This window comes from Esox lucius, chromosome 24 (assembly GCF_011004845.1).
Source record: "Esox lucius isolate fEsoLuc1 chromosome 24, fEsoLuc1.pri, whole genome shotgun sequence".
Taxonomy (NCBI): Eukaryota; Metazoa; Chordata; class Actinopteri; order Esociformes; family Esocidae; genus Esox; species Esox lucius.
The window spans coordinates 18,663,187-18,807,365 of NC_047592.1; the positions used below are offsets into that span (position 1 = coordinate 18,663,187).

A 144,179-nucleotide genomic window follows, 5' to 3' on the forward strand; every position below is an offset into this window, starting at 1 on the left:
ACGGCCTAGTCGGGTCGTCATAGGGCTTCTTTGACAAACTAACGCTTTTTGCAATCTTGACAGTTCGTTCTATGGCGTAGTTTTATGACTCACTGTTCAGTTGTTTTCAGCAACCAGTAACCGGGAAAAACAACTTCTTCCTCGCGATTGCCAATCGAGCCCCTAAGCTCTCCAGCTGAAGTTCAGCAGAATCGTTAAAACATATCCATCGGGTCGCGGCAGCATCGTGTTAGAAATCGGCCGTTTCGTATAGTGGTTGTAATAATTAGCATACCCGTTTGTCAAGGGAGAGAGAAAGTATATTATTTATTGCAGCATTAGAAAGTCTTGTTCATGAGGTTACGGACCTGGTCTTCCTTACACAACCTCAATCTCATCTCAGTCAATCTCTTCTCACTGTAATGTTGGTTACCAGCTAGCCTATACATTAAGGGCGTTTCTAACTTTTTAGGAGTCAACCCCCATGCCATATGGCCATCGTAAACATTCCTGTCATTAGAGCACTACCTACTGAGAGAATCTAAACAGAGAGGTTTCTGTTGTTCTCATTATCTAGGCACATTCACTTCCAATGAAACGTACATTCATATTGTAATTGTTAATGCTCAGATTCTACAAAGCCAACCAGGCCCCTCATGAATTAATTTACATCGATGAGGCAGGATTCAATCTGTCCAAAAGGCGTCGACGTGGACGAAATATAATTGGAAAAAGGGCCACAGTTGATGTGCCAGGACAGAGAGGGGCAAACATTACTATGTGTGCAGCAATGGCAAATACAGGATTACTCCTTCACAGATGCCAGGTTGGACCTTATAATACTGAGCGCCTCCTTGCGTTTCTTAATGATCTCCACCAGCGCCTGGTACCAGAGCAGGGTCAGGAGGGTGAAAACATGAGGACCTTTGTAATTACCTGGGACAATGTTGCTTTCCATCATTCACAAGCAATAACAGCATGGTTTGAAGTCCACCCAGTATTGGTGAGTCTCTTCCTTCCACCCTATTCACCTTTCCTCAACCCCATAGAGGAGTTCTTTTCTGCATGGAGGTGGAAGGTTTATGACCATCAGCCACATGACCAGATGTCCCTACTTGAAGCCATGGATGCTGGATGCAGGGATATCACAGTTCAAGATTGCCAAGGGTGGATCCGACATACCAAGCGGTTTTATCGCCTTAGATGATATCAGATGTGATGTTGACGAAAACATGTGGCCTAACCCTGAAGATCGCAGGGATTAGATACATACATTTTGTGCCATTTTTAGATCCCCCCCTTTTTATTTGGGCTTTTTGCTGTTTTTTTTTGGTCAGAATGCTCTTGTGTTTCATGGATATTTTGTAAATAAACCTTGAAAATAAAATAAACCTTGTCTGTTCTACTGTACCTTCTTTGGTAAACAGTTACTGTAAGAAATAACTGATTTGCTTTTTACTGGAATGCGTTTGAATGTGAACATTACTGTACATGTGCACATACAGTTCCAAACCAATAAATTTAGTGTAAACGGTGGATTGCATGTTACCTTAAACATAAAAATCTATGCAGTTTTTATAATTTTAACAATAGCCAGAATTTTGAAACCTGGTGTACTTCGTTTGACTGCATGTACCTTGTGAAGTGAAAACAAATGTTACTCTTTGACAGAATTATTTCATTTTGAGTCAGATTTCCAGTGTTTTGGTAAAGTTAGTGTGTGTAGAGAAAAACATGTTCTGTTTTGAAATTAAGAGTTAGTATATATTTAACAAAATGTGTTTTTGAGAAGAAAATGAACAATTTGGCCAATTGTGTTTTGTAGGTGTGAGTCTGTGTTAAGAGTTTAGAAAAATTATCTAAAGTATGGGCAAGCGCTTGTTAGCGATTGAAAAAAACTGTAATATCTCCAGTAACCTTGTCTAATTTATGCCATTGCCTATTCAAGTAGCCCAATATTATGCATTTGGTTTAACAGAGAACCTACTAAAGGTCATATTTACAGGCCCCATCTGAACCCCATTCAACATTTCAGCCTAAACGTCAAAGTACAATACCCAGTAGTTGTACAGTTGTGCTCAAAAGTGTGCATACCCTGGTAGAAATTGGGACATTATTGGCAATTACATGGCAACTACATTATGTGCAGTTCCATGTTCTTGTTATTTGAAATGTCTGTGCTATCTATGTCAGTCGGTTAAACAAGCATTTGTTAGAGGACACAACATGGAGTACTGCTTTGCAAATATGTGCCATTTTCTTTCCTTGCTTGGAAACTGCACAAAGGTCAATGGTTGGACATGTGGTGTTCATTACCCCACACATCCCCCATACATTTTGTCCATACATTCCTGTATGGGTCCAAGGAACAGAGGGAGGGTGGAACATACATTGCACTTATATCATTGGAAGACAGCCAGTGTGCTATAGGTTTGTCTAGTACATACATATGCTGTTAAAGACAAAGACATTTGGAGAAGCACAGAGACATCTGGAAAGACCACGAAGAGAGAGATCGGAAGAAGGCAGAACATCTAAGAAAGACATGTACTATATTTTGTGAATAAACAACAAGGAACGCTTCTCCCCCTGACTTGGGTCCTTTATTATTCTACAAAAGAGCCATAAGCCAACAATGGAGACACAGGAATCAAGTGTTGTTCTGAGAAAAACCAAGTGAGAGATATTGAGCATAAAAGTAATTGAATTAAGATTGACACAATGTATGAGAGTACTAACTATCTCTGTATGAAGGACACTAGGTAGGAAATGTGATGTCCCATTACTGATGAGTCCTACACACCCTGTCCATACCACCTGATAGGAACTGTGTATGTGACTGTCATAGGACTCTCTGAATAGACCCTTGGGTCATAGGCTGGAATACACCATACAAGGGTATTTTGTAGGATAAATCTTTCTAATAATAGTCTGTGTAATGGTTGGCTATGAACACTGACGACCTCCTATGTGTCCTGGTATAAAAGACTGTGTATACAACAAACACACCCTTTATTTCACACATTGTGCATAGTTCTAGATTTGCATGCCTATTGTGTATATATCGGTCAGAACAATGACGACATTGATGTAATGGAACATTTACCAAAGACAACTGTGCTGCGTATTTCCAAAAAATAACTGAATGTATCTCTCCCTTGAATCAAACTGTTTCTCTATTTGTATCCACTATACGTAACTGCCAAAATACAAACCGGATTCCAAAAAAGTTGGGACACTGTACAATTGTGAATAAAAACAGAATGCAATGATGTGGAAGTTTCAAATATCTATATTTTATTCAGAATACAACATAGATGACATATCAAATGTTTAAACTGAGAAAATGTATCACTTTAAGGGAAAAATAAGTTGATTTTAAATTTCATGGCATCAACACATCTCAAGAAAGTTGAGACAAGGCCATGTTTACCACAGTGTGGCATCCCCTCTTCTTTTTATAACAGACTGCAAACGTCTGGGGACTGAGGAGACAAGTTGCTCAAGTTTATGAATAGGAATGTTGTCCCATTCTTGTCTAATACAGGCTTCTAGTCGCTCAACTGTCTTAGGTCTTCTTTGTCGCACCTTCCTCTTTATGATGCGCCAAAAGTTTTCTATCGGTGAAAGATCTGGACTGCAGACTGGCCATTTCAGTACCCGGATCCTTCTTCTATGCAGCCATGACATTGTAATTGATGCAGTATGTGGTCTGGCATTGTCATGTTGGAAAATGCAAGGTCTTCCCTGAAAGAGACGATGTCTGGTTGGGACCATATGTTGTTCTAGAACTTGGATATTACTGTCAGCATTGATGGTGCCTTTCCAGATGTGTAGGCTGCCCATGCCACACGCACTCATCAACCCCATACTATCAGCGATGCAGGCTTCTGAACTGAGCACTGATAACAACTTGGGTTGTCCTTGTCCTCTTTAGTCCAGATGACAGGGCGTCCCAGTTTTCCAAAATGAACTTCAAATTTTGATTCGTCTGACAACAGAACACTTTTCCACTTTGCCACAGTCCATTTTAAATTATCCTTGGCCCAGAGAAAATGCCTGCGCTTCTGGATCCTGTTTAGATACGGCTTCTTTTTTGACCTATAGAGTTTTAGCCGGCAACAGCGAATAGCATGGTGGATTGTGTTCACCGACAATGTTTTCTGGAAGTATTCCTGAGCCCATGTTGTGATTTCCATTACAGTATCATTCCTGTATGTGATGCAGTGCCGTCTGAGGGCCCGAAGATCACGGGCATCCAGTATGGTTTTCCGGCCTTGACCCTTACGCACATAGATTGTTCCAGATTTTCAGAATCTTTGGATGATATTATGCACTGTAGATGATGATAACTTCAAACTCTTTGCAATTTTTCTCTGAGAAAATACTTTCTGATATTGCTCCACTATTTTTCGCCGCAGCATTGGGGGAATTGGTGATCCTCTGCCCATCTTGACTTCTGAGAGACACTACCACTCAGAGAGGCTCTTTTTATACCCAATCATGTTGCCAATTTACATAATAAGTATTGCTACCTTATTGCTACCTGTCCCAACAATCATACACCATGTTCTGGTTCATGGAATGAGTATGAGGGAAGCAGGACTACGTGTTCAACCAAATATAAGCAGGTTCTCTGTGGCCTCCATTGTCAGGACATTCAGAGAAGAGAACAGGTAAGTGTACTATCATTTGTTTGTGGTCCCTCAAACTTACAGTACAGTATGTGCAGTTGTGGAACGTCTCATTAAATTACTGTAACATATCTAAATATTTGCCTTTTTCTTGCAGTGACATACTTGTATAATAGTATTTTATGTATTGTACATATTTGGTGACATTTCAATGCATTAGGCCTCTCTGTACAATTCTAACAAGAGGTTTTATCTGCTAGAATTGAAAGACTGCCACATGCCGGTGGAAGGAGAGGTATGTTCTCACAACAGCAGGAGACCATTACTGTCAATATGGTCCTTCAAAATAATCTCATTCATCTGTGTGAAATACAACAGCGAGTTGAGGAAGACAACGTGAATTTTGAAGGAATCAACAGGGTGAGTCTCTCCACAATTGACCATGTCCGGAAATGCAACCTGATAAGTCTCAAACAAGCCTACAGAGTACCATTTGAGAGAAATTCTGAAAGGGTAAAAGAGCTACGATATCAATATGTACAAGTAAGTAATCATGTCCAGAGATTATACAGCACTATTGAGTTACTGTACATCTTTACTGTGTTGAATGTAATGCAGCACATGTATACAGAGGCATGAAGCCTGGAATGCTGTGTCATTGAGTTACTTCAAAAATGTATTTTTGTTCATTTCTATAGAGAATGTTTCAACTGGATTCCATGGAGAGGACTCATGAGTGCATCTTCTTGGATGAAGCTGGCTTCAATCTCACCAAGAGGAGAAGGAGAGGCCGCAACATTATTGGTCAACGTGCCATTGTAGAGTTGCCAGGGCAGCGTGGTGGCAACGTAACTAAATGTGTTGCCATCAGCAGCTATGGGGTTGTTCACCGCCATGTGACTGTAGGGCCTTACAACACTGCCCATCTTATGACGTTTCTGTATGCTCTACAGGAAGCACTACTGAGACGTGAACAGAGAGGTGATGAGTAGGCAGAGCATCCCATGTATGTGGTAATCTGGGACAATGTGAACTTTCACCGTGGTCCTGAAATTTGTGAGTGGTTTGAAAATAACCCACGTTTTATAAATGTGTACCTCCCACCATACTCACCCTTCCTTAATCCCACTGAATACTTTTTTTCTGCATGGAGATGGAAGGTCTATGACAGAAATCCTTATGCACAGGAAAATCGCATCCAGTCAATGGATGCAGCATGTAACAACATTAGAGTGGAAGCGATTCAAGGTTGGATTCAGCATGCTAAAGGATTCTTTCCCCGTTGTTTAGTAAGGGACAGGATTGCCTGTGACTTTGATGAGGTCCTGTGGCCTGACCACGCCCAGAGGCATGATGCTGAGGCAGAATGATTCCAAGACATTGCTTGCTATCGATCTGCTGCATATTTTGTTTGTGACTACATTCATATGTGTGCAGGATTGTGCAAGTACTTCATAATAAATATATTTTTTCCCCTGCTCTGCCCTGAGTGCAGTGTTTTGCATTTATCTCTGTAGTGTGTAATATTATGCATTAGCTGGATGTGTGTGTTATCTGAAACATTGTTTGGTTTTGGGTAAAGATAACATAGTTCTGAAGCAATAGTTTGATATAGCAAGACAAGTCAAAAGTTTTGACAGTGTAGCTTAAGTTTGGTGATTTGTGTTTAAGGTTTTGAGATAGCGAGAGAAACATTCAAAAAATTAGTTTTAGCAATTCAGAAATACTGTAACAAACACTGACAATTTGACTGCATCACTCCACTCTACTGTGTCGGCTGGTTCAACACTGTTCACCACTGGGAGACTTGGGAATAGAACTGAATTCTCTTCCCTGTTTTACACATCTGAGAATGACAGTCTGTCCAGTGAATATTGGACTGTTGGGCTTGTCACTACAGGATTTAGTTTACCTACACACAAAAAACATCATAGCACAATTACCTACAGTACAAGACATATAATGAAACACAAATTATACAAACTTTGCTTAAACACATACACAACTAAATCACCAAGCACAGCGAGATTGAGGTCTGATCAAATGAATGAATATCTAGCATTACCTTGAGAGTGACCACAGTAGATGAGGGTATTCAGTACTAGAATAAAGACATAAAAAAAGACATTATAAAGCACTTGTAATAGACTAATCTATTTCTGTGTTGTTGTAATAGAGTAGAAGTATTAACCTTAGTGTACTTTGCTAATAAGACTCATACAAACACAAATAAAAAGTCAGTACTCACAGAGTAGAACACAGAGCCAGGTATGATTCATTCTATATTGATGATGAATAACAGTTCTACTTAAAAACCACACTCCTTCCTGTATGATGCCTTAGATCGAGCCTCTTCACCATCATACAAAAAAGAAAGGACATTTAGAGACCTGAAGAAAAAACATTCTGTAACATCACCCATTCTGTTGATGCAATGTTAATTTTCAGACCAACAGCTTTTGGTTGGCTAAAAGGCTTGACACTGTTCCTTCCTCATTATTAGAATAATAAAGTGTGCCAGCTATATAGATTTACGTTGGCTACTGGCAGTGAGCCCTAGACAGCTAACCATACATATTCCACAGCCCACAAAGGAAATGGATGTGTTCTGACACCCCTTCCTTCACACATTGAACATAGTTCACACAATTCACAGATTTGAAATATGCAAAAAATATTTAGAGGTTATCAACACACGTAAACATATTGCTTTAAAAAAGCACCTGCTCTGCCACACACTCTGTTCTCAACATAGACATACCGCCAGGCTGTTCTTAACATTGCCATACAACCAGGCTGTTCTTATTAACATTTCCATACAACCAGGCTGTTCTTAACATTACCATACAACCAGGCTGTTCTAAACATTGCCATACAACCAGGCTGTTCTTAACATTGCCATACAAGCAGGCTGTTCTTAACATTGCCATACAACCAGGCTGTTCTTATTACAGTTTTTTACAATCGCTATGACAGTTTTTTCAATACATTTAACAAGTTTCCTAAACTCTTAACACAGCTAGCACAACATCCACCTTTGTAGGCTATACAATTAACACATTTCTTGTTGCTTTGACACAAAATGCATACAGTTAACACAAATTTAAAATGCTTGAACTTCTTTTACACACAAGCTCAACCAAGACCAAAACAATGTAATTTTACAGTCAAATTTACAAATGCTTTCACACTGTATGTCAGAACAGATAACACCATGTTCTAAACCTAACCTTACAGGCTAAAGTCAAGGTAAACCGCTGTGTATATTGTGAATTGAAACACAAATATATTCCCTGTATCTTATTCCATTGCTAATGAGAAACAGCTTATTGAAGTTGTGCAAATATATAAATCACAGCTGATTCCCATCTAGGAAGCACACTCAGGTGTTGAGGTTCTTTCAATCGCATGATCATATGTTCTAAAAGAGTACTCTTTGGGCTGATATTGTGTGGAAAAGGAACAATATGGAGCAACACAAAGAAAGAAAGAAAGAAAGAAAGAAAGAAAGAAAGAAAGAAAAAAATGCCTGCACGACGGAGAGGAAGACGAGTACCAGGACAAGGGAGAGGAGTGGGACAAGGACAAGGGAGAGGAGTGGGACAAGGACAAGGGAGAGGAGTGGGACAAGGACAAGGGAGAGGAGTGGGACAAGGACAAGGACAAGGGAGAGGAGTGGGACAAGGACAAGGGAGAGGAGTGGGGCAAGGACAAGGGAGAGGAGTGGGGCAAGGACAAGGGAGAGGAGTGGGACAAGGACAAGGACAAGGGAGAGGAGTGGGGCAAGGTAGAGGATGAGAACATGTGGCCAAATGCAGAAGACCGGGCAGATTAGAAGATTACTTTGTTTTTGTTATTATTTTTCCAGTGCTTTTTCTGTTTGTATATCTTGCAGCAATGTCCTTTTACAAATAAAGTCTTTACTGCAGCAATTCTGTCTCTGTCTTTTTTTTTTCATAAACTGTACATTCTATAAAGCTACTCTAAGATGGTCATTCATTTTTTGTATTGAATTTCTGCAGCAAAAGAAACAAAATGCATGCATTTACTAAACCCAACAAAACAAAAATGTAGAGAGGCATCAAAAGAAACTGCATTGCAAAACACAATCTATGATCAATACAATATACTGTCTATTGTATAAGGGCAGACCTGATACATAAAATAATGCAGTTTCTGTAATTTCAGCTGATGATAGTGTTTTTTTTTGTCATTGTGTTATGATTGACTAAATGTTCCTGTTGGAAGAGAACATGTGTTAGTGTTTTGAATAATTATTTGATTTTGAAACATGTTTGAACTGTTTTGTTAGACATAGTGTATTGTGTTAGTGTATTATTGTATTTTGTAAATTAGTTTTGGAGTTTAGTTTACAATGTGTGATTTTGAGCATGAAATTAACCGTTTTGCCAATTGTGTGTTTTAGGTGTGTTGGTGCGTTAAGAGTTTAGGAAACTTGTTAAATGTATTGAAAAAACTGTCATAGCGATTGTAAAACACTGTAGTCAATCATAACACAATGACAAAAAAAACACTATCATCAGCTGAAATTACAGAAACTGCATTATTTTATGTATCAGGTCTGCCCTTATACAATAGACAGTATATTGTATTGATCATAGATTGTGTTTTGCACTGCAGTTTCTTTTGATGCCTCTCTACATTTTAGTATTGTTGGGTTTAGTAAATGCATGCATTTTGTTTCTTTTGCAGCAGAAATTCAATACAAAAAATGAATGACCATCTTAGAGTAGCTTTATAGAATGTACAGTTTATGAAAAAAAAAAGACAGAGACAGAATTGCTGCAGTAAAGACTTTATTTGTAAAAGGACATTGCTGCAATATATACAAACAGAAAAAGCACTGGAATAATAATAACAAAAACAAAGCAAACCTCTAATCTGCCCGGTCTTCTGCATTTGGCCACATGTTCTCATCCTCTACCTTGCCCCACTCCTCTCCCTTGTCCTTGCCCCACTCCTCTCCCTTGTCCTTGTCCTTGTCCCACTCCTCTCCCTTGTCCTTGTCCTTGTCCCACTCCTCTCCCTTGTCCTTGTCCTTGTCGCACTCCTCTCCATTGTCCTTGTCCTTGTCCCACTCCTCTCCCTTGTCCTTGTCCCACTCCTCTCCCTTGTCCTTGTCCCACTCCTCTCCCTTGTCCTTGTCCCACTCCTCTCCCTTGTCCTGGTACTCGTCTTCCTGTCCGTCGTGCAGGCATTTCTTTCTTTCTTTCTTTCTTTGTGTTGCTCCATATTGTTCCTTTTCCACACAATATCAGCCCAAAGAGTACTCTTTTAGAACATATGATCATGCGATCGAAAGAACCTCAACACCTGAGTGTGCTTCCTAGATGGGAATCAGCTGTGATTTATATATTTGCATAACTTCAATAAGCTGTTTCTCATTAGCAATGGAATAAGATACAGGGAATATATTTGTGTTTCAATTCACAATATACACAGCTGTTTACCTTGAGTTTAGCCTGTATGGTTAGGTTTAGAACATGGTTTTATCTGTTCTGACATACAGTGTGAAAGCATTTGTAAATTTGACTGTAAAATTACATTGTTTTGGTCTTGGTTGAGCTTGTGTGTAAAAGAAGTTCAAGCATTTTAAATTTGTGTTAACTGTATGCATTTTGTGTCAAAGCAACAAGAAATGTGTTAAATGTATAGCCTACAAAGATGGATGTTGTGCTAGCTGTGTTAAGAGTTTAGGAAACTTGTTAAATGTATTGAAAAAACTGTCATAGCGATTGTAAAAAACTGTAAATATTTTGGGTGGGTGCTCTTACAGTTTTTTACAATCGCTATGACAGTTTTTTCAATACATTTAACAAGTTTCCTAAACTCTTAACACGGCTAGCACAACATCCATCTTTGTAGGCTATACAATTAACACATTTCTTGTTGCTTTGACACAAAATGCATACAGTTAACACAAATTTAAAATGCTTGAACTTCTTTTACACACAAGCTCAACCAAGACCAAAACAATGTAATTTTACAGTCAAATTTACAAATGCTTTCACACTGTATGTCAGAACAGATAACACCATGTTCTAAACCTAACCTTACAGGCTAAAGTCAAGGTAAACAGCTGTTTATATTGTGAATTGAAACACAAATATATTCCCTGTATCTTATTCCATTGCTAATGAGAAACAGCTTATTGAAGTTATGCAAATATATAAATCACAGCTGATTCCCATCCAGGAAGCACACTCAGGTGTTGAGGTTCTTTCAATCGCATGATCATATGTTCTAAAAGAGTACTCTTTGGGCTTATATTGTGTGGAAAAGGAACAATATGGAGCAACACAAAGAAAGAAAGAAAGAAAGAAAGAAAGAAATGCCTGCACGAGGGAGAGGAAGACGAGTACCAGGACAAGGGAGAGGAGTGGGACAAGGACAAGGGAGAGGAGTGGGGCAAGGACAAGGGAGAGGAGTGGGGCAAGGACAAGGGAGAGGAATGGGGCAAGGACAAGGGAGAGGAGTGGGGCAAGGACAAGGGAGATGAGTGGGGCAAGGACAAGGGAGAGGAGTGGGGCAAGGACAAGGGAGAGGAGTGGGGCAAGGACAAGGGAGAGGAGTGGGGCAAGGTAGAGGGAGAGGAGTTAGAATGCGTGGTGGCGCTCAAAGAAGGACCAGAGCTAGGGTAACTGATCAAGTAAGAGCTACTATCATTGACCATGTCATAAACCACGGGCTATCATACAGAGAGGCTGGTGAACGAGTACAGCCAAATCTCAGCCGGGACACGTGGCATCCATTGTCCGTATTTTCAGAGAAACCAACAGGTAGGATATTGCTTTTCCTACAGCAAAGTGTAAATACAGTAATTTTACCATTTACAGTATTAGAGTGACTGTATGCCTCCGGTCTCTAAAATGTAACTGTATTTTGTCCCTCTAAGGATTCAACGTCTACCTCCCTAAACCCAACAAAACAAAAATGTAGAGAGGCATCAAAAGAAACTGCAGTGCAAAACACAATCTATGATCAATACAATATACTGTCTATTGTATAAGGGCAGACCTGATACATAAAATAATGCAGTTTCTGTAATTTTAGCTAATGATAGTGTTTTTTTTGTCATTGTGTTATGATTGACTAAATGTTCCTGTTGGAAGAGAACATGTGTTAGTGTTTTGAATAATTATTTGATTTTGAAACATGTTTGCAGTGTTTTGTTAGACATAGTGTATTGTGTTAGTGTATTATTGTATTTTGTAAATTAGTTTTGGAGTTTAGTTTACAATGTGTGATTTTGAGCATGAAATTAACCGTTTTGCCAATTGTGTGTTTTAGGTGTGTTGGTGCGTTAAGAGTTTAGGAAACTTGTTAAATGTATTGAAAAAACTGTCATAGCGATTGTAAAAAACTGTAAATACATGGGATGTATATTTAAGATTGTAAATACATGGGATGTATATTTAAGATTGTAAATACATGGGATGTATATTTAAGATTGTAAATATGTAGGATGATTTTATAGTGCACAAAAAGGCTGATTCATTTGTATGTGTCAAAATATTCCTACTGTATCATCATATAAATGTGGATATTTTAAAGTTAATGTTCTGTGTACTGGATTGTATGGGATGAAGATATATTGTTGTTCATGATGCCAAGTTAGTTAGTATGAGGAGACAAACTAAATTACCCAAATGATTGGCATCTTGACAAATTAATGAAAGCATCACAAGCAAAACTGTAAAGAAATTAGGCTTTTATTTTATGAAGATAAGAAACTAAACTCAGAAAAGCATATAGATACCATAACCGGAAAACAATAACTGAATCATATAATTTAGATGTATGAAAATCCCATTACATTATATTAAACTCAGTAAATGCTATCATATTCAAAAAGGTCAAAATCATATTACTGCTTGTTCAGCTTACAGTGATTTAACCCAGTAAGAATCACAAGGATGATTCAGTCTGTTTGATTACATCATCACATTGTAACGTTTCTTCAGGAGATTTGACTGTTGAACACAAACCTACAGGAACATAATGGAAGGAGATATGAATTAGAATTAGCCTGACTCCTGGTACCACAATAGTGGGACCAGCAACTATTTGAAGTTAGAAAGGTAGAGTCATTGCACATGTTCCCAAAATGTCTAGAACCCTATAATATTAAGGAAAATCGAAAATTAATATACTAAATGTAGGTCAGTCAGTTGTCTGCTGACATGAATAAATGTAAAAAATTAAAAGGTGATGAAATTTCTCACCTTCAGCCCTGCAATATTTCAACATCAGTATGATGGACACCAGTAGAAATGGAGACACCACCAGTAGACCACACAGCACTCTGAACAGAGAGATGGAGACCAGAGAACCTGGAGGGACTATTAAACAAGTTTTACCATCAAGACACACATATCTCCTCTCACCTGGCACAGTAACTGACATAACATGAAATAGTATAACATGATTAAACTGTGTTTTGCAAACCTCTCTTTGAGGACCTCCAGCCACGTCACATATTCACTGTATTCTAATTAGAAGCATAGTGGGTTTAACTATTGATGGTCTTGGTAATTAGGTGACTTTAATCAGCGTTCATAGTTTTGTAATACATCATATGTATGTAGACTGGCCAGGGGTACAGGAGAGTGTTGGGGGAGATATTAACCAGACACATAGGAGTTCACTGTTACTACACATTGCATCAAACAACATAAGCATGAAAGTGCACTGAAGTCAAGCAAAATGATTATGACGATGTCTAGGTACCTGTGGCTGTACTACATATTACTGTAGTAGAAGTAGATTTCTCACTGACTATGTTGGAGGCGTTGCATGTCAAATTGATGGGTCCCTCTGCTGGTGAGAGATGGAACTGCATCTGCTGGTTGCCCCTGAATGTCTCATTCCCTCTCTTCCAGGTATAGTTGAGGATGGAGCTGCCAGATGAGTTGCACATCATCTGAACTGAACAGGATTGGTTGGCCAATAGCTGGACCTTATCAATAATCACCACGTTGGAGACAGGCTCTGACAGAGATTGGAAGGGACTTCTAAATGAATGATCCTATGGCAACAGATAATCAGTCATTGACATACAGTACACTGGAATTTAATCAATATAGGATCCAAACATGGTCATAACCTACCGTGGACCTTCAGAGTGAAGGTCTTAGTGGGAATCTGACCTTTGGCCCATTCACCAGTCACAAAAAAGGTCCCTGAGTCTTGCAGTTTGAGATCTTTCACTGTTAAACAGAAGTTTTTGGAGTTCATTTCTAGTCTCCCCTCCAACGGGGATCCTGGTAAATATTTAACATCTGAATAGTATTCTGCAACATATCTTTTTCCATATTTCCACACCACTGATGTTACACCAAACTCCTGTAAGTGTGAGGGACCAGGCAGCTCCACTGAGTCCCCCACTGTCTTGTGGATCAACAGAGACTCACCCACACCTGAAACACACACAACATGACAGAAAACCATCTATAAAAGGTTCAACTTTACACTATAGTGCCTTTGGTACAGTGCAAATATTTCTATATTTCTATAATTTCAGTAAACAAAGTTATAAATGCTAGAATTATTGTTTTTGTAACACTTTTTATAATCTACTTCACACATATATCTATACAGTAATAATCCAAAGTGTCATCCAATCAATTTATGTGGGGAAAAAAAGAAGAGTAACAAGTAATTGCAATGGAAGTTAAGGTGATAACTGATCCTTTTATCCTTTTCGTTCAGTTTCATTTATTAGTTATTTTAAAGGTGCACTTCCATCACATGATCAGAAGACAAAGATGCAGCAGTCTCTTAACTTTTTCCCGGAGCTGTATAAAAATACAGCCGAGTTTTTACAGCTTCTGTAAGCTAGTTGAAAGTGAAAGAGATTGGAAGTAAAAGTTACTAGATCAAGGAGGAGGTATAATAAGATTTATAGTGGACATTTGGTAAATATTTGATTTCTCACATCCATTTTCATATATTAAGAAAAATTGAATGTCCCACCAAGTGCCCGTTAAGAATTAAATAAAAGCAGATGGCATAACCACACCAATGACACGTAACATTACATCTTAATAAATTCATCATCACTACAACATTTTATGTTCATCTGGACTGAAGTGTGTACTAATAAACAAAAGTCCTGAGATCCAGCCAATCAATGACAACAAGGCAGTCAACATTCAACACACATCATAAAAAGACCAACAAGGAAGTTAAAGAAAACACTTTTCCTAAATTTGAACATACAAGCGAAAAAATGTTATACAATATACCAGCACAAGAAAATTCATTGAAAACATACTTTGGTGGACAATATAGATTAGGAGTATTCCGTGTTTGGAGAAGCAGGAGAATGCACCAGCAAACATCTCTATATGATGTTGTAAGGCTGTTTCTTTGGTTGTTTGTCCACCTCAGGTCTCTGTCACTGGTAACTAGCAGTTGAGTTGGCAAAACACATCATCAGTGAGGGTGTGATAAAAAATAGACAGGCATAATTTTTGTTGAACAGGAAGTCAGACTTTATTTGCTTTCTGAAACTACCCCTTCAATCAGCTTATGGAATACAGCTACAGTAACTAGCAAAAGCAACTTGATAAAATATATACTTTCATACATTTCTGAGCTCTGCATTTAGGCCTTCAATTGTTCTGTGTAACTCTGGTTATTGGAGGTATCTTTTATATGGTGAAGTAGTTTATAACTTAAAAGTCACAGACTGAATGTATTCTTTAGAATTAATATTCATCGCACCTCCAGTACAAGCTGCAAAGATGTCAGTTTTTTTGGAAGCCTATTACATTTTTGTTTACTGCATTTGTATGCTTTTAATGACACGTTGAATATATGGTCATAGATTGTCCACCTGCAAAAAGAAATGGACATTATGGGACAGGTCTAGGGTCAGAAATCTGAGATTGTCCCAAAACCATTCCTGAATCACATCTGAATTGTGGAACCTAACATTTTCAATTTCAATGACAATCTCAATGAAGTCGGCAGCCACAGCACTGTAAGACCCAAGAAGGGGCTTATTCCCTTTCACCCCATCTTTGGATATGGCTTGAATATTTACTTGAAGTTTAGAGTCATAACATGGTCATAGCCATGTCATAATCATGTCATAACTTGTCATGTCAGCTGACATAACATGTCATATCCTGTAATAACATGGTCACGACACTCTAATGACATTATTAGAAATATTATGACATATATCGTGTTATTTTAGGACTGGTTATGATTGGTTATTATGCAAGTCTCTCACAACATAACAAACCATTCTGTAACATCAGTCTTTTTATGAACAGCATTTTTATTTAACATTTCATTATAAACGCTATATATCAATATAATTATGCATGAAGTGATGTCAGATATTTAACTTCCCCAATGCTTAGTTTCTCCTGACTGGGATTCCCACAGTAGTAGATTTCAGGAGCAGGACATGACATCCTCTGTGATTAAAGGCCAACATAAGGTTATGTACAGCTAGGAGATAGGCCCATCTTGTCTGGATGGCAGCATAGGTTGCTAAAAAACCCAGTATATATTGTAAAGTGTTAATGGAGCTTTCACAGATGTGCAAGTCACCCATGCCATGTGCATTACAGTTTTTCTCAAATGCTAAAACACATTTCACTAACGTTTCCTCCATGTTCCCCAATGTCTAAACAAAACACCCTTTTCTAAAACTACATAAACACAACCACACCTTCTCACTTCAAAACTTAAACTTTCACACCAAAAGAGCAGCTCGAAGCTTTCAAAAATGTAAACACTATACACATCATTACACACTACAGCAAAACAATTGAAAACACAATGCTCAATTTGTGAGAAGGTTCTTTGTTTCATAACTGCCAATGCATATTTTTTGAAACTTTACACTAATGGATCTTCTTAGATCTCTGCAGAGGATTAGGCATTTAGATTTGTGAGTTTCATATGAACAGAATAAGTCTATAGTAAATTCTGCATGTACACTACCGTAACACAACTGAATGGAAAAACAGAATCTATTGCACACAATAGTACTCTTGAAAACATGATTAGGGTGTGAAGTTTTTTTATTTACTTTATTTAATGTATTACGTCGTCAATGACAAATGAGGCATCCGTTTCTGTAGGACCACATGATTAACTCGTAGTGCACATCGGTTATAGATTTAAGGAAGCGAAACTCCGATTATTTTCTGGGTTGTTATTTTCGTTTGTTGCGAAGTTACAGGAACAATTTCAGTCCCCAGTTAAATAATTACTTTTATTCCCCATTTGAACTCCATACAAAGGTTCTACCTCTTTATTTAAATCTTCCACATTTTTAGACAGTTACTCAAAAATGAATAGGGTTATTATTTTTTCAGCAACAAATGTTAAAATGTATTTTCTTTGGAAATATTTAAAACACACTGATCTCAATGGTACCTATGACTTTAGGTTTTGATTAAATTATTACGTGATATGAGGAAACAGTCATGTTTCTGCAGTATGTCAACTATAATACTTCGGGTGCACAAAATTATTGTTACCAGCAGGTGGAACTAGTGTGCACTGCTTTGCATGAGGCCTTGAGTCAAGTGCAATACAATTTGCTGGAAAGCCTCACAAAGCCTCAACGTAGATTATGAGATCCAAAACTTGTGATTTTACATTGAGAAACAATTAATTACTTAAAACATGTTATATGTTATCTTTGTACTATTTTCTATTGACTATGGGGTTTAAATGATGTGAACACTTTTGCAACCGGTTGATGTAAAACCTGTTTCCTTTTTTGGAAACAGGTTTTACATGAAGGAATTATATCAGGAATTATCAGACATAATCTCATTCTAATACCAACCAAAACCAAGTATTTCACAATACAGTAGTATAAATTCATGTAACTGTGTTATTTTTTTCTATTTTATCCATCACATCAGCTAAATGTTATCTTTATTGTTTCAAAAGAAGGCATTTAATGAAACATTAAAAAACTATTGCTTATTGCTATTGCTTATTCTGTTAAAATGTTGACAAAGTAATCTTGTCTTGAATTTTCTTTTTGCTTTCTGTCCATCTTCTTCTGGTGTTTATGCCTCCTCAGCTGCAGCAGCTCCAATGTTCCACTCTGTTGTTAGTCTTCCTAACGGTGCTGTCCAAGCAACAAATCCTGTAGCTCAACCCAACCAGGCTGCTACTACTATTGCTCCTTATTCTGAAGGTCAGACCCTTCATAGGTCTCTCTGGCTACTAGCGTATGTTCACCAGGGGTTTCGAGGAGAAAGCCGCCCTTTTACACAAACTGATACAAAAGAATGTCCCATTCTCCTGAACGGAACTCTATGAGGAGTCTTTAGCATTTTTCCTCCACACTCTCTCTACCTCTCCCATACTCCACTATCCAGACTTGACAAAACCCTTTACTCTCCACAAGGATGCCTCTCATGATGCAGTAGGATCAGTCCCCGCCCAAGAACAAGAGGGTGTTAAAAAGGTGGCGGCTTACCCCAGTCACGTACTCCCTGCCACGGAACGGAACTGCCCCAGTTTTGATAGACAATGTTGGGGCGATTGTGTGGTCCGTCAGGCATTTCTCACATTTTCTACAAGACAAGTCAGCCATTTTTCTGACTTGTCTTGTAGTCCGCTCATTGTCACTGACCACCAGCCGTTGCTGAGTCTGAGATACCTGCTGATAGAACAGGATCCAATGGGAAGAAAGAACTACAACATAGCTGCTTATGACTGGATTATAAAGCATAGAGATGGCAAGAAGAATGGGAATCCGGACGCACTCTCACGCCGTCCAGAGAAGGCCTGACTGCCCACCAAACAGGAGATCAAATCAGACATGCCCACAGACATACTGATACCCCCACAGGAGATGTCCACTGCCACTGTACAGATAAGCTCTGTCCTTGACCTCGCACAGACATTGTCTATTGACATCCCTCAGAGGAAGTATGATTATGCCACCCTGGCTTCTCTCAGAAGGTGGCTGATCGACAGGAGATCCTCTCGAATGCAGACTTTATAGAAAGGGCCACTCCAACTGAGAATATTTGGACGAAAATGTAAAAAGATGTCCTTGTAGGAAGATATGGTCTGCCGCCATTCATTTGACAGCTCAGGAGAACCCTCACAGCAGATTGTTGCTCAGTTATCACTCATGATTTGCAGTACGTACATGGGCATCCTTCTGTGGTTCATCTAGGTTACAAGAGAATACTTGCCAGATCTAGGGAACAGTTTTACTGGCCTTTCATGGCTAGTGATATTGACAAGCACTGTCAGAAGGTTATTCCATGCCAGTGCCCAGAAATCTAGCCATGGGATGCTCTGTAGAACTCAGTTCTCCTACAACACTAGTGTTCACACCAGCACTAGGTACACTCCCTTTTCCTTAGTACATAGGTCTTCAACCCACTCAACAGTTTTTGCTCACCTGATTCAACAGGTAAGGGTTTGTTATTTAGTTAATCAGTCGATTCAGGTGTGCTAGCTCTGGGATGCATCTAATAGATGGAATGGCTGGGGGGTCCCCAGGAGATGGTTGAAGACCTATGCCTTAGTGCATGGTCGTGAGGCTCGGTTGCCTTCACACCTGTTGGACCCTAGTGGACCCTCAGCTGCATCTCCTGGCACCCCTGCACAAGATGCAACAGCATTATATCATAAACTACTGCTTGCTCATCAGCGGTGCAGTGAGCAGCGCCAGGAGGCTCATGCTTAACAGAAAGCCCAGTATTGGAAAAAAAAAACTTTCCGTACCAGGAAAGAACTCGGGTGTGGTAAATGATCCGGCTAACTCTCTGTATAAGCTGGCGATGGAATGGGCCATACATTGTTACGCAATCAGTAGGGCTGTCTGAGCCTGATGGGGACAGTGGTCTCTATGTGGTCAGGCAGAAGGACATGCCGGAGGGCTCCAGTCAAGTTGTCCATCACAACCACCTGAAACTATATGTGACACCTACCTTTCCAAAGCAAGGAAACAGTCATCAGGTTGCACTTGTTCTGCCCCAGCAAGCTGAAGAAGTAGTGGCTCATAGAGGGGTTTGTGTGAACGTCCCTGCACCCCGTCCTAGTGAGGAGTTACCACACCTTCCAATCAGCACCATGACTCAGGGAAAGCCCTGGGTCCAACCTGCTTGTGGAGGCGAGCAGCAGGGAGACTCCAACTCCAATCCTGCACAGGTAGCATCTCAGCAAAGAGTTCGTCCCCCAGGAAACTCTGTAGGCCTGTCGTTATGCCTTCATGACCACCTGGTCGTAGGCCTGTCATTATGCCTGCATGACCACCTGGTCGTAGGCCTGTCGTTATGCCTGCATGACCACCTGGTCGTAGGCCTGTCGTTGTGCCTTCATGACCACCTGGTCGTAGGCCTGTCGTTATGCCTGCATGACCACCTGGTCGTAGGCCTGTCGTTATGCCTTCATGACCACCTGGTCGTAGGCCTGTCGTTATGCCTTCATGACCACCTGGTCGTAGGCCTGTCGTTATGCCTGCATGACCACCTGGTCGTAGGCCTGTCGTTATGCCTACATGACCACCTGGTCTTAGGCCTGTCGTTATGCCTGCATGACCACCCAGTCTTACGCCAGTTGTTATGCTTGTATGACCACCCGGTTGTAGGCCTGTCGTTATACTTGTACCGAAAGAGAGTAAGCATCTCTGATAACGCTCCAACAAAAATGTTATATAATAAAATGCACAGATTGACAATGTTTCGATCCCAAACGGATCTTTGTTAGGTCATCAAAACAAACAGTACTAATATTTTTTTGTCCTGTACCTGACGAGTTGAATGTGCATGTTTCCATGTCATGTATGGACGACCACTCTTTCATAGGCCTGTCGTTATGCCTGTACAACCACCCATTCATAGGCCCATCGTCATGCCTGCATGACCACCCAGTCGTAGGCCTGTGATTATGCCTGATTCAGAGACTATGTGGTTTAGTCCCACTAGACAGGAACATAAGGTGTGGGAAGTGAAAATGACATAAAACAGAAAGGTTATATATGTTACATTAGTCCTACTGTTATTGCTAATGTCATGGACTTCATTACAATTTGTTGTGTCATGTTAAAGTAGTGCGCAGTTACTTTTTACATCAAATAGATTTGTATCTATAATGGTAGTGCGTTCCTGACGGATGTTGTATTCGTTATTCATCCCGTCATTTTTATTTTCAATATATTGTTTAAAACGTGGAAATTTCTTTTTCAATGGGGGGAGTACCTGGGGATGTTTGTTTTGAAGAGGTGGTTCTGTTATGTGGGGAAAAGTAAAGGAGAAGCGGGTAGAACAGTTTACCACAGTGTGGGATCACTTGTGTTTCTCTTTGAAGAGTTGTGGCAATAGGCTAATAAATGTTGAGCGGTTGTTTTACAGAGTTGTATTCTTATAGACTCTCTGCCCCCTACTGGCCAACGGTAGTAAGTGTCCATCAATGAACACAACCTTTGAGAAAAAATAAATCAATATTTTATCGCCATTACAAACAATACATAACCCAAAATGCGACCATATATTTTGTGTGCGTCACATCTAATTTGAAGATGCAAGTGCCCACATGCTTTACCAAATAAAATGAGAATTATGTTAAACTATCATTATTTAGCCCACCTTAATTTTGGTTACCCCAATGTAATTATATTAACAAATTGGATTACCTTATGAATAATGTATATGTCTTAGCCTATTCATGCAAACAACTGGCTACAGTACATTAAAAAAGTACAAACTGTTGTTCAAAAAACAACAAGGGGTTCATGTCCTGTGTCAACATGAACAAATGACAGTACAGACTGTTAATTCACACATTTGTAAATCATTAATAAATCACATAAATAATAATATTTACTGTTTGTTTATGACTTTGTTCATCATTATTTTGTGTTACATACCGTGGTAATGGTAGTTCATGTACACTTATCTGAAAGTGTTACCATGTCACTTCCTCTTTAAGTGACCAAACTATAAATCAGTAAAACTATAGTTTCTGATAGTTAAAAAATATATAAAAAAGCGATTTTACCCTAAACAGTGCTTTTGCCATATGAACCGAAACACTGGTGTAGCGTCGTGATGCCGGGCCTGGCTGCAAGCTGTCCTTAAAAGAGTCCCCACCCCCCCCCCCCCCCCTTAACCTCACAGCCGACATCTAAATGTGATAACCACACAGAACAACACAATATCAAATAAAAATACAGAGAAATATATTCTAGAGGCCAAGCACGGAGCCCCACCCACGGGCCCTGATGCAGCCGCACCCCTTGCACCCACGATAGCTACACTGGTGAACAGAAATGTTGTAACCTCCAGCATTTTACCAGGACAGAGGGATTTCTTATATCAGAATGCAAATAGCCTACATTTACCCTCTATAAGCTCATTTTAAGGTCCACTGTTAAAAATAAATTGGGATATTCTTGCACACTGGGGATGCTTACAAGTTTTATAATTTAATGGAAACAAATGCAACATTGGTCAAAGACCTTCCCCATGTCTTTATTTTTATTTTGTAAATGAACTCTAACACTTGTAAGCATCACCAGCGTGCAAGAATAACTCGATTGTTTATTTATTTTTTCTCGCACCTGGTCATCCCTTCATAAACAATGATTCATTTTTATTTATTTTTCTCATAAATCTACACACAACAACCCATAATTACAAAGCCAACATTGTTTCTAAGAAAAGCATGCAAATATATTAAAAACACAACAATCACTCAATAGACAAGTGAGTCATAGTCTTGTTTTATTATTTGCTTCAAATATGTTTTATATAAAGAGCAGGAAGCTATAATATCAAATAGGAGTAGGCTATATACACTCACCGGCCACTTCATAAGGTACACCTTGCTAGTACTGGATTAGACCCCTTTTTGCCATCAGTACTGGCTTAATGATTTGTGACAGATTCAACTAGGTCCTCCAAATCAGAGATTAGTCCATAGTGACATTATAGCATCATGCTCTCCCGTTCCATCACATCCCAAAGGTGCTCTTTTCTGATTGAGATCTGGTGACTTTTGAGGTCATTTGAGTACAATGAACTCATTGTCATGTTAAAGAAAACAGTTTGAGATGATGTGAGCTTTGTGACATGACACACTGTCTTACTGTAAGTAGCCATTAGAAGATGGGTACTCTGAGGTCATAAAGAGATGGACATGGTCAGCAACAATACTCAGGTAGGCTGTGGCATATAAACGAGGCTCAGTTGATACTAAGCGGCCCAAAGTGTGCCAAGAAAATATCCCCCACACCAGGGATGTCACTAGGCCTATTTTAGGAGGGGCTTTAGCCCTCCTAAGTCACTAAGACCAAATTACAAGCAATCCTAAAAGGGCTGCTGCCGGCTATCCACCTCGTAATGAGGTCAACGTTTTAGAAACATTTAATGATACTGAGCTATTAAAAAGGTATTGCCTTAATCGCGAGTGTATTATGATCATAGTAGAGCTAGTAATCGATGCAGTCACTTCACCAACAAACAGAAACAACCCAATAACACAGAAGATCACGGTTCTGACAACTCTACGCTACTTGGCCTCACAACTATGCAGCACAGACGAACTATGCAACTCTCAGTCATCTGTCAGTAGAACAAAACATCAAGTAGTAAAGGCCCTCCCCAAACACAATATCCTGCGACAAATCATTTGGTTTCCTCATGATGTTCGCCAACTACAAAAACAAACCTGACTTCAAGGCCATAGCACGACCACATGGCGTAGTTGGTGGTGGGACACATAATGGCACTAATTATTGTACCATCAAAAGATTAACGCACATTTCATTACTCCACTCAGAATCATATTGGACACTGTGTGTTCTGATACAACTGTATTCAACCACTGTGAGATGGGGAGACAGGACTGATTATATACTCAGGTTTTGTGTCAGAGGTAACTGAACCATTCTTATGAAACTCTTAGTCCCAGTCGGTTAGTCCCAGTAGTCCATGTAGTTACCTACAGATTCAGACATAAAACAAACAAATGATATAGACTTCTCATAAACACATACACATATTCAATAAAAAAGAACATTAACTGACATCCAAACCAACAACAGGTTTAACAGGGTTGCTACACAACATTCAACGCATACAATTTGAAATAGTTAGCTAAATAGTTAGCTAAATAGTTAGCTAATAGCTATTCAGTATTGAAAACAATGACTACAGTCACTCCATGAAAACAGTAACTGTTGAATTGCCAACCACTATGCTATGTGAACGATGAGGACATCAAAATGAATCTCAAATTGCATACTACATACTACAAGTACGTACTTCGAGGATGATGGTGAAGTACGTACTGTTTTGTATAGAGTAAGCTAGTATACCAGTATTGGGACCGATTGGGACATACCTAGTTCCATACCTAGGAATTTCAGGGCGGCCATGACAGCCATGGCCGTCATTGCCTTTCGCTCTGGCCGTGATGTCCCGAAAATCATTGTACGCTCTACGGCCACCGTGGCCTTTGTGCCCCTGCCACTGTGAAAAACCTGTGGTCAGCAGTTTGTTCGAAAGTTTGTTTGTAGTTCGCAATTGAGAACAACCAGAAGAACGGATTACATGCAGGTAACCCATCATTCACACATAAGTGGCAGGCCGTTCAGAAAGCGGAAGCGCTCCATTTCTAGCGATTCAAAAAAGGCTTCCCACCGCGCACCTTGAAGCGGGACGGCAGCGCTGGCTATGGCGGAACGGCAGACGGCAAAAAATAGAGCAGTGTTCTATTTATTTTTCTTCTCTGTCGTGGAAAGCCAACCAGAGCACAGTGGAAAAACAATAGGAATGCTTGTAGCAGGTACCAGAATACTGAATAGTCCATAACTTAACCAACACGTCGGACAAACAGCTAATTTTACAAGTACAGGAACTGGGGAGGAATTCTATAACGTCTCACTCAAGTTCTATCGATACAATATATGAAACAATATAGCGTAGTCAAGGATCGCTCAGGGTTTCTGACCTATAGTTACCATCGATCAGTTAATACGTAATATGTATTTAGTAGTGATAGCTATTGCTATCAACCAAAACAAGCTACCGGCTACAGTAGATATAGATTTTAACAACTGGCATGCACCCATTTTCGTTAATGAACCGTTTCTGCGGGGCTGTCACGGTTCTCTTGAATTGCTAGGCAATAGCAGAGAAATCTGCTCAAATCCCCTATGTTTTCTTTTACTGAGTTTAATTGTAATGAACAGAGTTTACTATGGCTTTGTTTATGTTGGACCCGCCTTTTTCCTTTAACGCAATAGGCTACTTTTCCCAGCTTAAAATGCATAACTGATAGGTCAAAACAGCAAAGGCGGGACAATGTCATCTGCCTCCCGATCTTTTTATCTTTTTATCTAAAAGATATAGCCAGAATCAAAAGCTTGGTGTCCCAAAAAGACCAAGAGGAGCTCATCCATGCTTTTATCTCTAGGGTTGACTACTGTAATGGCCTCATAACTGGACTCCCCAAAAAGACTGTAAAACAGCTGCAGCTCATTCAGAATGCTGCTGCTAGAATGTTTACCAAGAGAACAGAGCACATCACTCCGGTTCTTAAATCTTTGCATTGGCTTCCAGTCAGTTACAGAATAGATTTCAAACTGACTAACTTTTCTTATTAAGTTTAATTCCACCAGAAATAGCATCTATGAACTGTATATATTTTGCCGCTGGCCGTTTTAACAGCTTATTAACCAGTAATAGGCCTACTAGTATCTACTTACTACTCAAAATAGTCATAAGAATTGGGCAAACATTTTTTTATCGAGACTGAAGATGAACTTTACACTGCCAAAGCTATTTAATTTCATGGCTCAACAACATTAGTTTTTCTTTCATTCATGAATGACTTTGAAACAACGATAATATAGGTGACGATAACTGTGCTTTTAGTTTATGAATCTCTGCATGGTTTAGGACCCGAATACATTTCTGAAATGTTTGCAGAATATAAACCGAGCAGGGCTCTTAGATCCATGAACACAGGTCAGCTAGTAGAGCCCAGAGTCCAAACTAAACATTGAGTAGCTGCATTTAGCACTTATGCTGTACAAAACTGGAATAAAGTACCAGAAGATCTTAGATGTGCCCCAAACATATACATTTTTTAAATTCAGGTTAAAAACACTTCTCTTCTCACGTGCCTATGACTGAGCACTTAAACTTTACCACACTGTTTAGCCTTATAGCTTCCTATGTTTTTATCCCACTTTGAATCTTTATATGTTTTCTTATTGTATTTTTTATTATTATGATGTATTCATTTGCTTTGATGTTTTCATTTGAGTATTTGTTTTTATGCTATTGTACTTACACATATTTTTCTTTGTAAAGCACATTGAATTGCTTCGATGTATGGATTGTGCTATATAAATAAACTCGCTTGCTTGCTTACAGTACATATTAATCAATACACAGTTTCAAAGTATTATGATCAACGATTTAAAAATAATTACTAAAAGCACTTACTAAAAGTGCCATGAGTCTTTGTGGGCAACTCTACAGCTCACAGGTTCGTCACGGCTAGAGGAAAAGTGTTGCTGTTTCCTCCTACAGAAGTCTGTCGTTATGAAAGTGAAAGTAACTTCATCAGGGTGAAATGAAAGAAACAAACTTACAATATGGCTTGTTGTTTTGAAAATGCGTCAAAATACATGCCCATAAGCTTCACTTCTGTTTCTGTATAAATATGTAAAGATACCATAAGAAAGTAATGCTATGAAAACGAAGACATATTAAATACAGAAATACATGGCTCTTAAACACTGAAAAGCAATACTCAGTTTTTCACTCTTCTGGACAGTAGGAGACATTACAAGTTGTTTACTTGGGTCTTTAGTTGCAAGGTTTCTAGTTCACACCTCCTAACCCTTCCTCTTGTACTAGTGTTACTGCTTAATATAAATCATTTGCGATATGAGTGACATTGATTAGCAGAAAGAAACAGATAACATGCATGAATGATCCAGATCTTTGTGTAGCAAAGGTAGAAAATGTTCTCTCTCAAACCTATTAGGTTTGAGCGAAAACCTCAAACCTCTGCTACTTCTGCTATTGTTTTAGGTTGTTTTTAATGGAAGTAAGACAGTTACACTACGCACTCATAATTTATTTAATAAACAAAGGAAATGTGTGTGTTATGAGAGGGTCCTTTCTCAAATTGTTGTTGTGGAGATTTGATGGCTGTTCTAAAATGAATAGTAGATGAAATGAAGGAAAATAATATCCCTTGTGTAACCGCGATGCAGATTAAAGGTGCAAATAGATAAGTTCTTATTTCTACACAAACACACATGCACAGGAGTATATTTAATTAAAGAAGACTCATCAGCAATCTATTGTGCATATTTCTAGGAAAGGATGAGACAAAGATTTATAAAAAACACTATCTTATTGTAATTTTTTCAAGAGTGGTAACAGATTATGGGTGTCAGGTCATAGTCCCAAGGTCCAATTAATTTCAATACCGAACATTACATGAAAAAAACAATATTTTGACTAAACAAAGTATACTACATAATGTTAACCGCAGTTCAGATGGTCAATGATTACCCCTCATAATAAAGGAACATATAAATATTTTATACAGGTAACGAGTTCAAACAGTGTAAATTAGATGGCTGAGTGTTGTGTTATTTTGAGGGGACAGCAAATGTACACTGTTAATGCTGTACACTCACTACTTTACATTGTAGCAAAGAGTCATTTCTCAGTGTCATTTCTCACTTTTGTGAGATACTGTGTATGTAGTTTATAGCTTATAAAACACAGATCTGAATGTATTATTTAGAAATAATAGTTGAGTTGCATTCACCACATTTTCAGTACAAGCACCAAAAATGCAATTATTATGTCTGTTTTTTTGGTAGCCTATTTCCTTTTATGGATTAAACTGTAACATACTAGGCTTATTGAAAACCAGATTGTGCTTGCATAATTCATAATGTGTCAATCAATCAATCAAATGTATTTATAAAGCCCTTTTTACATCAGCAGTTGTCACAATGCTTTTACAAAACACCCAGCCTTAAACCCCAAGGAGCAAACAACAGTAGTGTTGAATTTCAGTGGCTAGGAAAAACTCCTTAAAAAGGCCAAAATCTAGGAAGAAACCTAGAGAGGACCCAGAGGGGTGACCAGTCCTCTTCTGGCTGTGCCGGGTGAACATATTAAGAGTACAAATTTTAATAATTAATAAATGCATGTGGGCTGAGTCCAGAGTCTATTTAAACTTAGTCCAGGTTGGAAGCATGACCAGATGGACAAGGACAGGGACAACACGGGGGAGGGGAGGTGTCAGCACAGTGGCAGCTGAAATTGTCAGGTATCGTCTTGATCTGATATTGTGAATTTCCAGGTTTGAATCACGGCAAGTTAGCAAGACAACTGTGCACGGCTCTATGTTACTGTAAGCTAGGTTACTGTTGATCATTATTAACCTTTTATTTAATGTAACCAGTCTAAACATACTTTTATGATCATACATGTTTTTAGATAGCCTACTGCACCAACTAGTTATTTTCTCTTGTATTGGTTTGCATGATTAAACTATAGGGTCATTTAAATGTATTTTTTTATTATTTATTTTGGTAAAACAGCTTTGGGTGCCATTGTATTTGCAGAAGGATTACAATTGTATATGCAGAAAATTTGACCATATACCACAGCTATGACAGTATCACTTTTGACTGCCTAAAAAAAGCTCATAGCCATGTTGTATTGATTATTAACCATCCCACTTGTAAATTATTGCTTAAATATATGTGCATTTGGAAAACAGTGCATTCGGAAAATGTTCAGATGCCTTCACCTTTTTCATATTGTTCTAGCCTTTTTGTTACGTTACAGCCTTATTCTAAAATATAGTGAATATTTTTTCCCTCATCAACTCACACACAATACCCCATAATGACGAAGCAAAAACATTTGTTGTTTTTATGCAAGCTATAAGAATAAAAGAGATATCTCAATTAATTTACAAATTAATTAGAAATGAATTAATGATCAAATAAATCATCCATTGTCATTACCCCATGTCATTTAAAAAAGTAACATAAAAAGAAATATCTGTTGATAGCACAGTTTGAAACAAATCCGTCATGAATGTGATAATGTGTGTGTGTGTCACATTTCTGTGATTGTGTTCATCTCCCTCAAGGGCCTGCAAAATATCAACACATAGATTATGTTAGGAGATACTTAGATGTTCTCTAATACCAGACTATTCTTTTCATGCTTTTTCAAGAGATATTATCTAGTCTTACTCTGGATTCTGGCTGTCTTTACTGGAGAATAGACTGATTCTGACTCTGGCAGGGTTGTTGATTCTGTATTAGATGGGAATTAAACAGAAGAGTAATATATTTATTATATACAGAATATTATCAAACTATATTCAATGTGGGTTAAAGAGGTATGAGGTTATGAATGGGAAAAGACAAAGAGGGATGTCCAGTTTTACTTTTCTTCTTCTGGGTTTTGATCATCTTTCTGAGATCAATCTCAGCATAGGTTACATCAACAGGTCCAGACGATGCTGATAATTAATTAGCATATTGCCTGTTCTGCATCTTAATCCAAAACTACAGAAACACAGATTTAAATGTGACTGATTGTCCACATGTAGAATTTTTCTTACCTGTAGTTTTCATTGTCTTCATCTCAGAGTGGACTCTATTTTCATTTGGATCAGCTGGCTTTTCTGAAGTGGAGTGAATCATTTGTTTTTGTTATTCAGATTTAATTCAGTGATAAATAATTGTGTTAATGTATGGTACGGTTGAGTCACCTATTTCTTTCTTGTCCAACCTCTTTGGTTGAATCTGGGCATATGTCACATCACCTGACCCATCAACAGCAGAAACACCAGCAGAATCTGATACATAAAACATGAACACTCATTAAATTAAAGGCACAGTCTGCATTTCTGGCCACTGGATGTTAATGTGGTGCTGATCAGCCAGAAATGTTCCCAAATAAGTGTATGTTACAGAATGTCATGTATATGACGATTTGAGCAATGTGTCATCAAAACCAATGGCTTTCAAATTTGAAATGTCATGGCTAAATGAGATGTGCTAGTGGTTCTACTGATATACTACTTATAGATTCTATATAAATATGTTACAATATAGGCAGTTTAAACATTACTCTCTTTATACCTGTCATATTAAATAAAGCAACTGTAAATGTTAGGAAAGGGAATATTCACATAGTTCACAGATTTTACACATCTAAAACAGATTCAAATATATATTGTGGGGAAAAGCAAACTGATAAAAATAACATTAAAGTTTACCATTATCAATGTTGCTGTCACGGCTTCGGGGGTTGAGAGGAGCAAGGAGGAACCGGAGAAGGCGTGATGGAATGAAGGTTTAATGTTTCTCAGCGAGAGAAATCAGTACAGGTATAACAAAGCGTTGAACAGCTCTTCCATTTAGTAGAGACATTTACACACAAAGACAGGGGGAGCAGAGGGAACATATATACCGGGGGAAACAGCGATGATGAGGAACAGGTGCACAAACGAGACACAGGTGAAATGTATGATGAAGACGGTGGCGTCAGAAAGCAGGTGACGTCGACCGCTGGGGCCCGCCCGCTGCAGGGGGAGGTGAACCAGCAGAGGTCGCAGTTGTCACAGTACCCCCCCCCTGACGCGCGGCCCCAGCCGCGCGACGACACCGGCCTCGGGGCCGACCCGGGGGGCGCGGAGCAGGGCGGTCCGGCCGACGCTGATGGAAGTCGCGGACAAGGACGGGAGCCAGGACGTCCTTCACCGGAACCCAGCTCCGCTCCTCCGGGCCGTACCCCTCCCACTCCACGAGGTACTGGAGGCCCCCCGCCCGGCGCCTCGAGTCGATGATGGAGCGGACAGAGTACGCCGGGGCCCCCTCGATGTCCAGAGGGGGAGGGGGCACCTCCCGCACCTCACACCCCTGGAGGGGACCATCCACCACCGGCCTGAGGAGAGACACATGAAACGAGGGGTTAATACGGTAGTCGGGGGGAAGGCGTAACCGATATGTTACCTCGTTGACTCTCCTCAGGACTTTAAAAGGCCCCACAAACCGCGGGGCCAGCTTCCGGCAGGGCAGGCGGAGGGGCAGGTCCCTGGACGAGAGCCAGACCCGGTCGCCCGGCCGATACACCGGGGCCTCCCCGCGGTGGCGGTCTGCATAGGTCTTTTGACGGCGGACAGCGAGCCGGAGGCGGGATTGTACTGCCTCCCATGTGCCCGCTGCCCGCCGGAACCAGTCGTCCACCGCAGGGGTACCGGTCTGGCTCGGCGTCCACGGCGCCAGGACCGGCTGGTAGCCCAGGACGCACTGGAACGGCGTCACGCCCGTGGAGGAGTGGTGCAGAGAATTCAGTGCGTATTCTGCCCACGGCAGAAACTCTGCCCACTCCCCCGGCCGGTCCTGGCAGTAGGACCGGAGGAACCTACCCACTTCTTGATTGACCCGTTCCACCTGCCCGTTGGACTGGGGATGGTAGCCCGAGGTCAGGCTGACCGAGATCCCCAGGTGCTGCATAAATGCCTTCCACACCCTAGACGTGAATTGGGGACCCCGGTCAGACACGATGTCCTCGGGCACCCCATAGTGCCGGAAGACGTGTGTGAACAGGGCCTCCGCGGTCTGTAGGGCAGTAGGAAGGCCGGGCAGAGGCAAGAGGCGGCAGGACTTCGAGAACCGATCCACAACGACCAGGATGGTGGTATGGCCCTGGGAAGGGGGGAGATCCGTCAAGAAATCAACAGAAATGTGGGACCATGGCCGTTGTGGAATGGGCAAGGGGTGCAACTTGCCCACAGGTAGGTGCCGGGGTGCCTTACTCTGGGCACACACCGAGCAGGAAGAGACGTATACCCTCACGTCCTTGGCTAAAGTGGGCCACCAGTACTTACCGGCCAGGGCGCGCACTGTTGGCCCGATGCCAGGATGACCGGAGGAGGGAGATGTATGCGCCCAGTAGATGAGGCGGTCGCGGACAGACGCCGGCACATACGTACGGCCCTCAGGGCATGTGGGCGGAGAGGGCTCGTCGCGCTGCGCTCCGGCGATGTCCGCGTCCAGTTCCCATACCACCGGTGCCACGATGCATGACTCCGGGAGCACGGGAGCATCATCCACTGGCCTCTCCCCCGTGTCATGCTGGCGGGACAGCGCGTCAGCCCCGACGTTCTTACTCCCCGGCCTGTAGGTGAGAGTAAACACAAACCGGGTGAAGAACATAGCCCACCTTGCCTGGCGAGGGGTCAGCCTCCTCGCTGCCCGCATGTACTCCAGGTTCCGGTGGTCAGTCCAGACGAGGAAAGGGTGTTTAGCCCCCTCTAACCAGTGCCTCCACGCCGACAGAGCTCGAACCACGGCCAGCAGCTCACGATCACCAATGTCGTAGTTCCGCTCCGCCGCACTGAGCTTCTGGGAGAAGAAGGCACAGGGACGGAGCGTGTTACGACACCCCGTCCGTTGGGAGAGGATGGCACCGAGCCCACAATCGGACGCGTCCACCTCCACGATGAACTGGAGCGACGGGTCGGGATGGGCCAGGACCGGAGCGGTGGTGAAACGGTGTTTCAGTTCCACAAACGCCCGCTCCGCGTCCACGGTCCACCGCAACCGGGTCGCCCCCCCCTTCAGAAGGGAGGTGATCGGAGCCGCGACCTGGCTAAAGCCCCGGATAAACCTCCTATAGTAATTAGAGAAGCCTAAGAAACGTTGCACGTCCTTAACCGTGGTTGGGGTCGGCCAATTACGCACGGCGTCAATGTGAGGCTCCTCCATAGCCACACCTGTGCTGGAAAAGCGATATCCCAGGAAGGACACAGACGACTGGAAAAACAGACACTTCTCGGCTTTCACGTACAGGTCATGCTCCAGCAGTCGAGCCAGCACTCTGCGCACTAACGAGACATGTTTGGCGCGGGTGGCAGTGAATATCAAGATGTCATCAATATACACTACCACTCCTTCGCACAACAAGTCCCGGAATACGTCGTTGACGAATGACTGGAAGACTGAAGGAGCATTCATCAACCCGTACGGCATCACTAAATACTCGTAATGGCCAGACGTGGTACTAAAAGCGGTTTTCCACTCGTCTCCTTCCCGGATACGCACCAGGTTATAGGCACTCCTGAGGTCTAATTTAGTGAAAAAGCGGGCCCCGTGCATCCTCTCCACCTCCGCAGAGATCAAAGGGAGAGGGTAGCGGAACGGAATGGTGATCTTGTTCAGCGCCCGGTAATCGATGCACGGGCGCAAACCACCGTCCTTCTTTTTCACAAAAAAGAAACTCGAGGAGACCTGTGACTTGGAGGGCCTGATGTAGCCCTGTTCCAACGCTTCCGTAACGTAGGCGTTCATAGTCTCCGTTTCGGTGCGGGACAGTGGATACACGTGACCCTTCGGGAGTGCGGCTCCATCAACGAGGTCTATCGCACAATCCCCCAGCCGGTGTGGTGGCAACACAGCAGCCTTGGCTTTGGAGAAAACCGTAGCCAAGTCCCTGTATTCGGGGGGAATGGGCACGGCGGGCGCACTGTCTGGACTTTCCACCGAGGTCGAGCCAACGGAAACACCCAAACACCTACCCTGGCACTTCCGCGACCACCCCGACAGACGTCGACTAGACCAGGAGATGAAGGGGTCGTGTAGGGACAACCAGGGGAAACCTAAAACGACTGGGAACGTGGGTGAGTCGATGATGTGAAATGAAATGGTTTCGCTGTGTCGGCTGTCGGTAATCAGGAGGAGGGGAACAGTGCAACTCGTGACCAGACCTGACCCTAGTGGCCGGCTGTCTAAAGCTCTCACGGGCAGGGGGGTGGCGAGGACCTGGAGGGGTATGCGTGACCGCAGGGCAAAAGACCTATCCATGAAATTCCCAGCTGCGCCTGAGTCTACCAGCGCCTTACACCGGGAAATCAGCGGAAAGCCGGGGAACCTAACAGGAACAGTGCACATAGAGAGGGAAGAGGTTAGTGGCGAATGTGCATGTGCTACCTGGGGTGACGCGGAAGTGCCATGCCTGTCGCCTCTCGACTCAGGGAGGGAGGTGCGGTGTGGTGCAGTAGTACGGCCTCGTCGCCCCTTGGAGGCACTCCGCACCTGCCCTCCCCGACGTCTGCCCGGCAGTGCAGCCGTCCCCAATTCCATGGGGACGGCGGTGTCAGGTTGGCAGGGTGGAACGGACGGGCCTCTTCCGGGACGTCCTCGGGCAGCCAGCAGGTTGTCGAGACGGATGGACATGTCAACCAGCTGATCGAAGGAGAGGGACACGTCTCGACAAGCCAGCTCCCTCCGGACGTCCTCGCGAAGGCTGCAACGGTAATGGTCGATTTGAGCCCGTTCGTTCCACCCTGATCCCGCTGCCAGGGTCCGGAACTCCAGTGCGAACTCCTGCGCCGACCTCGTCCCCTGCCGTAGGTGGAACAGCCGTTCACCCGCCTCTCTTCCTTCGTGTGGATGGTCGAACACGGCTCGGAAGCGGCGGGTGAACTCGGCGTAGCTGCCCTGGGTGGGCTGCTCGGTGTTCCAGACGGCGGTGGCCCACTCCAGGGCTTTTCCGGACAGGCAGGAGACGAGCGAGGTGATCTTCTGTGCCTCGGTCGGCGCAGGGTGCATCGCCTGGAGCGCGATGTCCAGCTGTAGAAGGAATCCCTGGCAGCGGTCCGCCGCCCCGTCGAAATCCCTGGGTAAGGGGAGATGCAGTGCCCCCATGCTCGGCGGCACGGCAGGGGCAGGCGGAGAAACGGCCGGTGCTGCGGGGGTCTGCTGGCTCAGCTCTAGGCGCTGCACCGCTTTTAAGACATTGTCCATTGCAGCGCCTAGGCTGGCCAGCATCGTTGAATGTACCTGGACCGCCTCCGCAACACCGACCTCGCCTGTGGCTCCCGTGGGCTCCATATCCTTGCTGTTGTATATTTGGTGTGTAATTCTGTCACGGCTTCGGGGGTTGAGAGGAGCAAGGAGGAACCGGAGAAGGCGTGATGGAATGAAGGTTTAATGTTTCTCAGCGAGAGAAATCAGTACAGGTATAACAAAGCGTTGAACAGCTCTTCCATTTAGTAGAGACATTTACACACAAAGACAGGGGGAGCAGAGGGAACATATATACCGGGGGAAACAGCGATGATGAGGAACAGGTGCACAAACGAGACACAGGTGAAATGTATGATGAAGACGGTGGCGTCAGAAAGCAGGTGACGTCGACCGCTGGGGCCCGCCCGCTGCAGGGGGAGGTGAACCAGCAGAGGTCGCAGTTGTCACAGTTGCCTGATAGATTCATCATGTTGTAGATGTTATCGTTACCTGTTGGTCAAATGAGAGACAAAGTTAATTATCTTCTCAGTATTCCTAAAGACAAAGAATACAGTAACATGTACTACAGAGTGGGTGGTTAAGAGACAGTTAGAGACTGACCATACTACTGACCTGTATACCCAGCATCAGGAGACTGACCATACTACTGACCTGTATACCCAGCATCAGGAGACTGACCATACTACTGACCTGTATACCCAGCATCAGGAGACTGACCGTACTACTGACCTGTATACCCAGCATCAGGAGACTGACCATACTGGCCTTTATATCCAGCATCAGGAGACTGACCATACTGCTGACCTGTAAACCCAGCATCAGGAGACTGAACCTGGGTAGATCCTTGGTCCTGTTGGGGGTCTTGGTTGGTGCCTTGGGGATGGACGGGCCTACAGGGAGAGAAATACTAATGAAGAATACAGACAAAAATGTACTAATTAACATATACAGTGAGAGAAAAAAATTATTTGATCCCCTGCTGATTTTGTACGTTTGCCCACTGACAAAGAAATTATCAGTCTATCATTTTAATGGTAGGTTTATTTGAACAGTGATAGACAGAAGAACAACCAAAAAAAATGCATTTAAATGAGTGAAATAAGTATTCGACCTCTCTGCAAAACATGACTTAGTACTTGGTGGCAAATCCCTTGTTGGCAATCGCAGAGGTCAGACTTTTCTTGTAGATGGCCACCAGGTTTGCATACATTTGGCAGATGTCTGGCAGCTCAAACCTTCAGCTCCCTCCACAGATTTTCTATGGGATTATGGTCTGGAGACTGGCTAGGCCACTCCAGGACCTTAATGTGCTTCTTCTGGAGCCATTCCTTTGTTGCCTTCGCCGTGTGTTTTGGGTCATCGTCATGCTGGAATACAATCCAGCATGACTGATGGTGACTATGGTCCCAGCTGCCTTGAGATCATTGACAAGATCCTCCAGTGTAGTCCTGGGCTGATTCTTTGCCATTCTCATAATCGTTGCAACTCCACAAAGTGAGATCTTGCATGGAGCCCCAGACCGGGGGAGATTGGCAGTTCTTTTGTGTTTCTTCCATTTGCGAATAATCACGCCAACTGTTGTCATCTTCTCACCAAGCTGCTTAGCGATGGTCTTGTAATCCATTACAGGTCTACAATCTTGTCCCTGACATCCTTGGACTGCTCTTTGGTCTTGGCCATGGTGGAGAGTTTGGAATCTGATTGATTGATTGCTTCTGTGGGCAGGTGTCTTTTATACAGGTAACAAGCTGAGATTAGGAGCACTCCCTTTAAGAGTGTGCTCCTAATCTCAGTTCGTTACCTGTTTAAAAGACATCTGGGAGTCAGAAATCTTGATGATTGCCGAGGGGCCGAATACTTATTTCACTCATTAAAATGCTAATCAATTCATTAAATTTTTCACATGCGTTTTTCTGGATTCTTTTGTTGTTATTCTGTCTCTCACTGTTCAAATAAGCCTACCATTAAAATTATACTTATACCATTAAAATTATAGAATTATTGTCAGTGGGCAAATTTGGACAAAATCAGCAGGGGATTCTTTCCCTCACTGTATTAGAGACAGGTGTACTCACCAGAAACGTCTATTAGAACAGGAATCTGTAAATACAAATACACACTATTATATCAGGTAATTTATGATTTGAACTGGTGTGTCTTAAAAACATGACCATAAAAGTTAGGACAAGTAAAACTATCACCTTTCTTTTTTTTATATTGACACAACAGGAACAAGATGGTCAGCAGAACAGCAGCAACAACCAGACCCCCAACCACTCTTACTAGGACTGATGTAGAGCAACCAGAAGGTAGAACTGGAGAGAGAACAGCACAATGCAGAATATAGTCACAGTAAATAAAATAAAGTGGGGGACATGTTTCATTATGCTTTGGATACAGCATATATATTTCTGTTTAGTCCACCTGCAGGACAGCAGAATCTATACATGTTCAAATAACACTACATTACAAATCACTGACATCCATTGACAAAAAGACACTGTAATCATAATTTAATGTTAATTCTACATTACAAATCACTGACTACCACTGACTTAAAGACACTTTAATCATGATATCATGTTACCAGTACATTACTATCACTGATTATAACATCTGCTCCTCATGATGTTGTGTAACACCTGCTCCTCATGATGTTGTGTAACACCTGCTCCTCATGATGTTGTGTAACACCTGCTCCTCATGATGTTGTGTAACACCTGTTCCTTATGATGTTGTGTAACACCAGCTCCTCTCCAGTGCTCCACCTCATCGGTGTACTAACCACCAGCAGGAGACTGATGTCAGAGACACACCCCACGGACACACCTGCTCCCAATCACCTATTTACTTCTGTATATAAAGGTTGTTTGTGATGTCTTATGTATGGATTGTTGTTTCTTTGTTGGAGAACCGCATGTTGACGTTTTTCTATAGATGGGACTCAGCCTAAAGCTGCGTATTTGCTCTGATGTTGTTTTCCTTTTTGCCTGTTCCTCACTCAACCCTCACACATCCCACTGATGGAAATGTAATCTGATCATGAACCATTTCTCACCTCTCACTGTCACCCAGCTTTCAGGAGATTCTATTTGATCAGATTTACATTTATAGAAACCTTCATCTGACTTAGATACTGTAGGGATGGTCATCTCTCCTGTGGTCTGATTACTAATAGGTACTCCATCTTTGTAGAAATCAGCCTTGGGGTTAGTGTGTGGTTGATTTCGATGTATACAGAGAAGAGTCACAGAGTCTCCTTCAGTCAGAGAATGGACAGGGCTCTCTAGGATCACATCATTACATGTGTAACATAATGTAAAAATAACACTGTCAAACTGGAATCAGCACTTATTCACTGGCATAAGAGCTTCCATCATTCAGTTACAGAATAATACATAATAACTCATATTGGAATAATAAAATGACTGCCCCATGGACCTACCAGACACTGTGATGTTGACAGCATTACTGTACTGTCCTGATCCAGACTCACACCAGTACACTCCACTGTCCCCTGTGTCTGTGGAGGTGATGGTACATGTGGACCCTGTTATTGATCTCCAGTTAGGGGAACACCCTGACTCCACTCCTGTCTCTGTGTATCTCATCAGTCTCCATCCAGTAGAGTTCCCCTTCAGATCACAGGTCAGTGAGAGAGACTTTGATGTAAAGTGTTGAGTTCTGTTGGGATTTATTCTGACAGACACTGAAGACTGCAGATCTGAACAAAGACAGACAGAGTCAAACCTCTAATCCTTCATTTTGTGCACATGGGGGTAACCTAAATATAATTGAATGTACTTACCTCCTGACCAGAGAAACTGAGGTTCACTGTAGTCTGTGTAATAGACTGGGTCTCCTCTCCCAGCTCTACACACATATCCTCCTGTGTCAGTAGGACCAGCAGGACTCAGAGTGTAAGACTCTTCAGTAGTCCCATATCCAGATAGGGTCTCTACAGAGTAGGACTTGTCCAATAGAGAGGGTAACCCAGCTCTGTAGGGAACAGTCTTGTACCAGGAGAACCTCCAGCCTGTAGACGACTCTTTAACTTTACAGTTCAGAGTCACTGAGTCTCCAGGGTTCATCCACTGAGGAGAGATACTCAGGACAGCCTTGGATTGATCTGTGAGGAGACGGGACCAGTACCAAACTGTCAATCTCACAAAGTATTCTAGTTTGCCATTAAGATGTTAACATTATTGGATATCCTTACATGACACGGTCAGTTGTGCAACATCACTGGTTTTGGATTCCTTGTTTCCCTTTACACCCATACAGGTATATGACCCAGTATGAGATGTGTAGACAGGACTGATTCTGTACTCAGGCTTTGTGTCAGAGTAAACTGACTGACCATTCTTATAGAAGTTATACTCCCAGTCAGTGTCTCCTCCCCCCTGTATGTCACATCTGAGAGTGACAGTCTCTCTTCTGAATATCTGGGTCCAGTTAGGTTGGAGGGTCAGAACAGCAACAGATCTCTCTGGACAGAAAAAACACAGACAACTAACTCAACTGAATTTACAGAGACATGATTTTGAATGTATCAATGTACGTACACATTACTATACGAGAGCTAGAATTAAAGTGATAGAGTAAGCTGGCTAAATATTATGACATAAATGACTTTCCGTTCATGTTAGACAGCTAATTTCAATACAACATGCTTGGACTCACCAGTAACCTGTATGTGGACTGGTTCACTGTACTGGGTGTAGTAGACAGGGTCTCCTCTCCCAGCTCTACACCTGTACTGTCCTCCATCAGAGACACTGACCTGGCTGAGTGTGTAGGAGGATCCAGAGGTTGTAGCTAATGGTTCAGAGTCTTGTCTGTGTCTGTACCAGTAAAACCTCCATCCAGAAGACTCTACAGTACAGGTCAGTGTGACATTTGGCTTATTAGCTGTTGGTATTAAACTATGTTTAAGGGGATAACTCAATCACCACTATGAATAAAACAACAAAATATAAATAGAGATGATCTTACAAAACACTTTCAGTTTTACTCCATCACTCCACTCAGAATCATATTGGACACTTCTGTGTTTTCTGATACAATGATATTCACCACTGTGAGATGTGTAGACAGGACTGATTCTGTATTCAGGCTTTGTGTCAGAGTAAACTGACTGACCATTCTTATAAAAGTCACACACCCAGTCAGAGTCTCCTCCTTCTATGACACATCTGATAGTGACAGTCTCTCCTCTGAATATTTGACTGTTGGGCTTTAGTGTCACTACAGGCTTTAGTTTATCTACACAAACAAAACCATCATAGTACAATTACCTTCAGTATCAGCCATAATTAGATAATGTATAGACTTCTCTTAAATAAATACACTACTAAATTACCTATTTAGTACAAATGGACTTGAGAAAATTAAGGCAGTGAAAGAGACAAAATAGGATTATGCACAAAGAGATGGAGGTATGAATGAATTACCTTGAGAGTGACCACAGTAAATGAGGGCATTCAGTACTACAACAAAAATAGAGACATTCATTACAGTACAGTAAAAATAAAGTAATGTACACTGTGCTGTAGTAATAGAGTAGTAATATTTATCTTAGTGTACTCTGAACTCATGACAATCAAAAAAATAGAACATCAGTACTCACAGAGTTGAATACAGAGACAGATGTGATCCATTCTGTCTTGGTGACGAGAAACTCACTCTGAACAACAGTTGTACTTACAAACCACTCTACTTCCTATATGACAAGAGTTTAGTTAGATCAACCCTCCTCATCAAAACATGGACAAAAAGAGAAATGAAAGCTAGGGACCTGAACATCATCTGCTAAAGAAACCATATATTAGCAGATGATGCAATGTTTATTTTCAGATTAACATCTTATGTTTGGATAAAAGGCTTGACCCTGGTTAGTTGCTCAATATTACTAGAATAAAGAATAGAAACCTGAGATGTAATCAAAGCATCACATTGTACATAATTCACACAATTCAAACATAATAAAAAAAAAAAGTAAAACATCTGCCAACATTTAAATGTTACCAACACAAATGAACTCAATGCTACAATAAAGTACCTGCTTTGCCACACACTCAGACTGTTCTTAACATTGACATACAACCAGGCTGTTCTTAACATTGACATACAACCAGGCTGTTCTTAACGGATGAAACTAAATATAATCTAGCCAACATTAAATTGATAAGTCGGACAAAGACCCCCAACCTGCACCCATCTTCACATGAGGTATATACTGGTATTTAAGGAGTTTTTCTTCAAAAACCTGTCCCATATATTAGTGGAATGAGCAGCCCCATCCATCTTCTTCCGCTTATCCGGGGCCGGGTCGCGGGGGCAGCAGTCTAAGCAGGGATGCCCAGACTTCCCTCTCCCCAGACACTCCCTCTAGCTCTTCCGGGGGGACACCGAGGCGTTCCCAGGCCAGCCGGGAGACATAGTCCCTCCAGCGTGTCCTAGGTCTTCCCCGGGGTCTCTTCCCGGTGGGACGGGACCGGAACACCTTCCCAGGAAGGCGTTCCGGAGGCATCTGAAAAAGATGCCCAAGCCACCTCAGCTGACCCCTCTCGATGTGGAGGAGCAGCGGCTCTACTCTGAGCTCCTCCCGGGTGACCGAGCTTCTCACCCTATCTCTAAGGGATTGACCAGCCACCCTGCAGAGAAAGCTCATTTCGGCCGCCTGTATCCGGGATCTTGTCCTTTCGGTCATGACCCAAAGCTCATGACCATAGGTGAGTGTAGGAACGTAGATTGACTGGTAAATCGAGAGCTTCGCCTTGCGGCTCAGCTCTTTCTTCACCACGACAGACCGATACATCGACTGCATTACTGCAGAAGCTGCACCGATCCATCTGTCAATCTCCCGTTCCATCCTTCCCTCACTCGTGAACAAGATACTTAAACTCCTCCACTTGAGGCAGGCACTCTCCACCAACCTGAAGTGGGCAAGCCACCCTTTTCCAACTGAGGACCATGGCCTCGGATTTGGAGGTACTGATTTTCATCCCCACCGCTTCACACTCGGCTGCAAACCGTCCCAGTGCATGCTGAAGGTCCTGGTTAATAGGAGCCAACACGACAACATCATCTGCAAAGAGCAGAGACGAAATTGTGTGGTCCCCAAACCTGACACCCTCCGGCCCCTGGCTGCGCCTAGAAATTCTGTCCATAAAAATTACGAACAGAACCGGTGACAAAGGGCAGCCCTGCCGGAGTCCAACATGCACTGGGAACAAGTCTGACTTACTGCCGGCAATGCGGACCAAGCTCCTGCTTCGGTTGTACAGGGACCTGACAGCCCTTAGCAAAGGACCCAGGACCCCATATTCCCCAAGCACCCTCCACAAGATGCCGCGAGGGACACAGTCGAATGCTTTCTCCAAATCCACAAAACACATGTGGATTGGTTGGGCAAACTCCCATGAACCCTCCAACACCCCGTAGAGGGTATAGAGCTGGTCCAGTGTTCCACGGCCCGGACGAAAACCACACTGTTCCTCCTGAATCCGAGGTTCTACTATCGGCCGTATTCTCCTCTCCAGAACCCTGGCATAGACTTTCCCAGGGAGGCTGAGAAGTGTGATCCCCCTATAGTTGGAACACACCCTCCGGTCCCCCTTCTTAAAAAGAGGGACCACCACCCCGGTCTGCCATCCCAGAGGCACTGTCCCCGACCGCTAATAATGAATAAGGAATGAGCAGCCATCGTTCAAAATCAGTACCTCCCCTTGGACTCAACTTCAAACTAGCTTCTTGTGACAACAGAAGGTTCATTAACTTTTTGACAGTCACTACTGTCCGACCTCAGTAGGGACTTTGTCAACCAGGTGGTTATGTACAGTAGCAACATTAAAGTCCTTCGATTTACATCAATAATTACCAGCAGGTACATCAGAATCTATTAAATTCAGTTTGAGTGTAAAATATACAACTGATCATGTTTTTAGGGTACCAGAGTGCTAGACAGTTAAGTGTTGGTTGAAGCTGTGTGAATTTCCTTCCTGAACCTCAAACCCTCCAGCCTGATTAACATAAATGATGTGTGTCAGGTCCTGGCTGGGCTGCCTCTATGCATGTCTACACTTGAGTTTTTGTTAAGTTCAATTGTTTCTCCACATTTCTTGGATCAGTGTTTGTGCTAGGTGCTTCAGTTTGCAGTTGTAACTTTCCTTTTGTTATTTTTTGTTTGTGGAAGAAATATATTAAAATCGTGCCCTGCCTTCCCAATACTGTGACAGAAGGATCGACCACCAAACCAGGACCAAGCGGAGGTGGACCATGAGGGAGCTCCTCAATGGTAAGGAGCTCTTCACCGACGAGGAACACCTCTGTGGTCTGGCCCAGGACAGCGGTGACGCCAGCATTGTTGGCCTGTGGGTCCTGTGCATCGTTGGCCTGTGGGTCCTGTGCATCGTTGGCCTGTGGGTCCTGTGCATCGTTGGCCTGTGGGTCCATTCTGTCTTGGTGATAAGTAACTCTCTCTGAACTACAGTTCTTACAAACCCCTCTACATCCTATATGATGAGAGTCTGGTTAGATTGCACCTCTGTACTCTCAAAAAGACAAAAATATATATTTATTTTAGACCAACGTCTCCTCCTAGTTGACCACATGACAGGCTGGTTCCTTCCTCATTATTAGAATAGAGTGTAGTGAGTGGTGAGAGACAGTGGTTCAACAGGTTTACCACTAGGGTAGGGTAATGAGTGCAAGGGAACATAATCTTAGTGATAAATACAAATATGTAATCTGTCTCCATATTGTTAGTATTATTGTTTTCGTAAACCACAATATGTTGGAAGCCTTTATTATAAGTCTAGCTACAACTTTATCACATGCCTAACATTAAAACGGCATGTGTTTCTGGGTCCACCCAAACTGTGCAGACACCCAGAACTCAGGGATGCCCACAATGGCATGTGTGTGTGGGACAAACCTAGACCCAGAACTCAGGGATGCCCAAAATGGCATGTGTCCCTGGGACCACCCAGACCGTTTAGAGACCCAGAACTCAGGGATGTCAAGTCTGGTCACTTCAACTTACGTATGTGTGTGTGTGCCTATATCCATTATCATAAGCGCCCATAAGGTATAGGTCATTTAACACAAATGTTACAGTAAAATGGCATGTGTTCCTGGGGCTACACAGAAACTTTGGAAACCCAGGACTCAGTGATGACAAATCAATGGCATGTGTTCCTGGGCCTTCCCAGATGCTTCGAAATATAGGACTCAGAGATGTCAAGTCTGGTCACTTACACTTATATGTGAGTGTAATTATCAGCAGCCCTACAAACTCCAGTATGCAGATGAACGTTGTGTTGTAGCTTACTATTTGTAGCTACATGGTGCCAGGACAACAACCTCTCTCTCAACGTCTAAGGATTAAGGAGATGATCGTGGACTCCAGGAAGCGGCAGAGGGGGGGTCATGACCCCATACACATCGATGGAGCTGAAGTGGAGAGTGTCTCCGACTTCAAGTTCTTGCACAAAATTGACTAGTACTGTGTCTCCATGTTTATATAAGAAAAATAATATTGGAGTAGGGGATCTGGTGTTTTATGGTCATCATTGAATGGTGTCAGTAGATCATTGGGATCTCCATCAATCTGTTTAAACCATCAGTGTATCTGTTCTTTGTCCAAATGCTGTGTGTTCCTTTTGAGTTGAAAAGGTTACCCACAAGGTCATTGGTTTAATGTGGGGTGGGAACTGCCTGCCCCTAGGTTAAAGCCTAGGTATTGATAGGACAAAGGGGACGTGTGTGCAGCATCTTACCACACCCCTTTTTCCTTGTATAGAGTACTGATGATTGTCCTGTATTTATTTAGCTACCAAACATCCTTATACAGTAGTTAATAGTGTTGATACCAATATTATTGTTTGAATGCTCCCCTTGGTGCTTCATCACATGTACTGACAGACTAGCAAGAAACACTAATGTTACTTCATACCCAACCTTTCAGAATTCTCTTTCATCATTGAGATTATGTGTACAGCCTGAAACATTTGTGTCAAATGTGTTTGTCATGAACAATTTAAGGAATCAAATAGACGGAGGCCAACTGATAAAGGGCAAGACAGCTTAGCAAATACATGATCTGGATAAAACCATGCATAACACCATTTTAAAAATTGCTTGATTCCTTACAACCAAAGGCATGTGTACATCATTTTTCCAAACACCCAAAAGAGATAATAACAATCAGGCAGGTGAAGCAAAGGAGAAATGTCCTTCAAGAGACAATTTGCAACCAGACAATGTCCCATTGGTGGTCATCCAGGAGAGGCAGCTGTAGTCTTAGGCCTACAAGTAAAGCCCTTCAATGTGATTTGAATAAATCTATACCTTAACCAGACCTTACCTGAAGATATTTTGCATTATTAGCATAATGAGTCCATTGTTTGTGTTACCTCAATCCAACAGAATTTAGGTTAGTGTTCTAAAAATATTTTAAAAACACAACTTATCGTCATGAGCACACATGGGGCTCTATTTTAATTCTAATGTACAATGCAGTGAAAAGGTACCCTTACTGATTTCTTCAAACAAAATGTAATATAAGTAAAAGAAAACCCATGTGAACACAACATTGTGTATAAATTATCATTTTATTTTCTAAGGGAAAAAAAGTATTCAACACCCACTGTATAAAAGTTATTACTAGAATTTTCAAAAGGATTTAGATTTAGACCTTGTTTTAATGTTTAAGTAAAACCTAAAAAGGTATAATAGAAATTGTTTCGTTTGTGAGAACTTCTCAGGTAAATAGTAAAAAACAGCAGGTATGTTTTTATGTGCTGTTATTAATCATGTGTTGTAGAAGTAGTTAGAATCCTGTAAGCGACATCAAAGTAGTCAGAGCTATGGTAATCATGTATTGTATATGGGAAGGTTGCTGATCTGGTCTAGCTTAATATTTACTACTCTTATGTGTATGGGACTGTGGTCTGAGTGGAAGGTCCTGATGGATAAGACAAGAGGGCCTAGATGTGAACTTCCTGTTCTCTGGGACAAAGCACTGGGGTTGCATTAAACGTTATCCTAACCTTTATGATGCACATTATTGGAGAGCACTGTGAGCACATGTGGACACAAACCTGGGACTTCCGTGGGTCAACCCAATTTCTGAACTATTACCAAAAATATATCTTTTGGGTTGAGAGGCAGTGCTACAAAGTCACTACGTCATTGAGTAATGTCTGCCAAATAAAAAAAAAATACATATTTTCAGAAATTGATTACCTTAACTCTGAAATCAGACAATGCAATTGAACTTTGATAATTGCACTGAAATCTCATCTTAACCCTTTGACGCGTACGATCACACCGGTGTGATCAGTCTAGAGTGGTCCCTGAAGCGTACGATCACACCGGTGTGATTAGAACGTATTGTTTAGAACGCATCATTAGAACGCCTAGGTACGAGTGACGTAACAATGGCTGGTCAGACCGCGCTGTTATTTACTCACATTTAGCTCAAACAGCGTTTATAACTTTATTTCCTGATTGTAATTGTTTCAAGACCACACTATGTTATTAACCAGGTAGCAAGCATAAAAAAGTGTTACTTACGTACCAACAGGTAGGCAACACTAGAAGTTAGATTTTCTACAATAAACATAATACGCAAAAACGAATTATATTAGCGACTACTACAGAGCATCTAACCATTTCCTGAAAGAGCTGACAACCTGTCAAAATCATTGTGTAAAAACTTTCAAGTTACGTTACCTGTTGAGGGTGCTGCTATGCTTTTTATCAATCAAAGATAAAGAAAGGTGAGTAACTCTAAGACCTGATGGTCATTTACATTTGCCAGTCTTTCGGACAGATTTGCCATCCTGGGAAAACTATGATCTTCATTTTAGCTGCGCTGCATTACAGGTCAAACTTTGTTAGCTAGCGGTTAGCTGACGTTTGCTAGCGGTTAGCTGACGTTTGCTAGCGGTTAGCTGACGTTTGCTAGCTAGCTACAGTTACACATAAACCAGCTCTTTGCAGCTCTTTGAATTTGAGTCAAAAAGAGAAGCTTGCAATGCAATGTATTTAGTGTTCCTTACCTGGCAAAGTGACTTCATGTCAACCGTCTGAACGCCACTCAATGCATGTAGCTAACGTGGGGTTAATCCAGTCAGTTTGTTTTGGTAGGGTTCACGCACAATAGTTCAATTGGCAGATCTAGTAGCCAACCGATGGCGCAAACTAAAACAGTATTACAGCACTACTTTTGTTGAGAAAAAAGCTCATAATCTTCAAAAATCTACCTTTTCACTGATCGCATTTGTCCATTACTAAATGCAAGAATCGGAATCTATAATTTTTTGAGAGCTTCTGAATAATTACGTAAAACTATTTACACACCACCTATTGCCTGATAGATTGCGTATGTTTTATTGATACAACAAGTGAAGCGTTTCAGTATCTTTCTCGCCGCGATCTTTAGAAATAGGACAGCATTTTTAAGATTGGTTCATAATTATTCAATATACATTTTTAACAGTTACTACCTGTAGAAGTTTGTTAATATGATTTAAATAAAAAATTAGATGCATAACTAGTAAGCAGCGTGGTGTTTTTGGGAAGCTGCAGATTAAATGTTTTGTGACGTCACAATCAAATTCTGGAACTCTGAGTGAGTGCTGAACTCACGCGCAAAAAAACTCACTCTGGGGGGCCGTTAAGGCATATTTGAAACTCACGCGTGAAAAGGTTAAATAAACCGTTGCCTCCAGTGCACATGCTGTGTTGCAGTCTGACCTACTACTCTTCCGGGAAAAACTGTCATATATTTCCCTATAACATTTCTGAAAAAGGCTAACATCCAAAACAATCATCAATACTTGCGGCGAGAGAGGCGCTGCTATAACAATAACACCTTGTCAGATGGCTACGCTGACTGTGGGTCTTCAAAGTGAAACAACATGCTGCACATGCTGAACTGCTGCCATGTATACAGTATGTCACCGCCAAAAGACTGACGGTCCCACTGGGTCAACATGCTGCACATGCTGAACTGCTGCCTTGTATACAGTATGTCACCGCCAAAAGACTGACGGTCCCACTGGGTCAACATGCTGCACATGCTGAACTGCTGCCATGTATACAGTATGTCACCGCCAAAAGACTGACGGTCCCACTGGGTCAACATGCTGCACATGCTGAACTGCTGCCATGTATACAGTATGTCACCGCCAAAAGACTGCCGGTCCCACTGGGTCAACATGCTGCACATGCTGAACTGCTGCCATGTATACAGTATGTCACCGCCAAAAGACTGACGGTCCCACTGGGTCAACAGCTGCTATTGGTCCTGCAAACTCCTCAGCTGTCAACAGGCACTCAGTGATTGGCACCACAACACCAGTGGTTGTGTCAGTAGGGAGACCACTGCTCTCCCAGTCAATATGCGGGATGTTTTAGTCCTGCAATGTGTAGACAGATTTCTGTCTATTCTGATGGCCTTGTTCTTCATTATATTGCCTTTGGCAAAACATCCTTGTTCATCCTATTCATCTGTTGTAACATTTTATATAGAGTGCAGATTAACAACATAATTAATACTGTAGTTAATTAATTCCTCATCATTCTCTGGAAGTATATTGAGTAGCGGTCCCTTCTGGTTTCCATCTGTTCGCATCGAATGGTTATTCCACCTATAACATTTATGGAATCAGTCTGTGTGATGAAGAACTTAAAAGACATTTTCACAACAGACGTGTCAAAATATAAATGTAACATTAAAGTAGGACATGGAACATCTAATACATAGAATTTGAATTGTTAATCTTCAACTCTTTGTAGTGTCTGACGCCAATGGGATCAGAATGATCTGTCTTTGCCCACTTGCCCCTTATTTATGTAGATTAATACTTACAGATAGACGGTGACTTGATTGAAATGTTACATAATGTTCCATAAATACAAACATTTCAAATATTACTACACCAGTTCCATGGATAGACTTTACTTGACACAATAATTATCCAAACAACCATTAATTAAACATTTACTCTGGCATCAATATAAAAAATCTGCCAATCTATGGACTTGAAGTGGTTTTGATTGGTAATAAATACATACAAGTGATGTCAATAAAGCCAAACATTCACCAGGGAATGAGGGATGGACTATACTTTCTGTCAGCAACAGGTTGAGATTAAGATTACATCTTGCCTATAACGTCAGAGTATTTAGTTATTTACTTGTTGAGTCAGGGCTCTCCAACTACATTCCTAGAGAGCTACCATTCTGCAGCGTTAACCATAATTCAGCATACCAGATTCTACTAAGTAGATGTTTGATAACTTGAACCTAATTAACTAGAACTGGAGTTGGAGGAAAACCTACAGGAGGGTATCTCCTCAAGAATGGGTTTTGACCGGGCTACAAGCAATCACAATACATCACATTAACTGAGATACTGCAAACCTCTGACGATTTAGGAGTACCAACTATAACAAACAAGAAATGGCGGGACGCTCGATCTGTGGCACATCTGCGCGTGCAGTTTACAATTTCTGTATGCATTCCGTCTGTGTTGTGGGAGATTGTATAGAACTATTTGAATTGGTCTGAATATATGTGATTGGGTACTTCTTGTGACTCTCAGGTGAACTTTGAAATATTTGGAATTTCCGATGTGGTGGCAGTAATGACATTATAAGGAAAGTATGTTGTAGCAACGAAAATAGGAGTTAATATTTCCCGGTTGTAGTTACGTAAGATCGTTACCAAACTGGTACGAAAGTTGTTACATTGTCAGTACGTCCTGTAATTACGTTTCTTCTACACCCTGAGCAGGTAAGGAAGATTAACAATTATGTGATCGTTAATGTCCTTCAGATAACGTTGCAGTTAAGTAGGATCGTTACCAAACCGGTAAGCAATTAGTTACATTGTCAGTACATCGTGTAATTACGCTCCTGCGACGTGCTGAGGAGGTAAGGAAGGTTACCAATTATGTGGTCATGCAATTACCTTCGGAAAACGTTGCCACAACGTTTTGAGATGGTAATGTCATGACATTAACAATTCATATCGTCACGGTTGGTCATGGTTACTTAATGTGTTAGCTGGGAAACTAGCCAGGATAGCACGTCTTAGAGCCACCACGTGGTAATCGTAGTTAGGCACTGTCAACGTAATTATTACAGCACATTTTCTATCCAAGCCTGTGGTAATAGCTCCATATAGTGACTTAATCAACGAGGGTTGGTGTACAGTAATAATCTTAGGACGGTTTTCATTCAATCCACACTGTTATTTATATTAGGGTTGGTATAATATAATCTAAAACAATCCATGTGGATTGCTTTTTTGGTAGGGTTGGTACTGTACAATATGTAAGAAGCCAAAATGTTCGATCCACTGCATGTGATAATTGTAGTTAAATTGTTAGCTAGTGTTGGTATCAGTTTAGTTTCACCTCCGATGTTACGTTTTATGCACAGGTTACAGTCTTGTCTAGTAATTTTTGAAAACTTCCTGGCTTTGACTGTGAAGAAACTAGCTTCATTAGCATCTGGAAAGAAAACAGTCTTGTTCTTGGGTCTTGATCGTTTCAAAATAAAGGTCCACGCAATTTTGAGCGTTAGAAATCAATAAAATTCAAATAATAACTTTTTCACACCGGGCCAGTCGGTGTTGGATACATTTTTCCCTCAGAAAATAAAATACTCTAAACTACTTGGATATTCTTTGACTTACACTCACCTAAAGGATTATTAGGAACACCATACTAATACTGTGTTTGACCCCCTTTCGCCTTCAGAACTGCCTTAATTCTATGTGGCATTGATTCAACAAGGTGCTGAAAGCATTCTTCAGAAATGTTGGCCCATATTGATAGGATAGCATCTTGCAGTTGATGGAGATTTGTGGGATGCACATCCAGGGCACGAAGCTCCCGTTCCACCACATCCCAAAGATGCTCTATTGGGTTGAGATCTGGTGACTGTGGGGGCCATTTCAGTACAGTGAACTCATTGTCATGTTCAAGAAACCAATTTGAAATGATTCAAGCTTTGTGACATGGTGCATTATCCTGCTGGAAGTAGCCATCGGAGGATGGGTACATGGTGGTCATAAAGGGATGGACATGGTCAGAAACAATGCTCAGGTAGGCTGTGGCATTTAAACGATGCCCAATTGGCACTAAGGGGCCTAAAGTGTGCTAAGAAAACATCCCCCACACCATTACACCACCACCACCAGCCTGCACAGTGGTAACAAGGCATGATGGATCCATGTTCTCATTCTGTTTACCCCAAATTCTGACTCTACCCTCTGAATGTCTCAACAGAAATCGAGACTCATCAGACCAGGCAACATTTTTCCAGTCTTCAACTGTCCAATTTTGGTGAGCTTGTGCAAATTGTAGCCTCTTTTTTTTACCCTGTGGGGTCTTCTGCTGTTGTAGCCCATCCGCCTCAAGGTTGTGCGTGTTGTGGCTTCACAAATGCTTTGCTGCATACCTCGGTTGTAACAAGTGGTTATTTCAGTCAAAGTTGCTCTTCTATTAGCTTGAATCAGTCGGCCCATTCTCCTCTGACCTCTAGCATCAACAAGGCATTTTCGCCCACAGGACTGCCGCATACTGGATGTTTTTCCCTTTTCACACCATTCTTTGTAAACCCTAGAAATGGTTGTGCATGAAAATCCCAGTAACTGAGAAGATTGTGAAATACTCAGACCGGCCCGTCTGGCATCAACAACCACGCTCATAATTGCTTAAATCACCTTTCTTTCCCATTCTGAGATTCAGTTTGGAGTTCAGGAGATTGTCTTGACTAGGACCACACCCCTAAATGCATTGAAGTAACTGCCATGTGATTGGTTGATTAGATAATTGCATTAATGAGAAATTGAACAGGTGTTCCTAATATTCCTTTAGGTGAGTGTATATTACGTTTTGTTTGAATATGTGAAACAAATCTGTGTGACAAAAATGCAATAAGAGGAAATCAGTAAGGGGACAAATACCTTTTCACTGCACTGTACATTAGAATTAAAACACAGCCCCATGTGTGCCCATGAAGATAAGTTGTGTATTTAAAATATTTTTACCCCAGAGAACACTAACCTAAATTCTGAAAGGCATTAAACTGATCACTAGGCTGAGATTCAGGACCTGTGGTATAACACAACCTTATATACCCAGAATATGACAATGCTAAGAATGCAAAATATCTTCAGGTAAGGTCTGGTTAAGGTATAGATTTATTCAAATCACATTGAAAGGCTCTTACCTGTAGGCCTAAGAGTGCAGATGCCTCTCCTGGTTAGCTCATCTCAGCCTTGTTAGATTTACATGTATTTAACTGTTAGGCTAATAGTTGTTAATGTAGATTGGTATAGATTGCATTGTCTATTAGGTGACTTGGCAGAGTACACAGAGGGGCAATACACAATTTGGTTTTCTGGGTGATTGAAAGTTTAAACTCTCATTTGACCATGTTCACTTCGTCAAAGTCAATTTTCGTCTTCGTCTTAAAAACATACAGCCTAAAATGCTGCTGAATTGTAAACTGTGTAAACATAAATCTTATTTATTATCCAACACTTTATTTATACAAGTAATTATGAGTTTTGTTATTTTGAAAGTACATTTTAAACATATATGGTTTCTGGAGACAAAGCATTACCAGAACTAAGGAGGTCCTAATCTGGATTCCGTGACCAACATATTTGTGAACCGTAAAATGCGATTCACAAATATGTGGAGCAACTCACAAATATGTAAGGCCACTCACAAATGTAATGCAAGGCACAAATCTGTAAAATGCAGGTGACAAATCCTATGACATTCACAAAAACATGTTACATTTATTTGCTAATAAAAGGTAAAGCCTGGTGGTTGATGTAATTCAACATTTTCAGTATGGTTGCACTCCAACGTAACATGTAAAAACGTAGTCATAATGTATTACTGTTTCGTATCCACATTGTGGAGTACTGTAAAAAAGTTAAGGTTATCCAAGATAGACGATGTTGCATGCTAGCTTGTCTCTCCTCTTTGCCCATGCAAATAGTTATATTATTGACTAATAATATAACTAACCAGCTAAATATGAGAAGGCCTTCTAACGTGTAGGCAAAATGTCTACGTGTATGTCTAATAATGTGTATGTATTTGTATAAAACTTACAATGATGTAACTAGAAGTCTATATATAGTGTCAATATAGTGTGGTTTCATTATTGTCTAGTTGGCTACTTGAATCAATTTAAAGTTGTTTTAAAGACTTAGTAGCGTTTAGTGTCAATGGCTGTTATTCTCTGTATTTCTAGAGCCTGCTTAGATACCGTAGAACATAAACCAATAGAAAATATTTTATCTTGGTGAGGTTATGGCAGTTAGCTAAGATTTGTTTTAGGGAAATAGCAACACCATGTTTTTCTTTGCTACACACAGTATTTTTTTTTGGTTATTTTGTTATGGTTAACCCTAACTAGATGCCCAGGTTTAAATGATGTTGTCTTACAGGTACATTGGGTTTGCCTACTAGTATACACATTGTTCTAGCCTTTTTGTTACGTTACAGCCTTATTCTACAATTGAGTAAAAAGAAAATTAATATCCCTCATCAATCCACACACAATACCCCATAATGACAAAGCAAAAATATTTGTTGCTTTATAGGTTTATAAAAATAAGAGATTTCTCAATTCATTTATAAATGAATTGATTCAATAGTTTGGATGACATTAGAAATAAATTAATGATCAAAGAAATCATCCATTGTCATTACCCCATGTCATTTAAAAAAAGTAACATTAACATCTGTTGATATCATAGTATGATACAAATCCATCGTGTGTGTGGTAATGTGTGTGTGTCACATTTCTGTGATTGTGTTCATCTCCCTCAAGGGCCTGCAAAATATTAACACAGAGTATGTTAGGAGATACTCAGATATACTATAATATCACACCATTATTTCCATTCCCTTTAATAGATGTGATCTAGTCTTACTGTGGAATGTGTCTTGTTATGGAAATTCATGAACTAATGTACAACTAATGTATAATGTATTACCTGGTATGTAGCTCTGGTCTTTGTTTGTGACACACGTCTGCATAATATCAGAGCATCATTAGGTTATCTGACTTATCTGTTTATCTGTTTATCTGCTTAAACCAATAAGAGTATCTGTCCTTAGTTCCTCAGGAATGTAGCCCTTGGGATTAGGAAGGGCAATTGGCCCCTTCGGGTAAACACAACAGTTAACATCTAGGGCAGGAAGGATACGGTGGGGGACAGCTCGCCCTTGTGGTAAAACCTGTGTGACATAAGACAGCTGAGCAGCATCTTACAACACCCCTTTTAAATGTAATAAATACTGACTGTTCATGTATTTACCTCAGAGATTCCTCAGAGGATTATTCTGTAAGCTTTTGACGCGTCTCTCTATTCGCAAATAAACTGTTAATTGTGCCAACATAATTTTGTCTCTGTACTTACACTTTTCAGAGTTCCTATCAATGGAAGTGCCATCACAGTCTTTACTGGAGAATATACTGATTCTGACTCTGGTTGTTTGTGTAGTAGATGGGAATTAAACAGAAGAAGAATATATTTGTTATTATACAGAATATTATCCAACTATATTCAATGTGGGTTAAAGAGGTATGAGGTTATGAATGGGAAAAGATGAAGAGGGATGTCCAGTCTTACTCTTCTTCTGGGTTTTGACCATCTTTCTGAGGTAAATCTCAGCATAGGTTACATCAACTGGCCATTATGGCCACTGGTTGCGAAGGTGGTGCTGATCAGCCAGAAAGATTCACAAATAAGTGTATGTTACAGAATGTCATGTATATGTAGATTTGAGCCCTGCGTCATCTAAACCAAAGGCTTTCACATTTGGAATTTCATGGCTAACTGAGAAATGCTAGTGATTCTACTGATATACTACTTATAGATTCTATATAAATATGTTACAATATGTCCAGGTCAAAATGGGCAGTTTAAACATAGAAGTCCCACATTACTCTCTTTATATCTGTCATATTAAATTAAAAAACAACTGTAAGTGTTAGGAAAGGGAATATTCATATAGTTCACAGACTTTCCACATCTAAAAGAGATTCAACCATATATCGTGGAGAAAAGCAAACTGAAAAACATATCACAGTTTACCATTTTCAATGTTGCCTGATTGATCATACTACTGACCTTTATACCCAGCATCAGGAAACTGACCATACTACTGACCTGTATACCCAACATTAGGAGACTGACCATACTACTGACCTGTATACCCAGCATCAGGAGACTGACCATACTACTGAACTGTATACCCAGCATCAGGAGACTGACCATACTACTGACCTGTATACCCAGCATCAGGAGACTGACCATACTACTGACCTGTACACCCAGCATCAGGAGACTGACCATACTACTGACCTGTATACCCAGCATCAGGAGACTGACCATGGGCAATTCCACCGTTATGGACATGACATTTGCAGTCAAAACATAAAATATAAATTCTCAGAAAATGCGTATTACCAATATATTTAAATGTCTGTTTATATGTCCATACTCCCTTAATAAAGGAGTACAGACATTAGAAAAATATCAATCTACACATGCGTTTTATATTTAATATGAGGGAAATACACATGCGTTAAGGACGTGACAAAAAAAGACGCGAGTTTGTGGGAGACAATATACTTTGTTGAAATTCTGTGAATTAAAATGCACAAGCCAAAATAAATAATACTAGTTGAATGGATGAGTGTTGGCTCTCTATAGAACATGCATTATTTATTTTATTTTAGTTTAGAAAAATCCATTTATGAGGAAAAACGGACGTTACGGATGTGACTTCTTTCCGTTATGGACGTGACCGTTCCGAAATCATCACTTGGCTGACGCTGGAAAACTTGAACAGAGACCTTTTTGTGTGTCTCTTTTTATTTGAAACAACAAACATCTGAGACATCAGTAAGGTAAGTCTGCACAATTAATCAAATTTAAACTGAAATCACCGTGTTATAGATTAGTTCACGCATATCTCTCATGCTGCTAAACTGTAACCGGCATGTGAGCATGTTCAAAACTCAATTCGGGCATGATATTGCTTGCTTGATAATGTGTTTTTATCACCAATGTGTTTACTTTAGACCCCGAAAGATACGGAATTGATAATGCTAAGATACATATATATGTAGTTTATCATATCGATATTCTCCGGAGTTAAGACCGGTTTCCCCTCAGTCCCGTCAGTGAATTGAAACGCTGTCTGATTGTAACAGTGTGTTGGCCTGTGTCTATATAGAACAAACAGTCTGGAGAGCGGTTTTTTTTTTTTTGCATGCAAAAAAGCAATCATGTCACAATGATCGCAATTTTATGTTTTGTGTCAAACTAATCGCAATGTTTTAAAAAAAATAACGTTTTGCGTTGTTGAATGTGCATCGTGCTTTAAAATAGCCACATTATTGCAAAATTAGCCAATGCATTGAAATAATAATTGAAATGTTATTGTCTTAAGTCAAAATCACAATGATTACTTCATTTCATTAGGCCCGATGGGTTTTTGCCACGTTTATATTGGTTTGGATGTCAGGAGGATCAAGACGATCTGTGTGAAAGAGACGCCCAAAATACTTACCAATTACTGCAAATAAAGTAGAGATTTTGTCCAGAAATCGCAGATCTACAATCACCACAGAAATAACTGCCATTGACCACAGAGGGCGTGCGCGGGAAAGAAAGTGAGTCATCACAGAAGGCGGGTCTCATATTTCTCTCTCTCTCTCTCACACACGCGCACGCACACTCCATGGTACTAGTATTAATTGATTTCTAAAAAGTTCTGATGTACAGTAATAGAGATCAATTTAATATATGTGTGGGGTTTTTTTAACAGTAAAATGATGAAAGACCAAGGTGAGTTTAAATAAGTTTGACTTCTTTCCACTCCATTTCAAGCAATAGATCGATTTATATTGTAAAGTTGATGAATTTATCTTTTCGTATTGATTTAATCAGAATGCTTCTTGATTGCCTTTGTTATGTGTCATTATATTGCTTGAAATAAATAAATAAATGAATTAATTAAACAAATATGCGCTGGTCAAATCATGCATGATTTAATGTGAAGCGTCCATAACGGTCACGTCCGTAACGCATAATTAGGTTGTTTAGAGCAATTAAGTGAGATGATTTGTCAATCATAACTAGAATGGACATATTTTGGCTTTGTACATAAAGTTTCAAATTAATTGTAATAATAATGATTATACAATCTAAACTTATTCTTTAAATCGTTACGGACGTGACACAGCACTTAAGCGTCGTGACTTCCTAAATATAGCCTTTATAAATGTAAAGGGAAATGCAGTTATAACAAAGTGAGTGTATTTATATCTCAGTCATGCCCCCATCTTTCTGCAAAATCCTTACTATCAACATAAAGTATAATTAAAGGAGTCTTTGATCCCTCTTTTTAAAGCATGAAAGAGGTTTGTATAAAAAAAGCAATTTTAGTATCTGTGCACACCTTATCTGAGGTGAATAAACAGAAATGTCCTTAAAATTTACATGACAGCACATCAATACAATAAAATACAGATCCAAATGGACAACTTAGAAAGGGTTTTGATTTTTTTATGATAACTTTATTTTTTTAATGCAAGGTTGACATTTGCGTGGAATTGCCCCCATACTACTGACCTGTATACCCAGCATCAGGAGACTGACCATACTACTGACCTGTATACCCAGCATCAGGAGACTGACCATACTACTGACCTGTATACCCAGCATCAGGAGACTGACCATACTACTGACCTGTATACCCAGCATCAGGAGACTGACCATACTACTGACCTGTATACCCAGCATCAGGAGACTGACCATACTACTGACCTGTATACCCAGCATCAGGAGACCGACCATACTACTGACCTGTATACCCAGCATCAGGAGACTGACCATACTACTGACCTGTATACCCAGCATCAGGAGACTGACCATACTACTGACCTGTATACCCAGCATCAGGAGACAGACCACACTACTGACCTGTATACCCAGCATCAGGAGACTGAACCTGGGTAGATCCTTGGTCATGTTGTGGGTCCTGGTTGGTGCTCTGTGGATGGATGGTGCTACAAGGAGAGATACATGAATGAAGAATACAGAAAATATGTTACTTTATAATAAACATCGTATAGAGAGATCTACTTGCCAGAATATTCTGTTTGAACAAGAAACTGTGAAGACAAATACTAATTATTATATCAGGTCAATTATGATTTGAATATTTGTCTTATAAACATGACCTTAAAAGTTAAGAAATAGTAAAAGTATCACCTTTGTTGTTTTTATATCAACAAAGCAGGATCAAGAAGATGGTCAGTAGAACAGCAGCAACAACCAGACCCACAACCACTCCTACTAGGACTGATGTCGTGTCACAGGTGTCGTTGTGGTGTGTAGTGAATAAAGGGAGCCAAACGCAGGGAGGTTGTTAACATAAATGTTTCTTTTCTCTTTTTAAAAGGCACACAAAAAACAAGAGCGCACAAGCACAAAACAAACGTGCAGACAGCTTCTCAAATACAACACCAAACATAGAACAATACCTCACAAAGACGCCCAGGAACTAATATAGGTCACCTAACGAGGGAATGGACACCAGGTGTGTGTAATAACAAGACATGACAGTGCCGTGGGAGCTTGGGGGTGGAACCCGGAGGTGAGGCTGACCGAGACCCCCAACTGGCCCATAAAGGCCTTCCAAACCCGAGACGTGAACTGAGGGCCCCGGTCAGAGACAATATCCTCTGGCACCCTGTAGTGCTGGAAGACATGGGTGAACAACGCCTCCGTTGTCTGCAGAGCCGTCGAGAGACCGGGGAGAGGAAGGAAGCGGCAGGCCTTTGAAAACCGGTCCGCAAAAACCAGGATCGTGGTATTGCCTAGTTAGGGGATGGATCGGTCAGAAAATCAATGGACAGGTGAGACCATGGTCGTTGTGGAACGGGCAAAGGGAGTAACTTACCTGCCGGTAGGTGTGTAGGTGCCTTACACTGAGCGCACACTGAACAGGAGGACACGTACGCCCTCACATCCTTGGCCAGACCAGGCCACCAGTACTTATTAGTAAGGCAGCGTACAGTACCGTCTAAGGCCTGCACGCTCCTTGTCCCCTGCCTGAGGTGCACAAGACGCTCGCCGACCTCCCTGCCATCGGGCTTCTCCCGAATCCCTGAGGAAGGCTTAGCTGGATGGTCTTCCTCTGCGACAGAGGAGACGATGGTAGGGGCTGTTATGGTAATTTTTAACTAAGGTACATTTGAGAAATGTCTGTCTTTCCATTTGGCTGATATGTAGATCTTTACTTTGATTGTGACACGTCTGTATAATATCAGAGGATTAACAGGTATTTGGGCCATGTCCTCCTGCCTAGAAGAAGGGTGTCAGTCTTTTGTTCCTCAGGAATGTGGTCCTTGGGGGGAGTAAGGTCAGTTGGCCCCTTTGGGTAAACACTACAGTAAACATTATGGCAGGAAGGATAAGGTGAGGGAAGATAGCATTTGACTTGTGTGATAGAACAAAGGGAATGTGTTTGATTGACATAAGACAGATGGCAGCATCTTACCACACCCCTTTTTCTATGTAATAAATACTGTCGGAATGATGTTTTATTTAGAGACTATTCACTGTTACTTGTAACCTGCGTATTCTCTCCTTGCAAGTTATTACAGCCGTTTATTGTGCAATTGATTTCCCCTGTCTTACCTACCATTTTCATAGAACTGTTTTGCACTTAAGAAATTGCCATCACAGGGCACCTCGGCTGGGCAGACCACTGCTGGCTCCGGCTCGGCCAGCATCCTCGCCTCCAACCGCCGCACCCACCACCCCGGGGGGAAGGGCGTGCGTCTCCCACGTGAGTCCTCGTTACAAGTTGAGGATCCAGGAACTATGACAGGAGAGAGAACAGCAAGACACCATGAGTTGTAGAATAAAGACAGTAAACAAAATAAAGTAGGGGACATGTTTCTTTATGCTTTGGATACAGAATATATATTTGTGTTTAGAAAACATGCAGGACTGCAGAGTTTATCCTTGTTAACAAATTATCGAGAACCACTGATTTAAAGACTGTAATCTTAATATAATGTTAGCGCTACATTACTGCACCCAATCACCTATTTAGTTCTGTATATAAATGTAGTTTGCGATGATTTATGTATGGATTGTTGTTTCTTTGTTGGAGAACGGTGTGGGTTTCTATAAATGAGACTAATCCTAAAGCTGCATTATCGTTGTGTCGTTGTTTTCCTTTTTGCCTCTTCTGTTTCATGCTCAACCCTCACACTTCACAATGATGTAAATGTAATTTGATCATGAACAATTTCTCACCTCTCGCTGTCACCCAGCTTTCAGGAGATTCTATTTTATTTGATTTACATTTATAGAAACCTTCATCTGACTTAGATACTGTAGGGATGGTCATCTCGCCTGTGGTCTCATTACTGAGGAGTACTCTATTTTTGTAAACATCGGCATTGGGGTTTGTGTGTGGTTGATATCTACAGCTCCGGAAAAAAATTAAGAGACCATTGCACCTTCTTTCCTTTCCAAAAAAGTTGAAAAGGAAAGTTTTGAGTGAGGAACAGAACAACTCAATTTGCAGTGATCTCTTAATTTGAACCCTTCTGTTCCTCACTCAAAACCTGCCTTTTGACTTTTTTGGAAAGGAAAGAAAAAGTGCAGTGGTCTCTTGTTTTTTTCCAGAGCTGTATACGTACAGATAAGATTCACAGAGTCTCCTTCAGTCACAGGATGGACAGGGCTCTCCAGGATCACATCACCACCTGTGTAACATAATATAAATATAATACAGTAAATCTGGAAATGTCATAAATCATATATCAATGTCTTATGAATTTCTATTACATTAGAAACTGTAATTCAGTGACAAAATTCTACATACTATTTCATATTTGAATAATAAAATGACTGCCTCATGGACCTACCAGACACTGTGATGTTGACAGCATTACTGTACTGTCCTGATCCAGACTCACACCAGTACACTCCACTGTCCCCTGTGTCTGTGGAGGTGATGGTACATGTGGACCCTGTTATTGATCCCCAGTTAGGGGAACACCCTGACTCCACTCCAGTCTCTGTGTATCTCATCAGTCTCCATCCAGTAGAGTTCCCCTTCATATTAAAGGTCAGTGAGAGAGATTTTGATGTAAAGTGTTGAGTTCTGTTGGAACTTATTCTGAGAGACACTGAAGACTGCAGATCTGAACAAAGACAGACAGAGTCAAACCTTTCATCGCTCATTTTGTACACATGGGGGTAACCTAAATATAATTCAATGTACCTACCTCTTGACCAGAGAAACTGAGGTTCACTGTAGTCTGTGTAATAGACTGGGTCTCCTCTCCCAGCTCTACACACATATCCTCCTGTGTCAGTAGGACCAGCAGGACTCAGAGTGTAATCAATCAATCAATCAAAATGTATTTATAAGACTCTTCAGTAGTCCCATATCCAGATAGGGGCTCTACAGAGTAGGACGTGTCCAGTACAGAGGGACAACCCAACTCTGTAGGGAACAGTTATGTATCAGGAGAAACTCCAGCCCCCCTAAAATAGGCCTAGTTACCTCCCTGAATAACGACATAAGGCATTAAAAAACCGAGAGGAGTTTAGGGAAAAATACTCTAGTGGGGCTAACGAGTTGATTTAAACGCCATGTCATTTACAGTGTCTATAAGTGACATGAATAAGGTACAGCATAAGGAAAAATACAACTTTAGTTTCGCCTAGTGAATATGGCTTTTTTCACTAAAAACAAAGCTTGAACCGGTAGGCCAGCTATTTTCAGAATAATATACATCAGAAGGGAAGGTTCAAACATTGCACAACCTTTGGTTTCCCAATTAAGCACCTACACAATTTTAAGTAAATTTTTAAAACTTAAAAATTTCAATAGCATTCTCAGCATGTGACTGAGACAAACAGTGGGGAGAGTATTTGATACACTGCCGATTTTACAGGTTTTCCTACTTATAAAGCATGTAGAGGTCTGTAATTTTTTATCATAGGTACACTTCAATTGTGAGAGACGGAATCTAAAACAAAAATCAAGAAAAACACATTGTATGATTTTAAAATAATGAATTTGCATTTTATTCCATGACATAAGTATTTGATCACCTACCAACCAGTAAGAATTCCGGCTCTCACGGACTTGTTCGTTTTTTTTTAAGAAGCCCTCCTGTTCTCTACTCATTAGCTGTATTAACTGCACCTGTTTGAACTTGTTACCTGTATAAAAGACACCTGTCCACACACTCAATCAAACAGACTCCAACCTCTCCACAATGGCCAAGACCAGAGAGCTGTGTAAGGACATCAGGGATAAAATTGTAGACCTGCACAAGGCTGGGATGGGCTACAGGACAATAGGCAAGCAACTTCGTGAGAAGGCAACAATTGTTGGCGCAATTATTAGAAAATGGAAGAAGTTCAAGAAGACGGTCAATCTCCCTCGGTCTGGGGCTCCGTGCAAGATCTCACCTCGTGGAGCATCAGTGAGGGATCAGCCCAGAACTACACGGAAGGACCTGGTCAATGACCTGAAGAGAGCTGGGACCACAGTCTCAAAGAAAACCATTAGTAACACACTACACCGTCATGGATTAAAATCCTGCACTGCACTGTATCCCCACTGTATCATTTTGATGCTAGATTATTCCCTATGTAGAACAGCATGTTGCACACCCCTTAGTTTTCCCATAGGATCAATCCAGACTTTTCCAAAAGTATATTTTTTCTACTTAGTTTTGCATAGGAACGCATTGTGAGGGCAGAACAAACACAGACACTGGACAGAGCAAGAACTCAGGCATCTACTACATTATAGAACATTTATTTTACAATATAAAAATATTTTCGGCAATCACTACAGACCCCCAACAACACAACGCTGCTCATCACATCTCAGAGTTAAAAACAGTTAAGAAAGGCACAAAAAAACAGATAGGCTTAAGATATGCACAGTCTAGAGCAGATTTATATTAGCTTTGCAAATAAAGTTGTTTAAAAAAAAAAATTATATGTAAGCTAGGCAATGAATGATTTGTGTATGTAGTTGGTGAATGATGTTTATGTAGGCTGGGTGTGATGGCAATTTCTAAAGTCCAAACAATTTACGAAAATGGTAGGTAAGACAGAGGAAAACTCAAATGCACAATAAACAGTTTATTCTTGCAATGAGAGAATACACAGGTTACAAAGTAACAATGAATAATCTCTAAAGTAAAACAGGACAAGCATCATAATTTAAAGGAGGGAAAAAGGGGTGTGGTAATATGTGTGTCAATAAAACACATTCACATGGTAAACCTTTTCAACCTTTTAGGAGCCACAATGTCTGGACACCCAAGGATTGACCCTAAAAGTGTTATACATATTAACTAATTTACGAGTAACTAATCCACTAGTGTCGGTCAAGGATGCTGTTCAAGGATGTCTCCCTGAGACAAACACCAGACCCCACTCTACCTACATTCCTTTACTTATCTAAACATGGGGACTCAGTCCTTTAATCAGTAAGAACACATCAGTGTAAGAAATTTCCCTGACATGGGTAATAAATTGAGTTTTAAAAACTAGACTTTAAACTGTTCAAACTCAGTCCCAGGCTGGGTTTGGTTTTGAATATTCTGACAGGACATTAGTCCTAACACATATAAAGTGTTTATATTGCTATATTTAATTGACAGTGGGTTTATTATTACTGCCTTTCGTGAAAGACAAATTTGATGTGTTTTTGAACTTAATTCCCATTTTTTTGATTATTCCAAGCTTCTCAAATGAGATGCCTTTCAATTTCACTGAAGAGCATCTTTTCTGTGCTCCTACAAAGCGTTTACGTGTCGTTATATCTAAGTTCAGAATGTCAATCGGCCCATCCTCCTGCTTCAGAACAGCTTGGAAGTATTTACCCCCGCTGTTTCCCGTTATTATCTCCGAAACACTAACGATGGTCCCAGATGCTTGCCTTGGCCTTCGAACAGTTTTCTTCTTTTCCTCCTCCTTTCCACATTGTTTCTTTTTTACTGGAGCAGTTTGAATCTTTGGAGCAGGGGTATTGACAGTTGAGGGTGCAGATGTCTGGGGGTACTGGATTGCTGACCAGAGTTGTGTCACTTAGCTTTTCTTCTAGTTTGGGGTAGGCTAATTGGATTGCAGGCTTTGTGAGCAGGGTCAGGAATTCATTGCATCTCTTTTCTCCCTTACCAATGAGCATATCCAGCAGTTCGACAATGGAATCATATGGAGATGATTTACTGGTAGCGTACAGTTTCCTGTATTCGTGATGCGTCACTAGTTCGTTCTCGCTTATATTCTGTAGGATCTCCCCGGGGCTTCCTGACAGGGTATCTAGCAGAAAAGTCTTCTGCTTTAATAACAATTTAGACATGCTGGAACCAAGAAAGAAGAGAGAGAGAGAGAAAAAGACAAGAGGTTTCAAATAGATTTATTCTTTTAAAAATTCTGAACTAGACCAAGCAAAGCCATGCTTGGCACATAAATAGTCTCAAATAAGCCTACTACAAATCTAAAAATCCTATTTGCAATAAAATAAAAAGCAAATGACTGTACATTATTTCATCATTAAAAACATACATGTATCAATGAACCATTAATTTGAGCTTTATTAGAATAAATTACCTAATAAACAGCAGATGTTACACTGCCTGTACATCCACAATGAGGATAGTAGCCTATCAACATTTAACACTACAGTAAAATAATTCCTATTTTATGATATTCTTAACTTTTCAACTCTGAAAGGTAAATATAGTCTTAATATGATAAGCTATGTCATTACAATTTTGGGCTGGAGACATTCATGTTTATTTCTTCATACATAAATTAGTGTCCATTTGATTAAACTGGACATTACAGCTGACCCCATACAATCGACATCTAGTTGACTAGTCTGTTACTCGACTAATGGTGCGTTCCATTTGTACTTAGAGGTCTGAATTTCCGAGTTCCATGTCAGAGCTTTCAACTGGAATGCCCACTCAAGGAATGTTGTACACTACCTTATACCACCCATTCTACTAGGGGGACTTCAGGTTGAGTGAGACATTTAAGCTCATGGGTAGTAGACTCTGCCAATTTTGCAAGCCAATCAAAACAATTAACTCTGTATTGTTATCATCATAGTGGGCATGTTGTCATTTTTCAAATACAACATGCCACTACAGGGCTCCAAACAAAAAAATCAATTAAGGAGCCATTGGCTCCTATAGGGGGAAAAAAAACAGGCGCCAAATTTTTTTTTTTTAAGAACCACATAACAATGTGTTCATTAGTTCATTACTTTTAGTCACTCTGTTGTGTGCAATTTGTGCATGTCTCTCCTCTTCTTACAGTTTCAGCATTTTCATCTTGTGAATGTTCTGGAAACTGAAGCTTATTTGGGAACTGAATGTCACTTACGACTTAAGAACTATATACAGTCAAATAAAAAAGATATATCATTATGGTATTTAGAATTTCAGTGACGTCGCATAACTGCCAGATTCAAACTGTGCTTTAGCGCGTTGGTTGGCGCTGAGGCAGTAGGACGTGTTCAGCGCTGTCATATTAAGCTATCACAACTATGCAATGTTTTCAACCTCATACTGTTTATTTTAGGTTTCAGACATTTTAATACACATAAGCATGAGTAAAACAATACATTTGGAGGTTGTAAAATACACATTGATGTCTGTGGAAGCAGCCATAACAATCTATTCAAATATAATTTTGCCAACGTGTGTTATTCATATCAGACAAACATAGTGGAAGTAACTATTAAGTTTACTCTATTCTTCTGACAGTTCACCGGCATCTTTCTTGCATGTATTTCAGGAGAAACTGATGAATTACGTGCTGTTAATCTGACTGATAGGACAACATTGCGGCGATCAAGATTATTTGTAAAGATTTTTATACGACCAAACACACTCACTTACACGTATTTGAGAATCGGAATATCATATAGTTGATGACATGGTAAGCACGTTTGTGAATATTTTGAATAAAAAAATAAAAATAAAATAAAGGAGCGGTGTGTCACGTGACAGATATGACGCGTCGACATGGAAACATTAAGGGGGAAAATACTCTGGGGAGTCAAAATATTAAAATTAAGCGTGAAAGGATTAATATGCATAATAAATGACGCTGGCATATATTTTTATTAAGCGAGTTATCAGTGTGTATTGATTGATGGTATAAAGTTAAGCCCCCTTAAGAATCGTTCATTTCATCCTGCAGCCGGGCCTGTCTTGAAGAAGTAAGATATATTTCGCTTTGACATTTCTTTCTGGCGCGGAAAGGTGACATTCGCTTGCGATTGGTTATCGCAGATCCAGAGTGACGCTGGGCAAATCCAATAGTTTTAAACTTCAACAGAGTAACGTTACCCGCCTTCAAGGAAGTTAACGTTAGTCAGTAGAAGGGGACAGACCGATTGTACAAATGAATGACGTTAACAAAACAAATGAAGGGATAGGCTACTGGTTATAAAACATGCACGTAGGATGCACATTTTACAATAAAAGGGAGTACATTTGTATTGTCGCCAATGGCGACCTTGACAGAAATTTCACTCACAAAGAAATATATTTGGTCGCAAATGCGACCATTTTAGTCGCAGTTTGGAGCCCTGCACTATGACAACAATCAAATAAGAGGCTTATCTATTATTCTGTAAAAATGTGCAACTACTAATTAAAAAATATAAAACATAATAGAATTTAACAGAATTTTAAATGCTTATTCCATCAGGCATCGTAATAGGGTTTTAATGAGAAAATAGTTCCCCCACTCAAGCTGAAAGATACTTAAAAAGGTGTTTAAATGGATGTAGCATTTACCAAATGTGTCCCACTTTTCCACAGACTACCCTATATAGTTCATTACTTTACATATTATTTAGTACACTACTTTCGAAACATCCTATTCCTGTATGGAGCAACTTTAGTAGTATTTACAGTTGAGCAGGAAACGTCTTGCCCTAGATAGTTTTCATGCATGTTATGTTGTATGGTTTCACTTTGTTTTGGAGAGGCACGTTAAACCACAGGACATTGCAGTCAATTGCTAGATTGTTACGGAACAAACTTACCTTTCAGATGTTTTACCCGTCTTTAGAATGTAGTTAGTTATGGATTACAAATCGTTGATAGCCGAATGATGAATGTATTTAGGCAATAAAAACTACTTGGAGGCAGAATACTTCCGGGCACAGACCAATCAGGGTTGCCAGATTTTGAGATAATACTGTACAATGACCGACATCACAGTCGAAATTATGCGACTAGATAGTTTTAATGCATGTTGTTAGGTTGAATGCTATCACTTTGTTTTGGAGATTCAGGTTAAACCACAGGCAATCGCCGGTAATTGCTAGATTGTAGCGGATGGTCCGGGTATCGTTTGTTTGTTTACATTGAACAACAACTTCGGTTACCTCGTCGAAGTCAGAAAAAACACATCATATTCCGAATTTCCCCTGTGGGTGGGGCTAAATCTGGAATGCCTGTCATTGGCCAAATACACAGGACACGCATTCATTGTTTTTTCATATTAAGAGTTTACCCGAAGACACGGTTATTTTATCTACTTTAGATTTGTTAGCCAATTACACAAGCTGTCGCCCAATTATTTGGCTTAACTGGCTGAATACATTTATTGAAATAGCTCAAATGTACATTTGTTACGCACTGACAGTCATCAGGTTGGTCATAGACAATGGGGGGTGACTTGCAGGCTCAACTAGCTGTTGAGGAAGGCAATTGGACTGCAAGAAGACCCTTCTCATCTTCTCTAAGATGAGCTGTGGAAACAGAGGAACACGTTCCGCCACTGGTTCATCCTGCCAACTGCTAATCCTATATAGATCAATGCAGCCTGTTTGATATTTGCTGCTCCAATATTGCGCAGTGTTACTGTGGTTGGTGTTTTGGTTATTGTTTAAGTCTAAATAATAAATATTTTAGACAATGAGTAATACATATTGACAGGATAGTGAAATATTGCAGTTAAACTTATTTGTAGCCTTTACATGCATATCTTACATAATGACTGTATTACATTAGGTAAACTTACACTTACCATTGATCATATGCAAATACAGACCATAGGCTGTTGTCAATTCTAGGCACAGAAAATATATACATTGGTCATCTGAAATGTGTCTCTTCTTTAACTAAACTTGTACTTTTTAAATCATAAAATGTACAATACTTTTGTAAACACTTCCAGAACTTAATTTCAATATGTCACATTTGGTTTATTTTGAGTAAGTAAATCATCAGATAAATCAGTCCTTTATTCTGGGATCAATCAATCAAAACATGAACACTTCGTTTTCAAGCAAATATTTTTGTTGTATTTATTAGGCACATCAAGGCATTTTTGAAAGGTGTGCTGTTATTGTTCATTGCCTCATCAAATAGAATATGAATGTCGGGCCACTTTTCTGTGAAGTACCGTTCCACACTGGCTCAGTCCTCTACTGATGTGATGGAGACACTGCCAAATATTGACATCCTGGTCAAAGGTGAGCCCACTTAGTGATCTGCTGCAATAGAGGCATTGAGCAGCAGCTCTTCCTCAATATTGGCTCTGAATCCATTCTCAGCCAGGATATTGGATATTCCTCTGCCTGAATTAACATGTTTTCGAAGCACTTGTGAGGAGTCACTGGTTTATTTGACAGTACTAGCGCCAGTGGCCTTGTTAGAACATATTTAGTGTGTTGCTTTAGCATGTTTTGTATTGCTAATGGAGAACTTTAAATAATACTGTTTAGTGTTCTTGTTGTTGACCAAATTGAGCACTTTTGCATGGCCGTGTGCATGGTTTCGGTAGGCTATGTAATAGGAAATGGGCCTTTCTACATCTGTGCTTCAAACTTCTTTCATTCAGATCGATATTGCCAGTATGTATTTGACCGACTCTACCAACGTGGTAATTTTCCCTTTGGAAGATGGTCACTTCAGCTGTCTTGATTTGAATGAGCGGGCAGATTATGAAGTTCACTGTGCTGGTGATCTAAGCCATCTTGGTCGAACGCCAACAGGTGGAGACCAAATAATGGACGTTTATCAATTTTTGTCCGTACGGTTCCAATCCAAAGAACATAAGTTACCAAGAACACCTAAAATGCCCGGATGTGTACTTGATCCGCCTCTTTTATCAAGGATGTATGGGTTGGTGACTTGTTCAGCGAGAACAAATCTGATATCCCAGAAGTCATTTCAACATGTCAGGAGAGCAGGAAAAACTCCACAACTGTACGTTTTTACTTTTCTTATTTAAGGTGAACCGTACCTGTAAATCAGCATCTGAAAAGCAATGTGACGAGAAATGGGCATTGTAGTCACTGAATATTAGCAAGAAACGGCTCAGACTTTTCAATCAGCTAGCTAACGTTATTCAGTGCAGTGGAGAGGCTAGTTAACGTTAGCTAAGTTAAGTAATTACAGTAACAGTAGAGAGGGACAGCTTTTTTAGAATTTTTTTAGAGATTACAGCGTAGTGCCAGAAGACGCCGGTAAACAAGGCCTCCGCGGTCTGCAGGGCCGTCGGGATGCCAGGGAGAGGGAGGAGACGGCAGAATTTGGAGAAACGGTCCACAACGACCATGACAGTGGTGAAACCCTGAGAAGGAGGGAGGTCTGTTTGATAATTAGTAGATAGATGAGACCATGGTCGTTGTGGTATGGGTAAGGGGTGCAACTTACCTGCTGGGAGATGCCGCGGGGTCTTACTGTGTGCACACACTAAGCAGGAAGAGACATACCTACTCACATCCAGGGCGAGCCACCATTACCGATCGGTGATGTTTAGGATGGCGCGCCCTAGCATGGCTGGAGGAAAGTGTGGCATGGGCCCAGGAGATGAGCCAGACCCGGCTCTCCAAAGGGAACGTACTGCCGATTGGGGGGACAGTGCGCCGGAGAGGGCTCATTGCGCAACGCCTGCACAATCTCCACCCAACGCCCATAGAAGAGGATACATGATTCAGGCAGGAGGGGCTGATCCCAACCATGCACACGAGACAGGGCGCCTTTGTGTTTTTGCTCCCTGGGATGTAAGAAGTTAAACCTGGCAAGAAAAAGGGCCCACCTGGCCTGAGGGGAGTCGAGTCTTTGAGTTGAGGCTGCCCAGACGTACTCCAGATGACGGTGGTCGGTCTGTACGAGAAAAGGGTGCTTAGCCCCCTCGAGCCAGTTCTGCCACTCCATGAGGGCAGTGACAATGGCCAGCAGCTAACGATTACCGACACTGTAATTGTGTACTGTGGGAGTTTGCTTTTTGGAATAGAAGGCACATGGGCAGTGCTTGGGTGGTAACCCTGTGCGGTGCGACAAGACCGCCCCTACCCCTGCGCGGTGCGACAAGACCGCCCCTACCCCTGCCGCCGAAGCATCAACCTCTACCTTGCCAAAAACTCGAATGAACCTCCGGAAATAGAACCGCTGTACTGCCTTTACCGTGGTCGGGGTCGGCCATTTATGCACTGCGTCAATGCGCTCCTGTTCCATCTCCACCCCTGAGATGGAAATACAGTATCCAAGGTAGGAGACGGCATGTAGGAAGAACAAACACTTTTCCAGCTTGACAATTGTGTTTTTCTTCAGATGCTTGAACAATATAAACCAAATATAGTTGAAATCGAAATGGTAATGATGAAAGCACTCCCACTTGTGCTTACATACATGAGAGGAAGGCCCAGGGTAAAAACAGGCCTCTCCCCTCATGAGGTCATCACTGGAAGACCAATGAACACAGGCCTAGGCGCCCCTACTCACACAGACCTCACCACAGAACATGTGAATGATACAATGTTAAAATACTGCACTAATCTGTCAAAGGTTCTGAACAACATCCACAGGAGTGTGAGAGCTGCTTTACCAACTCCCATTGAAGGCCCGCTGAACGACATCAAGCCTGGAGACTGGGTAGTCATCAAAGACTGCAAGAGAAAGCACTGGAGCAAGCCACGCTGGTTGGGTCCATACCAAGTTCAACTGGTCACTCAGTCTGCGGTCAAAGTTGCTGAACGAGGCACCTGGGTCCACTCCACACACTGTAAGAAGGCTCCAGCATTAGAAGATACGGCGAAATAATAGGTACATTTAAGTTACCTAAGGGCGGCGTGGGTTGTGGTGCTAGTAACCAACAACTCCAACACATCCTGCAACCATGGAGCCAGAGAGACAAGGACCATGGAACCCCTTCAGGAGGTCTGGAGGAATGAGATGCACCATCGGGTGCCTGCTGATTTTGAGTATTATCATCATCATACCGATAGTGTGGATTTCCAAACCGCACTGTGATGATTCTGGACAGATTGTAAATATGACACCTGATGAAGCAAGGAAAGAGACATTTGTACACCGTGTGAAGAGGCCCGAACCACAGATACAGACAGGGTCTGATTTCGAACAGACTAGGTTAATCTCTTGTGACATGATGAGCTGCCCCCCAGATGGGGATTGCTATGTACTGACAAGCCCAATGTTGAAGAATGATAAGTGGTATTGGACTCACCTGAATACAGGAGGGAACACTATGTTCCCCTCATACCATTTTCCCAACCATGTGAATAGGTGGAGATGTTATGATGATGTTTATTGTACTGTTAACATTTCCAAACCTCTAGGAGTAATCCAGGATTACTGGTGTTTCAGTACCAATGAGGGTACCACCCCTTGCAGATCACCCGACTTCCCTATACGTAGACCCGCTATGATATGTCCCTTAACAGTTGCACATACTACTGTAGTTCCTACTCCTGCACCACGTAGTCCTGAACCAGGTAGAGTAAGGAGAGCACTGTTAGAGCCAGATGTCACGGTCGTGGGAGGAGAAGGACACAGGCGCAGAGTAGAGGTACTGGAGATAATCCATCTTTTAATGAAAACAAAACTCAAACAAAACAAAAGGCAGCAACCAGTGACGTGGGTTAACATCAACAGGACAAAACCAAAATGAACCACACCAACATGGCCAACAAACTGAACTTCAATAGGGTGCCCAATTGGAGGCAATAACCAACACCTGCCTCCAATTGGGGAAACCAAAAAAAAGGATAAGAGGTGGCTAGAGGCCGGGGGGAGCCGCAGGGACAGGCCGGGGAGGTGGAGGGCCGGGAGACGGGAGAGACATACCTCAAACACTCCCCCCAAATTCTTGAGAATTATTTTACCTTGGCAAACACAATGAACACAAAGGACAGGAACTGTCCCACTTAATCAATACACCTCTCCAGGTGAGCTCAGGAGGGTGTGGCTGATGGCCCACACCTGGTGTTCCAGATCTTTATAGAAGCAAATGTTATGTAGGACCCCTGATTAACATCACCAGGGGTCTGTTGGAGAACTGGTGGGGCCAGACGCTCCTCTTCGTCAGATATTTCTCATTAAACTACAAGAGGAGGAAAGATTGAGTATTGAAACCTGTGTTCAGATGTTGTGGATTTGCACCCTAAAGATACAGATGTACAGTAGATTTTAGGAGGTTTCTCATGCAAGGGCGTAGGAGAAGTGGGGTACAGGGCAGATATGCCCCCCCATCCCCCAGAGCTAGAAGAAGGTAATTCCCAGACTCTCAGTGGTATATAAGGCACCTTCTCCTCCACACAGCCAATCCTTTCACAACTGCTGAAACAGAGCAGTGTCTATTCAACCACCTGTTCTACTCATAGTCCCATTCAAGGAAAGGTCTAGAAATATTCCACCTTCAATTTGGTTGCTTTACAAAATAAAAACCACAGAAATTACATTAAATAACATATACAGTATTTCAATACAATTATATTTCAGTGATACAATAATGAGGGGAATCCAAACTTTTTGAAAAAGGAAAGTGACCGATCTAAAAAAAATAGTTTGAAATTTAAACAATAAAACACATTTGAAGTAAATATATATTTTTTCTTCCTTTTAACTGTTAAAGGTCAGCTCAGTGAGTTTTAACCAACCATTATTTCTAAACTATGTAGAAATTGTAGAACAAATGTTTCTTCTGACTGTATATTCTCCTGATGTTATGTAAAATAAAAACCATAAAAAAGTTTGTTTAATAAAAAACTAAAGATGAAGGATATAGTTAAAGCTGGAAAATATAAAAAGATAAACATCATAATACAGGTTCTTGAGCCCACAGTGACATCATACTGTGATGATCACAATGATGATTCAGTCTGTTTGATGACATCACTATTTTCAGTTTCCGTTGATTTGGCTGCTGAAAATGAAACAAATTATTTTTTCATGAAGTGCCGTAAACATCTTCAAACTGTATCAGAAGCTAATAGATGAACAGATTAGTTTAATATTTGTGATGAGCAGTTTCTACAAAATAAATGAAATCTAAATGACTGACTCCAGGCACGTCTATTTACATTTTAAATTAACCATATGTTACAGCATTGTTATGACTGTTTTATGAGCAAGATGTAAATAAGGAAAATATCAATCTGGATCAGCTGCTTCTAGATCCCCTGTAAGAAAGTCCTCACCTCCAGCCCTGCAGTATTTCACCATCAGTATGATGGACACCAGTAGAAATGGAGACACCACCAGTAGACCACACAGCAGTCTGGACAGAGAGATGGAGACCAGAGAACCTGGAGGGACTATAATATACAGCCTTTACATTCAGGTCACACACACACACAAACAAATGCAGGGAGACAGGGATTAGGTAACTATGGTATTCATAGGAAGGCAGGGGAGGAGATGGGGTGCAGGCCAGGGGAGGAGATGGGGTGCAGGGGAGAAGATGGGGTGCAGGCCAGGGGAGGAGATGGGGTGCAGGCCAGGGGAGGAGATGGGGTGCAGGCTAGGGGAGGAGATGGGGTGCAGGCTAGGGGAGGAGATGGGGTGCAGGCCAGGGGAAGCTCAGGCGGAATGCAGGGAGCAAGGAACTGAGTTTGAGGCGGGGCAAGGGGAGTACAAGTAGCACTGATAGGTTGATGAAGACTAATATTTGATGATTTGGGCCGGCCTGTCTTCTTCCCCTGACACTGGTACTGGTACTGACCAGTCTGGTCTGGGAGAGAGATGATGATGGTTTTACTGGTCTGACTGGGAAGGAGTTGGTTGTCTCTGTACCAGACATAAGTCCAGTCTGTTCTTGCATATGTCTTTCTTTCTCAACCCTACATCCAATGAGACAAACATCCAATGATAATAGACATCATACTGTTTTCAATGGGGCTCCACATATTAATAATGTTTGAATCAGCTAAACAGACTCCTGAAAGACCAGAAAGAAGCTATTATTGAGAAACTGAGATTAAAAATATAGAGGATCTTACCAAACACTGTCAGTTTGACAGGATCACTCCACTCAGAATCATTTTGGATACTTCTGTGTTTTTTGATACAACGGTATTCACCACTGTCAGATGTGTAGACAGGACTGATTCTGTATTCAGGCTTTGTATCAGAGTAAACTGACTGACCATTCTTATAAATGTCATACTCCCAGTCAGTGTCTCCTCCCTCTAGGTCACATCTGAGAGTGACAGTCTCTCCTGTGAATATCTGGGTCCAGTTGGGTTGGAGGGTCAGAACAGCAATAGGTCTCTCTGGACAGAAACAACACAGACAACTAACTCAGTTGAATATACAGTTGCATTATTTTGAATGTAATAATGTAGAAATCTGTCTACACATTACTATAGCTTTACGTGAGCTACAATTATGGAGATAGAGTAAGCTGACTAAATATTAATTAATATATATTTTTTGTCCAAATGACACCGCAACCAATAACAATACAACATGCTTGGACTCACCAGTAACCTGTATGTGGACTGGTTCACTGTACTGGGTGTAGTAGACAGGGTCTCCTCTCCCAGCTCTACACCTGTACTGTCCTCCATCAGAGACACTGACCTGGCTGAGTGTGTAGGAGGGTTCAGAGGTTGTAGCTACTGGTTCAGAGTCTTGTCTGTGTCTGTACCAGTAAAACCTCCACCCAGAAGACTCTACAGTACAGGTCAGTGTCACACTGTCTCCTGTCAAGATGTCCTTTTGGTCTGAACTCAGGGTGGCCTTTGATTGATTAGCTGTTGAAATAGGTTTGAATGGGTAACACAATCACCACCATGATTACAACTAAACAACAACAAAATGAAAAACCTGGTAATATTAATAGTGAACTCACCAGTGACACTGATGTGGAGGGAAACACTGCGTTGTGACGACTGGGGACGATCTGTTCTTCTCCCATGACACTGGTACTGACTCACCTGGTCAGACAGAGTGCTGATGGTTTTAGAAGGTGAACCAGGACTCGGTAGTTGATCCTTTCTGTACCACCAGTATGTCCAGTCTGTGTAGTTTGATATGTCACACTGCAGAGTAACAGTCTCTCCAGCGTAGAGGAGACCTTGAGGAGAGACACTCACTGAGGCTGTTGGTGGAGCTGTAGAAACATTGACATAAATGAAAGGAAATACAGTCACATCAACAATCTTTCCTAATTATGATCTTACCTTTGTAAAACAATGTAACTGATGCCTTTCAAAGATACTGACAGAATAAATAGACACATTGAGAGTCATAGGATTATGTGGATATTGAATATAAGTTGGTTTTTAAGGGATCTTACCAGTAACACTGATAGGGTGATTAGGACTAATATATGATGACTGGGGCTGATCTGTCCTCTTCCCCTGACACTGGTACTGACCAGCATTGTTAGGGAGAATGATGGTGGTGGTTTTACTGGTCTCAATGGGAAACAGTTGGCTGTTTCTCTTCCAGACATAAGTCCAGTCTGTGTTTTCTGGTATGTAACACTGTAGAGTGATTCTCTCTCCTGAGTACAGTGGCTCCTGAGGAGAGACTATCTTCACTGAGGCCCTGGGCAGATCTGTGGAAACAATAATACATGAATGTAACTACATCAGTTCCTTTAAATATCTTTCTCAACACTTCAGAGACAAACATCCAGTAATAATAGACATCATTCTGTTTTCAATAGGGCTCCACATATTAATAATAACAAGAATTATGTTACAATAAATGTTTTCTTAGAAATGACTGAACAAAATCCTTAAAGACATGTCCAACTAAAAGTCATTATGGATCAACCGAGAGTAAAAAGCAAGCAAGTTAATTTTATTGCACAATTCATACATCGAAGCAATTCAAAGTGCTCTACAAAGAAAAATATATGAAAGGACAATAACATAAAAACAAATACTCAACCTCTCCTTGAACTGCCACCTTAACGTGGTGGAGGGGTTTGAGTACCCGAGTGACCCTAGGAGCTATGTTGTCTGGGGCTATATGCCCCTGGTAGGGTCTCCCAAGGCAAACAGGTCTTAGGCGACGGGTCAGACTAAGAGCGGTTCAAACCCCCCTTAATGATGAAAAAAATATTGAGTACCACGACGTCGCCCGGTATGGCGCAGCCGGGGCCCCACCCTGGAGCCAGGCCCGGGGTTGGGGCTCGTATTCGAGCGCCTGGTGGCCGGGCCTTCCCCCATGGGGCCCGGCCGGGCTCAGCCCGAACGGGCGACGTGGGGCCGCCCTCCCGTGGGCTCACCACCCACAGGAGGGACCATAAGGGGCCGGTGCGAAGAGGATCGGGCGGCAGTCGAAGGCAGGGGCCTAGACAACCCGATCTCTGGACACGGAAACTAGCTCTAGGGACGTGGAATGTCACCTCGCTGGCGGGGAAGGAGCCTGAGCTAGTGCGTGAGGTTGAGAGGTTCCGATTAGAGGTAGTCGGGATCACCTCTACGCACGGCTTGGGCTCTGGAACCACACTCCTTGAGAGAGGATGGACTCTTCACCACTCTGGAGTTGCCCATGGTGAGAGGCGGCGGGCTGGTGTGGGTTTGCTTATAGCTCCCCAGCTCTGCCGCCATGTGTTGGAGTTTACCCCGGTGAACGAGAGGGTAGTTTCCCTGCGCCTACGGGTCGGGGATAGGTATCTCACTGTTGTTTGTGCCTACGGGCCGAACGGCAGTGCAGAGTACCCGACCTTCTTGGAGTCTCTGGGAGGGGTGCTGGAAAGTGCTCCGACTGGGGACTCTATTGTTCTACTGGGGGACTTCAACGCCCACGTGGGCAACGACAGTGACACCTGGAGGGGCGTGATTGGGAGGAACGGCCCCCCTGATCTGAACCCGAGTGGTGTTCAGTTATTGGACTTCTGTGCTAGTCACAGTTTGTCCATAACGAACACCATGTTCAAGCATAAGGGTGTCCATCAGTGCACGTGGCACCAGGACACCCTAGGCCGCAGGTCGATGATCGACTTTGTTGTCGTCTCATCTGACCTGCGGCCGTATGTCTTGGACACTCGGGTGAAGAGAGGGGCGGAGCTGTCAACTGATCACCACCTGGTGGTGAGTTGGATCCGATGGCGGGGGAGAAAGCTGGACAGACTCGGCAGGCCCAAGCGTACTGTAAGGGTCTGCTGGGAACGTCTGGCTGAGTCTCCTGTCAGAGAGATCTTTAACTCCCACCTCCGGCAGAGCACCTCCGAGTGGACCATGTTCTCCACCGCCATTGTCGAAGCGGCCGCTCGGAGCTGTGGCCGTAAGGTCTCCGGTGCCTGTCGAGGCGGCAATCCCCGAACCCGGTGGTGGACACCGGAAGTAAGGGATGCTGTCAAGCTGAAGAAGGAGTCCTATCAGGCCTGGTTGGCTTGTGGGACTCCTGACGCAGCTGAGGGGTACCGACATGCCAAGCGGGCTGCAGCCCGGGTGGTTGTGGAGGCAAAAACTCGGGCCTGGGAGGAGTTTGGTGAGGCCATGGAGAAGGACTATCGGCTGGCCTCGAAGAGATTCTGGCAAACCATCCGGCGCCTCAGGAGAGGGAAACAGTGCCCTACCAACGCTGTTTACAGTAGAGGTGGGCAGCTGTTGACCTCAACTGAGGATGTCGTCGGGCGGTGGAAGGAATACTTCGAGGATCTCCTCAATCCCGCCGTCACGTCTTCCATTGAGGAAGCAGAGGATGAGGGCTCAGAGGTGGACTCGTCCATCACCCGGGCTGAAGTCACCGAGGTGGTTAAGAAACTCCTCGGTGGCAAGGCACCGGGGGTGGATGAGATCCGCCCTGAGTACCTCAAGTCTCTGGATGTTGTGGGGCTGTCTTGGCTGACACGCCTGTGCAACATCGCGTGGCAGTCGGGGACAGTGCCTCTGGGATGGCAGACCGGGGTGGTGGTCCCTCTTTATAAGAAGGGGGACCGGAGGGTGTGTTCCAACTATAGGGGGATCACACTTCTCAGCCTCCCCAGGAAAGTCTATGCCAGGGTTCTGGAGAGGAGAATACGGCCGATAGTAGAACCTCGGATTCAGGAGGAACAGTGTGGTTTTCGTCCAGGCCGCGGAACACTGGACCAGCTCTATACCCTCTACAGGGTGATGGAGGGTTCATGGGAGTTTGCCAAACCAGTCCACATGTGTTTTGTGGATTTGGAGAAGGCATTCGACTGTGTCCCTCGTGGCATCCTGTGGAGAGTGCTTCGGGAATATGGGGTCCTGGGTCCTTTGCTAAGGGCTGTCAGGTCCCTGTACGACCGAAGCAGGAGCTTGGTCCGCATTGCCGGCAGTAAGTCAGACTTGTTCCCTGTGCATGTTGGACTCCGGCAGGGCTGCCCTTTGTCACCGGTTCTGTTCGTAATTTTTATGGACAGAATTTCTAGGCGCAGCCAGGGGCCGGAGGGTGTCAGGTTTGGGGACCACACGATTTTGTCTCTGCTCTTTGCGGATGATGTTGTCGTGTTGGCCCCTTCAAGCCAGGACCTTCAGCATGCACTTGGACGGTTTGCAGCCAAGTGTGAAGCGGTGGGGATGAAAATCAGTAACTCCAAATCCGAGGCCATGGTCATCAGTCGGAAAAGGGTGGCTTGCCCACTTCAGGTTGGTGGAGAGTGCCTGCCTCAAGTGGAGGAGTTTAAGTATCTAGGGGTCCTGTTCACGAGTGAGGGAAGGATGGAACGGGAGATTGACAGACGGATCGGTGCAGCATCTGCAGTAATGCAGTCGATGTATCGGTCTGTCGTGGTGAAGAAAGAGCTGAGCCGTAAGGCGAAGCTCTCGATTTACCGGTCAATCTACGTTCCTACTCTCACCTATGGTCATGAGCTTTGGGTCATGACCGAAAGGACAAGATCCCGGATACAGGCGGCCGAAATGAGCTTTCTCCGCAGGGTGGCTGGGCGATCCCTTAGAGATAGGGTGAGAAGCTCGGTCACCCGGGAGGAGCTCAGAGTAGAGCCGCTGCTCCTCCACATCGAGAGGGGTCAGCTGAGGTGGCTTGGGCATCTGTTTCGGATGCCTCCGGAACGCCTTCCTGGGAAGGTGTTCCGGTCCCGTCCCACCGGGAAGAGACCCCGGGGAAGACCTAGGACACGCTGGAGGGACTATGTCTCCCGGCTGGCCTGGGAACGCCTCGGTGTCCCCCCGGAAGAGCTGGAGGAAGTGTCTGGGGAGAGGGAAGTCTGGGCATCCCTGCTTAGACTGCTGCCCCCGCGACCCGGCCCCGGATTAAGTGGAAGCTGATGCGATGCGATGCGACAAATACTCAAATGAAAACATCAAAACAAATGAATACAACAGCCATGGGCTGATCTGTGGAAACAATCAAACATGAATATAACTACATCAGATATTGTGTGTCTTTCTCAACCCTTCAGAGACAAACATCCATTAATAATAGACATAATTCTGTTTTCAATGGGGCTCCACATATTAATAATAACAATGATAATGTTACAACAAATGGTTTTGTAGAAACGGCTGAACAGTCTCCTGAAAGACACATCCAATAAAACTCAATATGGAGGAACTGAGATTAAAAATTTAGATTATCTTACAAAATACTTTCAGTTTGACTGCAATCATGCACTCAGAATCATGCCAATCCTTCTATGACACATCTGATAGTGACAGTCTCTCCTCGGATTATTGGATACCTTCATTATCAGAAATATAAAAAAAAACAAATTATATAGAGTTCTATGTGACACATTATTTAGAGAGTCCCAATTTCCATCCGTACCTGTTCTAAAGATAGTATTTGTCAAGATTTCAGAGAAACAGCTCCCAAGCACAGAAAAACAGGCAGGCAGGCAAAAACATTGACTTGTAGCAGGGACGGACATAAACCAAGCACAAAAACACAATGACTGACAAAGGGCTAACAGAAGAGGGCAAATTAAATAGGGAGCTAATGAGGACCAACAAGACACAGGTACAAACAACAAGGACAGACACAGGTTGTGGGTAAGGACACAAACAAAAACCAAACATTCCAGGGTTACATTCAAAACCAATACTTCTTCTATTGTCCTTGTTCATCCATCTTCAGCATCCAACCTTTCTTGATGTTCAGTAAATCAGGGGTGCGTTCAGGAGAAGGGGAGCGTGGTTGTGGGTCCAAGCCGGAGGAGGGCGTCACAGTAATACTATCATGTAATACTACCCACTTTAAACAAACTATCGGTTGATGAGCAACTGCTTGCTAAGGTTTGGTTTAGAATAAGGTTTAGGGTTAGAATATAGATAAGGGTTATGGTAAGTAGATAGTTAAAATGTTACAGATAGTCAGTAGATAATCTGTAGAGCATCTACAGGCACTCTGTAGGGACTCTCAAAATAAAGTGCTACTGACTTCTCTTAATTACATACACAACTAAAACACCTATTTAGTAAAAATGAACTTGAAAAAGGAAAGGATGAAGCACAGTGAAATTGATCAAGTGCATGAATATGTTCCATTACCTTGAGAGTGACCACAGTAGATGAGGGTATTCAGTACTATGACAAATACATAGAAAGTCATTATAATACAGTAGTAACACAGTAATGTAAACTGTATTGTAGTGATAGAGTAGTTATATTAAGTCAGTACTCACAGAGTAGAACACAGAACCAGGAATGAACCATTCTGTCTTGGTGACGAGTAACTCTCTCTGAACAACAGTTTTACCTATTTACTTCCTAGATGATGAGAGTCTTGAAAGATCACGCCTCTTCACCATCACTCAGATTAACTGACATGAAATAAAGACATGTAAAAGACTATGAGCAACCATTTTGTTGCAGTTGATCCAATGTTTATTTTCAGACCAACATCTTATGTTTGGCTATATGGTCTGATCCTGGTTCCTTGCTCATTATAAGTAGAATAAAATGTAGAGACCTGAGATGAGATCAGAGTTTATGGTATTGTGCCCCTACATACAGATTTACATTAAGTTTGAATAGGCCTCCCCCTCAGTCTTTTACTAAGTTGGCTACTGGTGGTGAACCAAGCCTGTTAACCTCACTGCCCGGAAAGGAAATAGACAGGTTCAGAGAGCCTCCCTTTTCACACACTGTAAATAGTGAGCACAAACCACATATTTTAATACAATAATTTTTTCACACAGTGCCAGATGATGTCAGTTAACTTTTTTACTGAATTTTAAGCATCCTCACATTCTTTTTGTCTTACTTTATATTTTGGATGAAGATCTGAAACCATTCAGTTAGAAAGTGACAAAATCCAAAAAGGGAAAACATAATGAAAAATGCTTACTTACTAAAATAAGTAATACGCTTTCGTTTAATTAACAACAAAATAGTTCAAACTGTAATGATCACAAATATGATTCAGTCTGACCAATGACGTCATCAAATCGTAACATGTCTTCACGAGAAACTGTATCAGAATTTATGAACAGGTTAGTTTGATATTTTCAGAGAAACACCACGAATATAACAGAAATAGTTGACTCTGGGCAAATGTCTATTAACATTTTAAATGAGCCATTTAATTTAACCATTAACAGTGATATGAGCATGAAATAAAGGAGAAAATGAATCTGGATCAGTGGCTAATAGATTTACTCTAAGAAACTTCTCACCTCCAGCTCTGCAGTATTTCACCATCAGTATGATGGACACTAGTAGAAATGGAGACACCACCAGTAGACCACACAGCAGTCTGGACAGAGAGATAGAGACCAGAGAACCTGGAGGGATTATTTATTTTAATGTTGTACTACAAGCTTGGGCCCAACTGGTCAAGCAGTATGTTAAGTGAAGGAGTATCATAGATTGAATATAGTTTTGCTACCTCAATAGTCAAACAATATCATACAAAGCGGAGATTATCTAGGTTGAATTTGGTTATTTGAGTTACCTTTTTTACCTGCTTTTAAAAGAGTAGTTGGAATAAAGTATGATGCCAAGGTACTTCAAACTGGGAACCACTGGGAGCTTCTCCCCTGACACATAAACATCTCGCTCTGTACTATCAGCTGCCTCACTTTGTTACCTGGACCATCACAGTAGTGAGTTCTGTGCAGCTTGTTGTTAGATCTTTACATGAACGTACAGCTCCGGAAAAAATTAAGAGACCACTGCACCTTTTACTTTCCTTTCCAAAAAAAGCCGAATATGTAGGTTTTGAGTGAAGAACAGAAGGATTAAAATTAAGAGACCACTGCAAATTGAATACTTTGCCATTAAGATGTTACCTTTATTAGATCTCCTTACATGACACAGTCAGTTGTACAGCATCACTGGTTCTGGATTCCTTGTTTCCCTTTACACCCATACAGGTATATGACCCAGTATGAGATGTGTAGACAGGACTGATTCTGTACTCAGGCTTTGTGTCAGAGTAAACTGACTAATCATTCTTAATAAAGTCATACTCCCAGTCAGTCTCCTCCTATGACACATCTGATAGTGACAGTCTCTCCTCTGAAAATTGGACTGTTGTGCTTCAGTGTCACTACAGGCTTTAGTTTACCTACACAAACAAAACCATCATAATACAATTACCTTCAGTATCAGACAAAAAAATATATATATTATATTAACTTCTCATGAACAAAAACAACTTAATAACCTATTTAGTAAAAATGAACATGAACAAGGAAAGGCAGTGACAAACACAGAGGATGAAGAACAGAGAGATTGAGGTCTGATCAAATGAATGAATATCTATCATTACCTTGAGAGTGACCACAGTAGATGAGGGTATTCAGTACTACAACAAAGACAAAGAATGTAATTACAGTACAGTAGTAATAGAGGTATATACACTGTTTTGTAGTAATAGAGTAGTAATTAACCTTAGTTCACCTGGTACTCATAACAAACATATAGAATAGAATTCACAGAGTAGAACACAGAACCAGGAATGAACCATTCTGTCTTGGTGATGAGTAACTCTCTCTGAACAATAGTCAAAAATTAAAATGTATTTATAAAGCACATTTAAAAACAACTTATGTCGACCAAAGTGCTGTACAGTCAAAACATATAGCCAACTAAACCTATTTATAGGACATGACAAACAGAAACAGAACTTACTACCCATTTGCTTAGAAAAAAAGATAGGTCTTAAGATGAGATTTAAATATGTTGCTAATAGTAGAGGCCTTAATATATAAAGGTAGGCTGTTCCACAACTTTGGAGCAGCAACAGAAAAGGCCCGATCTCCTTTAAACTTCAGATGTGACGTGGAACACAAAAGCAGTTTGTTGGACGACCTAAGGGTCCTTGAGGAAGAGTGCTGCTAAGGAGGTCTGAAATATAGAATGCTGCTGATCCATGTAGGGCATTAAAAACATCTAAAATAACCTTTATTTATTTTAATGCCCTTTCACTACTAACCACTCTACTACCTATATGATAAGGGTCTTGTTATCATTATTGTTCCCACCTGTACCTTATTTACTCCCTCATTGTGTCGCCATTTAAGTTCCTCCTGCCACAGTGTTTCGTGTTGGTCATTTTCATTAGTGAGTTGGTTCTGTAACCTGTTCCTGCCATTTGTTATACATCATTAAACCTATGTGGTTGTGTCCTGCCTTCCTAACCAATGTGTGACACAACCATTCTGTTGCAGTTGATGCAATGTTTATTTTCAGACTAAGATCTTATGGTTGGTTAAAACATTTGACCCTGGTTGCTTCTTTGTTATTAGAAGAATAAAGAATAGAAACATGAGATGAGATCAGTTTCTGGTATTGTTCCCTACATACAGATGTACATTAGGTTTGAATTAGCCTCCCTTCCTTAGTTGGCTGTTGGTGGTGAGACTAGTTAGTTCACCTCACTTATTCCACTGCCCACAAAGGAAATAGACAGGTTCAGAGAGCTTCCCTTTTGACAACTGCTGTTGTAAAAAGCGCTTTATAGATACATTTTGATTGATTGATTGATTCCCTTTTCACACATTGTAAATAGTGAGCACAAACCACAAATTATGAATATATAATTTTCTCAAACAGGGCCAGTTTCTAGTTGACAGGTCTTTATAACTTAAGATGATAATTTAAACACTACATATTGTATTTACCCAGGTTCTCTTCATCTGATTTTATGTAATGAAGACCAGAGACTATGCATTTAGACAAATAAAGTTCTGGAAAAAATTAAGAGATTTTTCTTTCCTTTCCAAAAAAATTGAAAAGAAAAGTTTAGAGTGAAGAAGAGAAGCGTTCAAATTGCAGTGGTCTCTTAATTTTAACCCTTCTGTTCCTCCCTCAAAACTTTCCTTTTCAACATTTTTGGAAAGGAAAAAAAAATTGCAGTGGTCTCTTTATTTTTCCCTGAGCTTGATGTTATAATAGAGGAAATCAATAAAAGTGCTAAATATATCCACAAAGAAAATCCACAACTACTTACTAAAACATAAGCATACAAACGTTTAAAGCAGAAAATATAAAACAATACAAAATCCTTAAAAACATGTCTAACTCAATTAGTTTGTATTGCAATGATCACAAGGATGATTCAGTCTGATCAATCATATAATAAGATTGTATCTTCAGGCGAGTCTACTGAACACAAACCTTTAGTTCCGTACTTCACACATTTTAAACTGTATCAAAAGTTGTAAACAGGTAAGTTTGATATTTTCTGAGAAACAGCAACAGCAAAATACATTCAATAGAAATAGTTGACCCTGGGCAAATGTTTATTAATATTCTAAAAGAACAATTTAATCCAACCATTAACAGTGATATGATCATGAAATAAAGAAGGAGACCATTTCACCATCAGTAAGATGGACCCCAGTAGAAATGGAGACACCACCAGTAGGCCACACAGCAGTCTGGACAGAGAGATGGAGGCCAGAGAACCTGGAGGGAGTATTAATATACATATTTTACCATCAAGACACACAAACATACACACTGACAGACACACTACAATTTAATACATTTCCTTGTTTTTGAAAGGAGAGCACATTTTTTAGCCATTAAAATAACATCAAATTGATTAGAAATACAGTGTAGACATTGTCAATGTTGTAAATCACTATTGTAGGTTGAAACGGTAGATTTTTTAAGGATTATTTACATTGGCTCATAATCAGCAACCATCACTCCTGCGTTCCAATGGCATGTTGTGTTTGCTAATCCAAGTTTCTAATCTAAAAGGCAAATTAATCATTAGAAAACCCTTTTGCGATTATGTAGCCAGTGGGGTCGTTTGGCCTGGGTGTCCAGGGCTATATCCCTGGATCTCAAAAACTGACCAAAGAAATAATAATTAAAAACAGCCCCTGATCTATTCATCTATAATATCGATTGTGCTTTATGACAATGTAGACGTGTAGGCCGGTAGCATGCGGGGGGGGGGGGGGGGGGGGGGGGCTAATCCCGGAATGTATTGTGATCCCAACGACACCTCTTATGTTGCTAGAAACTGACACCTCAGAGTCCTGAACTGGCAGCTTAATTTATTAGTACTCACAAAACACCAGTCCCAGTGTCAACAGTGAAGAAACGAATGTTCTTCTGCCTCATTTAATCTCTTCTTTTTACTGGTCTGAGACATGGCTTTGTCTTTGAAACTCTGCATCAACTACAACATAATGGTTGCTCACTGTCTTTTACATGTCTAGATTTCATGTCTGTTTTGGCAGTGTGATGGTGAAGAGGCGTGATGAACACTCATCATACTCTCATTATATAGGAAGTAGAGGGATTAATAGAGAAAACTGTTGTTCAGAGAGAGTTACTCGTCACCAAGACAGAACGGTTCAATATTTAATATATGTTTAATATTAATACTCCATTACTGCAGCACAGTATATATTACTGTATTACTGCAGCACAGTATACATTACTGTATTACTGCAGCACAGTTTACATTACTGTATTACTGATGTACATTAAAGACTTTGTCTTTGTTGTAGTACTGAGTGCTCAACACTAAAGGTAGTGGTAGATATTCATATTGTCATACCTCTATCTCAATATGTTTAATCTTATTTGTCCCTCTCATTGCTTTTCCATCCTCTTGATCTTTTTTCTGAATACATGACTCAGTTGTGTATTTATTATCTTTGTGATAATTTTAGTGGTGTTTGTGTCATCCAACCTTTTAAGGTTTTAAATACCAACAAATATTAAGCCAAAATTGTTGGAGTACTGAGTACTGAGTATAGTCAGTATTTTAACAAAGACAAAGAAAATCATAATAGTACAGTAGTAATACACAAATGTAAACTGTGCTGCAGTAAAAGAGTTGTAACAAACGTTATGCTCATAAACAACATACAAAGTCATTACTCACAGAGTAGAACACAGAGCCAGGAGTGATCCATTCTGTTTCGATGAAAAGTAACTCTCTCTGAACAACAGTTCTCTACAAAAATCTCCACTTCCTATATGATGATATTCTGGTAGATTGCACCTCTTTTCTCTCACAACGGCAAAAAGAGAGAGAGAGTAACATTCTAGATGTACTTACAGAAACCATATTGTAATCAGCCATGTTCATTTTAGACCATTTCTCCTCATGGTTGACTACATGAGCTACATGACTACAGGCTGGTTCCTTCTTCATTATTAGAAGAGAGGAGGAGAAAATGACCATTGACACCTAAGATGAGTTCACAGACAGGTGGTCATAATCTTATGGCAGATCGATGTATATGTACAGTATATGTGCCATTGGTTTGATTGTATTCCCAGGGCACTTGTGAATGAGACCCAGGTCTCAATGTGTTGCTAAATAAAATAAATAATACTGCATGAAAAACAAGAAAACGTCATGAATAATAAATAGTGGGGGACATGCATTATGTTCCACACACTCTTTTCTGGTAAACAGCAGGCAATAAAACAAGTAAGGGTTTACCTATTTCAACATATAGGTCCGGAAAATTTTGGACCACTGCACCTTTCCTTTCTAAAAAAGTTTAAAAGAAAGTGGTCTTTTCGTTTTTTCTGGAGCTGTATATTTCACGGTCTTAATGTCATTCTATCTAACTTGTTTGTTTTTGCATTGAGAGAACTATTATTTTTTGGGGTGTATTTTTAAGCATTTTGAATGAAGTGACATTCTTTTAGGTGAACTGGGCCACATGAAATGGCTCACAAAAGACTTGGAATGCCCATCCTTAATCATCACTAATCGTGACACACTTTTCAAAATAAAGGTACATCAATTAGTCTGGTGACATAATTTTAAAGATTTTCATCGCCTTTATAATTTGTATTCATTTTGATAAAGGTATTGAAGGATCACGTTTCCAAAGTCCCTCATTTATTATCCAATAAGTATTTAGTAGGCAGTCGGAGGGGGCAGGGGGAGGGTCTTGTCTGGCTTGGAGGAGGAGCCAATAGGGGGCTTTCTGGTGCCATGTGTTTACATGAATGTGTGTAAAAAGAAGACAAAATAAGGAAAGGAATCCTTTAGATGAGAAAAATTATAATAATTACCCCATACTACAAACTATTTGTAATGTGATTTTGGTGATTTTAGTCATAAAGAGCATATTTTGCTGTGTGATTCTTTGGCAAATTTCAGAAGTATATATATATATATATATATATATATATATATTTTTTTTTTTTTCATATATGACGACGGATCTGGCGCACCAGAAGTCCAACAGCCCACTTGTCAAAGCCTTGAACATCCAGCCAAGGGTCACAGGCTGTCGTCCTGCCCAGGGGTCTATGTGAGGTGAGAGGGGAAGACCAGGCCCCTCTCCTGGGCGTGGTGTCTCCAGCGCTCATCGTCTCCCTCGTGGGTCAGATACCAGCAGCCCATCTTATTCTCAAACTCTCTCAAGTCACACCACAACTGGAAGTCCTGGGGAGGTGAGGATATACAGTGGCTCTTCACATATTTGTACTTTATTTTGCTACAACCTGAAATCAAAAATATTGTTTTGAATTTTTGCCACTGACCCACACAAAAGAAATCCAAAATGTCAAAGAGAAAAATAAAATATATAAATTGTTCTAAATTCAAATCATCAGTTGGTAGAAAACGTTTGAGAACCACTGGATTTTGTTAGTTTGCTTTCAGCATGAAAGCAGAGGTTGTGGATAGAGATACCCTGTCAGTGACTGTTCATTAGTACTTGGTTACAAACTAGATACGTTTTCCCAATACCGACTATTGAGAGAATACACCCCTTTTGGATCCTGGGACCAGTATAGTAAAACAGCTTCTTGTTTCCATAGAGGATTGGAGGTGTCTCACCTGTAGCCAGGGATGTCCCAGGGCCTTTCCCCACACTGAACCTACTTCTCACTGCAACCTGGAGCAGATCAATGTGTTTTAGGACAGGACAGAGGAAAACACACAACAGGCAGTAGGAAGGGATAAGGAATTGCCATCACAATTCACAGATTGTCACTTTGTTTTCACTTTCTACCTGCACATGCCATCTGGTGGTGGAAAACAAATATTATTTGAAAAACAAATGACAGGCAATTAAAATCTAAACATTTGGGATACTGTATAATCAGCGCTTGACATGAACTTTTTTGCTCACCAACCAGTGTGGCTAGTGGTTTTCCAAAGTTACTAGCCACTCAACATTTTCACTAGCCACCATTTTGTTGTTGGGTAATTACGTTTTATTTGATAAAATTTGACTATGGTGTGCTACATCTTAGCCTGTCATGTTCACTGGTTCAGTCACTATTAGACAAAGGTGGTACCCCACTCTACCGGACACCCCTCTATGAAATACTTTATATAATGTGGCTACACACTTGAAAAAGACAACTATTATGGTGTTAAATCTGCCCTGTTGTCCATGTCCACTTGTGCAGCTAATGCACACTACAATGTCCTCCCTAATATCAACCAAATCATTCAAGCAATGTATATACACTCACCTAAAAGATTATTAGGAACACACAATACTGTGTTTGACCCCCTTTCACCTTCAGAACTGCCTTAATTCTATGTGGCATTGATTCAAAAAGGTACTGAAAGCATTCTTTAGAATTGTTGGCCCATATTGATAGGATAGCATCTTGCAGTTGATGGAGATTTGTGCGATGCACATCCAGGGCACGAAGCTCCCGTTCCACCACATCCCAAAGATGATATATTGGGTTGAGATCTGGTGACTGTGGGGGCCATTTCAGTACAGTGAACTCATTGTCATGTTCAAGAAACCAATTTGAAATGATTCGAACTTTGTGACATGGTGCATTATCCTGCTAGAAGTAGCCATCAGAGAATGGGTACTTGGTGGTCATAAAGGGATGGACATGGTCAGAAACAATGCTCAGGTAGGCCGTGGCATTTAAACGATGCCCAATTGGCACTAAGGGGCCTAAAGTGTGCCAAGAAAACATCCCCCACACCATTACACCACCACCACCAGCCTGCACAGTGGTAACAAGGCATGATGGATCCATGTTCTCATTCTGTTTACGCCAAATTCTGACTCTACCATCTGAATGTCTCAACAGAAATCGAGGCTCATCAGACCAGGCAACATTCTTCCAGTCTACAACTGTCCAAATTTGGTGAGCTCGTGCAATTTGTAGCCTCTTTTTCCTAATTTTAGTGGAGATGAGTGGTACCCAGTGGGGTCTTCTGCAGTTGTAGCCCATCCGCCTCAAGGTTGTGCGTGTTGTGGCTTCACAAATGCTTTGCTGCATACCTCGGTTGTAACGAGTGGTTATTTCAGTCAAAGTTGCTCTTCTATCAGCTTGAATCAGTCGGCCCATTCTCCTCTGACCTCTAGCATCAACAAGGCATTTTCGCCCACAGGACTCACCTTTCTTTCCATTTCTGACATTCAGTTTGGAGTTCAGGAGATTGTCTTGACCAGGACCACACCCCTAAATGCATTGAATCAACTGCCATGTGATTGGTTGATTAGATAATTGCATTAATGAGAAATTGAACAGGTGTTCCTAATAATCCTTTAGGTGAGTGTATATATATTCTTAACATAACCTAGAACTATTAACATGTCATTTAAAAAGAAATATGAAATCACCCATCAGCTTTATAATTAATCACTGTCAATATTATTGTTGTCTATTTTTGTTATGCTATGTTCTTTTTAATATAGACTTATAAAACGAAACAGCTTTGTCAGGTTATTTTTCTCCCTCAACTTCCTTCAGCTGTACTAGGCTCTGCTGCTGTCGCTGATCCAGCGTCTTCACGTTCATACATTTATATTGTTAATAACGTAAATATGTTGTGATTTTTTTACTCTGTATATTGCATATATAACCTAAGGTTTTTGGTGATAGTACATACCCTAATCTGATGGTCTTTCCACCTGTCATCTTCGTTTGTCTCGCGATCTCTCTTTGCTACTATAGTAGGATTTATATATAAATCACCTGAAAATAAAAATAAAATAAAAATGCGTTTTAGATGTTGTTTGAGGCTATTACATTTAAATGGAATATTTTGACATGCTTGGGTTCGAAAGAAAACTAGTACCCACTCGTTTTTCCGACATTACTCATCCCTGCGTAATCTGGACCCGTGTGGTCCTGTATGGAAGGTTGCCAGATTTCATTGACCATAAACTGTATTCTGCCGCTGTCTCCAGAAAACAAATTGACTCGCCCAAGCCCATTATAAAAGCCCAATTAATTAGGAAACACACTCCACCTGGCAACGATGTTGCTAATGTTTGTCAGTAATTTCTTACCCATGGGGTAAACGGTATGTAGAAATCATGTGTGTAGAAGACATTTAATGAATACCTGGAATACTAGAATAGATTTTCTTCAAAGATATAGCAAAGAAACACTAAATTGTGCATAAAATAACAGGGAATGAAAATGGGTAATTTTTTACTCATGTTGTGCATTAGAAGGGTATTGACACAAACATTTTTTTAATTGAGGAATACCTGGAATGCTGAATGAAGAAATTAATTTATTGCAAAGATATAGAAAATAAAAACTCATTTTGACCCATGTTGTGCATCAAAGGGTTATTAAAGAAACAGATGAAAAACATGCATTGTATGATAGAAATCCTTCATGTATAAGGCATTATTGTGTGTGTGGTGCATATGTGACTGGGTGTTTGATGTCTGTGTCACATTTCTATGGTTACAGGGAAAGTGTGGGTACAAAACCCACATCCATGTTCCCTGGTTGTTCCTGTTCCTCAACTGATTGTGTTCATCTCCCTCAAGGACCTGCAACATGTCAACACATAGAGTTTGTTAGGACATACTTAGATATACTGTAATATCAGACCATTAGTTCCATACCCTTTAATAGATGTGATCTAGTCTTACTGTGTCTTTATTGGAGAATATACTGATTCTGACTCTAGCAGGGATGTTGATTCTGTTGTAGATGGGAATTAATCAGAAGAAGAATGTATTAGTTTTATACAGGATATTATCCAACTATTCAATATGGGATGAAGAGGTATGAGGTTATGAATGGGGAAAGATGAAGATGGATGTCCAGTCTTACCTTTCATCTTCTGGGCAATGACCATCGTTTTTAGGTCAGTCTCCGCATAGGTTACATCAACTGGCCCAGAAGATGCTGACAATGGAAATGTACAGTATAATAATCAAGTGAATTAGCATATTGCCTCTTCTTTGTCCAGATCTACCGAAACACAAATTCACTAAATGTGACTGATGGTCAACTTGTAGAATATGTCTTACCAGTAATTTTCACTGTCTTCATCTCACAGTAGTCGCTATCTTCATTTGGATCAGTTAGCTTTTCTAAAGTGGATTGAATAATGTTTTTGTTATTCAGATTTAAGTGAGTGATGAAAAGCTCTATTCAATTATGGTACTTTTGAGTCTCTTTTCTTGTCCAACTTCTTTAGTTGAATCTTGACATACTTCACATCACCTGACCCATCAGCAGCAGAAACACCAGCAGAATCTGATACATGAAACAGGAACACTCACTGAATTAAGGATGTTATCTGCAATTCTGGCCACCGGTTTTTAATGTGGTGCTGATGAGGTTCCTAAATTACTGTGTTACAGTATGTCATGTATATGATGATTTGAGCCCCATGTCATAAAAACCAATGGCTTTTAAATGTGGAATTTCATGGATAACTGAGATTCTACTTATTTACTACGTATAGATTCTATATAAATATATTCAAGGTCCAGGTCAAAATTGGCAGTGAAAACAATGATTTTGTTAATCGTTAATTTCCCACATTAAATTTATATTTGTCTTATTAAATGTAAATCTAGAGCAACTATAAGTGTTAGGAAAGGGAATATCCACATAGTTTACTGATTTCACACATTTTTAACAGACAAATACACACATAACAGACCATACTACTGACCTGTATACCCAGCATCAGGAGACTGACCATATTACTGACCTGTATACTGTGATGGCAATTTCTAAAATTCCAAAGTTCTATGAAAATGGTAGGTAAGACAGGAGAAATCAATTGCGCAATAAACGGTTTTAATCTTGCTTGCAAGGAGAAAGTATACAGGTTACAAAGTAACGGTGGATAGTTTCTAAATAAAAACATCATTTCGACAGTATTTATTACATAGGAAAAAGGGGTGTGGTAAGATGCTGCCATCTGTTTCATGTCAATCAAACACCTTTCCCTTTGTTCTATCACACACGTCAAATGCTATCTTCCCCCACCTTATCCTTCCTGCAATAATGTTTACCCAAAGGGGCCAACTGACCTTACTGCCCCCTTGCTGTATCTTCTCCTATCCTGTCCTAAAACCCATTGATCTGCATCTGGACAGACAATAGATGTCCCCTATGCAAATACCAGGTCCCACACATTCCTGTACCTATCTTAACAGTGGGACTCAGTCCTTTATACAATCAGAATACATTGTATAAGAAATTTCCACAACAATACCCAGCATCAGGAGACTGACCATACTACTGACCTGTATACCCAGCATCACGAGAATGACCATACTACTGACCTGTATACCCAGCTTTAGGAGACTGACCATACTACTGACCTGTATACCCAGCATCAGGAGACTGACCATACTACTGACCTGTATACTCAGCATCAGGAGACTGACCATACTACTGACCTGTAGACCTAGCATCAGGAGACTGACCATACTACTGACTTGTATACCCAGCATCAGGAGACTGACCATACTACTGACCTGTAGACCCAGCATCAGGAGACTGACCATACTACTGACCTATATATCCAGCATCAGGAGACTGACCATACTACTGACCTGTATACCCAGCATCAGGACACCGACCATACTACTGACCTGTATATCCAGCATCAGGAGACTGAACCTGGGTAGATCCTTGGTCCTGTTGGGGGTCCTGGTTGGTGCTCTGGGGATGGATGGGCCTACAGGGAGAGAAACACTAATGAAGAACACAGACAATATGGTACTGAATGTAACATTGGTCAGATACAGGTGTACTCACCAGAATATTCTGTTAACACAGGAACCTAAATATAAAAATACAAATTATTAAAGCAGGTTGTTTTTGTTTTGTACCGCTATAACTAAGAGTTGCAAATCTCAACTTCACCTGAAAACTTAGTGAATGGTAAAAGTCTCAAAAAGTCTTTATTTACCTCGACACAACAGGACCAAGAAGATGGTCAGTAGAACAACAGCAACAACCGGACCCACAACCACTCCTACTAGAACTGATGTAGAGGAACCAGGAACTATGACAGGAGAGAGAACAGCACAAACCATGAGATGCAGAATAAAGTCACTGTAAATAAAATAAATAAAGGATGGGACATATTTCATTATGCTTTGGAAACAGAATATACATTTGTGTTTAGAAAACCTGCAGGACTGCAGAGACTATCTCTATTTAATAAATTATTGGCAACCACTGACTTAAAGATAGTTAAATTTTCTCATGGGAAATGGCTATCCAGGAAATGTGTTGATATTTCACATATGTCACACAATGTTGTGTCTGGTCATTTTGTCCCAATTGTTATGCCCCAATTGAGTCAGGAAATAGCAACAGCAATAACAACATATTTTGTGAAGAAGAGCCCAGACCGCCGTTTTGTTCTAAAAGGGAAGGGAGGGACTTAGTTGGAGGAGACTCAACAAATGGTATGGTATGAATGCTGGAGTGATGAGGAAGTTGGAGCTGGCACACCTGGAGGTGAAAAACTCCATCAACACCCCCATGGAGGTGGCCTTGCCACACGCAAAGTTTTGAGGGTTCGTTAAAATGGTGACTGAGGCTTCTGTTAAGTACTTTTTACAAGATAAGAGGGATGCGGGGATCAGGGCTCAGGAGAAGAGGGATGGAGGGATCAGGGCTCAGGAGAAGAGGGATGGAGGGATCAGCGTTCAGGAGACCAGCAGGAGGCCAAGAATGAATCAAAGAAGGACTTGTGTAACCTGGCAAAGTTCAGGAAGTCAGGAGATTGTTCCTTGTAATTGTTTCCAGTGATATTCATGCAGTTCACTAGTTCATAAATATGTACATTTAATTTGGCTCTGTAAGTATGAATGATATCCATTATATCTGTTAATATCTTAAGTGGTTCGAAAGGGTTAAATTCGCAATTTAGAAATACAAAAATTATGTAGATTAGAACAATCCTACCAGTAAAATAAACCGATATTTGAATTTCCCAGGAAACAATACATTATTTAGACACCCCTCATGTTAGGATTTCCTTCAGATTCATGTTAGCACCTGAGTATGACTCGTCCTACTACAGCACTATGAGCTACAATTAAGTTGATTAAGTTGACTAAATATTATGACCTAGATTATGTCCTGTTCAGGTTAGACAGCAACCAATAACAATACAACATGCTTGAACTCACCAGTAACCTGTATGTGGACTGGTTCACTGTACTGGGTGTAGTAGACAGGGTCTCCTCTCCCAGCTCTACACCTGTACTGTCCTTCATCAGAGACACTGACCTGGCTGAGTGTGTAGGAGGATCCAGAGGTTGTTGCTACTGGTTCAGAGTCTTTTCTGTGTCTGTACCAGTAAAACCTCCATCCAGAAGACTCTACAGTACAGGTGAGTTTCACAACCTAGAAATAATAATAGTGAACTCACCAGTGACACTGATGTTGAGGTAATCACTGCGTTGTGACGACTTGGGACGATCTGTTCTTCTCCCTTGACACTGGTACTGACTGACCTGGTCAGACAGACTGGTGATGGTTTTAGAAGCTGAACAAGGACTCTGTAGTTCATTTCTGTACCACCAGTATGTCCAGTCTGTGTAGTCTGATATGTCACACTGCAGAGTAACAGTCTCTCCAGAGTAAAGGAGACCTTGAGGAGAGACACTCACTGAGGCTGTTGGTAGAGCTGTAGAAACATTGACATAAATGAAAGGTAATATAGTCACATCAACAATCTTTCCTAAGTATGATCTTACCTTTGTATAATAATGTAACTGATGCAAAACAAAAATACTGACAATATAAATAGACACATTGAGAGTCATAGGATTATGTGGATATTGACTATAAGTTGGTTTTTAAGGGATCTTACCAGTAACACTGATGGGATGATTAGGACTAATACATGATGACTGGGGTCGACCTGTCCTCTTCCCCTGACACTGGTACTGACCAGCATTGTTAGGGAGATTGATGGTGGTGGTTTTACTGGTCTCAATGGGAAGGAGTTCTTTATCTTTGTACCAGACATAAGTCCAGTCTGTGTATTCTGGTATGTAACACTGTAGAGTGACTCTGTCTCCTGTGTACAGTGGCTCCTGGGGAGAGACTATCTTCACTGAGGCCCTGGGCAGATCTGTGGAAACAATAATACATGAATGTCACTACATCAGTTCCTTTAAATATCTTTCTCAACACTTCAGAGACAAACATCCAGTAATAATAGACATCATTCTCTTTTCAATAGGGCTCCACATATTAATAATAACAAGAATTATGTTACAATAAATGTTTTCTTAGAAATGACTGAACAAAATCCTTAAAGACATGTCCAACTAAAAGTCATTATGGATCAACCGAGAGTAAAAAGCAAGCAAGTTAATTTATAAAGCACAATTCATACATCGAAGCAATTCAAAGTGCTCTACAAAGACAAATATATGAAAGGACAATAACACAAAAACAAATACTCAAATGAAAACATCAAAACAAATGAATACAACATAATAATAAAAAATACAATAAGAAAATGTATAGAGATTAAAAATGGGATAAAATCATAAGAAGCTATTAGGCTAAACAGTGTGGTTAGGTTTAAATGCTCAGTCATAGGCATGTGAGAAGAGAAGTGTTTTTAAAAGTAGAGGTGATCTTTCAAAACACTGTCAGTTTGACTGCATCACTCCACTCAGAATCATAATGGACACTTCTGTGTTTTCTCCTACAACTGTATTCACCACTGTCAGATGTGTAGACAGGACTGATTCTGTACTCAGGCTTTGTGTCAGAGTAAACTGACTGACCATTCTAATAAAAGTCATACTCCCAGTCAGTCTCCTCCTTCTATGACACATCTGATAGTGACAGTCTCTCCTCTGAATATTGTACTGTTGTGCTTCAGTGTCACTACAGGCTTTAGTTTACCTACACAAACAAAATCATCATAACACAATAACCAGGAATATACCAGTATCAGGAATATAATAAAACAGTAACTATAAAGACTTCTCTGTGACACATTATTTTGAGAGTGCCAATTTTCATCTGTAGATGTTCTAAAGACATTCATTGTCACGATTTCAGAGAAGCAGGACACAAGCGTAGACTTAAAGGACAAATAAAATATTTAATTTGGGGAAAAGAGATGGGAAAACCGAAGTAAAACCACAGACTCAAAACAAGAAAACAGGCAGGCAAAACCACAGAATTTTAGAAGGAAAGGACATAAACCAAGCACAAAAACACAATGACTGACAAAGGACTAACAGAAGAGGGCAAACTAAATAAGGAGCTAATGAGGACCAACAAGACACAGGTACAAACAACAAGGACAGACACAGGATGTGGGTAAGGACACAAACAAAACCAAACATTACAGGGCTATATTCAAAACCAAAGCCAAACCAAAACAGAACGTCACAGCACCCTTGGGCAGGGCACCAAGGTGGAGGCTCCGCCACGGGATGGGGACAAGAACAGGTGGAGGCCCCATGGAGAGGACCAGGAGCAGGGTCGCCAAGCTCCAACTACGCCTAAGAAGAAGGGGAGTCCTGGGTCACTACCGGTTGAACCAACCCCTCCAGCGGGGACAAGAACAGGTGGAGGCCCCCCCGTGGTGCGCCGACCCGGAACCGGCTGAGGATCAGGAGCAGGAGCATGGAGAGAACCAGGAGCAGGGTGGGGCCAGTGTGGCAGGGAGGCCGGGCGGGGCCAGTGAGGCAGGGAGGCCGGGCTCCAACTACTCTACCAACTACGCCTCGGAGGAAGGGGAGTCCTGGGTCACGTCCGTTTGAACCAACCCCTCCAGTGGGGAGAAAGAGCCACGGCCGCTCGCCACATCCGTTGCAGTGGCGTCTCATGTTCTTCATGACTGGATCCAGTTCCTCGGTATGCCTGCGGTCATGGCTGACAACGTGTGGACTCCCTCCTGGGTGTGTATCTGGAAGCTGTAGTTCCGTTGATCCTGGTATTCGGTGATGTTGTAGCACGTAGACAGGTCAATCTCACCGTCCAGATCTGAAGACTCTTCTGCAACCGAGTCCTTGCAGTTACATGAGGCTGTCGTCTGTCAGTACAAACCAATACTTCTTCCATTGTCCTTGTTCATCCATCTTCACCATCCAACCTTTCATGAAGTTCAGTAAATCAGGGGTGCGTTCAGGAGCAGTGGAGCGTGGTTGTGGGTCCAAGGAGGGCGTCACAGTAATACTATTATGTAATACTAAAATGTTGCAGATGGTCTGTAGTCACTCTTTTGGGAATCTCAAAATAAAGTGTTACTAACTTCTCTTAATCACATACACATCTAAAACACCTATTTAGTAAAAATGAACCTGAAAAAGGAAAGTTAGTGGCAGAGACAAAAAGGATGAAGCACAGTGAAATTGATCAAGTGCATGAATATTTTCCATTACCTTGAGAGGGACCACAGTAGATGAGGGTATTCAGTACTATGACAAAGACATAGAAAGTCATTATAAAACAGTAGTAACACAGTAATGTAACCTGTATTGTAGTGATAGAGTAGTTATATTAAGTCAGTACTCACAGAGTAGAACACAGAACCAGGAATGAACCATTCTGTCTTGGTGATGAGTAACTCTCTCTGAACAACAGTTTTACCTATTTACTTCCTATATGACGAGAGTCTTGTTAGTTCACGCCTCTTCACCATCACACAGACAAAACTGACCTGAAATCAAGACCTGTAAAAGACTATGAGCAACCATTTTGTTGAAGTAAATCCAATGTTTATTTTCAGAACAACATCTTGTGTTTGGCTAAATGGTCTGATCCTTGTTCCTTGCTCATTATAAGTAGAATAAAGAATAGAGACCTGAGATGAGATCAGAGTTTTTGGTATTGTTCCCTACATACAGATTTACACTAGGTTTAAATTAGCCTCCCCACAGTCTTTTATTAAGTTGACTACTGGTGGTGAACCAAGCCTGTTATCGTCACTGCCCGGAAAGGAAATAGACAGGTTCAGAGAGCCTCCCTTTTCACACATTGTAAATAGTGAGCACAAACCACATATTTTAAATACATTATTTTTTCACACAGTGCCAGATGATGTCAGTTAACTTTTTTACTGAATCTTGTGTTACCTCACATTCTCTTTGTCTTACTTTATACCATTCAGTTAGACAAATGCTGTAAGAGACAATATACAGAAAGGGAAAAAATCATAGCACCATTAGATGTAAAAAGCTTACTTATTAAAATAAGAAATACACTTTTGTTTAATTAACAACTAAATAGTTCATACAGTATTGATCACAAAGATAATTCAGTCTGACCAAAGATGTCATCAGATCGTAACATGTCTTCAGGAGAAACTGTATTAGAATTTATGAACAAATTTGTTTGATATTTTCGGAGAAACAGCCCTAAAAATGAATTCAACAGAAATAGTTGACCCTGGGCAAATGTATATTAACATTATAAATGAATTATACATTTAATTCAACCATTAACAGTGATATGAGCATGAATTAAAGGAGAAAATAAATCTGGATCTGTGGCTAAAAGATTCACTGTAAGAAAGGTCTCACCTCCAGCTCTGCAGTATTCTACCATCAGTATGATGGACACCAGTAGAAATGGAGACACCACCAGTAGACCACACAGCAGTCTGGACAGTGAGATGGAGACCAGAGAACCTGGAGGGACTATTTATTTTAATGTTGTATGCAAGCTTTGGCCCAACTAGTCAAGCAGTTTGTTAAGTGAAGGAGTATCATAGATTGAATATACTATTTTGCTACCTCTATAGTTAAGCAATTTCATACAAATCTGAAATTATTTAGGTTGAATTTCATTATTTTAGTTACCTTTTTCACCTGCTTTTAAAAACGAGGTTGGAATCAAGTATGATACCAAGGTACTTAATACCGGGAACCCCCGAGAGCTTCTCCCCTGACACATAAACATCTGGCTCAGTAGCATCAGATGCCCTCTTCACTCAAAACTTTCCTTTTCAACTTTTTTGGGAAGGAAACAAAAAGGTGCAGTGGACATTTTTTCCGGAGCTGTATATCACTGTATCATCTACATACATTTGAATGTCAGACCCAGTACAGCGAGAAGGCCAATCATTAATGTACAAACTGGACAGGAGGGGCCCCAGTATTGAACCTTGGGGCACGCCCACATCATAGATAAGAGTGGGTGACTTCTCATTGCTCACTCTGACACAATGAGTTCTACCTTCAAGGTGGGATTTCATCCATCTCAAGGCATTTGGGGGAAAAGTTTAACTTGGACAGGTTTGTAATGAGAATCTCATGGTCAACAGTATCAAAAGCTTTCCTTAGGTCTAGAAATATTGCCCCAACAGCACATTTTCCAGAAGAAAGCAGTTGTCCGTTTCTGTAGAGTGTTTTGCTCTGAAGCCAAACTGCATGGAGTGTAATGTGGAGGGGCTGTTGTTGAGGTGGGCAATCAGTTGCTCCGCTACACATTTACCTTTGACACCACAGGTAATATGCTAATGGGCCTGTAGTTCCTCACGTTAGCAGGGTCACATGATTTAAAGATGTCCGTTATTATGGTGAACTTCCAGCCCTTTGGAAACACCCACTGACCAATAGATGTGTTGATGACCTTAGTAATGGGGCCAATAATTGACACTTAGTAGTATTTTAAGAAAGGTTGAGTCCAGCCTAAACACATCTTTGTCTTTAGAGTTCACATCCGACTCAGAAACCTCTTATGATGAAGAGAGGTTCAGTGTCATTCACTGGCACTGAGGACAAAGACCAGTGGAGGGGTTCTGTGTCACTGGTTTGACAGATACAACAAAGTAGGAAATGAAGGCTGTTGCTATTTCAACTGCATCCAATGTTAAACTGACATTCACAATGATTTCTACTCTTTTTGCAATGCAGACCTCAGGGATGTGAAATGTTGACATTGACTGGTTGGCATTGGGTTCTTTTGGAAATGTGATCTGTGATAGGTAAGGACACCCTTCAATGTATATAACCTCTAGTAACAATCTGTACAGTGAGATTGATTGAACATGTATCATCAGACAACTCTGCTGCGGTGCTTTTAATAAAGCTTTTCTTTCTCCCTTGATTTTCAACAGAGTACATTCTTACTAAAATAACCACTATACAACGATATATTCCAACAGTAGTAATATTAACCTTAGTGAACTTTGTGCTCTTAAAGATACCAAGTCAGTTCTCACAGAATAAAACATGAGCCAAGTGTGACCTATTCTCTCTTGGTGATAAGTATCTCTCTCTGAACTACAGTTCTTACAAACCCCTCTACCTTGTATATGATGAGAGTCTGGTTAGATAGCACCTCTGTACCCTCACACAGATAAAAAGAGTGAGATAATTTAGACCAATGTCTCCTCATGGTTGACTACATGACCTCAGACTGGTTCCTTCCTCATTCTTTGAAGAGAGGAGAGAATGAACATTGACACTAAAGATGAGATCAGATGTTGTGGTTTTACACCATAAAGGTACAGATATACAATATATTTTAGGAAGCTTCTCTTGCAAGGGCGTAGGAGAAGGGGGGGACAGGGCAGACATGCCCCCCCACCCCCAGTGCTAGAAGATGGAACCCCCCCCCCTTCCCCCCAATCATACCACTTTGATTAAAATATAATCTGTCCCGTGTTGTGTTTGTATTGATTGTCCTACTGGACTTGTTGTTTTATCAGACACTGTACCATCAGTAAAGGGAAAAGAATAATGTGAATGAAGGAACCAATTAAAGACACTGTACCATGAGTAAAGGGAAAAGAAAAATGTGAATGAATGAACCAACTAAAGTTACGTTACCAGACCTCTGTCTACCACTGCACATCCACAGACAACCCCTCTCTTCTCACAAACCTTACATTGTACACACACATTTGAAATATTTTAATCTGAAAACCACATTCATAGGTGTCACACCCTGATGTGTTTCACCTGTTGTTTTGTCCCCGCCCCTCACCAGGTGTTCCCGGTTCCCTATTAGCCCCGTGTATTTAAACCCTGTTCTCTGTTTGGCAGTTGCCAGATCGTCTTGTCCTGTACAGTCGTTTCCAGCGTTCTATGTGTTCATCAGCCAGTCTACCCGTCCTTCTATTCCCCGGTTACGACCCTTGCCTGTTTTCCGGATTACGAGCCTGCCTGCCCACTCCTGTACCTTCGACCATCCGAACGCCCGAGAACGAACACTGCCTGTCCCCCACCACGAGCCTGCCTGCCCTATCCTGTACCTTCGACCATCTGACCGCCCGACAACAAACCCTGCCTGTCCCCTACCACGAGCCTGCCTGCCCACTCCTGTACCTTCGACCATCTGAACGCCCGATAACGAACCCTGCCTGTCCACCACTACGAGCCTGCCCACTGCCTGGTTGTTCAATAAATACTTTGGACCGCCCTCCTCTGCCTCTGTGTCCGCATTTGGGTCCCCACCCGTTCATCGGTGTGATAGAACGATCTGGCCATGTCGGACCCAGCGGAGTTGGAACATCTACACAACGCAGTGGCCTGCCAAGGGGTCGTCGTGGGTCGACACGAGGAGGCACTCCACGGCATCGCTGAGGAACTCCGTGAGCAGAGAGTGCGCCAACAGGAGGCCAACGAATGCCTGCTGCGAAGGCTAGAGAGAATAACCCTGGCCCTGCCCGCACAGGTAGCTCCCCACCTGCCTCCTGCCCCGTCTACTCCCGATTTCCCAACGCCCTCCCCGATACCCCAAAGGGAGCCACACTTACCTGCCCCCGAACGGTTCTTTGGTGACTCCAGTTATTGTGTGCCTTTTCTTTCCCAGTGCTCGCGCATCTTCGAGCTTCAGCCGTCCTCGTTCCCTACGGAGAAGTCACGGGTTGCTTACATTATTACCTTGATGTCCGGGCGGGCCTTGGCCTGGGCCACGCCGATCTGGGACCAACAATTGCCCGTCTGTTACAGCCTAGCAGCCTTCACGGCGGAGGTAAAGAAGGTTTTCGATGCCCCTCTGTCCGGCAGGGAAGCGGCACGCCGGCTCCTACGACTCCGGCAGGGCAACAGTAGCGTGCCGGATTACGCCATCAGATTCCGTACCCTGGCAGCGGAGTGTTCGTGGGGTTCTGAGGCGCTACTCGACACATTCTACAGCGGCTTGTGTGACCCCATCAAGGACGAGCTTGCTGCCCGAGATGTGCCCACGTGTTTGGATGGTCTCGTGTCCATGGCCACTCGAATAGGTAGCCGACTGCGGGAACGGGACCGGGAGAGAGGACACCGTCAACCAGCCCAGGCACTTCCGCATCCCGGCGGGCTGGACGGTGGAGCGTCACTGGGTCTGACGACACCACCCGAGTCCTTCCGAGACTCACCGAGGTTAACCGAAGCCCCTACACCTGAGCCCATGCAGTTGGGCAGGGCGCGTCTGACTCCGGAGGAGCGTCAACGCCGAATGCTCAGTCACAGCTGTCTCTACTGCGGAGGGCAAGGACATTATGCCGCCAGCTGTCCGTTAAAAGGGACGGGCTCACCCGTAACAGCAGGGATACGGGTGAGTCAGACCAAGACACGGTGGGCACCCACTGCGCGCTTTCCTTTTCCTGCCACTGTTATCTGGGGTTCCCAAACCCTGAGTGTCAATGTTCTTATTGATTCAGGGGCTGATGACTGTTTTATTGACACCTCCCTTCTTGCGCAGTTGGGCATCCCCTCAAGCCCCTTACACCCACACATAGAGGCCACAGCCCTGGACGGCCGCTCTATTGGGCGGGTGTCTGAGATATCAGTTCCTGTTACCCTGACCCTATCTGGTAACCACAGTGAGGAGATCCAGTTCCTGCCCTTACGTTCCCCTAATGTTCCCATAGTGTTAGGCCACTCATGGCTCGTGAAACACAACCCCCACATTGACTGGACTACTGGCTCTGTTACAGGTTGGAGCCCCTTTTGTCTGGCACACTGTCTGAAGGCCGCTCCACAGGCTCTGACCAGGGCCGCCCCCCTGTCCACGGACATCGATCTGTCATCTGTCCCTGCTGACTACTGGGACTTAAAGGAGGTTTTTGACAAAGCCCGGGCCACCTCCCTACCACCACACCGGCCATATGACTGCGCCATAAACCTCCACCCAGGCACGTCGCCCCCCCGTGGACGCCTGTACTCCCTGTCCGGACCTGAAACAAAGGCCATGGAGGAGTATGTGGGGACTTCTCTCAGGGCCGGGATCATCCGACCATCTTCCTCTTCTGCTGGTGCGGGGTTTTTCTTTGTGGCCAAGAAGGATAAGACCCTGCGTCCCTGCATAGATTATCGGGGCCTGAATGACATCACGGTGAAGAACCGTTATCCACTCCCTCTGCTTGCCTCCGCGTTCGAGATGCTCCAGGGCGCCACCATCTTCTCGACGCTTGACCTCCGCAATGCCTACCACCTGGTACGGATCAGAGAGGGAGATGAGTGGAAGACGGCGTTCAACACCACTAGTGGCCACTATGAATACCTGGTAATGCCGTTTGGGCTGACCAACGCTCCGGCTGTCTTTCAGGCCCTGGTGAACGACGTGCTCCGGGACATGATTAACCGCTTTGTTTTCGTGTATCTGGATGACATTTTGATTTACTCCCGCTCTGCCCAGGAACACACCTCCCACGTCCGACAGGTCCTTCAGCGGTTATTGGAAAACCGCCTCTTTGTAAAAAGCTGAGAAGTGCAAGTTCCACCGCTCCGTCATTCCTTTCCTGGGCTACATAGTGGCTACGGGTAGCATCCGGATGGACCCCGGCAAGGTCCAAGCCGTCACCGATTGGCCACAGCCCTCTTCACGCCTGGACCTACAGCGCTTCCTTGGCTTTGCCAATTTCTATCGGAGGTTCATCCGGGGTTACAGTGAGTTGGCTGCCCCGCTCACCGCCTTGACCTCCACTAAAGTGGCCTTCCAATGGTCTCCCGCGGCATCCCGTGCCTTCGCGGCCCTCAAGCAGCGCTTCACCTCGGCCCCCATCCTGATTCACCCGGACCCGGCCCGGCAGTTTGTAGTGGAGGTGGACGCCTCCAGCGTCGGTGTAGGGGCCGTCCTGTCACAGAGATCGGACCAGGACCAGAAACTGCACCCCTGTGCTTACCTCTCCCGCCGCCTGACACCTGCTGAGGCCAACTACGACGTGGGCAACAGGGAATTGCTTGCGGTCAAGGCTGCATTGGAGGAGTGGAGACATTGGCTGGAGGGGGCGGAACAGCCCTTTCTCGTTTGGACTGACCACAAGAACCTTGAGTATCTGCGCTCGGCCCGGAGGCTCAATTCCCGCCAAGCCAGATGGGCCCTGTTCTTTGCTCGCTTCCAATTCACCCTCTCCTATCGGCCTGGCTCAAAGAACACCAAACCGGACGCGATCTCCCGCGTGTTCGGACCTGCTGCGGACCACCAAGAGCCTGAGCGTATCCTTCCTGCCTCCTGTCTGGCTACGTCGTTGGTTTGGGGGGTGGAAGAGGCAGTACGGAACGCGCAACGGCTAAATCCGGATCCTGGGGGGGGGGGCCGCCGGGCCGCTTGTTTGTGCCTGACCATGTCCGGTCCAAAGTCCTGGAATGGGGCCACTCCTCGACACTTACCTGCCACCCCGGCGCCCGACGGACCTTGGCCTTCCTCCGTCAACGGTTCTGGTGGCCCACCATGGGGGTGGACGTCCCCGCTTTCATATCCGCCTGCACGGTGTGTGCCCAAAACAAGACGTCACGCCAAGCCCCAGCCGGTCTCTTGCAACCGCTTCCGGTCCCTCGTCGCCCATGGTCACACATCTCCCTGGACTTCGTCACGGGCCTGCCTCTTTCCGACGGCAACACCGCTATCCTCACGGTGGTGGACCGGTTCACCAAAACGGCACACTTCATCCCCCTGCCCAAGCTGCCATCGGCCAAGGAGACGGCCCAACTGATGGTGCAACACGTCTTCCGAATCCACGGTCTGCCGGTTGACGTCGTCTCCGATCGGGGTCCTCAGTTCACTTCCCAGTTCTGGAGGGCTTTCTGCACCCTCATTGGTTCTTCCCTCAGTCTGTCCTCCGGTTTTCACCCCGAGTCAAACGGCCAATCGGAAAGGGCCAATCAGGACCTGGAGACGGTGCTGCGGTGTCTGGTTTCACACAACCCCGCCACATGGAGCCGGCAACTGGTATGGGTTGAGTATGCCCACAACACCCTACCCTCCTCCGCTACTGGGCTCTCCCCCTTCGAGTGCTCTCTGGGCTACCAGCCTCCGTTGTTCCCAGAGCAGGAGGAGGAGGTCGGGGTTCCATCCGCCCAGTTCTTCGTTCGGCGCTGTCGCCGGACATGGAAGCGGGCCCGTGCGGCCCTTCTGCGCACCAACGCCAGGTACCGTCGACAGGCCGACCGCCGCAGGACCCCAGCACCCCGCTACCGTGTTGGCCAGAGGGTGTGGTTGTCCGCCCGGGACCTGCCCCTTCGTGTGGAGAGCCGCAAGCTGTCTCCCCGCTTCATCGGGCCCTTTCAGATCTCTCGGGTCATCAGCCGTTCGGCTGTTCGCTTAGTGTTGCCCCGCTCCCTCCGTGTCCACCCGACCTTTCACGTGTCTCGTATCAAACCCGTCACTAACTGTCCTTTGTCTCCTCTCCCTAGGCCTGCTCGTCTCCCCCGTCTCGTGGACGGCCACCCAACCTTTTCTGTTCGGCGTCTCCTGGGGGTTCGGGCCCGGGGCCGGGGCTTCCAATACCTGGTTGACTGGGACGGCTACGGGCCGGAGGAGCGCTCCTGGGTGCCGGCTAGGGACATCCTCGACCCGGGCCTCATCGCTGACTTCCATCGTCGGTGTCCCGGTCAGCCGGGTGTGCGCCCGGGTCGGCCGCCAGGTGGCGTCCGTAGGGGGGGGGGTTCTGTCACACCCTGATGTGTTTCACCTGTTGTTTTGTCCCCGCCCCTCACCAGGTGTTCCCGGTTCCCTATTAGCCCCGTGTATTTAAACCCTGTTCTCTGTTTGGCAGTTGCCAGATCGTCTTGTCTTGTACAGTCGTTTCCAGCGTTCTATGTGTTCATCAGCCAGTCTACCCGTCCTTCTATTCCCCGGTTACGACCCTTGCCTGTTTTCCGGATTACGAGCCTGCCTGCCCACTCCTGTACCTTCGACCATCCGAACGCCCGAGAACGAACACTGCCTGTCCCCCACCACGAGCCTGCCTGCCCTATCCTGTACCTTCGACCATCTGACCGCCCGACAACAAACCCTGCCTGTCCCCTACCACGAGCCTGCCTGCCCACTCCTGTACCTTCGACCATCTGAACGCCCGATAACGAACCCTGCCTGTCCACCACTACGAGCCTGCCCACTGCCTGGTTGTTCAATAAATACTTTGGACCGCCCTCCTCTGCCTCTGTGTCCGCATTTGGGTCCCCACCCGTTCATCGGTGTGATAATAGGTTATTAATTCACTGTTTCTCAGTGGTACAGAAGGCACTTCCTCCACCCCACAGCCAAGCTGTTCATTACTGCTGAAACAGAGCAATATCTAGAGAACCACCTTGGGAAATCGTAACACTTTGCCTGTACAAAATATAGTACAACACACCTTCATTCAATCTCCATAGTGGAACACTGTTTTATATAACAACTGCTGTACAAATTTAATGTTACAAAGGTGTATAGAAGCCATTTTGATCAAAACATTTGTTAAAAAGGATAGTGACCAATCTAATAGATATGTTGAAAGTGAAACAATAATACACATTTAAAGGAAATACTAAACATTATATACAAAGGTATAATAAAAGGTCTGCTCAGTGAGTTTTAACCAACTATTATTTCTAAAATGTGTAGAAAAATTTTACAACAAACCCTGTTTCTTCTGATTGTATATTCTGATGTTATTTAAAATAACAACCATAAAACTAAAGGGGAAGAATACAGTTAAATCTGGAAAATCTAAAAACGGTAAACATCATAATATGGGTTCTTGAGCTCACAGTGATGTCATACTATGATGATAACAAGGATGATTCAGTCTGTTCGATGACATCATCACACTTTTCATGACTTGCCTGCTGAAAACAAAACGTATTTTTTTTTCTTACAATCTAATTTAAACATCTCATTCAGTGCCGTAAACATCTTTAACTGTATCAGAAACTACTGAAACTCAAGTCACGTTTTCCACTTCCCTTTTATAATCAGATTTAACAATCACAACAAAACCCCCAACACCCATTCAAAACCTGAATAGGCCTGAATGTATCAGGCAGACTATGTGTAGACATAAGCAATCTGACATGCCTTATCCAGAGCCTGATGAGATACTGAAATCACTTTTTCCTTTCTATTCTCTGTGAGTTTGGCTACTGGTAGGTTGTGTTTGTTTCACCATTTATGCAGGGAACACAAGCATGCAGGGCTGCCAAGTGTGGTGTGCAAATGAAAGATTGTTAACATCTATTGTCTGAATGCTACTGCTGGTCAGTGGTCAATGTTGTCTCAATATCTTTCTCTAAGTGTGTAGCCTCCTACAAACTACACATTTGAATGGACTTAATAACGCAAATGTTTTCTTACAAATCCCAAAACGAGCCCAATATAGAACATTAATTTGTTTAGAAAAAGAGCATTATGTGCTTTGTGATTTTGGAAAACTGCTTTGCACTTTATACTGAGAATTTAATATGAATCAAATGTATCATGGCATAATATCGATTAGGATGTAATGTAATTTTTTTTCATATATATAAGTTTATGGTGCCTACATATTGTACATAAAATGTCTACAAGACTCGTATCTGTAAACCAGCCAATACTTGCCATATTCTTCTGGGTTACAGGTTGTTAAAGGAGTGTAGTGTCAAGTTTCCAGTAACAGTGTTTTCAGTGTGCACGGACATAATGGAATGGGAACACCTCAATCATACTGAATGTCCCACTCATGTATTTCATTTGTATTGCGCAGACAAGCAAACAATAATTAAACAATTACATTATTAAAAATATAAATAAATATATTAACATTACATTTGCATTGGGTACACTCATGCATCATCCAAATGTAATAGACATTTGATTTGGATGGTGTGAAGTTTTACATGGTCCAAATGCAAAGGGGCAGGACCTAACCCATTTGATAGAGCTGTCCTCATTGGACTGCAGTGTTTTATGCTTGGAACACTGTGATTGGACACTTGAGTACAATTTATCCGAAGAGGGCTGCTAAGCAAGTAGCACCCAAACAAGTTCCATTGTTTCCCTATCTGTTATGGATACACAATTGGGTTGCTTTGAGAACTCTTTAACCAGAGAATTTATTTCATTTGCATGTGGCTTGTTTTCAGTTATTTTCATTGTGGCAACCACATGATCAGTTGGAAGACTGGAGAAGTGTGTGTGTCGGTGCTGCTAGCACCGTTTTATAGCTCAATAGTAGGCGTAAGCCTTGACAAGTTATGTCTTAGAGTCGTTTGTAAACGTCCATTAAGTGTTGAAGTCAACACTTCCCCGAGTTGGTTTGTTGGAAAGGAGAATAAAACATCAGGTGTCAGGTCAATTATCGTATCGTATATCCATTTATTACAGAAGCTTCCGGAGACAAGTGACGCCGCACAATGTCTAAGGATCAACAGTCAAAACATCATTTTATACTTCAACTACGCCCAAGAGATAGAGGCGTTAAATTAACAAAGCAAGTGTGCTATTGGTCCAGTTCCAGTTCTAACACTTATAAGGATAATGCAAACATCTTCTTGCCCCCTTCTGGTTTCTGTCATGTCTGTCAGACTATGTGTGTGTGTCTCTAACCTGTGTCCTGTTTCTCAAAAGACAGACATACTAAATATTTCCCCGGCAACCGCTTGAACAGGGTTTCTTATTCTCCTACTTGCACCTTCAGTTTTAGCACAAGTTACAAACACTTAATATTTTGTTTCATTTCTTACAACAGCTTACAACAGTTCACTAACTTATACAATCAATACATCTACAAAAGATAAAGATTTCAACATAGCAATGGTTTTTTAGTTGCCGATAAAATACAGACGCAAGGTGTTAAACAGCGGGAGTTGGTTTAGAACTCATTACAAATTTAGTGAATGTGTCGAGCGATACGGTATCAAAAAATTCAAGTGTCCCCATTGACACCTGTTCAGCGAGGTTCAGGACATTTTTAGGACAATTGAGATTTTGAGGACGATAACTATTTAGGAGGAATCAGTTATTTGTTTTCTAATGGTGATGATCTTTTCATTAAAGTAGTTCATGCATTCATTACAACTAAAGTGAAGACCCACTTCACTTGCTAAGCTTTGCTTTTTTGTTAACTTTGCAACTGTATCAAAGAGAAATTGTGGATGGTTTTTGTTCACCTCAATCAGGTTGGAGAAATAAGCTGATCAAGCAGATGTGAGTGATTTTCGGTATTGTATTGTACTGTCTATCCAGGCTAGTCTGAAAGCTTCCAACTTGGTGGAGCTCCACTTTCGCTCCAATTTTCTAGAGGTTTGCTTAAGTGCTCTAGTATTGCCCCTCCATGAACTGCCACCTTAATGTGGTGGAGGGGTTTGAGTACCCGAGTGACCCTAGGAGCTATGTTGTCTGGGGCTATATGCCCCTGGTAGGGTCTCCCAAGGCAAACAGGTCCTAGGCGATGGGTCAGAATAAGAGCGGTTCAAAACCCCCTTAATGATGAAAAATAATTATGAGTTCCGTGACGTCGCCCGGTATGGCGCAGCCGGGGCCCCACCCTGGAGCCAGGCCCGGGGTTGGGGCTCGTACACGAGCGCCTGGTGGCCAGGCCTTTCCCCATGGGGCCCGGCCGGGCTCAGCCCGAAGGAGCAACGTGGGGCCGCCTTCTCGTGGGCTCACCACTCACTGTTGTTTGTGCCTACGGGCCGACCAGAGTACCCGACCTTCTTGGAGTCTCTGGGAGGGGTGCTGGAAAGTGCTCCGACTGGGGACTCTATCGTTCTACTAGGGGACTTCAACGCCCACGTGGGCAACGACAGTGACACCTGGAGGGGTGTGATTGGGAGGAACGGCCCCCCTGATCTGAACCCGAGCGGTGTTCAGTTATTGGACTTCTGTGCTAGTCACAGTTTGTCCATAACGAACACCATGTTCAAGCATAAGGGTGTCCATCAGTGCACGTGGCACCAGGACACCCTAGGCCGCAGGTCAATGATCAACTTTGTTGTCGTTTCATCTGACCTGCGGCTATATGTCTTGGACACTCGGGTGAAATGAGGAGCGGAGCTGTCAACTGATCACCACCTGGTTGTGACTTGGATCCGATGGCGGGGGAGGAAGCTGGACAGACTCGGCAGGCCCAAGCGTACTGTAAGGGTCTGCTGGGAACGTCTGGCCGAGTCTCCTGTCAGAGAGATCTTTAACTCCCACCTCCGGCAGAGCTTCGACTGGATCCCGAGGGAGGCTGGAGATATTGAGTCCGAGTGGACCATGTTCTCAACCGCCGATGTTGAAGCGGCCGCTCGGAGCTATGGCGGTAAGGTCTACGGTCCTTGTCAAGGCGGCAATCCCCGAACCCGGTGGTGAACACCGGAAGTAAGGGATGCCGTCAAGCTGAAGAAGGAGTCCTATCAGGCCTGGTTGGCTTGTGGGACTCCTGAAGCAGCTGACGGGTACCGATAGGCCAAGTGGACTGCAGCCCGGGTGGTTGTGGAGGCAAAAACTTGGGCCTGGGAGGAGGCCAGGGAGGAGGCCATGGAAAAGGACAATCGGCTGGCCTCGAAGAAATTCTGGCAAACCGTCGGCGCCTCAGGAGAGGGAAACAGTGCCCTACCAACGCTGTTTACAGTAGAGGTGGGCAGCTGTTGACCTCAACTGGGGATGTCGTCGGGCGGTGGAAGGAGTACTTCAAGGATCTCCTCCATCCCGCCTTCACGTCTTCCATTGAGGAAGCAGAGGATGAGGGCTCAGAGGTGGACTTGTCCATCACCTGGGCTGAAGTCACAGAGGTGGTCAAGAAACTCTTCGGTGGCAAGGCACCGGGGGTGGATGAGATCCGCCCTGAGTACCTCAAGTCTCTGGATGTTGTGGGGCTGTCTTGGTTGACACGCCTGTGCAACATCGCGTGGCGGTCGTGGACAGTGCCTCTGGGATGGCAGACTGGAGTGGTGGTCCCTCTTTTTAAGAAGGGGGACCGGAGGGTGTGTTCCAACTATAGGGGGATTACACTTCTCAGCCTCCCCGGGAAAGTCTATGCCAGGGTTCTGGAGAGGAGAATACGGCCGATAGTAGAACCACAGATTCAGGAGGAACAGTGTGGTTTTCATCCGGGCCGTGGAACACTGGACCAGCTCTATACCCTCTACAGGGTGTTGGAGGGTTCATGGGAGTTTGCCCAACCAATCCACATGTGTTTTTTGGATTTGGAGAAGGCATTCGACTGTGTCCCTTGCGGCAACCTGTGGAGAGTGCTTTGGGAATATGGGGTCCTGGGTCCTTTGCTAAGGGCTGTCAGGTCCCTGTACGACCGAAGCAGGAGCTTGGTCCGCATTGCCGGCAGTAAGTCAGACTTGTTCCCAGCGCATGTTGGACTCTGGCAGGGCTGCCCTTTGTCGCCAGTTTCTGTTCGTAATTTTTATGGACAGAATTTCTAGGCGCAGCCAGGGGCCGGAGGGTGTCAGGTTTGGGGACCACACGATTTCGTCTCTGCTCTTTGCGGATGATGTTGTCGTGTTGGCCCCTTCAAGCCAGAACCTTCAGCATGCACTGGGACGGTTTGCAGCCGAGTGTGAAGCGGTGGGGATGAGAATCAGTACCTCCAAATCCGAGGCCATTGTCCTCAGTCGGAAATGGGTGGCTTGCCCACTTCAGGTTGGTGGGGAGTGCCTGCCTCAAGTGGAGGAGTTTAAGTATTTAGGGGTCTTGTTCACGAGTGAGGGAAGGATGGAACGGGAGATTGACAGACGGATCGGTGCAGCTTCTGCAATAATGCGGTCGATGTATCGGTCTGTCGTGGTGAAGAAAGAGCTGAGCCGCAAGGCGAAGCTCTCGATTTACCGGTCAATCTACGTTCCTACTCTTACCTATGGTCATGAGCTGTGGGTCATGACCGAAAGGACAAGATCCAGGATACAGGCGGCCGAAATGAGCTTTCTCCGCAGGGTGGCTGGGCGATCCCTTAGAGATAGGGTGAGAAGCTCGGTCACCCGGGAGAAGCTCAGAGTAGAGCCGCTGCTCCTCCACATCGAGAGGGGTCAGCTGAGGTGGCTTGGGCATCTGTTTCGGATGCCTCCAGAAAGCCTTCCTGGGAAGGCGTTCCAGTCCCGTCCCACCGGGAGGAGACCCGGGGAAGACCTAGGACACGCTGGAGGGACTATGTCTCCGGGCTGGCCTGGGAACGCCTCAGTGTCCCCCGGAAGAGCTGGAGGAAGTGTCTGGGGAGAGGGAAGTCTGGGCATCTCTGCTTAGACTGCTGCCCCCGCGATCCGGCCCCGGATAAGCGGAAGATGATGGATGGATGGCTCTAGTATTGTCTGTGTACCAGGGAGTAAGTTTCTTATTTGGTATTTCTTTTGTTTTTAGTGGTGCAACTGTGTCCAATGTATTTCACAGTGTTGAGTTTAGATCCTCAATTTGATCGTTTCCAGATTTATTTACTCTGTCGTTAATGAGAGAACTTGAAAGAATATCAAGGAATTTATTTGTAGTCCGAGAATTTATAGTACAGCTTTTGAAATTCATTGTTTGCGGAGCAAGTGGATTTCTTGTTTTAACGGTAAATGTAATAAGACAGTGATCCAATATTCCTGGATTGTGGGGGAAAATTATTAGATCTACAATATCTAATTCTCGTGACAGGACTAAATCCAAGGTGTGATTGTGGCAATGTGTTGGACCTGAGACATGTTCGATAAAGCCCATTGAGTCAATTTTGGCTTTAAAGGCTTTTTGAAGAGGATCATTAGAATACTATCTGCCATGACTACAAGGTTAGACAAGAATTTTGGAAACTCATTTCAATATTCATATGGAAAAGTCCAATGATCCTCTTCAAAAAGCCTTTGAAGTCATAATTGACTCAGTGGGTTTTATCCAACATGTCTCAGGTCAATCCTGGAATATTGGATCACTGTCTTATTACATTTACCGTTAAAACAAGAAGTCCACTTGCTCCGCAAACAATGAGTTACAAAAGCCATACTGTAAGTTCTCGGACTACAAATAGATTTCTTGATATTCTTCCAGGTTTGCTCATCGACAACAGAGTGAATTAATCCACAAACAATCTAATCGAGGATCTAAACTCAATACTGTGAAATACTTTAGTCACGACTGCCTCCCCTGGGGCTCCCCCTGCTGGTGCTCCTGGGTTCCAGCAGTTGGTGTGACCGGCCTTCTGAAGACACCCCCCCTTTCCCCTCTGCATCTGCTCATTGGTGTGTGTGATTAGTGTCGGTACATGGATGTCTGTTGGTTAGGGGGATTGTGGGTTATTGTTTGTTACATCGTTCTGTTGGATATACATTTTATAAGTTACTAAGTACCCTGTTATTGCCCAGCATTTGACGTGCCTGCCTGTTTGGGTAACCCCCCTCTGCTTTCTCACCTTGAATAAACGGTCGCAAGCTACCTCCCTGCGTGCGACTCCTGCTTCCTGCCTACAGAACGCTGACAACTTTACATACGGTTGCACAATTAAAAAGAAAATAAATACACGAGAAACTAGTACACAGTCAATACTAGAGCGCTTAAGCAAGCCTCTAAAAAATTGGAGCGAAAGTGGCGCTCCACCAAGATGGAAGTATTCAGACTAGCCTGGGTAAACAGTACACTACAATACCGAAAAGCCCTCACATCTGCTCGATCAGCGAATTTCTCCAACCTGATTGAGGTGAACAAAAACAATCCAAAATGTCTCTTTGATACAGTTGCAAGGTTAAAAAAGCAACACTCAAGTGAAGTGGGTCTTCCTTTTAGATCTAAGGAATTAATTTTATAAATGTTCCTTGTCTCCTGCCCTGTTTTAAACTTAGGAGGACATGAGGTCTTGGCCCACACCTCCAGAGTACCAGGCTTGAAAGACTCGTTGCTGTCCCTGTCCAAAGTCCTCCTGGTTGTGTTGCAGATCAAGACGATACCTGACGATGTCAGCTGCCACTCTGCTGATGTCATCTGGTCATGCGTCTGACCTGCACTAGGTTTAAATAGACTCTGGACTCAGAACACATACATTGATTAATTATTACAACTTGTACTCTTAAAATGTTCACCCGGCACAGCCAGAAGAGGACTGGTCACCCCTCTGAACCTGGTTCTTCTCTAGGTTTCTTCCTAAAGTTCGACCTTCTTAGGGAGTTTTTCCTAGCCTCTATGCTTCAACATTGTGGTTGTTTGCTCTTTGGGGTTCATGTCTGGGTGTTTTGTAAAAGCACTTTGTGACAACTGCTGAAGTAAAAAGGGCTTTATAAATACATTTAATTGATTGATTGAAGGAATTGTGCGTAGAGCTTCGATACCAGATTGTGTCCAGGCATAGATGTGAGGAAAGGTACCAAACCATTACTGTTGGATGGCATTTCTGTTGCATTGAAGTACTTAGTGTGTTTAGACAAGAAGAGGAATGCCAGAGGTGTTGATGTTGATGTAAACCATTTGTAAGAGTGGGAGTCAGGACAGATCAATGTGTTTTAGGACAGGATAGAGGAAAACACAACAGGGAGTAGGAAGGGATAAGGAACACATGTTGTTTTCACAAGAGGACAAACTCTTACCCCCACCCATTCTTGTATAAGTATTGAATGTATTTCCAACTTCTTCAGAGATGTCTCATGGTTTACCTTTTTAACTATGATTCCTTTCTCCTTGCAAGCTTACTAAAACCGTACATTGTGCAAAGATAATTTTTCCTCTGTACCTACTTCCTAAAGGGATCTATTTAATGGAATTGCCATCACAATTCAAAGATTGTCACTTTGTTTTCACTGTCTACCAGAAGACGGACCATACTACTGACCTGTATACCCAGCATCAGGAGACTGACCATACTACTGACCTGTATATCCAGCATCAGGAGACTGAACCTGAGTAGATCCTTGGTCCTGTTGGGGGTCCTGGTTGGTGCTCTGGGGATGGATGGGCCTACAGGGAGAGAGACATTAATGAAGAACACAGACAATATGGTACTGTATGTAACATTGGTCAAGATACAGGTGTACTCACCATAATATTCTGTTACCACAGCAACCTGTACAGAGAAAGACACACAATTAAAGCAGGTTGTTTTTGTTTTGAACCGCTATTACTAAGAGTTGCAAATCTTATCTTCAGCTGAAAACTTAGTGAATGGTAAAAGTCTCACAAAGTCTTTATTTACCTCGACACAGCAGGACCAAGATGATGGTCAGTAGAACAACAGCAACAACCAGACCCACAACCACTCCTACTAGGACTGATGTAGAGGATACAGGAACTATGACAGGAGAGAGAACAGCACAAAACCACGAGATGCAGAATAAAGTCACTGTAAATAAAATAAATAAAGGGTGGGACATATTTCATTATGCTTTGGATACAGAATATACATTTGGTTTAGAAAACCTGCAGGACTGCAGAGACTATCCCTATTTAATAAATCACTGACAACCACTGACTTAAAGACACTGTAATCATAATGTATTGTTACCAGTACATTACTACCACTGATTTAAAAACACTGTAATCATAAAATAATGTTAACACTACATTAAAAATCACTGACTAACACTGATTTAAAGACTCTCTAATCATAATCTAATGTAATCAGTACATTACTACTACCACTGACTGTAACAGTTGTTCATCATGAAGTTGTGTAACACCTGCTCCTCATGACGTTGTGTAACAACTGCTCCTCATTATGTTGTGTAACACCTGCTCCTCATGATGTTGTGTAACACCTGCTCCTCATGATGTTGTGTAACACCTGCTCCTCATGATGTTGTGTAACACCTGCTCCTCATGATGTTGTGTAACACCTGCTCCTCTCCAGTGCTCCACCTCATCGGTGTACTAACCACCAGCAGGAGACTGATGTCAGAGACACACCCCACGGACACACCTGCTCCCAATCACCTATTTAGTTCTGTATATAAATGTGATGTTTTATGTATGGATTGTTGTTTCTTTGTTGGAGAACCATGTGGTTTTCTATAAATGAGACTTATCCTAAAGCTGCATTATCGTTGTGTTGTTGTTTTCCTTTTTGCCTTATCAGTTTCACACTCAACCCTCACACTTCACAATGTAGTAAATGTAATGTGATCATGAACAATTTCTCACCTCTCACTGTCACCCAGCTTTCAGGAGATTCTATTTGATCTGATTTACATTTATAGAAACCTTCATCTGACTTAGATACTGTAGGGATGGTCATCTCTCCTGTGGTCTCATTACTGATAAGTACTCCATCTTTGTAGAAATCAGCCTTTGGGTTAGTGTGTGGTTGATATCTATATATACAGAGAAGAGTCACTGAGTCTCCTTCAGTCACAGGATGGACAGGACTCTCTAGGATCACATTACCACCTGTGTAACATAAAATAAAAATAATACAGTCAATCTGGAATCAACACTTATTCACTGGCATAAGAGCTTCAATCATTCAGTTACAGAATAATACCTAATATCTCATATTAGAATAATAAAATGACTGCCTCATGGACCTACCAGACACTGTGATGTTGACAGCATTACTGTACTGTCCTGATCCAGACTCACACCAGTACACTCCACTGTCCCATGTGACTGTGGAGGTGATGGTACATGTGGACCCTGTTATTGATACCCAGTTAGGGGAACACCCTGACTCCACTCCTGTCTCTGTGTATCTCATCAGTCTCCATCCAGTAAAGTTTCCGTTCAGATCACAGGTCAGTGAGAGAGACTTTGATGTAAAGTGTTGAGTTCTGTTGGGACTTATTCTGAGAGACACTGAAGACTGCAGATCTGAAAAAAGAGAGACAAGTCAAATATATTGAAACATTTGAGGATGGTTTAAATGTCATGCATTTAGAATGTAGTTACCTCCTGACCAGAGAAACTGAGGTTCACTGTAGTCTGTGTAATAGACTGGGTCTCCTCTCCCAGCTCTACACACATATCCTCCTGTGTCAGTAGGACCAGCAGGACTCAGAGTGTAAGACTCTTCAGTAGTCCCATATCCAGATAGGGCCTCTACAGAGTAGGACTTGTCCAATAGAGAGGGTAACCCAGCTCTGTAGGGAACAGTCTTGTACCAGGAGAACCTCCAGCCTGTAGATGACTCTTTAACTTCACAGTTCAGAGTCACTGAGTCTCCAGGGTTCATCCACTGAGGAGAGATACTCAGGACAGCCTTGGATTGATCTGTGATGAGACAGGGAACAAGATTCAAACTGTCAATCTCACAAAGTATTCTAGTTTGCTATTCAGATGTTTACATTATTGGATATCCATACATGACACAGTCAGTTGTCTAACATCACTGGTTGTGGATTCCTTGTTTCCCTTTACACCCATATAGGTATATGACCCAGTATGAGATGTGTAGACAGGACTGATTCTGTACTCAGGCTTTGTGTCATAGTAAACTGACTGATCATTCTTATAGAAGTTATACTCCCAGTCAGTGTCTCCTCCCCCCTGTATGTCACATCTGAGAGTGACAGTCTCTCCTCTGAATATTTGACTGTTTGGCTTCAGTTTCACTACCGGCTTTATTTTATCTAGACAAACAAAACCATCATAACAGACATAAAATAAAACAAATTATATAGACTTCTCTTAAACACATACACAACCAAATCACCTATTTAATAAAAATGGACATGAGGAAGGAAAGGCAGTGACGGACAAAGACGATGAAGCACAGAGAGATTGTGGTCTGATCAAATGAATGAATATCTACCATTACCTTGAGAGTGACTACTGTGAAGGAGGGTATTCAGTACTACAACAAAGACAAAAGAATGTAACTATAGTACAGTAGTAATACAGTAATGTAGACTGTGCTGTAGTTATAGAGTAGTAATATTAACCTTAGAGAACTTGGTGCTCATAAGAAACATACAGACACAATATCAGTACTCACGGAGTAGAACGTAGAGCCAGTCGTGATCCATTTTGTCTTGGTGACGAGTAACTCTGAACAACAGTTCTACTTAAAAACCACTCTATTTCCTATGACGAAAGTCTGGTTAGCTCAACCGTCCTCACCATCATACAGACAAAAAGAGAAATTAAAGTAACCATTCTGTAGCAGATAATGGAAGTATTTTTTTTTTCCAGTTTACCTACACAAATAAAACCATCATAGCACAATTAACTTCAGTATCAGGAATATAATAAAACACTAAATATATAGACTTCTCAGTGACTCTGTGACTTCTCGGAGTCCCAATTTCCATCTGTAGATGTTCTAAAGATAGTAATTTTCACGATTTCGGAGTAGCAGGACCCAAGCCCACACTTGAAGGACAGCTAAAGGATTTCATTGGCAGAAACAGGCGGGAAAAAGAAAAACAGTCAGTCAGGAAAAACACAGACTTGTAGCAGGGACGGATATAAACCAAGCACAAAAACACAATGACTGACAAAGGACTAACAGAAGAGGACAAACTAAATAGGGAGCTAATGAGGACCAACAAGACACAGGTTCAAACAACAAGGACAGACACAGGTTGTGGGTAAGGACACAAACAAAATCCAAACATTACAGGGCTATATTCAAAACCATAACCAAACCAAAACAGAGCGTTACAGCAACCCCCCCCCCAAGACTCGGACACACGAACGCCAACCAAACAAAGGGGTGGGCGGGCAGGGCACCACCACGGCTCTGCTTTGAGATGGGGCCTGGGGACAGGACCGGGTGGAGGCCAACTACCCTACTGACGATGCCTCAGAGGAAGGGGAGTCCTGGGTCATGTCCGGTTGAACCAACCCCTCCAACAGGGAGAAAGCGCAACGGCCGCTAGCCACATCCGGTGCAGTGGCCGGTCTCAGGTTCTTCATGACTGGATCCAGTTCCTCGGTATGCCTGCAGTCATGGCTGACAACGTGTGGACTCCCTCCTGGGTGTATATCTGGAAGCTGTAGTTCCGTTGATCCTGGTATTCTGTGATGTTGTAGCACGTAGACAGGTCCATCTCACCGTCCAGATCTGAAGACTCTTCTGCAACCGAGTCCTTGTAGTTACATGAGGCTGTGGTCTGTCAGTACAAACCAATACATCCATTTTCCTTGTTCATCCATCTTCACCATCCAACCTTTCTTGAAGTTCAGTAAATCAGGGGTGCGTTCAGGAGCAGTGGAGCGTGGTTGTGGGTCCAAGCCGGAGGAGGGCGTCACAGTAATACTATCCAGTAATACATCCATCCATCTTCTTCCACTTATCCGGGGCCGGGTCACGGGGGCAGCAGACTTCCCTCTCCCTAGACACTTCCTCTAGCTCTTCCGTGGGGACACCGAGGCGTCCCCAGGCCAGCCAGACTCTCCAGCGTGTCCTAGGCCTTCCCCGGGGTCTCCTCCCGGTGGGACGGGCCCGGAACACCTTCCCGGGAAGGCGTCCAGGAGGCATCTGGAACAGATGCCCAAGCCACCTCAGCTGACCCCCCTCAATGTGGAGGAGCTGCGGCTCCTGAATCCGAGGTTCTACTATAGGCCGTATACCCCTCTACAGTACCCTGGCATAGACTTTCCCGGGGAGGCTGAGAAGTGGGATCCCCCTGTAGTTGGAACACACCCTCCGGTCCCCCTTCTTAAAAAGAGGGACCACCACCCCGGTCTGCCATCCCAGAGGCACTGTCCCCGACAACCACCCGGGCTGCAGTCCGCTTGACCTGCCGATACCCGTCAGCTGCCTCAGGAGTCCCACAAGCCAACCAGGCCTGATAGGACTCCTTCTTCAGCTTGACGGAATCCCTTACTTCCTGTGTCCACCACCGAAATTCGGGGATTGCCGCCTCGACAGGCACCGGAGACCTTATGGCCACAGCTCTGAGCGGCCGCTTTGACAATGGCGGTGGAGAACATGGTCCACTCGGACTCACTATCTCCAGCCTCCCTCTAGATCCAGTCGAAGCTCTGCCGGAGGAGGGAGTTAAAGATCTCTCTGACAGGAGACTCGGCCAGACGTTCCCAGCGGACCCTTACAGTACGCTTGGGACTGCCGAGTCTGTCCAGCTTCCTCCCCCGCCATCGGATCCAACTCACCACCGGGTGGTGATCAGTTGACAGCTCCGCCCCTCTCTTCACCCGAGTGTCCAAGACATACGGCCGCAGGTCAGATGAAACGACAACAAAGTCGATCATCGACCTGCGGCCTAGGGTATCCTGGTGCCAAGTAATACTACCCACTATGAAAACAAACTATCGGTTGATGAACAACTGCTTGCTAAGGTTAGGTTTAGAATAAGGTTTTGGGTTAGAATATAGGTAAGGGTTATGGTAAGTAGATAGATAAAATGTTACAGATAGTCAGTAGATAATCTGTAGAGCATCTACAGGCACTCTTTTGGGACTCACAAAATAGTGTTACTGACTTCTCTTAATTACATACATAACTAAAACACCTATTTAGTAAAAATGAACTTGAAAAAGGAATGGTAGTGGCAGAGACAAATAGGATGAAGCACAGTGAAATTTATCAAGTTCTTGAATATCTTCCATTACCTTGAGGGTGACCACAGTAGATGAGGGTATTCAGTACTATGACAAAGGCATAAAAAGTCATTATAATACAGTAGTAACACAGTAATGTAAACTGTATTGTAGTGATAGAGTAGTTATATTAAGTCAGTACTCACAGAGTAGAACACAGAACCAGGAATGAACCATTCTGTCTTGGTGACAAGTAACTCTCTCTGAACAACAGTTTTACCTACTTACTTCCTATATGATGAGAGTCTTGTTCATCACTCCTCTTCACCACCACACAGACAAAACTGAAATGCAATCAAGACATGTAAAAGACTATGAGCAAGCATTCTGTTGCAGTTGATCCAATGTTTATTTTCAGACCAACATCTTATGTTTGGCTAAAATGGTCTGATCCTGGTTCCTTGCTCATTATTAAGAATAGAGACCTGAGATGAGATCAGAGTTTCTGGTTTTGTTCCCTACATAGAGATTTACATCAGGTTTGAATTAGCCTCCCCTCAGTCTTTTACTAAGTTGGTTACTGGTGGTGAACCAAGCCTCACTGCCCGGAAAGGAAATAAACACGTTCAGAAAGCTTCACTTCTCACACACTGTAAATAGTAAGCTCAAACCACACATTTTAAATACATAATTTTTTCACACAGTGCCAGATGATGTCAGTTAACTTTTTACTGAATTTTGTGTTACCTCATGTTCTCTTTGTCTTACTTTATATTTTGGATGAAGATCTGAAACCATTCAGGTAGACAAATGCAATAAGAGACAATATCCAAAGGGAAAAAATCATAGCACTATTAAATGTAAAATGTTTACTGATTAAAATAAGAAATACACTTTTGTTTAATTAACAACTAAATAGTTAATGATCACAAAGATTTTTCAGTCTGACCAATGATGTCATCAGATCGTAACACGTAACACAAACCTTTAGTACAGAACTGTACACATATGAACTGTATCAGAAGTTATGAACATGTTAGTTTGTTATTTTTAGAGAAACAGCACCAATAAAATAAATTCAACAGAAACTGTTGACTCTGGGAATGTCTACTAACATATTAAATCGACCATTTAATTCAACCATTAACAGTGATATGATCATGAAATAATGGAGAAAATACATCTGGATCAGTGGCTAATAGATTCACTGTAAGAAAGGTCTCACCTCCAGCCCTGCAGTATTCTACCATCAATATGATGAACACCAGTAGAAAGGGAGACACCACCAGTAGACCACACAGCAGTAAAAGATTAGGAGACCACTGCCCCTTTTTCTTTCCTTTCCAAAAAAGTTGAAAAGGAAGGTTTTGAGTGAGGAACAGAAGGGTTAAAATTAGGAGACTATGAGGGCAGTGGTTAGAGGGCAATGCCATCCACTGCTTTCCACTAAGGTGAGTATCCCTGGCTCAGTGGTGTTAGGCCCAGGGTTGAGTTGCTCATCCCCAGAGATCAGGAGGGTAGTGAACTGGAGGTTGAGTAGTTTCCGATAGAATTTGGACTTGTATTTGTTACTCCTGAGTGATTCAGTCAAATGGGAAGTGAGACTTGACAAACACCACTACAATTATCACACAGATAATACATACACAGCTGAGTCATGTATTTAGTCAAAAGAACAAGAGGAAGGAAAAGCAGATAAGAATAAACAAAGAGACGGAGATATGACCATATGAATATCTGCCATCACCTTTAGTGACAGTAGATGAGGGTATTCAGTACTACAACAAAGTCTTTACTGTACACTAGAAATACAGTAATATACAGAACACTTTGCTGTAGTTATAGAGTAGTGTGAAATCATATGAATGAATGTGTCATTGAAAGTCAAATGTGCCAAGATAATGAGAACAACAGACACATCTGTGATTAGATTCCTTCTCTGTAGGTCACACACTACAGACCTCAGGAATGTAGAATTTGACATTGACCATTTGGCTTGGGGTTTTTTGTGGAAATGTTATCTTTGCTTGGGAGAGACACCCTTCAATGTACATAACCGCCAGCAACAATGTTTACATGTGAGATTGAATGAATATGTATTATCAGACAAATCTGCTGCAGTGCTTTTAATAAAGCTTTTCTTTCTCCCGTGATTTTCGACTGAGTATGTTTTTACTAAAGTAACCACTATACAACGATATATTCCATCAGTAGTAATATTAACCTTAGTGAACTTTATGCTCTTAAACATACAAAGTTAGTTCTTATAGAGTAGAAGACAGAGCCAGGTGTGATCCAATCTGTCTTGGTGATTAGTAACACTCTCTAAGAGTTCTTACAAACCCCTCTACCTCGTATATGATGGGAGTCTGGTTAGATAGCACATCTGTACCCTCAAACAGAAAGAAATAGATGTTTATTATAGAACAACTTCTCCTCTTGGTTGACTACATGAACTCAGACTGGTTCCTTCCTCATTCTTAGAAAAAGGAGGAGAGAATGAGCATTGACACCTAAGATGAGTTCAAATGTTGTGGTTTTACACCATAAAGGTACAGATATACAAGACATTTTAGGAAGTTTCAATTTCAAGGGCGTATTTTACCACTTTGAAAAATATATAATCTGTCCCCTGTTGTGTTTGTATTGATTGTCCTACTGGACTTGCTGTTTTATCAGGCACTGTACCATGAGTAAAGGGAAAAGAATAATGTAAACATATGAACTAACTGAAGCGCAATCAAATACATATGTTGAAAGTGAAACAATGATACACATTTGAGGGAAATACTAAACTTTATATACAAAGTTATGCTCAGTGAGTTTTAACCAACCATTATTTCTAAACATTGCAGAAAATGTAGAACAAACAATGTTTCTTCTGACAGTATACTCTCCTGAATTGAAAATAAAACCATAAAAAGTTTAATTAACTCTTTAACTCTCGATTTACCGGTCAATCTACTTTCTTACTCTCACCTATGGTCATGAGCTTTGGGTCATGACCGAAAGGACAAGATCCTGGATACAGGCGACCGAAATGAGCTTTCTCCGGAGGGTGGCTGGGCGATCCCTTAGAGATAGGGTGAGAAGCTCGGTCACCCGGGAGGAGCTCAGAGTAGAGCCGCTGCTCCTCCACATCGAGAGGGGTCAGCTGAGGTGGCTTGGACATCTGTTTTCGGAGGAGACCCCGGGGAAGACCTAGGACACGCTGGAGGGACTATGTCTCCCGGCTGGCCTGGGAACGCCTCGGTGTCCCCCCGGAAGAGCTGGAAGAAGTGTCTGGGGAGAGGGAAGTCTGGGCATCTCTGCTTAGACTGCTGCCCCAGCGACCCGGCCCCGGATGAAGCGGAAGAAGATGTGTGTGTATTTAAAAAAAAAGTCTATGTGTCCAGTGAGGTTAGTTTCTTGTTAAATGTTACACAAATCATATATTATTGTACACATAGATATATGTTTTTAGCAGATCTATTTTCTAATTTCCCTTGGTAAGACTTTACTTTTGCAGCAGGTCAGGTTTTTTGCCATGTGACTTCCTGTCAATTAATAATCAATGAACTTGTCATGTCCAATCCCATCGACAGCTTAAATTGTTCGTTAGGTCACACCTGCTCCCTTTTACAAGGTGTTAGTATTTCGGAAGATTATAAGTTTTCCAGGAGTACACAACCCTGTGTATAAAAATCGCAAGTAGGCCTGTTGGATTTGTGGGTAAGTTTCAAATGAAGCTAGGTTTTGTAATTGGTATATTAGCCTATTTGGTAAATTGCTATTGTATATTTTGGAAATGTTTATAGATATAATAGGCCTAATGGTTGCAAACTTTCCTGTCAAAAGTGATCTAGCCTGTTCACTGGAAATGGAAAGCCCCATTTTTGAAAATGGTATCTTACGAAGGCGGACATTTCATTAGGGACTTGTCCCCTCCACATTTTGAAATTGCATTATGGTCCGCCTCTTCCAAATTAGGACGACGTGCTTCAACAACTGGCAGTAATTTCAGAGTGGCAGGCAGGCCAAGGCATCCAAAAAATACTCTGAGCCAGTGGGTATCAAACTCTGACATCTCGCCTCTTCGTTTCATAATCGTTTCTGGTACTGGTGCAGCTCGACTTCTTTCCAACAGATGCTGCTTGTGCGTACGTTTTCCTGAAGCGAAGCATTATATGGCATAATAAGGTGAGTTTGAGTTAGCAACCTAATTTCTCACAATGTTGTGCATAAGCGGGTAAAGCATACTTTGCCCGCTCTCTCATTGATATAGCGAGCTACTTCCTGTTTCAAACAAGGCTGATGGCAGATGACGACCATATATCTTACAACTGTTTTGTATGCGTTATTGTAGCTAGCTAATTTACTAATTGAGCTACATGAAGTTCGCTAGCTAGTTGATTAGTGCTGTGCTGCAGAGCTATAGGCAGCTAACAAAGCTGTTTTAAGACCGGCTATAGAGCACTCATCTAGCATCAGTAAAGATTTAATAATCTAAGAGATTGACGACCGATATTAGGACGTTTAAGGAGAGTTATCAGAGGGTCTGTCCGTTATCTACCAAATTATTTAATATTAAAACATTGTGTCACGCAGTAATGACGTTTTACATGTTTCACTTTCATGGTAATGTAGCCTACATGACTTGGTGCACCTTGTCTCAGCAGGATTTTCAATGGTGTACAATTTGAGAATCCAGGGGCTTTATAAAAATGTTTCACCCTCACTTAAAAAAACAAAAGTTCCAGTCCTGTATATTACTAACTTAAATGTCAAAGTTGCTTGGCTAGTTTTAAAATAATTTTTAACATTATCTTTGCAATAGTGTTTTTCTATTTCAGTGTGTACATTTGCTAGGTGAATTCTGAAAGACATTAAGGCATGTTTTTACAACAATCCTTAAATAATTCTAAAATGCTTATTTGGTATTAGAAAATAATTTTTCATTTTATTAAACCCAGCTGAAACCTATTTGGACATTCTGATGTGCTTATTCTTTTGTTTAGTTCTACATTTTCTCCTTACACATCTTTCATTCCTCAAAACATTGGTTGACTGACTGGTATCTACAGTGAGCTGTTTCTTTTTGGCACCTTTTGACCTAATATTGACCTCAACACATTCCAGTCTACTGCAGACTGTGGCAACTCAAAAACAGAGACCATGTAAAGCTTAAGTTATCAAAGAAAATAGCTTTTAGCTGATTGATATAATTAAGTGATGTTCTAGTAGCACATTAGCAATTTGGCATGGTCACTCAAGGATAAGGTGTGGGGAGTAATGGTTGTTGGAAATGAGGCCTGTGTAGATTTAATCAAAAAGACTTAAATAGTCATGTTTTTTACATCATTAATGTCCTAGCTAAACTATGATCCGCTGAATACCACATTGGTGAATAAAAGTAAAAATGTCCTTTCAAAACAGCAACATTTGTAATTTTTTTCAAAAGTTTGGCCCGCAGTGTAACTTTTTTTGTCCTGTTAGATTTCAGATAAATTCCATGGCTAAAATAAAGGTTTCCCTAAAATGTATTTCAAATTGACTAACAATATTACTTGTTTTATAGATGCCTTACAAACCTGGATTTATGCTGAGTGTTTTGTGTGTCTTTGAGGTGGGAAGCCTGTCCTTGTGTGTGTGTTTAAGTTGCTCTATAATTAGTGACATTTTTAATAAAGTTCCGTTTGATTCCCAATTGAGCCAAATGTTATGTCCTAGGGCAAGGCATTCCCCCTAATTTATTCCAGGAAAATGTACCTGTACTAATTGTAAGTTGCTCTGGACAAGAGCGTCTACTAAATGACTAATGTATACTTGTACATGTTTTATATTAATGCATAAACACTGTTTTTATTTAGTCTTTAGTCAAAGTGGAGTAAAACAAAAATGGAAATTGATTCCTTTATTAGAAACTTGCTAAATTAGCAATAATGATTTGACATAACTACTCAATTCTAGTAATGGTGTGATTGTTATTAATGTACAGAAGTAACATCTCATTTATTACATACATTAAAACTAGCCGAGGTAGATAATATAATTTTTAACTCAACCTTTCAAATGGTAATTTTCACTTTCAATGTGTGGGTTAGAAAAATTAAGCCTTTCACTATATAAGATGTCTGTGTGTGACATTCATCTATCTTTTATTACACGGATGCTGAGAATGTTTTGTTGTAATAATCTAAGCTGTTCCTCAAACAGTCGATTAACAATGTGTGATTAGGGTTTCAAAAGTATGCCAAATCATATTGTTTGTTCCAGTTCACTATTATTCTTCTGGCAAAAAACTGCCCTTTATGCTAATTAATGTGAGTTAAAATGGTATAAAGGTACCCAAATTAATATAGTAAAGCATCAAGAAACATGACTTCTGGTGCAAATGGGACATGCCAATCAGCCTCATGGTGGCACAAGCCTGTGAAGTTGGACTTTTTGAAAGTTCACCACACCCTTTCCTTGTGACCTGGTCTTAGAAATCAGTCCATAGGTGTATCTCCTCACTATGAAAAATGTTGCCAGTCTGGGTCAGGGTTAGGGTTAACCCTAACCCTAAAAAAGATTTTCAGCTATCTTAGTTATTTTGAAAAACACTTAAAACACTACTCATATGGCAGCAAATGACCAATCTTGATGTAATTTGACATTTGGTATCTATGTATGAAGATCTTCAAATGTTGTATAAACCAGACCAGCATGTAAAAAACGACATGGGGTCACCATTGGACAGGAAAAAACATCCAACATTGGGTTAATGTTTGTACATGTGTGCAGTTTCTTTTACCCTACATACCATATTGCATAATTTTCATGCTAACTAAATGCTGAAACCCACTAAATGCTGCTTGCAGCTTTAATCGAAGTTGCAAATGTAAAGACAGTTGCTTAGTTACAGTAACATCCAAGGGTCATCAAAGTTTCCTTTTGTCATTACTTGGTCCCCTTAATCGCTGCTTGCAGCTATATTTATTATTGTGATTTGTATGGTGACCTTGAATGATTAGAAAGGCTCCTAAAAATAATTGTTATTATTATTATATCCTAGATTAATTTATATCCATGTAAAATAGTATGAGCACTTCTTTATACTCACCAGTAACCTGTATGTGGACTGGTTCACTGTACTGGGTGTAGTAGACAGGGTCTCCTCTCCCAGCTCTACACCTGTACTGTCCTCCATCAGAGACACTGACCTGTCTGAGTGTGTAGGAGGATCCAGAGGTTGTAGCTACTGGTTCAGAGTCTTGTCTGTGTCTGTACCAGTAAAACCTCCATCCAGAAGACTCTACAGTACAGCTCAGTGTCACACTGTCTCCTGTCAATACGTCCTGTTGGTCTGAACTCAGTGTGGCCTTTGGCGAATTAGCTATTGGTACACTATAACCACCATGACTACAACAAACAAAATGAAAAACAACGCTGTAATATTAAGTGAACTCAGCAGTGACACTGGAGGTAATCACTGCGTTGTGACGACTTGGGACGATCTGTTCTTCTCCCCTGACACTGGTACTGACTCACCTGGTCAGACAGTTGATGGTTTTGAAAGGTGAACCAGGACTCAGTAGTTGTTAATTTCTGTACCATCAGTATGTCCCCTCTACTTCCTATATGATAAGGGTCTTGTTAAATCACGCCACTTCACCCTCTCACTGCCAAAACAGACATGAAATCAAGACATCTAAAAGACTATGAGCAACCTGTGAGGTTCTGTTCCGTTGTGGTTTTTGTTTTTGAATGTAGCTCTGTTATTTTGGGGTTTTGTGTGTGTTTCTACATGCAGCCTGTCCTTGTCCTTATTGTTCCCACCTGTACCTTATTTACTCCCTCATTGTGTCCTTATTTAAGTTCCTCCTGCTACAGTGTTTTGTGTTGGTCATTGTTGTTAGCGAGTTGGTTCTGTATTCTGATCCTGCCATTTGTGCCTTTTGTATTTTTCTTCTGTTATACATCATTAAAACTCTGTGATTGTGTCCTGCCTTCCTAACCAATGTGTGACACAACCATTCTGATGCAGTTGATGCAATGTTTATTTTCAAATTAAGATCTTATGGTTGGTTAAAACGTTTGACCCTGGTTGCTTCTTTGTTATTAGAAGAATAATAAATAGAGACCTGAGATGAGATCAGTTTCTGGTATTGTTCCCTACATACAGATGTACATTAGGTTTGAATTAGCCTCCCTTCCTTAGTTGGCTGTTGGTGATGAGACTAGCTAGTTGACCTCACTTATTCCACTGCCCACAAAGGAAATAGACCGGTTCAGAGAGCCTCCCTTTTCACACATAGTAAATAGTGCGCCCAAACCACAAATTATAAATATATAATTTCTTTCACACAGAGCCTTTTTTTTTTTTTTTACTTAAGATGATCATTTAAACACTACATATTGTGTTTACCCAGGGTTCTCAAAAAATAAATATACAACTGTATGTTTTTCTTTCCTTTCCAAAACAGTTGAAAAGGGAAGTTTTGAGTGAGGAACAGAAGTGTTCAATTTGCAGTGGTCTCTTAATTGTAACCCTTCTGTTCCTGATTTAAAACCTTCCATTTCTGTAATTATCACAAGGATGATTCAGTCTGATCAATCATATAATCAGATTGTAACTTGTCTTTAGACAATCTACTGAACACAAATGTTTAGTACTGAACTTCACACATCTTAAACTGTATTTGATGTTGTGAAAAGGTTAGTTAGATATTTTCTGAGAAACAGCACCAGCAAAAGACATTTAATAGAAATAGTTGACCTTGGGCAAATGTCTATTAATAGAACAATTTAATTCAACCATTAACAGTGATATGATCATGAAATAAAAAAGGAGAAAGTCCTCACCTCCAGCCCTGCAGTATTTCACCATCATTATGATGGACACCAGTAGAAATGGAGACACCACCAGTAGACCACACAGGAGTCTGGACATAGAGATGGAGACACCACCAGTAGACCACACAGCAGTCTGGACAGAGAGATGGAGACATCACCAGTAGACCACACAGCAGTCTGGACAGAGAGATGGAGACACCACCAGTAGACCACACAGCAGTCTGGGCAGAGATGGAGACCAGAGAACCTGGAGGGATTATATTATACATATTTTACCATCAATACACACAAACACAAACTGACACAGACACACACACTACTATATAAATGTTTCGAGTCACTTAATACATTTCCTTGTTTTTGAAAGAAGAATTTTTGAGCCATTAAAATTCATCACTTGAAAATGGATTAGAAATATAGTACAGACATTGTCAATGTGGTAAATAACTATTGTAGCTTGAAATGGTAGATTTTTTATGGAATATTTACATTGGCCCATAATCAGCAACCATCACTCCTGTGTTCCAATGGCTTGTTGTGTTTGCTAATTGAAGTTTATAATCTAAAAGGCTAATTGATCATTAGAAAACCCTTTGCGGGTTATGTTAGCCAGTGCCTGGGCGTCCAGGGCTATATCCCTGGATCTCAAATTGACCAAAGAAATAATAATAAAAAAGTAGCCCCTGATCTGTTTTCGATTGTGCATTATGAGAATGTAAGCCCCTAGCATGTACATCAGAATATTCCTCATGTATATTCAAATAAATCTGGTACTTTCTGCTGGGGGGGGGCTAAGCCCCGATTGTATTGTGATATTAGTGACACCTCTGATGTCCCTAGAAACAGACACCTCAGAGTCCTGAACTGGCAGCTTAATTTATTAGTACTCACAAAACACCAGTCCCAGTGTCAACAGTGAAGAAACGAATGTTCTTCTGCCCCTCTTAATCTCTCCTTTTCTTTGGTCTGAGACGTGGCTTTGTCTTTGAAACTCTGCATCAACTACAACAGAATGGTTGTTTATTGTCTTTTACATGTCTAGATTTCATGTCTGTTTTGGCAGTGTGATGGTGAAGAGGTATGAAGAACACTCATCATACTCTCATCATATAGGAAGTAGAGGGATTAGTAGGGAAAACTACTGTTCAGAGAGAGTTACTCATCACCAAGACAGAATGGTTCAATATATAAGTTTCATATTATTACTCTGTTACTGCAGCACAGTATATATCACTGTATTACTGCTGTACAGTTTACATCACTGTATTACTGCTGTACAGTTTACATCACTGTATTACTGCTGTACAGTTTACATCACTGTATTACTGCTGTACAGTTTACATCACTGTATTACTGCAGCACAGTTTCAATCACTGTATTATTGCTGTACAGTAAAGACTTTATTTGTCTTTATTGTAGAACTGAGTGCCCTCAACACTGAAGGTAGTGGTAGATGTTCATATAGTCATGCCTACATCTCATTATGTTTAATCGTTTTGGTCCCTCTCATTGCTTTTCCTTCCTCTTGATATTGTATCTGAATACATGACTCAGTTGTGTATTTATTATCTTTGTGATAATTTTAGTGGTGTTGTACTGAGTACTTTAACAAAGACAAAGAAAATCATTATAGTACAGTTGTAATACACAAATGAAAACTGTGCTGCAGTAAAAGAGTTGTAACAAACTTTATGCTCATAAACAACATACAAAGTAATTATTCACAGAGTAGAACACAGAGCCAGGAGTGACCCATTCTGTTTCAGGAGTAACTCTCTCTGAACAACAGTTCTCTACAAACATCCCCACTTCCTATATGATGATATTCTTGTTAGATTGCACCTCTTTACTCTCACAACGGCAAAAAGAGAGTAATATTCTAGAGGTACTTACAGAAACCATATTGTAATCAGCCATGTTTATTTTAGACTATTTCTCCTCATGGTTGACTACATGACTACAGGCTGGTTCCTTCTTCATTATTAGAAGAGAGGAGGATAAAATGAGCATTGACTCCTGAGATGAGATCAGTTCAGATGTTGTGGTTTTACACCATAAAGGGACAGACAGACAATAGATTTTAGGATGTTTCTCTTGGAAGGGCGTAGGAGAAGGGGGGGACAGGGCAGACATGCCCCCCCCATGTTAGAAGACATTAACTTTGTACCAACAAATTAAACCACTTTGAAAACAATTGTCACGTCCTGGCTATGCCCCTAGCCATCTCTGCGCTGGGCTGGGGGCATTGTCAGGACAGTACAGGAGGTTGGACCTCATGCCACCTCCAATCCTTTTAGTCTCCCCAATTGGAGGCAGGTGTTGGTTGTTGCTTCCAATTGGGGACCCTATTTAAGTTCCCTTCTTTTTCCACACCAGCGTGGTTCATTTTGGCTTTTTGTTCTCACTGGATGCCCCTGTCACTGGAGTCTTTTGTTTGAGTCTTTTGTTTAATTAAAACATGGATTATTCCTGTCATCTCGACTCTGCGCCCGTGTCCTACACCCACCACAACCTAACTCATGACAACAATACAATCTGTCCCCTGTTGTGTTTGTATTGATTGTCCTACTGGACTTGTTTTATCAGGCACTGTACCATGAGTAAAGGGAAATGAACCAAAGTTAACCAAATGAACCAAAATAAAGTTACGTTACCTGAGCTCTGTCTGATCATTTATTGCTATATGAAAGTTGTAAAAGATGGATATAACATCCCATCAATATCAATCTCACTCCTACTAGACTAATCCCCTAAAACATTCACTAAGTTGGTTACTAATAGTGAACATAACCAGCTAACCTCAATGGTTCCACTGCCCATCCTGAGACAACCCCTCTCTTCTCACATATATTACATAACCCAGCTCTGTAGGGAACAGTCTTGTACCAGGAGAACCTCCAGCCTGTAGATTACTCTTTAACGTCACAGTTCAGAGCCTCTGTAGAGAGATACTCAAAGGGGAGTACAGATTAACTCTACAAATAAAGAAAGGGACGTCACACACTTAAAGATGCAAAGAAGACTTGTCAAAACTCTGAATCAACTAGAATTGCACTGTCCGGTGATCCTTTACACTTCTGGAATCTCTGATTCATGGGTGTCCCCTCAGTGCCAGTTTAGAAGCTTGCTGTGTTAGCTTTGTCTAGCATGGCTATTTCCAGTAAGCGTTTCAGAGTCCTGCTTGAGTTTCATCACTTCATCAGATGCTGCTTAAAGCACTTTTACCTTGATCACTTAAACCTCTCCTCTAGCAGAACAGAATATAATGTCGGGGGAAATCGGTATTCCTGTTTCATAGCACCCTCTGAAACTAACCAGGGTCAGTCACTGTTGGCCACTGGACAGGAGACCAGATGCTGCTGAATGTGGTTTTGGGGTGACCACCAGGGGGCACTCTTCCCTCTTGTTTTGATGTAAAAAGTCTCAGTGCCCCATAGCAGTGTATTCCAATGGAGGGCTTACATTTGTGAGGGATGTTAAAATCAGTGTCCATGACAACAGAGTAGGGGTGTTGACCCTGGCAGGCCTCCCCATCCCTGACAGAGACCTGTCACACCGGAGACGACCACTGACCTGATTATTATTCATTATCATCATTGGTCATTAAAACTTGCCCTTTACCGCCATCTGTTGAATACTTAATAAAGAACCCAGACATAATCCATTACTGAATCCATTGATTATAATCAATGAACCATGGTTGTTTTACAATCCTTTACACTATAATTCCTTTGCACGAGCGAACGTGTGGCATATTTATTATTTTGATTTGGTTTATGGATGTTGAGTTTTTGTCATTTTCGATTTAGTCTTCAGTTTGCCACTTTTTTACTGAATGTTTTACTGAATATTAGACTTTTTACTGAATGTTAGATTCATCCCAACTATCGATTTTCTTTTCATGTCCGTCCTGTAATGGTTCTGCTTTCACGCTTGAAGTCATTATCTGTTGACTCTGTCGTGAAAGCTGTGGGGGACTGTATGAAATTATTATCTATGATGAAAAAGAGTTGAACTTAGAGTTCAAAGTGAATTAAATTGGTATTTGAAGAGTTACATAAGGAAACAAGTTTTCCTGTTTCCATAGTTATAACAGAAAATTGTCATCTGTTAATATCAGCATCCCTTAGTGTCCGTTCACAGTGTTTGTCTAATTTGGGTTTTTGGAAACAAAATCTAACATGATTATGGTTGAGTAGAATACATCTTACCATTTTAAATGGTTTAGCTAAGAAATAACTAATTTGATGGGAGGAATAAGTGACTATGGGATTGTTACTGCTCAGTTTGTTTGATATTTGATTAGAAGTAATCATATTAATCTCATGCATTCTTCTGGAGCAGTGGTGGCACATTCCTTACTATCTTTCTGATCTTTCTGACCTGATATTGAATAGTGTTTGTTAAAGTAGCCTAATTCTGAGATCCATTGACCCTTTCATACTGTAGTGGCCTTTGTTTTATTACACCTGACAGTTTTAATACTTAACAATGCATCCTTTACCAGAAATGTGTCTGGACCTCATTAAAGACCTGTATACTACTGCACTACTCTGTTAGTTTATAAAGCCTTTCTCCATAGACTTCCAACTTGTCATCCCTGTTGAAGCTTAGAGTCTGGGATTATAACACCAGATCACAGGGTTGGTTAACATTACTGACTCCACTGATAAACGCTGAGCTTGGTAGATCTGCTTTTTCACGGTTGGTGCCTAATGTCTGGAAAGGCATCCAATCAGTACTTTCTTTTGATGAATGTGTTTGTTTTAACTAACTGTGAATGTCTATGTATTTTTGCATGTTTTATATGTATTTATATGTTTATGTGCCATTTGTTTGGTTGTGTTCCCAGGGTACACTTGTGAATGAGACCCAGGTGTCAATGTGTTGCTAAATAAAATAAATATTATTTAAAAAATCTGCATGAATAATAAATAGTAGGGGGCATGCGCTGTGTTCCATGGAGGCGCCACCTCACAACTCACAGGACTTACAGGATCTGCTGCTAATGTCTTGGTACCAGATATCACAGCACACCTTCAGAGGTCTAGTGGAGTCCATGCCTCGACGGGTCAGGACTGTTTTGGCAGCAAAATGGGGTCCTAAACAATATTAGACAGCTGGTCATAATCTTATGGCAGATTGGTGTATATGTACAGTATATGTCCCATTTGTTTGATTGTATTCCCAGGGCACTTGTGAATGAGACCCTGATCTCGATGTGTTGCTAAATAAAATAAATAATATAAAAAAACTGCATGAAAATAAACAGTAGGGGGAATGCACTGTGTTCCACACACTCATTTCTGGTAATAGCAGAAAAAAACAGCAGGCAATAAAAACAAAATGAGGACAAGTGAGGGGTTACCTATTTCAACACACAGCTCCAGAAAAAAATTAGACCACTGCACCTTTTTCTTTCCTTTCTAAAAAAGTTTAAAAGAAAGTGGTCTTTTCGTTTTTTCCAGAGCTGTATATTTCACGTTCTTAATGTCATTCTATCCAACTTTTTTGGCTTTGCATTGAGAGAACTTATTTTTTGGGGGGTATTTTTATATTTTGAATGAAGTGACGTTCTTTTAGGTGAACTGGGCCACATGAGATGGCTCACAAAAGACTTGGAATGTCCATCCATAATCATCAAAAGACAAGGAATGCCCATCCATAATCATCAAAAGACTTGGAATGTCCATCCGTAATCATCAAAAGACTTGGAATGCCCATCCGTAATCATCAAAAGACTTGGAATGTCCATCCGTAATCATCAAAAGACTTGGAATGTCCATCCGTAATCATCAAAAGACTTGGAATGTCCATCCGTAATCATCAAAAGACTTGGAATGTCCATCCGTAATCATCAAAAGACTTGGAATGCCCATCCGTAATCATCAAAAGACTTGGAATGTCCATCCGTAATCATCAAAAGACTTGGAATGTCCATCCGTAATCATCAAGACTTGGAATGTCCATCCGTAATCATCAAAAGACTTGGAATGTCCATCCGTAATCATCACTGGTCGTGACACACTTTTCAAAATAAAGGTACAGCAATTATTCTGGTGACATAATTTTTATCACCTTTATAATTTGTATTCGTTTTGATAAAGGCATTGAAGGATCACGTTTCCAAAGTCCCTCAATTATTATTATTATTAAGTATTTAGTAGGCAGTCGGAGGGGGCAGGGGGAGGGTCTTGTCTGGCTGGGAGGAGGAGCCAGAAGGGGGCTTTCTGGTGCTGTTCTCTTGACATGTGTTTACATGAATGTGTGTAAAAAGAAGATACAAAAAGAAAAATAATCCTTTAGATGAGAATAATTACAATAATTACCCCATACTACAAACCATTTGTAATGTGAATTTTGTGATTTTGGCAGTTTTTCAGAAGTTTAAAAAAAAAAAAAATTATATATGACGATGGGTCTGGCACACCAGATGTCCAACAGCCAACTTGTCAAAGCCTTGAACATCCAGCCAAGGGTCACAGGCTGTCGTCCTGCCAAGGGGTCCATGTGAGGTGAGAGGGGAAGACCAGGCCCCTCTCCTGGGCATGGTGTCTCCAGCGCTCATCGTCTCCTTCGTGGGTCAGATACCAGCAGCCCATCTTTTTCTCAAACTCTCTCAAGTCACACCACAACTGGAAGTCCTGGGGAGGTGAAGATATACAGTGGCTCTAAAAGGTATTCACATATTTGTACTTCTTCACATTGTATTTTGTTACAACATGAAATCTAAATATTGTTTTGAATTTTTGCCACTGACCCACACAAAATAAATCCAGAATGTCAAAGAAAAAAAATAAAATATATAAATTGATATAAATTCATCAGGAGTGGGTAGAATACTTTTGAGAACCATTGCCGTTTGTTAATTTGCTTTCAGCTTGAAAGCAGAGGTTGTGGATAGGAGAGCCTGTCAGTGACTGTTCATTAGTACTTGGTTACAAACTAGATACGTTTTCCCCATACCGACTATTGAGAGAATACACCCCTTTTGGATCCTGGGACCAGTATAGCAAAACAGCTTCTTGTTTCCGTAGAGGAGTGGAGGAGTCTCACCTGTAGCCAGGGATGTCCCAGGGCCTTTCCCACACTGAACCTACGTCTCACTGCAACCTGGAGCAGATCAATGTGTTTTAGGACAGGACAGAGGAAAACACACAACAGGCAGTAGGAAGGGATAAGGAATTGCCATCACAACTCACAGATTGTCACTTTGTTTTCACTGTCTACCTGCACATGCCATCTGGTGGTGGAAAACAAATATTATTTGAAAAACAAATGACAGGCAATTAAAATCTAAACATTTGGAATACTGTATAATCAGCACTTGACATTAACTTTTTTGCTCATCAGCCAGTGTGGCTAGTGGTTTTCCAAAGTTAAAATTTTCACTAGCCACCATTTTGATGTTGGGGAATTGTGTTTTATTTGATAAATTTAGACTATGGTGTGCTACATCTTAGCCTGTCATGTTCACTAGTTCAGTCACTATTAGACAAAGGTGGTCACTCTACCGGACACACCTCTATGAAATACTTTATATAATGTGGCTAAACACTTGATAAAGAAAACTATGATGGTGTTAAATCTGCCCTGTTGTCCATGTCCACTTGTGCAGCTAATGCAGGCTACAATGTCCTCCCTAATATCAACAACAATATGGAAGCAATATATTTATTCTTAACATAACCTAGAACTATTAACATGTCATTTAAAAATAAATATGAAATCACCCATCAGCTTCATAATTAATCACTGTCAATATTATTGTTGTCTATTTTTGTTATGGTATGTTCTTGTTAATATAGACTTAAAAAACGAAACAGCGTTGTCAGGTTATTTTTCTCCCTCGACTTCCTTCAGCTGTACTAGGCTCTGCTGCTGTCGCTGATCCAGCGTCTTCACGTTCATACATTTATATTGTTAATAACGTAAATATGTTGTGATTTTTTTACTCTGTATATTGCATATATAACCTAAGGTTTTTGGTGATAGTACATACCCTAATCTGATGGTCTTTCCACCTGTCATCTTCGTTTGTCTCGCGATCTCTCTTTACTACTATAGTAGGATTTATATATAAATCACCTGAAAATAAAAAAGCGTTTTAGATGTTGTTTGAGGTTAATACGTTTAAATGGAATATTTTGACATGCTTGGGTTCGAAAGAAAACTAGTACCCACTCGTTTTTCCGACATTACTCATCCCTGCGTAATCTGGACCCGTGCGGTCCTGTATGGAAGGTTGCCAGATTTCATTGACCATAAACTGTATTCTGCCGCTGTCTCCAGAAAACAAATCGACTCGCCCAAGCCCATTAAAAAAGCCCAATTAATTAGGAAACACACTCCAACTGGCAACGATGTTGCTAATGTTTGTCAGTAATTTCTTACCCATGGGGTAAACGGTATGTAGAAATCATGTATGTAGAAGACATTTAATGAATACCTGGAATACTAGAATAGATTTTTTTCAAAGATATAGCAAAGAAACACTAAATTGTGCATAAAATAACAGGGAATGAATATGGGTCATTTTTTACTCATGTTGTGCTTTAGAAGGGTAGTGACACAAAAACATTTTTAATTGAGGAATACCTGGAATGCTGAATGAAGAAATTAATTTATTGCAAAGATATAGAAAATAAAAACTCATTTTTACCCATGTTGTGCATCAAAGGGTTAAAGAAACAGATGAAAAACATGCATAGTATGATACAAATCCTTCATGTATAAGGCATTATTGTATTTATGGTCCATTATGTGAATGTGTTGTGTGATGTATTCACATTTCTTTGGCTACAGAGAGAATGTGGGTACAAAACCCACATCCATGTTCCCTGGTTGTTCCTGTTCCTCAACTGATTGTGTTCATCTCCCTCAAGGACCTGCAACATGTCAGCCCATATAGTTTGTTAGAACATACTTAGATATACTCTAATATCAGACCATTAGTTCCATACCCTTTAATAGATGTGATCTAGTCTTACTGTGTCTTTACTGGAGAATAGACTGATTCTGACTCTAGGTAGGGGATTGTTGATTCTGTAGTAGATGGGAATTAATCAGAAGAAGAATGTATTAGTTTTATACAGGATATTATTCAAATATTCAATATGGGATGAAGAAGTATGAGGTTATGAATGGGGAAAGATGAAGATGGATGTCCAGTCTTACTTTTCATCTTCTGGGTTTTGACCATCGTTTTTAGGTCAATATCAGCATAGGTTACATCAACCGGCCCAGAAGATGCTGACAATGGAAATGTACAATAAAATAATCAAGTGAATTAGCATATTGCCTCTTCTTTGTTCAAATCTACAGAAACACAAATTAAAATGTGACTGATGGTCAACTTGTAGAATATATCTTACCAGTAATTTTTACTGTCTTCATCTCACAGTAGTCGCTATCTTCATTTGGATCAGTTGGCTTTTCTAAAGTGGATTGAATAATTTGTTTTTGTTATTCAGATTTAACTGAGTGATGAAAAACTCTATTCAATTATGGTACTTTTGAGTCTCTTTTCTTGTCCAACTTCTTTAGTTGAATCTTGACATACTTCACATCACCTGACCCATCAGCAGCAGAAACACCAGCAGAATCTGATACATGAAACAGTAACACTCATTTAATTAAGGATGTAGTCTGCAATTCTGGCGACTGGTTGTTAATCTGGCGCTGATGAGGTTCCCAAATAACTGTGTTACAGTATGTCATGTATATGACGATTTGAGCCCCATGTCATAAAAACCAATGGCTTTTAAATGTGGAATTTCATGGATAACTGAGATTTTACTTATATACTACATATAGATTCTATATAAATATATTCAAGGTCCAGGTCAAAATTGGCAGTGAAAAAAATGATTTTGTTAATCGTTAATTTCCCACATTAAATTTATATCTGTCATATTAAATGTAAATCTAGAGCAACTATAAGTGTTAGGAAAGGGAATATCCACATAGTTTACTGATTATACACATTTTTAACAGACAACTACACACATTACAGGCCATACTACTGACCTGTATACCCAGCATCAGGAGACTGACCTTACTAGTGACCTGTATACCCAGCATCAGGAGACTGACCATACTACTGACCTGTATACCCAGCATCAGGAGACTGTCCATACTACTGACCTGTATACCCAGCATCAGGAGACTGACCATACTAGTGACCTGTATACCCAGCATCAGGAGACTGTCCATACTACTGACCTTTATACCCAGCATCAGGAGACTGACCATACTACTGACCTGTATACCCAGCATCAGGAGACTGACCATACTACTGACCTGTATACCCAGCATCAGGAGACTGACCATATTACTGACCTGTATACCCAGCATCAGGAGACTGACCATACTACAGACCTGTATACCCAGCATCAGGAGACTGACCATACTACTGACCTGTATAGCCAGCATCAGGAGACTGAACCTGGTTAGATCCTTGGTCCTGTTGGGGGTCCTGGTTGGTGCTCTGGGGATGGATGGGCCTACAGGGAGAGAGACATTAATGAAGAACACAGACAATATGGTACTGTATGTAACATTGGTCAGAGACAGGTGTACTCACCGGAATATTCTGTTAACACAGGAACCTATACAGAGAAATAGACACTATTAAAGCAGGTTGTTTTTGTTTTGTACTATAACTAAGAGTTGCAAATCTTATCTTCACCTGAAAACTTAGTGAATGGTAAAAGTCTCACAAAGTCTTTATTTACCTCGACACAGCAGGACCAGAAAGATGGTCAGTAAAACAACAGCAACAACTGGACCCACAACCACTCCTAATAGAACTGATGTAGAGGATACAGGAACTATGACAGGAGAGAGAACAGCACAAAACCATGAGATGCAGAATAAAGTCACTGTAAATAAAATAAATAAAGGATGGGACATATTTCATTATGCTTTGGATACAGAATATACATTTGTGTTTAGAAAACCTGCAGGACTGCAGAGACTATCCCTATTTAATGAATCACTGAAACCACTGACTTAAAGATAGTTGAATTTTCTCATGGGAAATGGGTATGCAGGAAATGTGTTGATATTTCACATATGTCACACAATGTTGTGTCTGGTCATTTTGTCCAAATTGTTATGCCCCAATTGAGTCAGGAAATAGCAACAGCAATAACAACATATTTTGTGAAGAAGAGCCCAGACCGCCGTTTTCTTCTAAAAGGGAAGGGAGGGACTGAGTTGGAGGAGACTATTGGAAGAGACTCAACAAATGGTATGGTATGAATGCTGGAGTGATGAGGAAGCTGGAGCTGACACACCTGGAGGTGAAAAACTCCATCAACACCCCCATGGAGGAGGCCTTGCCACATGCAAAGTTTTGAGGGTTCGTCAAAATCAGGAGAACAGGGATGGAGGGATCAGGGCTCAGGAGAAGAGGGATGGAGGGATCAGGGCTCAGGAGAAGAGGGATGTAGGGATCAGGGTTCAGGAGAAGAGGGATGGAGGGATCAGGGCTCAGGAGAAGAGGGATGTAGGGATCAGGGCTCAGGAGAAGAGGGATGGAGGGATCAGGGCTCAGGAGAAGAGGAATGGAGGGCTCAGGGCTCAGGAGAAGAGGGATGGAGGTCAAGAATGAATCAAAGAAGGTCTTGAGAAACCTGGCAAAGTTCAGGAAGTCAGGAGATTGTTCCTTGTAATTGTATCCATTGATATTCATGCAGTTCACTAGTTCATAAATATGTATATTAGATTTGGCTCCATAAATATGAATGATATCCATTATATCTGTTAATATCTTAAGTGGATTGAAAGGGTTATATTAGCAATTTAGAAATACAAAAATTATGTAGATTAGAACAATCCTACCAGTAAAATAAACCGATATTTGAATTTCCCACGAAACACTACATAATTTAGACACCCCTCATGTTAGGATTTCCTTCAGATTCATGTTATTACCTGAGTATGATTCGTCCTACTACAGCACTATGAGCTACAATTAAGGTGATTAAGTTGACTAAATATTATGACCTACATTATGTTCTGTTCACGTTAGACAGCAACCAATAACAATACAACATGCTTGGACTCACCAGTAACCTGTATGTGGACTGGTTCACTGTACTGGGTGTAGTAGACAGGGTCTCCTCTCCCAGCTCTACACCTGTACTGTCCTCCATCAGAGACACTGACCTGGCTGAGTGTGTAGGAGGATCCAGAGGTTGTTGCTACAGGTTCAGAGTCTTGTCTGTGTCTTGTAGATGTATTGATTGTATAAGCTAGTGAATTGTTGAAAGCTGTTGTAATCACTGTAGATGTATTGATTGTATAAGTTAGTGAATTGTTATAAACTGTTGTAGGAAATGAAACGAAATATTAAGTGTTTGTAACTGAGCTGAAACTGAAGGAGCAAGTAGGAGAATAGGAAACCCTGTTCAAGCGGTTGCCGGGGAGAGAAAGATTTAGCATGTCTGTTTTGTGAGAAACAGGTCACAGGTCAGAGACACACACACATAGTCGGACAGACAAGACAGAAACCAGAAGGGGGGCAAGGGGATACTTGCATTTATCCTTATAAGGAATAGAACTGGAACTGGACCAATAGCACACTTGCTTAGTGGATTTAACGACTCTATCTTTTGGGTGTAGTAGAAGTATATATTGTTATATATGTTATATTGATCCTTAGACATTGTGCGGCGAAACGTGTCTCCAGAAGCTTCTGTAATAAATGGACATATGATACGGTAATTGACCTGATTCCTGGTGTTTTATTCTCCTTTCCAACAAACCAACTCGGGGAAGTGTTAGACTTCAACAGTCTGTACCAGTAAAACCTCCATCCAGAAGACTCTACAGTACAGGTGAGTTTCACAACCTAGAAATACTAATAGTGAACTCACCAGTGATACTGATGTTGAGGTAATCACTGCGTTGTGACGACTGGGGACGATCTGTTCTTCTCCCCTGACACTGGTACTGACTCGCCTGGTCAGACAGACTGGTGATGGTTTTAGAAGCTGAACAAGGACTCTGTAGTTCATTTCTGTACCACCAGTATGTCCAGTCTGTGTAGTCTGATATGTCACACTGCAGAGTAACAGTCTCTCCAGAGTAGAGGAGACCTTGAGGAGAGACACTCACTGAGGCTGTTGGAAGAGCTGTAGAAAGATTGACATAAATGAAAGGAAATACAGTCACATCAACAATCTTTCTTAAGTATGATCTTACCTTTGTATAATAATGTAACTGATGCAAAACAAACATACTGACAGAATAAATAGACACATTGAGAGTCATAGGATTATGTGGATATAGAATATAAGTTGGTTTCTAAGGGATCTTACCAGTAACACTGATGGGGTGATTAGGACTCATATATGATGACTGGGGCTGATCTGTCCTCTTCCCCTGACACTGGTACTGACCAGCATTGTTAGGGAGAGAGATGGTGGTGGTTTTACTGGTCTCAATGGGAAGGAGTTCATTATCTTTGTACCAGACATAAGTCCAGTCTGTGTATTCTGGTATGTAACACTGTAGAGTGACTCTGTCTCCTGTGTACAGTGGCTCCTGAGGCGAGACTATCTTCACTGAGGCCCTGGGCAGATCTGTGGAAACAATAATACATGAATATAACTACATCAGTTCCTTTAAATATCTTTCTCAACACTTCAGAGACAAACATCCAGTAATAATATACATCATTCTGTTTTCAATGGGGCTCCACATATTAATAATAACAAGAATTATGTTACAAATGTTTTCTTAGAAATGACTGAACAAAATCCTTAAAGACATCATCATCATCATCATCATCATCATCTTCTTCCGCTTCATCCGGGGCCGGGTCGCGGGGGCAGCAGTCTAAGCAGGGATGCCCAGACTTCCCTCTCCCCAGACACTTCCTCCAGCTCTTCCGGGGGGACACCGAGGCGTTCCCAGGCCAGCCGGGAGACATAGTCCCTCCAGCGTGTCCTAGGTCTTCCCCGGGGTCTCCTCCCGGTGGGACGGGACCGGAACACCTTCCCTGGAAGGCGTTCCGGAGGCATCCGAAACAGATGCCCAAGCCACCTCAGCTGACCCCTCTCGATGTGGAGGAGCAGCGGCTCTACTCCGAGCTCCTCCCGGGTGACCGAGCTTCTCACCCTATCTCTAAGGGAACGCCCAGCCACCCTGCGGAGAAAGCTCATTTCGGCCGCCTGTATCCGGGATCTTGTCCTTTCGGTCATGACCCAAAGCTCATGACCATAGGTGAGAGTAGGAACGTAGATTGACCGGTAAATCGAGAGCTTCGCCTTGCGGCTCAGCTCTTTCTTCACCACGACAGAACGATACATCGACCGCATTACTGCAGAAGCTGCACCGATCCGTCTGTCAATCTCCCGTTCCATCCTTCCCTCACTCGTGAACAAGACCCCTAGATACTTAAACTCCTCCACTTGAGGCAGGCACTCTC

The 144,179-nt window shown here is 41.9% G+C and overlaps 5 protein-coding genes and 2 long non-coding RNA genes across 7 annotated transcripts in view; all 7 read right to left on the reverse strand.

The window, feature by feature from the left end:
* Window positions 1-12,542: 12,542 nt before the first annotated feature.
* Window positions 12,543-14,977, reverse strand: LOC105009297 (SLAM family member 5). Its single transcript, XM_020043158.2, has 5 exons — window positions 14,911-14,977; window positions 13,745-14,053; window positions 13,365-13,625; window positions 12,860-12,976; window positions 12,543-12,622 (listed from the first exon to the last, which is right to left on the reverse strand). Exons 1-5 carry the CDS (start codon window positions 14,975-14,977, stop codon window positions 12,543-12,545), a joined length of 834 nt encoding a protein of 277 aa, XP_019898717.1.
* Window positions 14,978-28,591: 13,614 nt separating this feature from the next.
* On the reverse strand, window positions 28,592-80,496 carry LOC105009296 (obscurin-like). The gene is made up of 16 exons (XM_034290644.1): window positions 80,428-80,496; window positions 80,294-80,329; window positions 75,157-75,420; window positions 74,710-74,970; window positions 38,267-38,587; window positions 37,904-38,182; window positions 36,660-36,773; window positions 36,534-36,558; window positions 35,263-35,348; window positions 34,912-34,947; window positions 29,925-29,939; window positions 29,415-29,501; window positions 29,265-29,327; window positions 29,088-29,162; window positions 28,891-28,953; window positions 28,592-28,787 (listed from the first exon to the last, which is right to left on the reverse strand). Exons 1-16 carry the CDS (start codon window positions 80,456-80,458, stop codon window positions 28,780-28,782), a joined length of 1,764 nt encoding a protein of 587 aa, XP_034146535.1. The 5' UTR covers window positions 80,459-80,496; the 3' UTR covers window positions 28,592-28,779.
* Window positions 63,346-66,995, reverse strand: LOC109615030. Its single transcript, XR_002196046.3, has 2 exons — window positions 66,647-66,995; window positions 63,346-63,941 (listed from the first exon to the last, which is right to left on the reverse strand). It is a non-coding gene; the product is annotated as an uncharacterized LOC109615030 (long non-coding RNA).
* A 10,237-nt stretch (window positions 80,497-90,733) lies between the features above and the next one.
* LOC114830263 (low affinity immunoglobulin gamma Fc region receptor II-like) lies at window positions 90,734-128,101 on the reverse strand. Its single transcript, XM_034290649.1, has 9 exons — window positions 128,007-128,101; window positions 117,368-117,688; window positions 95,268-95,531; window positions 94,824-95,081; window positions 93,348-93,443; window positions 91,444-91,506; window positions 91,244-91,318; window positions 91,060-91,111; window positions 90,734-90,957 (listed from the first exon to the last, which is right to left on the reverse strand). Exons 2-9 carry the CDS (start codon window positions 117,648-117,650, stop codon window positions 90,927-90,929), a joined length of 1,122 nt encoding a protein of 373 aa, XP_034146540.1. The 5' UTR covers window positions 117,651-117,688; window positions 128,007-128,101; the 3' UTR covers window positions 90,734-90,926.
* Window positions 128,102-136,115: 8,014 nt separating this feature from the next.
* LOC117593995 (serine/threonine-protein kinase D3) lies at window positions 136,116-138,137 on the reverse strand. The gene is made up of 4 exons (XM_034290828.1): window positions 138,134-138,137; window positions 137,742-137,827; window positions 136,796-136,852; window positions 136,116-136,383 (listed from the first exon to the last, which is right to left on the reverse strand). The coding sequence occupies exons 1-4, from the start codon at window positions 138,135-138,137 to the stop codon at window positions 136,219-136,221; spliced, it is 312 nt and encodes a 103-aa protein (XP_034146719.1). The 3' UTR covers window positions 136,116-136,218.
* Window positions 138,138-138,916: 779 nt separating this feature from the next.
* Window positions 138,917-140,351, reverse strand: LOC117593928. Its single transcript, XR_004575389.1, has 4 exons — window positions 140,325-140,351; window positions 140,159-140,244; window positions 139,114-139,176; window positions 138,917-138,991 (listed from the first exon to the last, which is right to left on the reverse strand). It is a non-coding gene; the product is annotated as an uncharacterized LOC117593928 (long non-coding RNA).
* A 2,240-nt stretch (window positions 140,352-142,591) lies between these two features.
* Window positions 142,592-144,179, reverse strand: part of LOC117593996 (carcinoembryonic antigen-related cell adhesion molecule 5-like) — a 4,454-nt gene continuing 2,866 nt past the window's right edge. Inside the window, exons 3-4 of the mRNA XM_034290829.1 lie at window positions 143,068-143,331; window positions 142,592-142,881 (exon numbers count right to left, since the gene is read on the reverse strand). Coding sequence (XP_034146720.1) covers window positions 142,592-142,881; window positions 143,068-143,331 — 554 coding nt within the window. The remainder of the gene's footprint in view (window positions 142,882-143,067; window positions 143,332-144,179) is intronic.

What these genes read in the sequence shown, in the direction of transcription:
- LOC105009297 (XM_020043158.2), bottom strand. Translation starts at nt 14,977, where the DNA reads ATGTTTGCTGGTGCATTCTCCTGCTTCTCCAAACACGGAATACTCCTA. An exon ending in AATCTATATTGTCCACCAAA is followed by an intron (nt 14,054 to 14,910) that starts GTATGTTTTCAA and finishes TGTGTGTTTCAG; the next exon opens with GTGTGGGTGAGTCTCTGTTG. An exon ending in CTTCACTCTGAAGGTCCACG is followed by an intron (nt 13,626 to 13,744) that starts GTAGGTTATGAC and finishes AATCTCTGTCAG; the next exon opens with AGCCTGTCTCCAACGTGGTG.
- LOC105009296 (XM_034290644.1), bottom strand. Translation starts at nt 80,458, where the DNA reads ATGGTTCATTCCTGGTTCTGTGTTCTACTCT. An exon ending in CCTCCACATCAGTGTCACTG is followed by an intron (nt 38,588 to 74,709) that starts GTGAGTTCACTA and finishes GTCTCCTCACAG; the next exon opens with ATCAATCCAAGGCTGTCCTG. An exon ending in TGTTCTAATAGACGTTTCTG is followed by an intron (nt 35,349 to 36,533) that starts GTGAGTACACCT and finishes CTCTCCCTGTAG; the next exon opens with GCCCGTCCATCCCCAAGGCA.
- LOC114830263 (XM_034290649.1), bottom strand. Translation starts at nt 117,650, where the DNA reads ATGAACCCTGGAGACTCAGTGACTCTGAACTGTGAAGTTAAAGAGTCA. An exon ending in TCAGTTTCTCTGGTCAGGAG is followed by an intron (nt 95,532 to 117,367) that starts GTAACTACATTC and finishes TTGTTTCCACAG; the next exon opens with ATCTGCCCAGGGCCTCAGTG. An exon ending in CTTGGTCCTGTTGTGTCGAG is followed by an intron (nt 91,507 to 93,347) that starts GTAAATAAAGAC and finishes AATCCACTTTAG; the next exon opens with AAAAGCTAACTGATCCAAAT.
- LOC117593995 (XM_034290828.1), bottom strand. An exon ending in GGAAAGACCATCAGATTAGG is followed by an intron (nt 136,853 to 137,741) that starts GTATGTACTATC and finishes GATCTGCTCCAG; the next exon opens with GTTGCAGTGAGACGTAGGTT. An exon ending in TGGGACATCCCTGGCTACAG is followed by an intron (nt 136,384 to 136,795) that starts GTGAGACTCCTC and finishes TCACCTCCCCAG; the next exon opens with GACTTCCAGTTGTGGTGTGA.